The sequence below is a fragment of the Artemia franciscana genome, chromosome 16, assembly GCF_032884065.1.
Source record: "Artemia franciscana chromosome 16, ASM3288406v1, whole genome shotgun sequence".
Lineage (NCBI taxonomy): Eukaryota > Metazoa > Arthropoda > Branchiopoda > Anostraca > Artemiidae > Artemia > Artemia franciscana.
Window position 1 is genome coordinate 12,689,122 of NC_088878.1, and position 124,053 is coordinate 12,813,174.

The following is a 124,053-nucleotide window of genomic DNA, read 5'->3' on the forward strand; positions in this document are numbered from 1 at the left end:
ACCGTTTATGCAGTAATAGTAATAGTTATACATTATTATGTTGCTACATAGCAACTATTACTGAGGAATACATTGGTATTTTAGGAGGGAGAGGATTTCCAGAAGCCTCAAAATAATCTGATGGCCCTCTAGATCAAAATTGAGGTAGAAATGAATCCACAGTTCTCTACATCAGCTAGAATATATTTGGACTAGGCATGCAATATGCGTGTTGAGGGATGGAAACTTCCTTCTTATTACGAAAATGTTCATTTTTTTTAGGGACAGACAGTAAATTTTTGAAAGTTAAAACTTTGTGACAAAAAAAGAAATGAACAGAAGTGTACAACCCTTTATAATCCTTTTTTATTTAGGATGCTCAAAATATTAAAAAATCAAGAGAAATAAATGAAGTGGATGTATAAAGTAAAAATAAAACTTAGAGCACGCAAATCCTACAAATAAGGGATTATACCACCCCCTCAGCCCCTGCTCGTTAAGCTGCAATTTGATCTTTTTATGTACAATGGTTGAAGGTTGGATGCAGTTACACATGAATAATGGAGTAAAAGTTTGACTTCTATTAATTCTCTTTGAAAAAGATAATTTGTGCATCCTCTGCAATAAATTGCACAAATAATTTACACAAAATAATGCACAAATAATTTGCACAAAATAATGCACAATTAATTTGTGCATCCTCTGCAATAGTAAAGTTTTGGGCTATTTTATTTTTTCAGCTTTTAATTTTTTAATTGTTCTTTCGTTTCATTATGAAAAAAATGCGTTTTGTATTAATGTATTTATTTTGGCTAATCTATGAAGGACAAAATCAAAAATTAATCCCCCCTACCTTTTGGAAAGCAAAAAAAAAATGTATAAGAGATAAAATAATCTAGAAGATTTGAAAAGAATAAATGTAAGATATTTTGAAAAAATTAACCTTGTGATCCTAATTAGTTGGATGAGAAATCATCTGTCCGCAGAAGTATTGATTTTAGGTAGGGATTTTATCCTTCTGCTTAATCTTTTTCAGTTTGAGATTTGTCAAGCACTCGCGCAGCAGGGTTGGGTCGAATTTTCAAAAGAAAATCATAATTAAAGCGTAGGCCTACGATTTTTCGCATTCCTGTCATCCTCAGAAATTCTTACATATCTTCCTGCTTTGGCTACCTTATAACAATAATAATAATTTATTTTTGACCCGCTACAAAAAATCAAAGCGCAGTATCAATAATACTCCGCTTTGAGTATTCCGCTTATGCCTCCATCCCGCTCCTGAAATTAACTCTTCTGCATATGGCTGGTCCAACTCCAATTTCAATAAAAGGTAGAAGGCCCCATAGGGTATTCTACTTTCGTATACGGGTACGAAGTACGAAAGTACCAGCTGATCTCAAAGCTCTTGGCCTACCTGTTTTTCCCGAGTAAAATACTTTCTCCAATTCCTTGACCTTGGTCATCAATCTTCTTGTTATAGTTTTTTTTTTTATTGATCATGAAAAACGAGATTTAAACTCAGAATACTGAGGAATTACCTCGTGATTAGAGTTGTCTATCATGCTGTAAGAAATGCTTCTGCTATGAGCTCATGCAAAATGCCTTTGTATTAAATTTTTGCACACAGCTTTAGTTTCCAGTGAGATATTAAATAAAATTGGGCCTAAGCCATTCGGTGACCGAATGTGCCGGATGGTTGGCATGTCGTCGATTCTGCTAAACCAAATTCATATTAATACTTCAGTGGCCATTAAAAGCTATTCCGGTTACAATTCCCATTTCAGATGGAGCAACCCTAACACAACTTCGAATTAACCTTAGTTTAAGCACAAAATGTGTAAAGATTGGAATAAGGAGAGGGAGGTGTAGGCATTACCCCTATAGTCTTTGTCCCACCTCCCTGATTTAGAAAAAAACACTTTTTTGGTATATTCATACAAAAATACTTTTTGTTGTATTTGCTATGTAAAATCTGAAAGAGTGCCCCCCTCCCTCTTGACTTTGAAAATGCAGCCACCCCTTAATTTTCGCGAATGGATGCCACTGATTATAATTTGGTTTGATTTTATTAATTGCAGTGTATTTTAGTTTTGTGTCTATTCTCTGTCCATCAATAAACTAAGGCTAATAAAAACTTCCAACCTTCTCAATTCTTCATTAGCTTTATGCCCAAGCCCATCAATAGACTTCAAGCATGATGTTAATACTGTGTCAAACAGTTCGTGGTAGCAAACTATAAGTAAGGAGTGGCCCGGCTCAATTGTAGCCGAAACACTAAAAAACTGAATTTTGATACCGATGGATATATCAAAAGAATCAATTTATTATGCTGATTCAAAATATACAAGTTCCATTAAGTTTCGTGTACATATCAAAGATTAGGATCCTAGTAAAATTCGACTGATTATCCAAAAAGGAGGGAAATACCCTGTAAAGTCGAAGAATCTTAATTAAAATAACACCATCAGAATCAGCGTATCAGAGAACCCTATTTCAGAGATTTCAACCTCCTATATGCAAAAATACGAAATTTTTAATTTTTCCCGCAAGAAAAATCACGGGTGCGTGTTTATTTATTTGTTTTTCCTCCAGGGATGATCGTATCGAACCCGAGGTCGTAGAATGTTAACAGAGGGGTCATTCGAACAGATATTTAAAGTTCTAGTCCTATTTTTAAGTGAACAAAAAGATTGGAGGGCAACTAGGCCTCCTCTCCCACCCCCTTTTCCCTAAATCGTCCGATTGAAATTTTGAGATAGCCATTTTATTCATTATGATTGACAAACCCAACAACTATACCTTTGGATATAACATGACCTCCCGCAGCCCTAGGGGAAGGTCTTTAAGTTATAAATTTGCCCATTGCTTACGCATGATATTTTTTATTGGGAAGTATGCATACACTTTCGAGTTGGGGGGGGAGCAAATTTTCTACTTGGGTCTTTTCCATGGGGGAATTTTCCATAGGAAGGAAGTTTCCAGGGAATAAATTTATCAGGGAAAATTTTACACTGGAGGAACTCGCCTGAATTCCTATACGGAATTCTTTTTGTATGTCTTGTTTTCTCTTTTCCATCTCAATTTTAGGCATGGAGCTGTCAAGGGTAATTATCTGGGGTAAATTTTCACCTGGAATGAGTTGTCTAGAAAATATTTTTATTGGGAGGGGGATTTCTCCGTGGAGGTGGTGCCAGATTTCCTGGCACTATTTAAAAAACGATCAGAAATTAAATAAGAAAAATAAGTTTTTTCAAATGAAAGTAAGGAGCAACATTAAAGCTCAAAACGGAAGGAAATTATTATGCCTATGAAGGGGGTTTCCTCTTCCCAGCACCTCGCTCTTTGCGCTAAAGTTTGGATTTTGCCCCATTTTTTAAGGACGACTCCTGAAACAGAAGGCTCGTTTAATTAGAACAATAAGAACCTTTTTTAAAAGTACTAAAAAAACTTTAGCGTAAAGAGCGAGGTGTGGAGGAGGGGGAAACCCCTTCATATGCGTAATAATTTATATTCTTTTTAAGCTTTAATGTTGTTCCTAAGATTCAGTTGAATAAAACTTTTACTTTTATTGAATAACCAGTAAAAGCAGTAGTATTAACATGTTCAGGATAAAATTTGATGGTGTCGACATGTATCAAATAAAGCAATGGATCTATAACCAAACACTGCGGCATCCCACGTTGTAATGGATGATACCATATCATTTATTACTATCTGTAAAGTTTCCCATGAAGGTAAATTTCAAATCACTGCAACAGAACACTGCTAATCCTTAAAACCTTAGATCAATTGACCAAAATCCTGAAATCTTTGCTATCAAACGCCTTTATTATGTCTATGAAATGTACATTGGTAAACATATGTTATACACTGCACTAGTTACACAATGGACCAGTTCTTGCAAGGCATGAGCTGTAAAGTGATCCTTATGGGGCTTAAATTGTGTTTCCCTTAATAAGCCATTCGTCTGGAGAAAATCATAAAGGCATTTGTGGACGACTTCCACTAACATTTTCAAAAAAGAAGGCAAAATTGACATTTTTTCCCTTTTCAATGTCACTTCTGCAGCCACCCTTATGGTGGACTTTCGCGACTCTAGGCTCTTCAGGGGTAAAAATCTCACAAGTCGTTTGTAAAAGTTCACCTCTTTTATCACGGATAGCTTTGCACTGCATTTGCTGATGCTCATCATACACACTATCTAGCATTCCATGTCTAATCTTGGGAAGACGTTTATCAAACTTATGAACACTTTCATTCTCATCATCATGGTTACAAACACTTAAATAAACTTCTTCACTTACCGTATTTTCTTTCCCCTCAGTAAATCATTTATTGAATTCCATCTTTCTTCCAATGACCTTTACATTCCTCAAACTTGTGATTATAAAGCTCAGAGACTGCCTTTCATCGCTGCCTATTAACTAGATTTCTCTCTTTCTTAATGCTTGATGCGATGTTAATTAAGACAAGGTACATATTTCTTAATGGTCCCATAATTGAAGGATTGACCCACTTTTTTGCATATTGGAGCAATGTATTGAAAGGAACAAGCAACTGAAAGTGTGCTTATAGTCGTCTCCTCCCGGGACCAATTGAGAACCATAAACACCGCCATCAACAAGCGGATTCGCAACTGATGATAAGGCATCCATGTGCCCCATACCCGAATTGACCGGAAGGGGTATAACATCGTACCTCCAAATCATCCGTAAACAATAGTTCTAAAGTTTTCCAGAGGGTTGTGAAACAGTAACGGAGAGGAAGGAAGTACACTGGAACCCGGCCATCTCTCTAAGATGGGAGCAAGAGATTCTGTGCAAAATGTTGTTGGTAAAACTTCCTGTATAGACACATTTGCATAAGGAGAGTCAAATGGTATCAAAGCGCAGATACCATTTATTAGATACAGAGCAATGACTTAGTCAATCCTGTGGAATAGTTTCAGTTTTAGGTGTTTCACGGCTTTTCTAAGAGAAGCAAATGAAACAATAAAATTCCGCAGCACAAGAAAACCAAGGCAATCATCATATATATGTTTAAATTTAGTTTCTATAATGGGGCAGATGCAGAGAACTCAAATTCAAAATGAGCAAAACCGCTGATTTAAGAGGTTTCTGTTACAGAGAGAAAAGAGGAAACTTTAAGAGAACATCGGTTACCTTTCCAGAAACAATTCTGGTTAAATAAATCATTTGAGGAGGTTTCACTAACAAGAGACTTCCGGTGGAGGTTGAGTTGGTGGGTAAATATTGCTTCGTGAAAATACACATGATAGTATCTACCCTGATCGGGGATGATCACTTTCCTTCTACAGACTGAACCAGCGCTTTAAAGAATAGCAAGCATGGACGAGGGTAAAATTTTCAAACCAAACATAGATAGGGGCATTATGAACTTTCTTTACGGGGATTGTAGTTTTTAAGAACGTAAGAGAGGGCATGCAAAGTTCAGCTTAATAGCGGTCCAAAAAAGACGAACATTGAGTTCGGATGAAGATTCGTGCGAGCAGAGCAGATTAAAGGGGACCTTATTTCCGCAAGAATTTAAAAAGATTGAATAGAAGCGCCCACGAAAAATGTGAGCCAGTTGTGTTTGAGCTTGTGGTGATGCAGAGTAGCCGAAGATCCATCAAAGACAACTACGCTTGCAAGAATAAAACTGAAATTTGATGTTTGATAGTCAAAAACAAATTTGACCGGTATGGCTCGCAACTGAAAAGAAAAAACATGATATAGATTCGAAGTTGTGAATATTGATGAAAATATACGTAATTCTCAGCGTGTACTTTGCGATTTTCCCAGAAAGTACGTCGAAGCACTGTTTTCGTTTACCATGATTATCAAAATTTGGGGATGCCGGCTACAATTTTTATATCGGTAATTAATGGGAATTTTTGCATAAAAACAATACGCTCCTGAACTGGAACAGCACTAAAACAGTCACAACTATTGAAAACATTAAAAATAACTCGCTTCTGAACTCGAACACCAAAAAAACAGTCAAAACTCACGAACAAGCTGGACCAAATGGCTAGTAATGGCATGGTGAGATCATCGGATGGCTTATCACGGCAAGGACACACCTGGTGGGGTTCGGGGTTCGGTCCTCCTCAAAATCACAAATTTTCTGGGCTTTTCGGGTACTTCTTATTGAAAACATCGAATAAAATTTATTTTACTGGTCTGGCAATGCATATGGTAATATCATTTATGTGTAATCAGTGGAAACTATGATCGCTAATATGTTTTCAGTAAAATCGCCAAAATCGGCAGTTAAATTCACGTGATAAGTGAATTCACTTCTGCTTGAACCCAGGACTACGCTCACCATTAGAGGGACAAATTAAGTTGTAACAGGTATGACCTAGAAGGGAGTATCCGCAAAATAATCTAAGTTCAGTTACACTTTGATCTTCCTGATCTTATATTGCCCTATTGATTCTCTCTTGGGTTTCGCCTTAGCAAAACAGTTTTCGGCAAATATCTCAAATGCATAATAATGTCAGATACAACCATTTGGCCTGGTGACGTTTTGTGCGGGAGTATGAACCCTCTCTTTTAGTATGTGCTGTTTTAGACATACATACTCAGATTTGTGGCTAAAAACAGATATAACAATAATATTTTATGGCGAATAGCGAAAATGGGTTTTGTGTTTTTGCATTATTAATCCTAACCTTCAAGAAATTCCTTATCAAACTTTCAATATATCTAAGATGTTCACAATATTTTGTACCCTCCCCCTTCAGGAAAAACACTTCTACAGTATATAATAACTGATCTGGGTTGCCGGTATTATAATTTCTATATTTACACTCATCGCTCAAAATATGTAAATACTATAATTGTCCATCATTAATATCTATCCCAAATTGGAGCAAAAGTGAAAGTTACACATACGAAGGTGAATTTTGAGATTCTGATTATTTTGGTAGTTTTACAAAAAAGAGGTAAATCAGGAGCACCTCCGTGATAGATCCAGGGGGCCAAGGGGACTCCCAACATTTTTCTCGTACTCACAGTCCTTTTTTCTGTGTTTCGCTCTTTGAAGCGTCTTACCTTTTGTTCATTTTTGATCAATTTGTAATATTTTTACAAGATATGGCCCGCCCTGGTTCTCTGCCTGTATGGAAACTTCGACTCGCAGTCAAAGGCACAACCAGTAACAGTCTCAAGTAATTGAAGTCGCAGTCGCTAGTGATCAGAGTCACAATTTGTTGTATTCCAAAGTAATAGCAGTTTCAATTAGTTGCAATAGCACTCGAAGGAAGTTGCACTCGCAAAATGTTGCATTCGTAAATAGCCGCAGTTGCAGCCCTAACTATTCGCAGTAGCAGCAGTAATAGTGAAAGTAATAGTTGTAGTAGTAGTAGTAGTAGTGGCGGTCGTAGTAGCCCTGAAAGATTCAATTTAATGTCCATTTCAGAGATGTTACAGATACGCCCAGGTAGTTAAAATGATTCATTTGTTTATATTAACATTTGTTGTTGATTTTTTTAATTTACTGCTTTTTTAAACGATTTATTTATTTTCAATCGCTCAGATGAGCATATTGGAATTTTAAACTGTAACTAATATTTTATATCGATGGACGATCAAAAAGACAACAGAAACGCACAAATTTTGCAAGGAAATGAGGAATTAGTGCTGCTACAAATGTGACTCGTAATGCAGCGAACAGGTGTGATGGTAATTAAATTTATATACTTCAAGTATGATTATAGGTACACGGCAGTCTAGGCCGTAGAGTCAAGTTTTCGTCAGTACTTACGTGTTATAGTGACCACGCCAAACAAGTGAAGTTACATTAATCCTAATGAAATATACCCAAATAGGATTAAAATATAATACTTTAGAAATAAAATTATGGAAAATACAACAGAAAACTATAAGAAGCAGGTCGCCCAGAACGCATTATATCAAATACCTAACCAACTTTATACATTCCATGTTTAATTAAAATATGCTTGCATAGTGTTTTATCTCGCTTAAGCTAAGCTAACTATCTCCGAGTGAACACAGAAAACTGGGTTCATTACAGATCAAAGTGTGGTCGTTATAGCACCTAAATACCTTTTCTTTATTGTCTTCTTTTTTAAAAGGAGCCCGCCTCCTATGACCAGGAGGTATTTTCTCAATCACAAATGACGGGGTTTTCGATTCCAAATTTTGCCATTGAATTAAAGCAACTAGATACCTTATACAATTGCAAACCGTATTGTAAACTCATAAACTGGACTGAAAATATGCCGTCGCAGTAACAATCTAGATCATGCAAATTTTGTTCCACTGATTATCGGGATAATGACTTCATAATTTCCCTGATGAATTCGAGAATCTATCTCAAATGTATGATTGCGGTTTTGGAGTCCAGGTTTTGGTAAAATGTGGGCGGATCGAATTGGATGTTTTACAGAAGCATTTCCACTTTGACGGATTTTCCTGTCAAAAATGGATTTTTTGGGTCTTCGACGGATGAGAATTTGATCTGTCGGATTTCCAGATTTTCAAAGATTTTACGTAAGAATTGAATATAGTTGTTTTTATTCTCAAACTCAGATCACACTGATTTTTCTAAGTATCAATCTTTACTGTTGTTTCTTTGTTGTTTTCCGTCCTGACTATTTTTCAACCAGGGTTGACTCCCGGACTAATTAGCTCGCCTACTCCAGTCCAGAAACCGGTTTGGGATTAACACGATCAAATTGCATTCACTTTTAAAGCAGCGGTGAGCTATGCAGTGAGTCATCAGGTCAGGTTATCCCCGCGATTTATTTGTACCGGGAGTTAGTACTGTGTTTATATTAAAGCGAGGAAGCTATTAGAAACTGAGGTGGCGTTTTGTTGTAGGCGTTGATACGATACGCGGTTAGTAAATAGGCTACTTCAAGAACTGAATTTGCAATCTCATAGCTTTTCTTTCTTGTTTTACTGACAGTATGTTACACGCGTTTATGCGGTTTCTTTAATACCTGAAAGAAGTATGACAGTCTTAGAATAGCGGAGTGGCTACCAAAATCACATAGTAGGAGTTAGAAATTTGATATTAGCCAGTTATTTGATTTTATCCATGCCACTTGCTTTTAACCATACCGACAGATATCATCTTTTAGCGGGTTATAGTAGGAGAAAAATAAGTTTTGACCAGGAAAAAATTGGTACAGAAATGGTTTCTTCACCATCCGGACCGGGAAAAATGCTTAGCAACATATCAAAAATCTAAATCTCTAGCTCGATGCGAAATTGTTTTTTTTTAATGTTTTTTTATTTATTTTCTCAAAAACCGGGAAAAAGATTAAAAACGTAAACTATAATGTTTTACACATCTTTTTAGATCAGCTTTTGGCTCTGAATTCATTTCTGATACTCATTTCGTTACCTGACCAAAAAAAAATATTTATCAGCAAAAAAAAAAGGGGAAAAAAACTGTGTCTTTGGGGGAAAAAACTCTTACCAGCGTTTTTGTCTATTTGGCTATGTAAACGAAAGGCTTAGAAAAAAAAAGACTAAACAACAATAAACAGGAATGACGAAACACCTCGGCGCCAAACACCATGAGACAAGGTAGGTTCTAACTTAATGTGTTCAGAGAAAAGCTTTTATCTTATTTTTCAAATATATAAAAATTGCACATCATCAAAATATAGAAACTAGATTTTTCATCATCACAGTTAACTGTTATTCTTCTTCACTAAGTTCTTCTTCTTGAAACTTCGAATTGTTGCACGAGCTTCTCTTACAGGTACGGCAGGCTATAGTACACTTAAGTCCGTTTTTCTTACAGGTACACTTTTCACTATCACAGCCGTCAATACGACACGAGCATTTGATAATTTTCAGCAGCTGAGACGGAGCGGCAAGGAGATCTGTTTTTATTGGCGCAAAAACTTCGTTATCCTGCAGTTTCCATCCCAGGCGTAAAGGGTCTACTGGGTTCCCGAGCCAGATTTGAACTTGGCAGTAGACACGTAGCGAGTGGTACTTCGCTGCTGCCTGGGTCGGTGGCAGTTCTTGTGGATGCACGAAAGTGGTGGCAGTGCTTACTTTTCTGTGAAAGATTAGCTTTCTGGCAGTGTCCAGGTTCGAAACATCAGGGCAACCGTACAGTATCAACAATGCTCGTTCTCCTGCTGCCACAATATCGTCAAGCGATGCGAGCTTATCGCCAAATATAGCAGCGCTGTCCCTGAAACTCTTGTTGGAAAGTAGCAGCTGAACGGCTTTGCCCTTTCCTATTCCGTAAAGGTGAGAGGTTGTGTCACAACCCAGCACGGCATGACAGAACGGTATCAGATTGCTGACATCTGTTCCTAGCTTCTGCTTCATCTCACTAATATCCCAAGCTGAACTAGTACCGCCAAACTTAGCTTCAGGTGAGAAATATAAACGCCCAGAACGCGAATCTGATCGACTGATCAGAAGAACCAAGATGTCAGTATCATCAGCAACCACGAATGTGTCTGTAAGACTAGCAGCTTCTACGGCTTTTTCTACAATCAGAACGTCGGCGTCTCCTTCCGAGTGGAAAATTCGGAAACCAACGGCTTCCAAATGGTGGCCGAGCAGCTTCAGGAAACGTCCTTTGTTTGTCTTACATGAAAGAAACTCTTCTTTCTTCATGCAGAGGGTCATCTCTTCGGTGAAAAAGACTTGGCGGCCAACCATCCTTGCTCGACGTAAATGGGTAGCATCTTTGATTGCTGGACCACCTTCATATCCGTCAAACACAACGATCGCACTAGGGTACCTTGCTTGTACGTAATGGACGTATGAAGCAAAGATGACCTTGAAGGTTGACCCTACCTTCCATGGAACTCGATGTAGAAGAGAACCACCATCCAAGACGATGTTACACGCAGAAGCAGGTCTTGAGGGTGACTGAGTCTCAATCCCGCAAGCCAGAAAGATTGCTTTTGCAAGCTCTGGCTTATTTGCTTTTCTCATAAGGCCATCGCTTTCGAAAAGAGAAGGAGGAATCGTACAAAGTTCGTACTTGAAGTATTCTTCTCGGAGGTCAGTTCGTTGGGCTACTATTATAAACCGCTGGAAAAGGAGCGCCGGATCTATTTGCGCTACCACAGAGGACCCCGCCTTTTTGGTATTCATTTGGGTCACTTGGTCTTTTTTCTTGAAGACTTGCTCCTTCAAGGTTTGTCCCGTCATCTTACTTAGAATCAACTTTCCAGCCAAATCGGCCTCGTCAACATTAACATCTTGGGAAGAAGTTATGCCGTTGGCAATGTTTCTAAGCTGATTGTCACCTCTGAACGGAGAAGATTCTCCGAAGTATCCGACGAGCTTCTGGGTATCGTCGAAGTCACGCTCCTTTCTACTGGAACTCATGTCGCGGTGCTGCTCACTTGTCGAGTAACCAATTTTTGATATCACTTTTGATAATCTTTGCTGCTGCTCTAATAAGCTTGATTTTCTCACTCTCTTCGTTATCGGTTTTGTCCAAGTAATAAAAATTCTGGAGTATCGCTGATGCTTTTTCTTTGAATGTCACCACGTCAGCCTTACCGTCAATAGTTGCAAATACTAGCTGGTCACTGAAATATTCCAGAAGCTTGCTCTTCAAGTACTTGTTACAGTGCGGTTCAAGGTCTGTCCCATTCAAAAGCTCTCCCATTTTAACAACAAGTTCACTGACTGTATACAGTTCTTCGTCATTTTCTTCGAAAAAAGTAGCCAGCTTCAAAAACGCCTGATATCTTTCATCGTGACCTGGCCTCCCCCTTTTTGGACATTTTTTATCTGGCTCAGTATCTTCAAGTATTCCAAAAAGTTCTTGCGTCGCAAATCTGGCTGGAAGACTCTTATTTAATCGAAACATAGAAGAACAGGCTGCGTGATAAATGGCGTCAACTGCGTGCAGGTCTGACACTGCACATATTCGGCGGAAAACGTTATTTGACCAATCATCATCACGGCTTTTGCACACTGCCTTTATACTCTCTTCAAAGTCTTTAGTCCGAACCTTGTACCACTCGTGTCCTTTTCTGTGGGTAGTGTGGAGATTTATCCTTGTAATGCAGAAAAAAGCAACACTCTTGGAAGTTGAAACTTGGAGTCCGTGATCGGAGTACCACTTTTTCTGCTTCCGTCTTTTCTTGCAAGGTTCGTCGTCTCTCATTCTCAATTTTCGACAGATATATTTTGTTTGTGAAAGTCTTTCTGCAAGCAACATGGACTTGGTTCCCTGCCTCGACAGAGATGCTGGTACCCCTCGTTTTGTTAGCTTCATTGATCACCGTAGCTCCTTTTTCTGCCAGTACCGACGATTCTGAGGTGTCTATTGAACGTTCACAAAGGGGACATAAAACTGCGGTCTCAGCCATCTAAAAAAGAGAGCTGGGAATAAGTGAGCTGTCGGTGAATGTTACAACGAAAACCCTCATTCTGAACCGAAAAATTCGTGCTCCTCTTCGAAAAATACCCCGTGATCGTGTGTCGCTTGATTTTTTTTTTTTTTTTTTTTTTTTTTACTTAATACAAAAACAAAAACAAAACATAAAAAAGAATTAAATGATTAAACGTGATGTTTCTGTCTAATAAAAGAGCACAAAAACAATCGTTTCTTAAAAGGGAAACCATCAATAAACTACTTTTCTTTTCACGGTTCCTCATTCTCGGGATTCTGGAAATATCTAAACAATAGGCGCAAAAAACGTGAAAAAAAGGGAATTTCGCAACGGGATGGAGATTTAGATTTTTGATATGTTGTAGAGCTCTCTTTTCTGAACACAGTGGTGCAAAAATAATTTCTGTACCAATTTTTTCCTGGTTCGACCATTTTTTTCCGTATCTTTCCCCTACTATTAGTGTATAGATCTCAACAGGGGTCTAAGCTTTGTTTCAAGGTTGTATAAGAGAGAAAGGTTGTACCAATTTTTTTTTCATCTGCTTAGTGCTTATCATAAGTATGGCGTACAAATCATATGAGGCCTAGAGGCTATTTTCTATGTAATGCCAAGCTATTTGTTGCATTTCAAAAAGTGGACAGTATCATTAACTGATGTTTGGATTCATGAAATTTTCCGATTTTCATGGGTAATTTCCTGGTAAAAAGAAGAAAGAAGTATATTCTTTCAAATGCCTTAGTCGCACGACAGAGTTATCAAAGTTCAGTAAAAGTGGAGTTTCGACAGGATTTTTGGACTTCTTGAGCAGGATTTTTCAGGATTTCTTAAGTTTTTTAAAAAGAAACAAGTGGAAGCACGGGATTTCGCTTCAACTTGCTTTGACAAAGTAAACAGAAATTGAATTCTTTTTAAATATTCGAGTTGTTAAACGATTTTAATAAAAAGATTCGGTCACTCTGCGTGTTGAAAAATTCTAGCTAAGATACAAAACAATTAAATCAAGGTGTCTAGGGGGAGAGACCACCCACTTTGGATGCGCCAATGGATCTCAAGAACACTTTTTACCAGTGTAATCAAGGTAGTAAAGCACTGAGTTAGGATCTGGTATCTTATTTTTACTTAATTTTTCAGTTGCAGAAGTTTGGTACATAGATAGATAGATAGATGAATAATTGTTTTATTTGCAGCAATTAAATAGATAAATATGACAAACCAGTGCACATGCCTGGTGGCATACTTTAGCACTAAAAATATCACAATGTTACAAACACTACGAAAATAAAAATTAGCATCCAGAGGCGCCATTTGGGCCAAATCTTGGGGTGGGCATGGGGATTTGACACAACTTGAGACTTTTATTATGTTTTCAAAGTTTACAATGGTTAATATCAAATAGCATAATTACCCCAAGGGTCGTCAGGTAATTACGCTATTTGGCTAATAGGCGTGCAGTTAGTTCAAATCATTTGACCAGAATGGATTATGTTGGACATAATGGATAATTATGGCCTGAAAAGGACCCTTTGTGGTGGAAGCTTGGACCCCTGGAAAATCTAGGGTGGACATTTGCCCACCCCTGACCCCCCCCCAATGGCGCCTCTGCTAGCATCTATTGCTAGTTCTAGTGCTATTGTATGTATGTATGTATTCATTTATAACCCATCATACAAAATAATGAAGTGATGGAGTACATTGAAAAAAAAGGGAAAAAAAGGAGAAAGAAACAACATATCGTAATTACATTCTAAAATAAAAACAAAAATAATTTCACGTCAAAAAACAACATTTTTCCATTCATGGCCGGTTTGCTTATTGTACATGTGTACATTCAGCTCAGCTAACTTAGCACACGGGTCAGACAAGCTATATTTTTTCATCAAATAGGAGTTGCCAGTCCACGGAGGAACTTGCAACAGAAACTTAGCAAATTTGAAGAAAACGCGTTTTATCCTAAGAAGGTCAGATTCACTAAATATAGGGTAAAACGGTACTAAATACAGAATATGTGGCAGGACGACACTATTGTAAATTCTCGCAAGATGGACTCTATTCAAATGAAACTGAGAACTAACAATTCGCTACATTGGAATGAAACTATCCTACATCCAAATGTGCTACGAATCAAACTATCCTATGTCCAAAAATGGAAAAAATCGATTTTCAGTCTATCTAGTGCTAAATTTTGTGCTGAATCCAAATTTGCAGTCAGAATTGGCCCTACGCCACTAGAAAGGCTTTTTCTTTCTTATCTTATGTTGCAAATTTGCTTTTCTCAGACCTTGAAACTATTCTATGTCCTTATTTGTTCTTGGGCTAGTTTCAAGCAGTAAATTTTGATGAGTTGCAGGACATAGGATAGTTTGTTTGGACTTAGGATATTGCCATTCTAAAGTATCGATACGTCTTTTTGGACACGGGATAGTTTGATGGCAACGTTTGCCTTCACCATCATCAATATTTATAGTAAAAATTTGCAATTATAAAGGAAGGGTGAAGTTGCAAAATGAATAGAGGAAGAATGCTAATGGAACTAGCTAGAGAGAAGGCCAGGAAAGGTAAGAGAAAATTGCCTGATTCTTATTCTTGTCCCTTTTTTTGCCTTTTCAATGTTATTATAACATTAGACAGTAGACCATTTAGGTATTGTGCTTTCCTTAGATATTGTGGATTTCTTCAGGTCCCCTCTGGCGACTCTGGCCAGTCACGTCAGCTCATTCCTAGGTAGATCAGTCAACCACAAACCCTGATTTTTGGATACCCTATGCAAAACGTTGGATACCTGTTGGGACTCTAAACCTGACCTATCTCACTATGGGTGAAATCTAATTGGTTCATTTTTGAGCTTCAGTCACATCATCAATACTTTATTGGCAACAGATATCCACTGTTTGGCATAGGGTATCCAGCGTTAGGAATAGGCCAGCGTTTGGCATATGGTATCTATGCCAAATGCTGGGTATATCCAACGTTTTGCAAAGAGTATTCAAAAATCTGGGATTTGTGGCAGACTGGGGTAGAGTACCTAAATGCATGGTTGCTGCCATCCCTGAGCTATACCCACCACTGGCACTGTGCCCACTAGAACTGAGGGATTCGATTTTACAACATCTGATCTACTATTACAGTATTATCTGAACTTTCCACTAATACTGATAAAGTCTTACTGGTTACACACCATCTCTTAGGTCAAACTTAACATCATCCCTTCTGCCTATTTACTAGCTCTACAGTGGGGAATATGATATGGTCGATGTGACTACTAAAAGGTGCCGGACAACCTGTATTACTGGTGGACAGTGGCGTTAATAGGTTCAAATGAGCCATGATTGCTCGGATGTTGTAAAAGAGAGTGAGATTGTTGCTTGTAGCTGTAAAAACTTCAGTCTAAATATTTTTTAGAGTAGGATTTATAGGTTTACAAGTCCATTAGTAGTTTACAAGTTTTCTAGACTTCCTGGATATAAGTCTTCTATACTTCCTGGATACTGCCCGTTTATTTTATAGAGTTTGGTAGCATTAAGTGAACTGAATAGGCTGAATATTTGGAGCATATAAATAGTAAACATAAAGCCATACAGTATTGTCAACATCTGTGATTCAGTGACATCAGATTTTCTCTAAACATCTAACGTGGCAACCTTTAAATCTGGCAACAATTTAAACAACATAAAAAGCTTATTTTATTTAACTCACTGCTGCTGCAGTTATCGGGGCTTCAACATAAGATTTGACTGCCCTAAAAAACAGTACATATGTATGACATTGACGTAACAATTTCTTTTTTTCCAGGTTCGGCAGTGACAACAACTACTGGCAACAAATCTGACTGCAACTCTAACGCAAATTATTTGAGTCCCCCAGAAACCTCAGTAATTTACTCAGGGGAGTTGGGAAGAATGCTATGGGCCATGACCACAGAAGCTGGCAGCTCGTTTGAAACGAATGAAACCCGTGCAGATTCACATTTGACGGTAAAGACTAGTCTTGACCTGGAAATGATGCAGTGCGTTCCTGACGCTCCTCATGTGTCAGACACTCCTATTCTGAATCTTGACGTGTTCTTTCAAATTGATGAGCAAGGCTCTAGAGCAGATCTTTCTGTGCATAACGATTCTGCCTTAGGTGCGAGCGAAACTACCATTCAGGATGAATCCGAGAACTTTTGTGAGCTAGGCATTACTGGTACTGCATCTGCTTTTGAACTTAGTGGAATAAAAGAGAATGGGAATACCTCTGCTAATAAACTTAGTGGAGTAGAGGAAAATTACAGTGCGTCTGCTGGTAACAAAGCTACCATCTGCAGCTACCATAACAAATACAGGCTAGCATATTTATGGTATATGATCTTTCATTGTGATTTTGTTCTATTAGTACTGAATAGATTTTGGTAAAATAATACTTAGGATATTCTTCAGGGAAAGAACAAAGGAGAAGATTCCATGCATTTTATGTTATAACTTTCCAAGCATAATTTACTCTCGTCGATTTTTATTTTTATTTTAATGAACTTCACAATTGTTTGCTAATTTTACTGGCTAGACCTACTTCAAAAAATTGCGAAATGTATATGCTCATTGCGGATTTGTCTCTTGCAATGGAGCTGACCTTTAATGGAAGTTCAACTTCGACCGGAGATACTTCTTATTAGCTAATGCAGCTTTTTTTCCTCCTGTGTCCTTGTAACTGTGAGGGGACACTCCACACTCCATAGTAGCCCGTTTTATCTAGATACGAAGTATAGCTGCCATGTCTACAAACATAGTTGACACTGAGTCCGATATTAACGATGGTGAAGATGCAGCTAGTGCGATGGAAATAGATAGTGAAGAAGATAGAAGAAGAAGAAGAGAATTAACGTCAGCTAAGAAAAAGGATGCCCGATCGACGTCAAAGTTTCAGTCTAGTCTGATGAGAATGCATGAGTTTTCAACTTGGAATGCAAGAGATAAAGCTAGTGACGAAAAGGAATTTTGTACGTACTGTAAAAAGAACTTTATTTGTGGAAACACTGAGCTTGGTAAGCATGCAAAATCTGCAAAGCATTAGGAACTAGTCAGGAGTATAGACTCTGCGAAAAAAGCCATTGTTCTCATCAATTATGTGTTTTCAGTTGATCGTAGAGACGTTGAGACAACGGAAACCAAGCTGGTTGCCTTCCTTGTCGAGAATAACTTGGCCTTCCCCCTGATAGAGAAGCTAGCACCACTTTTGAAAAGCCCGCCAAATAAGTCTGTAACTGGTAAGATTGCTCTTGGAAAACAGAAAGGAACTAACATTGTTCGTCAAGAGGTAGGCCTTATTTTAATGAGATGCTGTGCGAAAAACTCAAGTCAACTCAGTTCACGGTCATTATCGATGGGACAACTGATGTCAGTGTAGTGAAACAACTTGCTGTTGCAGTCATATTTTGCAACTCAGAACTTGAAATAGAAGTTGACCTGCTGGATATGATCAAATTTTCTGACTCGAGAGCAGAGACTGTCTTTGAGCTTGTCAAGAAAGCTATCAAAAATAGAAAGATGCCACTCGAGAACTGGATCGGATACTGTTCGGATTCCTGCTATATCAGGTTTGGCTCCGACAATTCTGTTGTCAACAGGATCAAGGTAAAGTATCCCTGGATCACCTGTGTAAAGTGTAGCAGCCATATGATACATCTAGTAGTATCTTATGCCTGTAAGAAGCTACCAAAGGGGTTAGAAGATTTGTGTTGTACCGTGTATACGCATTTCAACAGGAGTGCTAAGAGAAGGAGCGACTTTGTTACCTTCCAAAGATTTATGGGCACATATATCCATCAAATGCTCTCGCCAGGGCATACACGTTGGCTTTCACTTAAATTGTGGGTTGAAAGGATTCTAGAACAGCGGAGTCCTCTATAAACTGCCTTTGCAGACAGAAATAGTGGGAAATTCGGAGGGATGGAACTCCATAATAGAAATGATTGATAAACAGGAGACCTCCGGGCTGCTGTAGATGATGGTTAGGGTAAAATATGAGAAGAACTATGTAAAAAACAAGAGGGCCAATCGTGAGCTTGTCCGTGAAAAAATTGCTGCAGAGGCGGTGGAAAGGTACCTAGAAAAGCAGAATGCGCTAAACAAAGATTACTTTACCCTTTATTACAAAAATTAGGAGAAGGGTAAAGCCGAGGAAAAAGAAAAGTAACCTGCAATGCCCTATTTTGGGCTCTTTGAAGCGAGCAGAGAAGAGATTTATTCATACTGTAAAAGTTCTAAAAGAAGACTCCCTTTTCTCATCCAGAATAGTCTCTCATATGTCTATATTATATTTATGTACATTCTATGTCTATATCATGGTTGTAGCTGAAGCTTCAAGTAGTATCCCTTACACAAACACAAAAAGGGTCCTATTACGGTGAACTATTAGAGTTGCTAACCCCTAATATCCCTTATACGAATACAAGGGGGGTCATATCACGGTGTACTATTGGGGTCGCTAGCCCCTCATATTCCTTACACAAATACAAACAGGTCGCTCTTCTGGTGTACTATTGGAGTTACTAGCCCCTCATCTCCCTTACAAAAATATGAGGACAGCCCTATCCTGGTTAACTATTGGAGTTGATATCCCCTTATACCAACCTGTACTCTCGTGAAACACATATTTCACTATTTCCGTGACACACATGTTGTGTTATCTCATCTTCCGGCGATAAGAACATATCCTGGGAACAACAAAGGCCAGGTGTCATTTCTACTACCATTCCGACGACACACATAGCCTTAACGCAGCTTCTGGTGATGGATGTATTTACAACAATGTTTTCCAGGTTTATTGTGTAACAATCCAATGGCTCTGAGCAGCCAGCCCTCCCATTACGTAAACTATCTTGCGTAAGGCTTTCAGTAATGGATACATTTGAATGCCAGATATTTAACCAAAGTCATACATGGCATTATCGTTAACTAAAGTTATACATAGCACAATGGTTTATTATCTGCAAGATAAGATTAAAGATGAAGGTTAAATGTCCTATACTGTTTGAAAAGACATTCAGCCACAGTCATAGTCGCCAGCCATCTCGTTTTGCTAGGGTAAATGAGACAGCGCTCAGCAATATCCTGAAATGCTTGACACTGCCTAAATTTTATTTTCCATTTTGGTCTAAACGCAGTAAAACTCAAAATGTCATAACTGAACTGTAAAATACATGGGTCTAGGACATCACACGAATATTGGTTACTTTCAATGCTGCAAGTATCTTGTATTCACGTGCTTTTCAAATTACATTTTTTATTTTTACAGTTGAATTTGTCCTTGCCGAGGCCATAAAGTCAACAGTAGGTTCGTCTTTTTCTTTTTTCTCACTGCTTCATTCTTCTTCAGTCATATTTCTTCTTCTTATCTATTTATTATTTATTTATCTATTATTTATTTATTTCTTACTTATTTCTTCTTGTTACTTCTTAACTATCACTGCAACTGCTGTCCTCATCCATGTGTCTTGCTTTACAGGTCAATGGTAGTTTCTTCCTCGGAGGGGCCTTAAACGATCCATCTGACTCTTCAAATGAGTTAGTAGTATTAACACTATCAATGTTGAGTTCAGTTTCTTGTGCAGAATTTTATTGAGTATCGGATTTGACTACAGCACAACCTGGGTTTCTTGATTGTCCTCTTATGACAAAATGACAGAGATGTAATGTTTGTGCTAGAACTCTTTAAAACAGAAGTGTGCTGCGTCACAAAGGTCTGAAGACTCGATTTTACTGATTTCCATTCACCAGAATAAGCTACCCCTGACACTTCTTCAACAGCCTCACTTGCAGAATTCTCACAAAGCTGTTCATGGAAATTTGTGCTTTTAGTAGGAAAAGTAAATGGGACTGGGAAAGATTACTTTATTAGTTTTTTGAATGGTTTTCTCTTAGCCTGGCATATTCTTCGTTTAACTACAGGGTATTTTTATAATTTCCAGAGCTTCAGTTAACTTTCCATCCACTCTACGCTCAAAAAGTAGTAATGACCTTTAGATGGGATCTGGAAAACACGTTTCCAGGGCATGATTTAGGGTCTGAGTCGATTCCTGAAAGTTTGACTCTCCTAGTGCAACTATTTTTCAAGATAGTGAAAAGCCATTCAGCTGGAATTGTATCAAACAGTTCGAGGTAAAGAACTGTACTAAGGAGCGAGCCGGTTCCATAATAACCGAAAATCTAAAAAAAAGAATTTTGATACCAATAAATACACCAAAAGAATTGTATTTTTATGCTGATTTTAAATATATATGTCTAATCAAGTTTTATCTTACACATCAAAAGTTTTATACCTAACCTGGGAAAATTAGCCTTATTTTCCCTAAAAGGTCATAGAATTTAAAAGAAAAATCACACAATCAGATTCAGCGTATCAAAAAGCCCTACTGTCGAAGTTTCAAGCTCTTATCAACAAAAATGTAGAATTTTGTGGTTTTTTTTTGCTATAAGACAGATCACGGATGCGTGTTCATTTGTTGTTTTTTGTCTGTTTTTTCATGAATGATCGTATCGAACTACTGATCCTAGAATGTCGTGAGTGGGCTCATTCTAATGGAAATTAGAAGTTCTAGTGCTCTGTTTAAGCTATGAAAATATTAGACGTCAACTAGGCCCCCTCCCACGCTCATTTCTCCCAAAGTTTTCGAATCAAAATTTCAAAATTGCCATTTTGTTCAACATAGTAAAAAAAACTAATTACTATGTATTTCAGGACGACTTAATCCCCTCACCTCCTGAGTAAAGGGCTGCAAGTTACGAACTTTACCATTGTTTACATGTAGTATTGGTTACTGGGAAATATACAGACGTTTTAAGGGAGGATTTTGTCTGGTGATGTGGAGGGGATTGAGTAAGAGGATCTTTTCATGGAGGAACATATCATGGGGGACGAGAATTTCCTTGAAGAGGGTGCTGGATTTTCCAAAATTATTACAAAAAACAATGAGAAATAAAATTTAACAAAAAACAAGTTTTTTCAACTGGAAGTAAGGAGCAAAATCACAACTTAAAACGAAGAGAAATTATTCCGTATATGAAAGGACTGTCCCTTCTTTATTGCATTTTCTTTGAATTTCCTTCTTTATTAGTAAATGTAAGACGGTTTATAATCAGCTGCCCTGATCGACTATTTGATATGCAATGAATTCGGTATCCACTTACAATCAAGTCTGTTGAGTAGTATTTTTCATCAGAATTTACTTTATTGTATTTGGAGCGCAAACATAGTTAAATCCCCAAATTTTTTAATAAAAATCACCAAATTTTAGGTAAAACCATCAAATTTGGTGATAAATCACCAACAGTGGCGACCTCAGTTTTGTTTCTTGAATGCATTCTGTATTTCTATGACCTGCAGGCAATTTTACAATAAAACTTATCAAAATTTTTTGAAAGATAGCTTCTATTCACAACTATACAGACACCACTTGCGCTAACATTTCTCAAAACCAACACATAGCTATCGTCATGACATTAATCGACGCTGTGTCAAAACCAGTCACTCACGTAGTTTGAAACTGGCTTTCACAGCCTATATAGACACAATATATATGATAACATGACGCATCCATTTGAACACATTGATATGATTACCTGCCCACGGTGGTCACAGCAGAAATATCTGTTTTTACTCCCGGAGTAGAGCTAAGAACTTTCCGCGTCCGATTGCCTGTGAGATCGCCGGAGGTTACTGCTCAGTCTAAGTATATGCGTTGATAACCTACTGTAGACGAGTTACGACTCCGTGCAACTAATGTCTACATAGACTGTGCTTCCAGTGTTGTCAACGCTTTGGAAGAAAAAGCACCGCAAAACGCCCTAAAATTGTACTAAAGATAAAAAAAATTATACCATATCTTTTTTTGCATATTATGCTACGAGCAAGACGAAAACTTTTTTGCTACGCACAAAACGTGGAACGATCGGAAAATTACATTACAATAAAGAGAACAAAGTATCAGATATGAGGGAGACCTCCTTTCTCAGGGGAAAGGAGGGAGACCTCCTTTCCCCTGCAGAACAGTTTTGCCAACAGCGGTACAATTGTACCATTTTGGTACATTTCACCTCTAAAAGTATATTCTGGTACAATCATAAATTTCCTGGTACATTTTACAAAATGTGGTACAATGTGGCACAATAAGATTTGACTGGAAGTCAGAACGTAGCGCGCGGAGGAAATTGTATTTTTTTTTACTTCTAGATTTTCAAGTTTTATTTTACATATTTATTTAAGTGCCTGTTGTAGGCCTCTTGTGGTCATAATATAGTGTGAAGTAGCACAGCCATCTGTACGGTAAATACAGAATAGGTGGAAGGCGTAAAAAAATCCGAAATTTAACTCAAAAGAAACATGACATCGATGGTTTACAGCGATGTGTTTATCTAATCAATGGAAACCACTGAGCCTAGATAATTGAGCAAGGCATGCATACAACAAAACAAAATACATGGACTTCATGCCAAAAGGCACTGGAACAAATTATCTCCGTGAAGGAGCAATAGGCTAAGTCATACACAAATCCTCAAGGCTCAAATTGTGGGAGCCACGGGTTGCCTAGAAAAATTTGTTTTAATGAGAATCTCAACTATAAATATTTTTTTTTCGATTATATTAAAACCATTCCCTTGAAACATGACATGGTGCCCCAACATTATAAATATGAGTGTAATATTATGGTTTCTTAATATTTTTGGGTTGCAATATCTAAAAACGAGAGTTTTTGTGTGACTGGAAAGGTTACAAAAAATCGATTGGAAAGCACAAAGCCCTGACATAGGCACTTTTTTTTAACCCGAGTAGTTCCTATGACTCTAGATTTTGTTTCTTGACAATTAAGAAATTTTCTTCTAACACTTATGAAGCCCCACTTTGTTATGTATATTCGAGGTTGGGTCCTATCCTGTAAGTTCAGTCAGTCATCATATAGCTTTTTGGTGGAGAGTTTGTGGAAGCGGCCATGCCATATACTTAAGATAGCAGTAGAAATAGTATCCAAGCTAGGCAAATCAGGAATTTTGCGGAGAAACTCAGGGTCAAAACCAGGTGTCAGTTCTAGTTCATCTGAGGTATTCATTTGCCCTCTCAAAGTCTCAAATACGATTTGTAGTCCACTCTGGCTGAAGCAAGGTTTGGCTAATTTATTTTTTCCTCCTTTGAACTTGTTAGGTGCACTATGAAAACCTTGACTCCCTTATGTTCACTAAGCTGAAGAGTTATATTATTTTTGCATTGGGTGTGATTATAAAAGATATGTTAACCGCTCTTTGATATTGGAGAGTCCATTGTTATAAAACAACAATATCAAAGAGTTAATTAAAAATATGGAACCCTTCGACTCTGTAGCCCTACTACAGTCTATAAAATACATTGAAGGAATTTTGCTTACATGGTAATAAAAGAACTTTGTTGCTCTTGATTTTTCATTTTTTAGATAGCACCAACCGAATTCTTTTTTGGGAGTATTCCAGTCAACCACAAACCGCTGATTTTTGGAAACCCTATGCCAAACTCTGGGTATATTTAGTGTTTGACATAGCCTATGCATAAAGCTGGATATCCTACGCCGAACACTGGATAGCTTTTTGTACCCTAACCCTGGCCAACCTCACTACAGATGAATTATGATTGGTTGATTTCTGGTCCCAGTATCCATTGGGATACTATCTTATTGGGTCCCTGTATCCAGCATTTAGCATAGACGGCAGATATACCCAGCATTGTTCTCAGTTACTACAAACATTCTTTTAAAGTAATTTGAAAAGTAGAGGGATATGACACAGAAAGTCTTGCCTGAATAAACACAAAACGTAAAGGGACCATTTCACTCATTCATTTTCAGACTCCTCAATTTATTTGCAGTAGGAGGGGACCGAGTTTCACAGAGTGAAAGGAATCAGTCAGGAATTAAGCCAAACAGGCTGACTTCTGTTAAGTCTTAGTAAGAAAAAATAAAGATACCACCTTGAGCCTACACTGGTTGTTATGACTGCTAAATATGGAAATTCGGGTCCAATTTTGCAATGCAACTAATTGCTTACAAAAAAACTGAAACATAGCCTATACATAAATCTGGATACCCTATGCCAAACGCTGAATAGCTGTGGGTACCCAAACCCTGACCTACCTCACTACAGATGAATTATGATTGGTTGTTTTCCGAGCTTAACTCAAATCATCAATAAGATATGGCTATTCAAGTCCAATTTTACAATTTAAATAATTGCTTACACACAATGTGAAACAATGGAGTTAATGTAACCTAAATAACATTGGTCAAGTTTCAAGGTGACATTTCAATTAAAATAATAAGAGAATTTGTCTTGGGATGAATTTTCGTGGTGGGGGGGAGGGATCACTAACTCCCGATTTGGGGAAAGCCTATGTCAAATGCTGGGTATATCTACCGTCTATATCAAATGCTGGATACCAGGACCTAGTAGAATATTGATGCTTTGATTCAAGGTTACACTGTTTTCCGTTCTTGGGTGAATTCATGATGAAAATTCTGATCATGCCTTATTCGTCTGCTTGTGCTGAGAGGACTTTTTCTCTGTCAATCTCACCAAGACCAAGTTGAGAAACAAACTTGGCTTTACTATTCTGAATGCACTTCTGGGGACTAAGAGAGTTGTTACCAAGGAATGGAAGCCGCCTATGAGCATGGTGACACACCCTAACAGGAGAAGTACTGGATGAGGATATAAGAAATCTGTTGTTGCAAGTGTCGTTACGGTTTCTGACTCAGATGATGTCCTTTAGTGCCATATAGACTTTCGATTACAGTTTATGTCCGCCCGTCGGCCTCTCCGCGTTATACTTGCAGTTCTTGTTCCTCGTTTTTTAGTTGCTTTTATTTATCTGGAATAAGTCTAAGTTCCTCAAATGTACTTAATTGGTTGTGCTTTGTATGTTATACTTAAACTTGAGCCTATATTTGGACATGTCAGTTCAGTTTTGAAGATAAAAAACTAAGGTTGTTGATTGTTTGTTATTGAATAGAAATTCTGCTATTTGCAGGAGTGACGCTGATATGGTCTCCGCAGGGGAAAGGAGATCTCCCAAATATCTTTGAAAGAAGATATCTGATACTTTGTTATCTTTATTGTAATGTATTTTTCCGATCGTCCGCGTGTTGCGCGTAGCACAAAAAAATTTGCGTGTTTTTTATCAGTGGTACAATTTTAGGGTGTTTTGCGGTACTTTTTCTTTCAAAGCCTTGGCAAGACTGTAGCAGAAACCATTTTGGTGTCACTCCTCCAAATAGCTGCTTACCTATTTTGTACTTACCGTACAGATGGCTTTGCTGCTTCACGCTATATTATGACCGCAAGACGCCAACAACAGGTACTTAAATAGATGTGTAAAGGAAAACTTAAAACTCTCGAAGAGAAAACAAATAAAAACTAAAATTCCCTCCGTTCACTGCGTCCTGACGCCCAGTTATATTTTATTATATCATATTGTAAGATATACCAGGAAATTTGTGATTGTACCGGAATGTCTTTATAGAGGTAAAATGTACCAAAACGGTACAATTATACCGCTGTTGGCAATCCTGTGTACTTCTACAATTTTTAAATGATTTTTTTCTGTTGAATTTCATAGACTACTTCCGTGCTCTCAATAAGGGATTCCCGCGTTTGCCAGACCCATTCCAAGAGCTCTTCAAAAAATTGTAAGTTGTTGTTGTTGACATCTCTTCTGTCGTTGCTGTGAACCTTCCCATTAATTTTTATTTTTTGTATAAAAATATTTTTTCAAAAACCAATCTTTACAAACCAAATATATTTGTTTTCATAAAGGATTAAAATTACGTTATTAACTATTTTAATTATTTATAAAATCTTTATTTAAAACTTAAAAAGCATTTTGAAAGTTTTACTAGAGTATTGTATGGCGAGCAAACTAATTTGTTAAAATTTGAATTTCGAATTAAAATTTTTATTCTTATCATGTTTGAGGCTTAGTGAATATCCCCTGGTATATCAAATAAAAAGTAACTTGCCACTGCAGCTATTAAATTTTATCCTTATTGTAAAAAAAATTAGGAGAGTGAGGGGTCGCTTAAAATATATAATTCAAAATTTAGGGGAAAAACTCAATTTTGTTTTATTTTCCCACCGAAAATACAAAGAAAAGGAGACTTATTAAAATATATACAAATACATATTCCTTAATCTAGGCGAGCTGCCATACCAGTGTTGCCAGATGTAGCATAATTATGCGGAACGTAGCATAATTAGGAACCGAAAGCCTCCAAGCATAATCCTCCTTAAGATAGCTTAATCGTAGCATAATTTAAGACGATGTAGAACAACTCATAAAGTTACATCAACAAAACGAACAACAAAGATGGTTTATCAATTTAAGATGGTTATGGTTATCAATCAAGATGGTTATAATTTTTCGACCAAACTAAAGTAAAATTTTCTGCACAGCGTTTAGGTGTTTAGGTTTCTACATTACCGCAGCGACACAAACGATCAAGCGATTCCCACACGGCGATCCTTTTTTGAAGTCCCTTCAGTTTGTTAATCCCAAGATAGCCCTGGGAACTGAAAGAACCAGCATTCCGTCACTAGGTGTCGTAGTGAACCGATTTCCAAGTATCATGCAAAAACTCACAGATATTGACTCCCAGTGGCGCAAGCTGCCACATGCTTTTAGTGACTCTGAAAAGATAGATGTGAGAAAAATTACTACAGACTTGATGTGGAGAAAAATGCTCGAAATGAGAAACTTTACCAACGAAAGAGTTTTCCAGATCTGGCAGAACTTGCCGAGAGGGTGCTCTCCCTACCGCATTCGAACGCAGGCTCAGAAAGAATTTTTTCTTGGGTCAGTGATGTCAAGACAAAAAAAAGCAGAATAGGTTGAAGAAAGAATGATTGAAAGAAATAAGAAAGAAAGAAAGAATATTGAAGCCGTGTTGGTCACAAAATCACGACTAAGAACAAAAGATACAGTTTGCTACAAATATGTCCCTACAGACAATCAGGTCAAGCTCCATAATACCGAGAACCTCTACGTAGCCATCCCATCCCCTGGTCAAGGAGTCAAATCCGAAAGCGAAGATGAAGAAGATCATTGAATATGAACCGCGTTTTTTCCTTCTATTTTTAATGTATCTGAAGTAAAATTTTTATGATGATGTAAGACACTATGGTTTTCAAATGTCGTCAACCGCTTCGAGAAGAAAGACGACATACGAAAAAAGACGAAAAACGTGAACCAAATTGGGCCAAGAAACGGAGATCATCACCGCCGGTTTGGACTGTAAAGTCTAATGCCGTATTATTTACTTTACTTTACAGAACCTTTATTAAGATAAGACAGAATTCGACTTGTCTTAGTTGATCAACTTTTTCGTGAAACCTGGGAAAATATAGAAGCGTAGCATAAATCTGTCCAAAAAAGCATAATTTTGGGCTCAAGAAAGCATAATCCTCTCCGTCTAATCTGGCAACACTGCGCCATACCCCTCCAACTCTTTTAAAGCCGCTGAGAGCAGCGGTTAATTTATTCATTCTATCTAATGATAATACAAAATAAGACACTTTCATAATGGAAAAAGGGCGAAGCATGTTTCTCTGATGGAATTTATTTAAAAAAAAACTTCCATTCCATGAAATTGATTCATTTAAAAGAGCGCTAGATCTATAAGTATTCACTGTAATGAACCTCTAAAATCTATCATTATTGTAAATGAAACCTAGGAGGGGGGAGGGTTGGCTAAAATATATAATTCAAAATCTAAGAGACAAACTTTTCTGCTTTGCCAACATTTTTTAATTTTGTTTTGTTTTTCCAACGGTAATACGGAAAAATTGAGCATTTTTAATAGATATATCAAGACATATTTTTGGAATCTAGGGGAGCTGTTGGTTTTTGGTGTTCACTCCTCCCCCTTCCTGGAAAACAACCTCTCCGACAGAAAAAATACCCCTGGAAAATAGCCATCGCAAAAATACCCTCTTGGAAGGTATCCCGAGCAGAAAATATCCCCTAGCAGAAAATCCCCCTTAATTCCCGTTCAGGAATTATATAAAAAAACAAGTCTTTTTAACTGCAAGTAAGGAGTGACATTAAAACTTAAAACGAAAAGAAATTATTTTGTATATGAAAGGAGTTGTCCCCTCTTCAACGCTCGCTCCTTACGCTAAGGTTTGACTGTTTCTCACAACTCTACTTTTTAGAACAATAAAAAAATTCATTAAGATAAGGATTAAGATTATGATATGATTAAGATTAAGTAGGCAATCAAAAACAGCCTTTCTGATTGTAAAATTGTAAAACCTAGATGCAATCAGGAACAAGGGAATTCTGGAATAGCTCCCTTAGGGAGTATTCCACAATGCGAATTTAATTAATGATTTTAATTTTTTCTTACTGATATCACTTCTACGTCACTGTATTTTTTGGGAAATTAGCATCCACCAATTAAAACATTCTGGCTCCAAGTTTGTAAAGTTATCAGTAATTCCTGATTCTATTCGGAGTCAAATTCAAATGAGGTAGGGCTTGAAAAGTATCAGCCCCATAGAAAGCTGACAAAATTCTTTTTATAGAATTTGCAGTTACTGCACTTCCTAAATTCCGTTTACGAGATAATGCGAAAGTGTATCTGTAAAAAACAAGAAGAAGAAGAAGAGAATTTAGAGCCTCCTATAATGGTGGATTAGGATTGATATCAGTACGGGAGTCAGAGTTTGAACTCAACTACACCAACACCCTGCAAGGCTTGGACTCTGATTCCGGTGATGAGATGATTTGAAAGCGATTCCATACAAGAAGAAGAAAAATAGAATCCTTATTTTCTAAAATTACAATCCTGAATAGGACGTTTCTCGTCCAGACACCGAGTAATGATGGTTAAACACAGAAAAACATCATGAAGCCGCGCTTCCTATCATCATGTGGAAAAAAAAAAACACATTCCCGCTTCCCATGCGAAAAAGAAATTTTCCTTGCAGCTCAAGAGGTAATTTCAGAAGCAAAATTACCATTTTGATTCGACACATTTTTGTGGTTTTTCTGGCTATCTTAAGAAATTCTCCTAAATTTGTTTTAGCAATTAAATTTTACCATTAAGACTAGCTGACCTAATAGTTACCATCCCTGAATCAGCTTCAAAGGATAACTATTCGTCACTTGGTATCTTTTTACTTACTTGGCTGTAGTATACAAGGTTAGCATAGTTCGTTCTCTACTAGGTTGCAACGGACGCTGCAATCATGGTCACTCAACGTGGAAGGCACTCTGCCTAGAAATTTCGTAAAAAAAAAATTTAAGCAAAAAGAATCGTGGATAAGAGATTGACCGATTATGACTAAAGGCTAATCAAAATTATATAATAATACCAAGAAAATGAAAATAATATAAACAGTGTTTGTTTTCAGCTTAACCCCACCACCAGGAACTGTTTCTTAGACAAATGAAAAAGAACAATCTTGGCTCTCAGCATTCCCCGAATCCCATGAACGTTTAAATAAGCTCGTAGATCGCGCTGCCTAGGTGTACTACTACTACTACTAATAGTAATTCACTGCAGCACCAAGCCACCTGAGGCCACCACAGCTACGCACGCTCCTCCTCCAACCTAATGTATTCAAGGCCTCCCTCTTTACACCTTCCCATGAAGTTACTATTTCCTTTAAATCTTTATTTACGACATCCTCCCACCACAGACGAGGACGACCTGCTTTCCGTGTTGCCCCAGTTGGTCGGCAAAAAAGGACAATCTTCGCAATCTGTCATCCTTCATCCTTTCTGTCATCCTTTCGATTATTTCTTGTTCGATTATTTTGTTGCTGGGTCCTCCTAACCCAGCAACTTAAGGATGAAGCTACAAGCTATTTAGAAAAGCCATGTTTTGGTCCAGTTCTGCCATTATTTCCGGTGCTCATGTACCACACCATGGCTTTCCTAGCCCCAGGAGCTTCGTTCCAATCTGTCTGGAAAATAAATAAAAAAAAAAGCAGAAACAATTTTGTTTTCAACCGAAAGTAAGAAGCGCCCTTTAAAACTTAAAACGAACAGAAATTATTCCGTATATGAAGGGGGTTGCCCCCTCCTCAACGCCTCGCTCTTTACGCTAAAGTTTGGCTCTTTTTCACAACTCCACTTTTTGAAACAATAAAAGTGTTAGCGTAAAGAGTGAAGCGTTGAAGAGGGGATAGTCCATTTCATATACGAAATGATTTCTGTTCTTTTCAAGCTATAATGTAATTCCTTACTTTCAGTTAAAAGTATTGTATTTAATTTAATTTTTGAATGCCTTTCAACTAATAGAAAGTTTAAAAAAAATTTGCACATCAATTTTGGCTGATTTATTCCGAATATGGAGGAGTGCCCCGTCCTCAATACCTTGCTCTTTCCACTAAGACTGTTAGCACTTTTAACAAAACGTCCTATTCCAATTAGAAGGCCCCCATGTTTCAATAGAAGCTCTTAAAAAATTGGGCAAACCGTCAAACTTTAGCGAAAAAACAAGGTTTTGAGGATGGGTAACCCTTCAAATATAGAATAGTTTTTGTTCGTTTATCAAATAATGCCGGTAAATCTGGCCCACTCTCTATGAAACATAACCCTCCCTCTCACGGAAAACTCCGTACAATTTTACCCAACGAAAAAGTGTACTCCCCCCCCCCGTCAAATTCCCTCCAGATAGTTATATCCTCGCTGAGAATCCCCCCTCCCTGTAAAATTGCTAATGGACGATTCATCCTGAAAATTTCTCCAGCATTCTGTCATTTGAATACGACTTTAATCCCTAATCGGTTTCTCGTCCACTTCAGTAAAATGTCCTCTGTGTTGTACACCACAAGCGTGGCTCAGGGAGGATGTTTGCAGTGACAGTGCACTATTTTTCCAATATTTATTTATAGGACAACCTGACAGCCTCTCTCCCTAGCTGGTGGAGAACAGGTTTGGTCAACTGTTGTCTTTATACAGCACTCGCTGTCTTCATAGAGAACAATGATCAACAAAACTGTCTTATCGGGGTATTCGTAGCGTAGTAGGATTTCCTTAGAATCTGATTGTCTACTGAGTCAATAACCTTCTCAAAATCCAGTAGTGTCATATAGATCTTTAATAACCACTCTCTGTTTTCTTCCGTTAGTAATCTATGTTGCTCGTCTAATCTATGGTATCTGTCGATCTATGGTAATCTCGATCTATGGTATCTGTCGAGCTATGAGCCGATTCTCTGCATTAAAATGTGTAGCAGAAACCTGTTGGGTATAGAAAACAGGCATATTCCGTGCCAGTTGACTGGGAGGGCTGTGTTGCCTTACCTGAAGATCTTCACAAGGGTACTACGTTTCCGGTCAGAAGGTACTTCCCATTATTCATCATTTTGGCTGCTTCTGTTGCTGCAATTTTGGCTGATGAAGGTAGAGCCGTGTTAACGTTAAGTAGAACAAAGTTGTTGCTGGAATCTCTGGGGGATTTTCTGGTGGAGATTCAACAGCTTATCAAGACGGTGGCTCTTATGATAGCCAATGGGGGCTTCCGTGGAATCGTGAAAGACGAGACATAAGATTTCCTAGTTTTTGTTGTTGTAAGCATCATCTGGAAAAAAAGAAACAGGGCTTCAAATTTATTTTGCATTTTCATCTTAAAGGCTTACCAAAATTTCTCACTGGGAATTTCTCCGAGTTGACCCAACACGATGAAAGAAGGAGAAGATGCTGTGGTATCGGGGGAAGGGTTTAAAGTTACGAGAGGGGGGGGGGGGTGGCTGCTCTCTAATAATTACTAAGGTGTTTTTTTTAACTTTCTATAAGACTCTTTCCTTGTGATGTGGCTCGGAAAATAAAAGCAATGCACAAAGACACATTGTTCTTTATTAAATTAACGCTAGTAATTCGATTCTGACACAAGAAATAAAGAGCAAGATTAAAAAAAAGTTCAATACTATTTTTCTTTCAAGGGGGTTTCTTCTTTTCGGGGGGGGGGGGGGATCGATCGAAAAAACAAAACAAAAAAGCCGTTTTTTTATATTAACCGTGAATGAAAATAAAAAAATTCATGGGGAAAATATGATATGTAAAACATATGACTAGAATTGTGATAGTTGAAAAAAAGAAAAATAGCGTGATATCGTTTGGCCTAACTGATTACCCTACCTTACTTGGTTATCAAAACAGGTGATTGCCATATATTTTCTTTCCTCACTTACAGAAATAACTGGAAACTAATGTTCGTGATATCGATCTTTTTTTTTATCATGTCTACGGTGCCTAAATAAGTATTCTTTTTTTAAATAGCTGTTATCAGTAAATATAAGTCGCTTTAAACTGATCCTAGAATTTACCGAGACTGCAGAGATTTCGCATTATTCTAACTAATTCTGGACAATTTTAAGCATCATAAAAATGCACAGGGAAGGTTAATATTCATCAAACTGCATATTATGACGGGGCATGGCTTTTCATTTTCCAATAGAACTTTCCTGTTTATCTCGTTTTGGCTGGTTTTCAAGAAGAAACATGAATATTTGTGAAATTTAGCCAGGAACTTGCAAATTCAAACTGATATTAGATTTCAGCTAAACTGAAGGAAAATTTAGCAGACAGTAAAAATAACGGTCAAATTATTGAATTACACATAGCTTAATATTATTTTCAAATTTGTTAATGTAAGGCTAAATAAAAGATGACGCTGTTACCGCAGAAATTAGGTAGCACTATAGAAAAGTTAGTTGGCAAAAAAGTTTAAACTGATTGAATGAATTTGGAGGAAATAATTTTTGGACCCTCAAAGTAGTTTTAAAGACTCCAATATTGAAAATGTCCAGTGATAGTGAAGATTTATTTTTTGATGCAGAGTCTGACATTTCATTAAAAAGGTTAGTTAGGCTGGGCTTGACTTATGTTAGGTTAGTTGGTGCAGGCTTGTTCCTATTAGGCTATAGCCTACCTTAGCTTTTGTAAATTCCCATCTTCTTGCCAAGCATCTGATAGGTGTCACTTATTTTAATAATTCAGAGTTACTGCTCCTCTAAAACAAACTTCTTAATTAGCTAAAAGTTGGCCTTGTAGCCTACCATTAGGTTCCTTATTTTATGCCTCTTTTCAACAGAGTAGTTGCTACCCTGATAATGTATCTGTCCTTCCTGATGGTATAAAATATGGTAAAATTCTAGTTAATTGACTTCTTGCTATCTCAGAAAGGGTTTAGGTTAGGAAAATGAAACTTTCAGGGATGAATCTATAAACTAAAGAATGTCCTGGGAAGGTATTTTGAAGCAACTATCTCCACTCCTTCTTGCTCTAGAGGGCCCTGACCTTTAAAAATATGTGTGTTATAAAAGTGAAACCTTGCAAAATAGGTCTTCTGCTTAATTGAAGTACAACAAAATTGTTCTCAGCTTCCTAACTTTGCTTAATTCCATTTTATAAGGTTTTAAAGATATGCAAATACATTTCCTAAATTTTGAAAAAAAGACATTGATATGGCTCAAAATTCTACTCAAATAACAGGAATTGTATTTTCAGAACTAAAGGCAGAGAAAAAGCAACTAGTAACTGAAAATTAAGGTAAATCTTGTTTTTTCAAAATTTCAATAGGTATAGACCTGTCATGTAGGCATATTTCAGGGCCCTCTAGAGGGAGAAGGAGTAGAGTTGGGTACTTTAGAATACCTTCTTGGGATATACTTTAGCCTGTAGACCCATCCCTGAAAGTTTCATTTTCCTAACCTTAACCCTTTCCAAGACAGCAAGAAGTCAATTAACTAGAGTTTTACCTAAAATATTATTCTAGGAATGTATAAAAAACTAAAGGAAAACAGGTAAAGGTACAAAGTTCTGCACTCCAGAAGGAATTATCTTGACAAAGTAAAGGTGGACCCATATACAGGCATAGCTTTAATAATAGTATGTCTTTGTTGTTGTTTCCATTGTTCATTGTGTATAATGACAGGTATCTGCTGTATAGACTCAAAGATATCTGTTTAACCTCATTGAATATTGAATGAAATATTATTTTGGTAAAATTCTAGTTGATTGACTTTTGGCTATGTCAGAAAGGGGTTAGGTTAGGAAAATGAAACTTTTTGATGAGTCTAAAGGCTAAAGTATGTCCCAGGAAGGTATTTTGAAGTACCCACATCCACTCCTTCTCCCTCTAGAGGGCCCTGACCTTTGATGACCTTTAAAAATATGTGTGTTTTAAAACTGAAACCTTGCAAAATAGATCTTCTGCATGAATGAAGTACAACATAATTGTTTTCAGCTTCATAACTTTGCTCAATCCCAATTTATAAGGTTTTAAAGATATGCAATTACATTTCCTAAATTTTGAAAAAAATATTGATATGGCTCTGAATTCTACTCAAATAACAGGAATTGCATTTTCAGAACTAAAGGTAGAGAAAAGGCAACTGGTGACTAAAAATTAAGGTAAAATGCTGTCTTATTGAAATTTCAATAGGTGTAGACCAGTCATGTATGTAAATTTCAAGGCCCTCTAGAGAGAGAAGGAGTAGAGATGAGTGCTTCAAAATACCTTCCCAGGACATTCTTTAGCCTCTAGACCCATCCCTGAAAGTTTCGTTTTCATAACCTAACCTCTTTCCAAGATGGCCAAAAGTCAATCAACTAGAATTTTACTATTATTTTAAATGTATGAAAAATGTGAATAATAATGCAAGGAAACATGATAATCTGGTTAATATTAATAATCCATAGCATATATTATAAAAGAAGAATTTCAATAGTTTAGTGTTCTGTTTAATTTGATCTGTCTAAGCCAATATATAGGATCATTACAGAGAGTTATGAATTGTCACACACACAACTTTAGCCTTAAAAGGACTCCTCTTAATCAATCAATAAGACAAAGATAGAGCCAAAACTACAGGAAACCCATTGTAACAAAGAACCTATTGCATATGTCTATATTCAATGGATTGACAATTATATTATTGGAGCCAGCCCATAAACATAATGGCACTGTCAAGAGAGGCTAGATTTCCAGGACGGCAACTATTGTCTTAGAAAGGAGCACAAAAACAGGAATCTTTCCTTTTATTTTATTAACATGCATCCTTCAGAAAGGCTGTACTTCAAATCATTGCAGAATGTTTCTATTAATTAGATCTTTATGTTTCCTTCCATTTTCTTCTAGGTTTTTAGATTGTTTTAAATAACATATATATATATATATATATATATATATATATATATATATATATATATATATATATATATATATATATATATATCATGAAAAGAGAAATCACCAATGCAACAGCACAAACACAAAAAAAAAAGAAAAAAAAGAGAGACAGAAGGAGAAAAGGAAGACTGTTTTCCTAAATTAGTGATTAATATAGACCAGCACTTGAATGAGGTCTTAACCCTACTCATCCATACAATCACATAGGTCAAACAGCATAGCCACACACAATCAACCATAAAGAATAATCCTTGGACAGGCAGTCATGTCGTCAATAAGTAAGTTGTCATTTACCAAACAATAGAAAAAATAATATAGACAAATAATTCAGAGGCAACACCCAACATAAGGGCTCATCAGGAGAATACACTGGCCTATATAGGGTTTCGCCACTCTAAATTCTCTACCCAGCACAGTGTTGTGGCTACCACAGAATATCCATGGCATCCCTGCATCAGGTATCACCCCCAAAATACATGCCTATGAAAAAAAAAAAAAAACAGCAAATGTAAAAATACCAAGTAAAACCAAAACAAGCTTATCCTGTTAATATATCCCTCCCTTTAGCAACAATAGGTAAACTAAATATTATAAATTTTACCAAATCACAAATATTAACACATTGCAAAAAACCTGAATGAACTAAACAATTATAGAATTCATCTTTACCATGTGGCTAATTTTTAAGAAAATCCGCTCAATTAGAAACACAATTCAAAATAAATGGCGCTGCGACAACATTTCTCGAACCTCCGAAATTAGTTGGAAATTTCTTTAAGTATTTCTAGATAATTCTTTTGATATTTATTTAAAAGTTCGTTATAATGAAAACTAGATTTTTTAAATTGCCAAGTTAATTTATTTGCAGAAAAACCTCTTGATATCAATTTTTGGCTTAAGATTTTACATCTATTTTTAAAATCAATATAATTACTACAAATCCTTGCATAACGAAGTAACTGTGAAAAAACGCTGAATATGTGATATTTGAGTGTATATTACTTTCAGGGAATGGGAAACTAATCACTTCAAAATCAAAATCATCCGTTTTATTATACATTTTAAACTTAATTTATTATTATCACAAATATTAATATTTAAATCTAAGAAATGATCTTCATGACCAGCGCCATGACTAGGCTCAAGAATAAGCTCTGATGGATATATATTTTTAGAAATATCAATGAAATCCTTACAATTTAAGACCAAAATGTCATCTAAATATCTTTTATTATTTGACAAAGTATGTTTTAAATTAATTGGAATATATATATATATATATATATATATATATATATATATATATATATATATATATATATAATATATCATTCTTTATTAAGTCTCCTTTGAAATTTTGGTTGATGCCAAATAAATGGTACCCTCACTCAAACTGTTCTATTTGTTGATCACTCTTTGGCTAAAAAATTTTGACATACTAAAGGATCTGTCTGCCCATCCAATCTATGTCAGATTGTGTACACAATCTATTGGATACACCAAATAGTTTCAAGTCAGTGTTGATCCAAGAAGAGCTCCCCAATTGAATACAAATGAGGATTTTGCAAGGTTGTGAGTAAGCAGACGTGCTGCTTGTTGAGAAGAGTTGTACAATTTATGTTCTACCAGCCTGGAAGTCTATTAGCCAATTTAGTAACTTTAGGTTTATTCTTACTGCTGTCAATTTTGAGCAAGGCCAATTATATGGGATGTTATCAGATGCTTTTGTTATGTCCAAAAGAATCAAATAAATGGTGAGACCTTTGTCCAGAAGCTGAGTATTATGCACATAAGTATCTGAAAGATTACTTTCTACCAATTTTCCTGGTAGGAAAACATGCTGGTTTTCAGAGATGATACTATTATGCATAAGTTGTTGAAGGAGGGCATTATTACCTATCCTCTCAAGGACTTTTGTAACAGCAGATGTAAGGCTAATGGGTCTGTAATTTTCTACATAAGATCTATCTCCTTTTTGAAAATAGGCATGATTTATGGAAATTTCTAATGGGATGGAGCTGTATTATGGGTGGCTGTGACTTTATTTCCATTGACTGTAATTAGAGGTTAATTGACCTTATAGTTGATTAACACATACTTCCAAAGTTTCTTGGGACTCAACTCACTTTTGTCTATGATGTCTTGTCTTGAAATTATGGTGCAGTTATTTAGTGAGGTATATTTATTTAGTTTTAGCTTTGATATATTTTAAGTTTATTTGCTTTCTTGTATTAACCATCATATGTGATAAGGACTTTGGTAGTGATGTAAATTTCTCTGTTGTGTTCCATTTCTTAGTCTCTATGACTAAAACCCATTTCTCCTCCCATTTCTTGTTGACTCCAAATTGATTCGAGTTAGTTTAACCTTCTTGGTGTCATAGTCTATAAATATCATTTTTGAAAAATTTCTTTCTTTCTTTGTGTCTCTTCTGATGACAAGTTGGTCACTTTTACTAATTGGAAGAGATAATTTTTTCTTTGGATCATTGTGCTGTTGTTTTTTTCTCTGAAAAACTAGATTAAGTATTGTTTGTTGCTGGTTTTGGCAAAAACGTGTGGTCTGGTTAACAACTTGGGAGACAGAAATATCAATAAAGGTTCTAGTGGTGATAGAACTACAAATAATATGATTATATGAGAACCACTTTCAATACAAGAAATAAGGGAAATTATAGTCCCCTATAATAATAAAATTATGTTTGAATTTTCTTGTAACTTTGCAAACAATAATTTAGAGTCTATACTCTATATCTCTGCATGAGGGAGCCGAGACCCTGCAACAAACACATCCAAATGTAGCTGGGTCAAACCAGGTGGTCTCTGCAAATGGTAACCTAGACTTTATGATAATCCCATAGACACCATATGCAGCTATGTAGCACAGTATGTGATGCTCCACTCTTTTTAAGACAGGTTAGAGATAGTTTGGTAACTGGTGATTTAAATGTCTCTATCTTCCAATCTACAGCTGTTACTCTTTGGGCACACCCTACTTCAGTTAATAGAACCACTTTGTAGTCTTAACCGTGAATTAGACTTGTTAGTTCATTCATTTTATTAGTAACTTCATCAGTGCTGGTTAGTAGAACACAAAAGTCTAAACTTACATGTAAGTAGTCATTAGCACCTTATACTAATTCCCCATCTTCAGTTGAGGCAGAGTCTTCTCTTTGGTTGGTTGGATCGTTTGTCTTAGTTGCCACATTATACAAACAAGGAAGAGGCAGTGCTACAAGATTATTTAGACGATTCTTCAGTCACGGAGGGCCAGAACTTCTTTGACAAGTATCTCATGTCTAACCCTGTCTTCTCTTCATGTGCTCAAGTAAAAACATATATCTAGTTTCAACTAAAAAGAGTTCATTTTCTTTGCACACTGAAATGGGACAGTAGCAACACTGAGCAGCATCAGTGGATATTTGGGATTCAGTTGTTTCACATTTGATATAGGGGCAGGTGGCAGGTCATACCACATCTCAACTTAGTTCCAAATAAAAGAGTTGTTATGGGTAGTTGTAGGAACGCTTTATTTCAGTAGGATCACACTTTGACTGTATTATAAGTTCAATACTTTCAACTTTAGTTTTAATCACCTCAAGTTGCCATTATATACCATCTCTTTAAACAAGCAATAATTGTGTATGTATCTGTTCATGTATGTATTTGTTTTTTTTTTTCTTAAAAATTGCTCCATAGTTATTTTTTTTTATTATGGTTTCCTGAGATTGTGTTGCTAAAATGTCAGCAGCTTATGGAAGTCTGACAAATTCTGTTACTGGCAGGCAGCAGCTTTGGATTTTGGCCTAAAAAAAATTATATACTGGTGACAAGTTTAAGAATAGAGCCTAAATTTGGAAAAAGAGATTCATGTTATGAATGCCTACCATATGCTGAGTGCTGGTGCCTAGCTTTGAAATCGACTGCATATTTTTTTTTTTAACTGGCATACTGACATTTCTGACCACTAAAACAATCTAAAAAGGTCATAACTTTAAGGAAGTATTTGTATTGTTCCCAGGTTGGCTGTATTGAACCTATGCTGATGCTAGTAAGATAAGAAATAATGAGAATCAGTATATACAAGCCTGCTGTGTAGCCATGCCAGGCTCAGCCTTGAAATTGACTACATATTTGTGGTTTTATTTTCTGAAAATTGGTACATTGACATTTCTGGCCACTAGAAAATGATCTGAATAGGTCACAAATTCAAGGAAGAATTCGTATTTTTCCCAGGGTGGTTGTATCAAATCCTGTGGTGACCTCGTGCCATCAAGAAAAGGCTCACCCGCCATGCAAAAAGTATGGTAGCAAAGTAACAATGCTACTTGGCGGTTTTCAAATTTGTTGGCAGATTTTTCTCTAAAAATACCATTTTTACATATAAAACAAATTTTGCTCCAAGAAAAGTTGTCAAAACACTAGTTGTGCTGCTAAAATGTCAGCAGCTTTTGGAAGTCTGTCAAATTCTGTTACTGGCAGGCAGAAGCTTTAGAAATTTTTCCATACCAGACCCCCCCCTCCTCCCTAAAACTTAAATATATTTTTCAATGAGCTTATCTGGTTCTTAATTTTGTCACAGTTGTTCAGTTTACAGGTACACGGTTTTAAACAAGAGTGATGCTAACTGCTTGAAATAAATATGGTAAATTTCAAAAGATTTGTAAATTGTTTTTTTTTTCAATTGGGTCATGATGAATCAATGCCTCTCGATTGTATAACCTCAACAAAATGGAATTATAACCAAATAGTGAGTTTTTGATTGTACTTGTTAATTAAACCAAATATGCTCAAGAATTACGCTTAGGTTTGATGTAAAAAAAATCGGTTTTATAGCATATAAAGACAAGTGACTGGTGATAGAATGCATTGGATTTATAAACTTTGGGCTACATATTTGCACATTAGAGGGGGGAGTGTGTGAAAAGTGGGGTAGAATAGTAACAATGCTACTTGGCAGTTTTCATGGCCTAGTAAAATTACCTAAGCTGATCTAAAGTAAATACCTGAAGTGATCTAAAGTATTGGCTCCCATCGAAAACCTTGTTTTGTTTCTCTCACAGACCATCAAATTGCAGTCTAACACACTTACAAGTTGACTAACCGCTTGTTTTTCACTTTTAGTAAGACATGCATCCAGCTTCAAAGTGCCTTGTTCACTATGGGTACTGCAAGGTGTCTGGCCGGTACTACATCAGTTAAAGACCATATTGCCAAAAAATACCTTAATTAGCCCTTCAAATTAAAAGGGGAACAATCAATTCCTAGTGCTTTTACTAAATTTTCAGTCACTTATTATGGTAACATACCTAGTTCAACTCTACCACCCAGTTCAGCAGTCGAGTGCTCATAGCCTGTGCTTGACTTACTTCCTCATTCAGAAAATGAATCAATTGAAAAGCCAGATAATCATGTTAACCAAACAGTCGGTAGGTCTTTAAGTGCCCCAGAGCCTACAAACGTGAACCTTATAGTTGTCTCTAACCCTCCTACATCTTCCACACCAATCAATCCCCAGAAACGACACAGAACCTTTGGCACCAATTCTGCAGTGACTTTAGAGTTTAACCAGCTAGTATCAGTATGACAAAAATATATGTATGGTAGAAACTCTTCCACAAAAGCTTCAGAACAAAGACACATCATCATCAAGCTCTGTATAAGAAAATATCAAACCTAGTAATATTAATGAGTTCAAAGCTTTGGTAATATTGACACATAGTGCCAAAACGACAACACTTCAGACTCTTTTAGACGTCCAGTTTAAGATCCAAATTTTTTACGAATAGACCGAGCTTTGAACCCAGTGTTTAACCTGCACATACATTAATCCAATCACTTACAATTTTTCACTTTGAACTACCAACTCAAATCAACCTAGAGAGTTCCAAAATCTCAAGACGAAAATAGTCCGGCATCTAGAATCTTCAGCTCATAAGCAAAGTTTGCTAGATGATGCTACCAAAGACTTTAAAGGAGATCAGCTTATGTGTAGAAACCATAGAACAGGGTTGTTCCATGGTCTGAATGCTTGTCCACAACTTAAAGTGGGTCATGGCTCCCAGCTCCAATATAAAGGAAATATAATACTTGACAGCTTGAAAGGTGAAATTCCCAATGATGAAAGGAACTAAAGTCGCATTTTGTCGCAAATCTTACTCCCATTTTTGCAAAACTTATTGACTCCCAACTGCAAAGATGCCTTAGTACAAATCTACCCATTACTAAATGGCCACCACCATTTGCTACTATTGCCGAAAAGATGATGCCTAATAGGCAAATATTCCAGATTGTTGGTAGTAATTCTTTTCTTTCTGGAAGTCTTGTTTCGTTTGTTGTGGAGTTGCGGACATACAGGATGAGACATTGCACACTCTCTGCTTGAAGCTTTGAAGCATCACTCTCTGATATCAAGCAGCAGATTATAGGTTGTGCAGTGGATGGACACTGTTTTATGCTTCATGTGCCTTCTCATCTTTTGACGCTTACAGGTCTCCGTGATTCTCCCATTTTATAAATTTAACTGGGATCCAGTGCATCACGTTGAATTGGCTGAAGGAGATGCCTAAAACTCGTCACAGTGGGTCTCAGGTACTTGTGACCTCATATCCACCAGAAAAAAAAAGATGGGCTATGGAAAAAGTTTTGAAGCAATGATAACCCTTGCCGAGACACAAGGTGTCAGTCTCAAGAAGCCATCATTCTTTTCCTCCACTAGGTTTGCTACATACTCAGCACAAGTTTTCAAAACTATCAGGGACAACTACCCCGTGATATTTGAATTACTCAGTCATAATCAAGATAATTATTTGAATAAGACTTCAAATGCTGGTTTCGTACTTAGTTTAGAAGGAATTATTGATATTTACAAAACTATATTTAGCTTTTCCCTTTCACTCCAAAAGGTGGAGCTCTTACCATGGAAAATTACGAGTATATTGAATAAAGACATTGATGACCTTGCCAAAATGAAGTTACGACTGTCAGCAGATGATCCAGTTGATTCTCAGATACTTTCTTGCTTCTTGAAAGTGGCGCTTCCTTATCGACAGATTTTTTATACCACGGAGTTGGTATAAAAATTGGCTAAGAGTGGCCCTCTTATTGAGGTGACTTCTTACAATTATGATTTGCCATCTGATTGTTTGGATCTCTTCTGATAAACACTGGAATGATTACCCTGAATGGGAATGTCCTCCTCTTCTTTCTTTAATTACCATAGGTTAGGTTATTTCTTAGCTGGATTAACATGTTCAGTAGAAGCAGCATTTTTGAACGAAATCAGTCAACAACAATAGTTAGTGGCAATTATAGTTTAGGGTCTGCTGCTTCTGAAACGTTAAATTGCATTTATGAGTTTATTTTTATTACTGTTTTTTAGTTTAAAAGCTGGAGATACTAGTGAGGAATCAGATGATACCCATGAGAAGAACTCCAATGTTGATATGGATCTCAAGAAAACTAGAGAACAGTTAAAAGGTTTGTAAAGTCATATTTATTGAACCATTTTAGCGTGGGAGAGGATTAATTTATTTTATTAATTAAAAGCCTTGTTAATGAACGCTTTCAGATAGTGAGAATCAGAGAATTTTTGTCAATTTGGAGCACTCTTGGCAATAATACCAGAAGTGACCCTCACTGAAATGCTAGAAACCTTTGACGAAGAAATCCAGTAATTGAAATATGAAAGTAAATCTGTCAGACCAAGTATTCTTAGCACCAATTCTAATTTTGTTCCATCTGTCTAAATCCGACTCTACGTAAAATGACCATGACTAGTTAAAAATTTGTTGGTGTAACTATGTCTATGCACCTTTGATGGGATCTTGATTATCCTAGTATTTTAAACAAGTTGATTCCCCCTCCACCCTCTACCTCTGATCAAATTCAAAAATCCTTATCCTGCTCTGTCTATGTTTATTTCTCTTTTATTAGACCACTTTTGGAGTACCTAAGTATGTCCTTTTTCACATCTTAGCCTTTCTAATGGGTTTGCAGAAATAATTAAATTGATCCGAAAGGATGCCCTAGAAATCACCCATGAAGAGGGTACTTTTGCCTGTTCAAAAAAGGTCAGCTACTGACTTTTTTAAGACAGAAGACCTACTCTTTTTTAAACTTTGGAAGGTTTAAGCACAAGTTTAAACCTTTGACTCTTTTTATGAACTTCTTACTTCTTTTTTAATCCAGACTAGTATTTAATTGTTAACTTGTATCCTTCAAATTTCCTACCTACTGCTTGCAAAGAAAGGTGCTGAAAAGGTTCGGTGCCCCTTGTTACTAACCTTTTCAATAGCTCGTCCCTTCTCTCTTGAACTTCTCGATTGTTGACTGCTCCTCCTCATGTGTTTAAGTTCCCGAAAATGTTGGGAAGGGGGAAATATATACTGTATAATGTAGGGAGGGACAATTTTTGTCGTAAAAAATTCAAATAAGTATCCCTAAAAAAGGGGCATTTATATTCCCCTTGTTGTCCTTTTTTATTACAATTACTTGTTCCTAATTTTTTAAGCTTTTATTTGTAGACTTAAATCTGACTATTGATGTATATTAATGTTTATCCTGCTCCTTTCTTCCCTTATTATGGTTATATTTCTTTTAAACTGTTTTACTCATTATCTTTCCTTAATTGTGACAATTAAAACAGTTTTTTTTTTTCATTTGGGTGGAAGTATATTTCTGTCGAAATGTGCTTTGAAATCCATTTTGGAATCCTTTGAAGTTTCTGTTACTAGTTAATACTGCTAGTTCATGTCCTACAGCAGAGAGATGTTTCAGTTGGTTCTGTTTTAAAAGTATTGATACAAATTTTTCGTAAAATTCTTAGACATATAAATGAATAATTATAGAGAAAATTGGGTTTCTAGCTATCTTAGTGGTTGTTTTTTTTTTCTTCTTTTCTAATTTTGACTGGAACAATGGTCCTTGGACTGATTTGGGGGAATGAGAAGAATTTCTCTTTAAGGGGATAGGTATTTTTGTAAGTACTGATTCCTTCTTATGGAGAAAAAGCATGTTGCTATCAAATTCGAGGTTGAGCTTTTTTCTCGCACTGCCAGCCTAGAATCAGTGGAGAAAATAGCCTGATCATAATGCCTAACTTTTAATTCGAAGCTTTTCAAGTAGATAATTTGTCTACAGTCCATAATTATAACTTCTATGTAGATTTTTATCATCATAGGATATTTATATATTTATTTCATAATTTATGTGCACTTATTTTATTTTCTCCTCTAACATATAAACTCGTAATGGTATGAAAAAGGTAAATGATGCAGCATCAGATTCGACAGTCAGTGTCAGTGACGCTAATCTCCGTGGCCCTTCAGCCTGGTTGTGCAGGCTGAGGTTGGGGGCTGGAGGCCAACCATCTTGTTCTTTCACACACTCTTCTTATTAACCTTCACTAGCTTTCTCCATGCGCCGATTTGGAATTCATGATGCCTGAAAAGTTGTTTTTGATGCATTGAATCGGTATCCTCATACCTTATGCTGCTTGCATTGAGAAGGGAATCTGGTTTTTTGACCCCCCTCCCTCCCTCTGAAATGCAGTAAATTCGTAAGCGTGCATGATTTTCGGCTATTTAATGGAAAATCCTAGAGAATTTTTAACAGAACCTTATCTGGAAGGAGAGGCAACATTTTAAACTAATTGACGTTTCTCTATTGTTTATTTTCTCCTCAATGTATTTTATTTTTTGTTTTTCCTAATAACAATCTATTATCACAAGGTCTTCGCTGTCGCCTCTTAAATAAAGAAGAAGATGAAGAAGAGCTCAACAGCCCAGAAAGTCCGGTTTCATCAGTAGATGGTGTTTATGCTACAAGTAAAACTACAAAATTTAGAGTAGTCGAGACAGACACTGTGAGTATACACAGTATGATGTCGCTGGGAAGAGTTGGTGCCATCCTCGGAAATCCAGATGCGTCAAGTGTAAAAGACACGAGGGTGCCTCTTTATATGAAAAATACTCCCTTGGTCTGTCGAAGTACTGCTGCTAGTCGGGAGAACTTATCGCGGGAAGTGATAACTCGGTCCAAATCGGTTTCAGACCTTGAGAGTAATGTGGAGAAACCAAACCCGGTTGATGAAGAGAAGTCAGTGAGTCAGAATATTGAGTTGAAGGAACCAGACATTGTTGCTAGTACTAAATCCCCAACTCCTGCTGATGCTGAAATGAAAGAGCCTGTACCACCACCTAGAAAAAGGAAGAAAGGGAAAACTTCTCGAGCCGTATCTGAGGTATTATACTTTTTTCTTAGTTATTGTTCCTATTAAAATTCACAATGTCATTAAGAGATACCAATTCAAGAAAGTATAAATTTTATGGTGGTGGGGGACAGAATCATTCATTTGTCTTACTTTAGAGTAAGCTTGTACTGTTTCGCATTTTGATGAGCAAAAAAAACATTTTATCTTATAGAGACTGTTCGAAAATGAACATGAAAATAACGACAGAGGGGGTAAACTACCATACCATTATTTATTAAAAATGACTAATGGAAACTTTAGAAGATAGAAAACGGGAATTTGGATTTAGGCATTTGAGAACACCCATAATGAATATTTTCTTTTCCAAATAGTCGCAATAGACGTAACTTGATGTTTTTTTTTTTTTTAGGTGTAAACTTGAACTTCCTAGCAATTGCTTCTGATAAATTTTAGTACATAAATATAATTTTGTTTCTTGACAAATAAATTTCTTGAAAACCAAATAAAATTTCTTGAAAACCAAGCTCTAGTTTCGCTTAAATCTTGGAAAAACTCTGTAACTTCTCTTGTTTTGTGCTGGAGATAGATATATTTAATTTTAGAGAAATTTATACCATTAGGAAGTATGATTTGTTTTTTTTTATCAAACGGAGCAGCTTTTGTTTTTAAAATTCAGTAAAGGGTTGTTCCTAAAACCGTTCTAATATACCTGCTAGGAAAATGCCTAAAATCATTCCAAAAGAAATTCAATTTGATCAATTTGAGAGCTCTTTGAATCTTGTGTGGTGCAACCCGCTTTGATTGAAAACTTTGCCAACACTATTCAATTGTCTTTTCAATCAAATTTAATTATCCAATAAAAGATCTTCAATAGGTTTCGTGGTAAGTGCTCCCGTGGGAGAATTTATCAGTGGACCCTTTGACTTTGAGACAGTCAGCCGACGTTGAGGCTCAGAAAATAATCAGGCTCAGAAGGTATTGAATCCTCTTAGATAAAAAAAACATTAACTGTCCACTGAGTTGAGCTTTAAGCTAGTTAGCATGTACGTTGATATGACTGTCCAATTGGTTTGATTGTTGTTTTCTTACAGGAAAGAAGATATAATATTTGTTTTACTTTAGCTCAGTAATCTCCTTTAAAAGAGAAGAAAAGTTCTCTACTATTAATTTATGATACTTTTATTGTATCTACTTAAAAACATTTCTTAACATGTGACTCAAAAATTTCGTTTTATACCTTGCTGCATTGAGTAGAATTCAGTGACCTAGTTCGCAGTCTGCTCCGCCTTAGAGAGGTGTAACAGCAACTCCCACACAATTGTAACCGACATTTGTATATTTAGTCCACAATGAACTTTGATATTAATTTTGGGACTCTCTTGAAATAAATACAAAAATCCATTGAGTATACCTAGCCTAACGCACCTTTTCCTTCAAATAAAGTTCAAAACAGGTCCCTCAAAAAACGCACATTCATTTGGATGACCCTGCATTTTAAATACTAATTGTATATTTAAATTTGTTTGTTACGACGAAGGAATTATAAAATTAAGCTATTTAGATAATTATAAATCATGGAATTCAAATGCTAATTTGATTATTCAAACTCTCCTTTTCATTGGCAGTGGGTTATCACATAAATATTAAATTAAATTTAATTTTCCTTTCTAGGAAAGTCTTCAACTACTAACACATAAAGTTTTGTTGCCAACCAAAGAATCTGAACCAACTGTCATAGCCGAAAAGGCAGATATGAAAGATACTGAAGTCCCTCACCCTGCTGCTGACAAGCCTGACCCCATATCAAATGCCGTAAGACTTCAGCCGTCGCCTAACATTACTGCCACCAATGTCATAGCTGACGGAAATCGACATTTAGACATCGGATCTGCTAAGCGTGGCCTTTACGTGGTGAAACCTCAAGACGAACCTTCAGCAAAGACAGCTGGATCGTCTGGTCCTAGTGGTCCAATGAAGCAAGAAACGGAAAACAATTGTGATGATAAACAACAGTTAGTCTTTGGTAGTGAAGTTCGGCTTAGATCAGACTCTGGAAAACCGTTATCTGATAAGGTTTGATTTTCTTATGTTTTGCTGGTAAAAGACCATGACAGGGGCTTTTCATCCGTCTTTGATTGTAAATTGGGAGTCTTCTTTTGGCTTTTAATATTTTTATGTAGTTTCGTGATTAAAAAGCAAATAAAAAGTTTTTTCCTAAGAAAAAATATTAGTAGAAAACAATTCCCAGAATTCTTTTGTTAATTAACGTAGACCAGGTTAAGTTATCTCTAAAAGCCATTATTTTATTGTGTTTATGAGGGTCAAAGTTCAAAACCATCGATAAATTAAGAGTAGAGAGGCCACGAACAGGTCATGTACCTGGCTTTTACTAGAAAAGGAGCCTGAGAACCTGGTTCCTTTGCTAGCATATGTGTGTGTATACTGGGCGAATAGCCAAAATAATCAAGAATGAAAAAGGAATTTTGTAGAGCAGTTTCGGAACGATGGGAAACGTAGTTGAGAGCAGAATCTTGAGATATCCCTGTACAATTTCAAAGGTGTTTCCCTGAAAAAGAAAATCCTAGAGATCGACTTGGAATGTCATGTTTTTAACTATCTCACTGGCTGTGCTTCTTTATCACCTTGGTCAAATTTGGTGTACTTGTTAAAATTATTGAACGGCAATAACAGTCGCAATCAAAGCAAGGTCAATTTCGAAGGCCTAAGCTACTAAGAGGAGCGAAGCATCCCGCCTCACTGAACAGACCTTGGTGCGCTGGGTTGAAAATACTTTGTCCGAGGAGCATGGGTTCGATCCCTGGCGTGACCGGCTATTTGTTTTGGGAAGGGGGCCAGTGGTGTGATTTTGAAAGCTCAGCCAGGGTCGAACCACCTCTAAATGGATGTCTGGAGAAATTTGGATAAGTTAAGCAGGAAAGGTGTGCGAAAGTACAGGATGGTTAGCCGCTAACCGCCCTTTGCACTTCCTGGCAGTCACGAAACGGAGATCAGGACCGCCAGTTTGGACCTTAAGGGTCTAGAACCGTCATACTTACTTGTTACTATGTGACAGAACTAGTTTTTTTTTCGCAGTTGAAAAAGGTTTCTAAGAGTAGGGACTAAGGTTAGGAGACTAGAAACCCGACAGTAATTAACTATGCTTCTGAAACGGGGTACTTCGATAAATAAAATAAACAGCGCTAGATATTTCCGAGGGACATTGTGTAAAGATAATGTCAAGTACTCGTTTAAGCAAATGTATATCAAATAAATATCTTTACGCAACAAATTTGCCTCTATCCTATTGTCATTGTCTAAAGTGAAAGAAAGGTAAGATGCTCATGTTTTGTGGGCAAAATGCCAACGTTATGATTTTACTGCAAAATTAAATTTATTATTAAAAAAAAATTTGAAGTCATGTTTTTTTTTTTACCAGCTGGCCACGTAAATAGAAGGCGTCCTTTACGAAGGTGTAAATGTTCATGAGGAAATTTAAAGCACGTTGTAGTTTCATATATAAAGATAGAAGTTCTGGGCAAATTAGAGGGATGAACTTTTTATATAGCTTGGATAAAAAAAAAAACAAAAAAATTCATGAGCTTCAGGTATATATTCAGGGACGGGGAGGATCCCCACCCCTTAAATTTCTTTCTTTTTTTTTCCTTTCACTTTTTTTCCCAGTTGTATTTATTTCTGTACAAATCATTGGCTCTTACAGGATTATTAGCCCCTACAGAGCCTATAATGCTGTTGGGCTTTTTGCGTTTAATATCTGACTCTGAAAATAGTTCAATCAATCAATTATTCAATCAATTTATTAATACTAAAAAAAAGACTATTAAAAACGTAAAGTGGTTACCAGGCCCAAGAAGCTTTGCTTGAATATACATCTAAAAAACTTAAAAGTTTGTGCCATTCTGTATTTGCATAACGTATTATTTATTTGCTGAGGAAAATTTGAAAAAGTACTCTTTGATTTGACTAAAAAAAAAAAACAACTGTCAAACTATAGTTACTTTATTTTTCATCTCTGCTACAATGGCATCAAAATCACAAAAATTCAGGGAGAGGGAAATGTTTATCTCAATATCTAGGAGGGGTCAAGAAAGTATGATTCGGTTATTGGTCACTATATTTGTTTTGCCTAGTAATTACAGTTTGATTGTAACGATTTTCATTCCAAATACGAACGTTTCAGCTAAAGTGGTAAAAACACTAAAAAATGTAGTAAACACATCAGAAGCTGTCCTTCAAAATGACAAAGAGCAAAATGGTTTATGCTTCATATTGTCCCTTACTGGTCACAGATAATAAGAACTGATTTTTGTCCGATATCTTTTTGCTGATCCAGCCACCTAATAGGTCGATCAGCTTTTGTATCCTAATAATCTGAATTCTACAATACCCCTGGGAACCTTTCAATGATGGAATATGTACATACTTTTAGTGTTTATTGAGGTCGCAGGAACACCTTTTCCAAGTGAGACAATCAAACATTTCAACTGGTCGATTCGATCGAGTCTTGTCGAATCAACTAGTTGATGTTTTCATCTAGCCAAATTGGCATATATATATATATATATGTATATATATATATATATATATATATATATATATATATATATATATATATATATATAACCTCATAAATCTCACAGGGACCTTGAACCGCAACTATCAGAAGACTCCCCCCCCCCTACCCATACTTAATCATCAAAGAAATTCTTTATCTTATTTTTTAAACAAAATGCACTCTCGGCCTTCCTAATACTTTCAGAAAGACTTTGAACTAAAGTTTTATTCTATGGATGAACTTGAGGACTTGGTCTAATGCAGTTTTTTATCCTATTTTGGCCATCAGTGTCTGCGGTACGAGTCTAAAATTGAGGATTCATGTTTTGCTAAGGTTTATATAATGCTGCACTTGGCATATAGCACTTGACTGGAATAATTTTTATTTTGTAAATATTGTTTGAATTGATAGCCAAGATGTTTTTCAAACACTTCAGTTCTATGAATGTTGGGTTTTCGTGAACCGAATGTTTGTTTACTTCATTTGAAACTGATAGTCATTTTGCAGGTCTAAGCATTTCTAACTCCGTTTTTAGTTAAGCCTGATATACTGTACTAAATGAGGTTTTTCTTAACCTCCTTAAATGAAATATTTGGAGTGAAAATGTTTATGTAACAGCTCTAGGGATTTTATAAGTGTCTCTTGCGTGTCCTAATGAAAAAGAATCCCTCCCTCACAATGTACGTTATTGCTGATGCACAATATCCGTAACTCTTCGCGTAGACGTGTAATTGTATTTATTGTGTTATATTATGAATTTACTGTATTTACCTGTAACTGTATATTATTATTGTAACTAGTATATACATTGAAACAAACCCTCAAGTTTAAATAAAGCCCAAGAGTTTTTATTTAATATAATCTTTTTTATACATGAGAAAATTAAGGAGGAACTGATGGGAGTTTTTCATGTGGTAGATTTGAAGCTCAACTCACCCCCTCCCCTCATGGTCCCATAATGAAAAATCGTGGATTAGGAGCTCAATATTTTCTTCTTTTGATCCCCCCTTCCCTTTAAAAGGAAATCAAGTCCTTGTAAACCCATGAATGCAAGTTTTTTTTTCAGCTCCGAAGGCCAACATTCACAATATTGGAAGTAGCTATTGGTTATATTTAATGAATAGTCTTTAATGCTTAGTAACATTTTTTAGGAAATATTGGATCAGTTGACTGTTTTAAACCTAGACACAGGTGAGCGCGTGCCTCTTAGTGAAGCTGAAGATAAAATACCGAAATGTGTCAACCCGCTTTCCCTTCATATTATGAGGTTGACTTCGGAATACGTTGGGTAAGTAAATCAGGTGTCCTAAATGTCCTATTACTCAAATTAGTTTTTGAGAAGAAGGCATATAGTGGGAAAATGTCAGTCAGGGTCTTGGGGCATTTCCAGAGATTGACTTCATAGAAGGTAAGGGGGATACCGTTAATGACCGAGATGAAAAACAGAGGTATTTTCGGAATATCATTTGCGTAAAGTAGATTATCTTATTATACTCTGAGTAAATTGGATTCTAAAATGAAGAAACAATAGAGAGAATAATATGATTTCAAAATAGTAAGGTAGGAAATGGGGTTAGCAGCTGGTTTTGTATCAAATATGGAGTTAAGCAGGGTTTTGTTCTATCCCCCTTTATATGGATCATTTTGAAGGACTCCGTCTTGAAAAGCACAGAGTGGATCATCATTTTTAACATACTATTACTACTACTGCTAACAACTCACCGTAGCACTAAGCCGCCTGAGGCCAACACAACTAAGCATACTTCTCTTCAATCCCAATCTATTCAAAGCCTCCCTCTTTAGACCCTCCCGGGAAGTTCTTATTTCCTTTAAATCTTTCTTTATGACATCCTTTCACCCTAGATGAGGACGATCTGCTTTCCGCTTAGCACTAGACGGTTGGCCGAAAAGGACAGTCTTCGGCAATCTGTCATTCTTCATCCCCAGAATTCGCCCTGGCCATCTCAACCTTTCTTTCGTTATAGCCTTAGAAAGAGGGATTGAACCATATTTTTCGTACAGCCTACAGTTCGAAATACAGTCAGTCAGCTAGGTACCCAGAACAATCTGTGGGAAATTTCTCTGGAAAACATTTAGTAAATCTTTATCCGGCTCTTGAAGCGCCCATGCTTCAGAGCCGTATTTGGCCTCTATCATCACTGTGTCTTCCAATATTCTAATCTTGGTTTGCAAACTTATCTTCCTATTCTTCCGAACTTTTTTTAACTGTAAAAAAAAACACCTTCAGCCTTGACTATTCTATTTTTAACATCTTCACTTCTTCCGCTGTCTTTACTAATAATGCTACCAAGGTAAGTGAAGCTGCCCATCTGATGAATCTTATCGTTACCCATCGTCACCTTTTCACCTTTTCTTATTCCTAGCCTTAGTGACTTAGTCTTCTTAACATTAATTTTCTAGCACCCTGAACTCGCAAAACCTCTATAAGTTCATTCATTTTGCTCGCACTTTCATCTAGGATGCTTAAATCATCAGCATAATCTAAGTACAGGTGAGTTTTTCCCCGCCATTTGATTCCGTGGTCTCCTATTGCCTTTCCTATGCTCCTTAAGACGAAAGTCCATCAAAATGATACATATAAAGGGGGATAGAGCACGACCCTGCTTAACTCCTGATTTTAATACAAAACGAGCTGCTAACCTCAATTCCTACCTTACTATTTTGAAATCACGGTGTATTTTTCACATTAAAAAAAGTTTGGAAGAATACAAAGATAAGTTTGCAACCAAGATTATAATATTGGAAGGTACAGTGATGACAATGGTCAAACGTGGCTCTGAAGAATAGGCGCTCCGAAAAGCGGATGAAGATTTACTAGTTGTTTTACAGAGAAATTGCCTACGAATTGTTCTGAGTACCCGGCTGACTGAGTGTATTTCAAACTGTAGGCTGTACGAATAATTTGCACTCAATCTCGCTTTATAGGGATATTATGAAAGAAAGGTTGAGATGGCTAGGGGACGTTCTGTGGATGAAGGATGACAGGCTGCCGAAGATTTTCCTTTTCGACCAACAGTCTATGGCTAAACGGAAAGCAGGTCGTCCTCGTCCGGGGTGGGAGGATGTCATGAATAAAGATTTAAAGGAATGGGAACTTCCTGGGAGGGTGTGAAGAGGGAGGCTTTGAATAGGTTGGGATGGAGAAGGAATGTGCTTAGTTGTGTTAGTCTCGGGTGGCTTGATGCTGCAATGAGTTATTAGTAGTAGTAGTAGTATGTTAAAAATAGTGGTCTACTATGTATTTCAAATTGAATAACATTTCCTGAAAAAAAACTTTCCAGATATATTTTTTTAGCGTAAATTGGGTCTGATTGGTGCCTCTGAAGGCAATAATATTTACGTTTCTAGAGTCAGCTAAAAAAATCTTTTCCTCTTAGATAAATAACTTATCATGAAATACCAAGAAACGTGAAATTTGCAATTTGGAAACCATTGCAAAAAGCTTGTGTACAAGACTTGCATATTTCAAAATACGCAGATTTTCCTTCTATTTGAATCTATAGAATTAAGGAAAAAAGGGAACCAGTATTTTTTTTTCTTTTTAAGAAAGCTTTCTGAGAAACCCATACTCAAAGCATAGTTGGTTTTACTTTTATCTGAAGAAAACAGCCTGCATCGCATTCATCAGGTTTGGGTGTCTTAGGAGCTTGAAAAGAAGATTCAAATAAGCCGCTTTGACGGCTATCCACAGAGTTCACATATTCCAAAAAGCTTTTTCGTTGTGAAAAAACTGTTAATCCTTATATATATATTTTTTTTAAGTCCCAACTAAAGGTAATATAAACGGAAGTTTAAATACAAATTCTGAAAATTTTTTCCAGTTGGTGATTGACCCATTCTATTTCAAACCTCTAGTGTATACCGTATATCCTCTTTCTCCGTTGTTTCATATTATTTATTAATTTGCTAACTGAATACATTATACATTCTTTTTTTTAAACGAAAAAGTTGCAAAATATAGTTAATATTTGATTCCACTTTGCCTGTGTTGGGGTATGTTTAGAAACACTTGATTATTGTTTTTGTTTCTTTATAGTAATTCTCCGGATGATAGAAGTCGTGACTCTGATGAAGAAAGTGTGGATATTCGAAGACTAGGCGCTGAGCAGGGAGTGGATGATGGAGATACGATTTCGTTAAAGAAGAAAACGTAAGTATTGACGTTAATATCCAGCAAATATCCAATTATGGTTCTTTCACCTCCTCCTGTTTTTTGCCCTATAGTTTTAAAGTTTTATATGTTAAAGTCGGGTGTTTGATTGTTTTTAGTGTATTTTTTTCTCCATTCTTCCTAATTAATTTATTAAATTAACTGTTTTTACTTAATTAAACTGTTTTATTAATTAGTCATTTGTCAAATACTTAACTGCTTAATTAATTAATTGTTTTTTTTAGATCATTGTTTTCAATCAGTTCTTTTTTAATAATTTCAGAGGCCCTATAATGTGTTTTTGCAAAATTTTCTCTTTTTTTTTGCTAAACCATTATTTAATGTTAAATGTGAATTAGATGTTGTTAAAATTTTATTTGCAAAATATCAGAATGTTATCATTTTTTTTTCTCTAGCGCCCGTGGTTTTGTTTAACGATATGTTTAAGTTTTAAGTTGAAACAGGAGAAAAATCTCATTCTATTTTTCAATTCATTCGTTCAAACTATTTAAAAATTTTTATAATTAAAGGAAATACATATTTAACACATTTATTAGATACACAAGCAAGACTAGTTATGATGGGCTCTACTGTATAGCTTTACCATCTTTTTGTTCTGTCGAATCTCATAGCAATTTTTTTACGCAAAACAGGAAATGCATAGTAGTTGCAGGAAAAAAAAGCTGTTTTTTATGTTGTTTCTTTCCCATCTGATTCCGTTTTTTTAGGAGTGAATTGATTCATGAATAAACAAAGCTCATTTATAGACAGCAGAAGGAAAACTAATTCCATGTCCAACTTAAAGCCAACTGGTTTCATTGCAGTAAATAAATTTAAAACTCGATCAGTAAAAGGACTCCCAGCAATCAGTGCTTCCGATATGCTAATCACAGGATGAACTATTTAAAATTATTTTTTTTTGTTAGTATTAAATAAAAAACAAGCTTTTGCTGAAATTAAGGAGCAACATTAAAACGAACTGAAACTATTATGTGTATGAGGGGGGTAGCCCCATCATCAATACGCCGGTCTTCACGCTAAAGCTTTCTAGTAATTTTAATGAAGTTTGTTTTTCTTAAACAGTGCAATAGTGCTGCTTAAGTAAAGAGCGATGTGGGCACATTTATTACGCAAGAGTGATATGGGTATTATTTATTTATTATTATTTTTTGGTTTTAGACCAGGGGAATTCGTGTCGAAGGAGTTGTCGCAAAACTTTCAAAAGGGCTCATTCGATTGGAGATTGAAAGGGCTAGTGCCCAGTCGAAAGTGATTAGAGGGTAACTAACCGCTCCTCCCACGCGCTCATTTCCTCAAACACATCAAATCAAAATTTTGCGATAGCCATTTTGTTCAACGTAGTTGAAAGGTCCGAAAAATATGTATTTGAGAATGACACCCCCCCCCCAAGACCTCAGGGTAAGAATTGTTAGTTATGCCCTGGGGCAAATAAAGCTTATATAGAAAGGATGATCGTGCATATTTTGGAAGGGGACTCATTGGATTGTTAATCAGAAGTTATAGGGTCCTTTTTGAGATTCAGAGCAATAGGAGAGTGGATACCTTCTCCCCAACTCGTATTTTCCCGAAATGCATCTGAAAGAAATTTTGAGGTGGCCATTTGTTGTCATAGAAACTTCGAAAAAAACTCATTCAATTGGAAATTAAAAAGGGTGCCCTTTTTAATTGATGAAAGTGATTGGAGGGCAAGTAACCCCCTCCCACGCCGACCATTTTCCAAAACACATCCAAATAAAATTTTGAGACAGCCATTTTGTTTTACTTAAATGAAAGGTCCATAGATTGTGTCTTTGAGGATGCCCCCCCCCAGATCTTTCAAGGCAAGGGTTTTAAATTAAGCCTTGGGGGCATATAAGGTATATATAGAAAGACTATCGTATAAACTTCGAAGTGGGCTCATTGGATTAGTAATCGGAAGTTTTAGTATCCTTTTTAGAATTCAGAGTAATCAGAGGGTGGATACCCCCCCACACCTCGTATTTTTGCCAAAATGCATTTGATAGAAATTATGAGGTGGCCCTTTGATTTTCTTTGAGATTTCGAAAAGAGCTCATTTGATTAGAATTTGAAAAAGCTAGTACCTTTTTTGATAGTTCAAAGTGATTGGGAGCACCTAACCTCTCCGCCTACACCCACCGTATCGCCCAACACATCCAATAAAAACTTTGAAATAGCTATTTTGCTCAATGTAACTGAAAGGTCTGGAAATTTTGTCTTTGAGAATGACATCCCCCCCCCCACAGCCCTCGGGTCAAGGGTTGTAAGTTACGCCCTAGGGGCATATAAGGTATATATAGAAAGGGTTATCGTATGAACTTCGGAGGGGGCTCATTGGAATGATAATCAGAAGTTCTAGTTTTCTTTTTAAGATTAATAGTAATCGGAGGGTGGATACCCCCCCACACATCATATTTTCCCGAAATGCATGTGATAGAAATTTCGAGATGGCCATTTGTTGTCGTAGAACTTCAAAAAAAGCTCATCTGACTGGAAATTGAAAGGGCTACTGCCCTTTTTAATAGTCAAGAGCGATTGGAGGGCAACTAACCTCCCTCCCACGCCCACCATTTTCTCAAACTCATCCAATCAAAATTTTGAGATAACCATTTTGTTCAACGTAATTGAAAGGTAAAGAAATTATGTCTTCACAGATGACGACCCCCCCCCCATCCCCGACAGCCCTCAGGGCAAGGTTTGTAAGTTATATCCTGGGGGCATATAAGGCTTATATAGAAAGGGTGATCGTGTAAACTTTGAAGGGGGCTCATTGGATTGATAATCAGAAATTCTAGTGTCCTTTTTTTTTAGATTGAGAGTGATCGAAGGGTGGATACCTGCCCACCCCTCGTATTTTTCCGAAATGCATCTGATTGAAATTTAGAGATGGCCATTTATTTTCGTAGAAACTTCGAAAAATGCTCATTCGATTGGAAATTGAAGAGCTAGTGCCCTTTTTATTTATCAACAAGCTTCCCCCCCCGCTCGCATCAATTCCCAAAATACATCTAATCAAAATTTTTAGATAGCCATTTTGTTGAGTGTAGTTGAAAGATCTGGAAATTATGTATTTGTCAACCCCCATACCTTACTAAGACCAGAAAATAATTTGCACTCTACTTGAAAAAATGGCTGCGGATTGTCAGTTTAGCGCAAATACACTGATATATATTCCTTAAAGTTTTTACAGTTTTTTGTCTATTTAAGTTAAAAAGCTAAAACATTTTTAACGTATTTTGTCGTTTAAGGTTGTAAGATGAAAGGATTTAAATGGATTTTGAGTCTTCAACGGAAAAGTAAATGCAAAACAGATATTTTGTTTAAAAATACACAAGAAAGTTTGTTCTAAAATAAGATTAATAACTGATAATTGTATATTCTAGCTATTATAGCTATTATATTAAGAAATTTGTATTTTGTGATGTGTTTTATTATTGAAATTTTGCTGTAACTATTTACTAGAAGCAGTCCAAAGATCAGATGGCAAGGTTTTTGGGGTTGACACAACCTTCCGGACTCTGGGGGCTAGGGTTTTAAATTATGCCCTGGAGACAATTAAGCTTTTTATGGAACGCGTGGCTGTTAGATCTTTAGAGGAAACTCATTTGATTTGAAATGTATAATTCTAGTTCGTTTTGAGGAGTCAAAATTGATATAAGGCAACTATCCCCCCTCCTCCCCGACAACCTGTTTTCTCAAAACAGTTTGACAACCTGTTTGACAACCTGTCATCCAATCAAAATTGTGAGTCATTTTGTTCACAATAGTCAATAGAGATATAATAGTCCAAACAATGGCTTCAAGGTGGACAAAGCCCTCCAGAGCCCGGGTGCAAGGGTTGTAAGTTAGGCCTCGGGCATCTGCGGTTCTTATGGAACGTATGGTCTTATAAGCTTTTTGAACACAATTTGCGCATTCCTGAAAACAAAATACATTTAAAATGTTTTCACTTTTCTTACTTTCATAAATAAAAAATTATCAAAACTTTAAGGAATAAATATCAGTATATGTCAATTAAACTGAATCCATGGTTATTTGTTTTGTTTTTTTTTCAATAAAGCACAAATTGTGTTTTTGTCTTGAGAAGACATGGGGTTTTCAGCCCTACTCGTGTTAATTTTTGCTCAATTCGAGTTTTACTCCGCTGTGTAATTTCTGTTGTTTTTTTTTAGTTCCGTTTATTTATTGATAGTGATTTGTGGTAGTTTTACGTTTGGAAGATTATTTGACTTTGTTTTGGCTTATTCTTGGCATAATGGAGCTCTTTACTTTTCTTTGAAAAAATTGTTTTATGGAAAAAGTTTTTTAATTAATATAATTAAAAGGCGCTTGTGTTTCAGGAATTGTTCTTAAAGGATTGGGATAAAAGGTCTAACTTTAGCGCAGAGAAGACGAGGCATACCCCTTCCCCTTGTATACGGAATAGTTTCTGTTCGAGTTTTAATGTGATTTTAATTCAAGTTTTAATGTCGTTCCTTACTTTCAGTAGAAAAAAGAAATGGTTTTTTAAATTTAATTTCTGAGTATTTTTCAAGTAATTCCAGGAAATCCACCTCCCTCTCCGAAAAATTCCTCCCTGCGAAAAATTCCTACTTAGAAAGTTCCTCCCATGTAAAATTCTTCCCCCTTCCTCCTTCCATGGAAAATGTCCCCAGGGCACATTTCCTACCCGAATTACTTTGCACATTTCCTCCAGTACTATTTCTACCCGAATAGTACTCCTTAGCATACTTTCATCTGAAAGAAGATTTGTTTCCTTTAATTTCTGATCGTCTTGAAGGTCATTGCGGAATCCACCTTGTGTTGAAATTTTTTTGGAACTCCTCCCCTTCCCAATAAAAAGTTTCTCCCGCACAAAATATCCCCATGGAAAACCCTTCACGTAAAAATACCCCTGGCAGTTCCAACTTGGCTGAAAATTGTCTTCGAATAATTAATGCAGAAAATTTCTACATGTTTTTGTTCCTAAAAACAAATACTATATAAACAATGGGCATATTTCATAACTTGCAGCCCTTTCTCCAGGGACTATGGCCAATCATGTCATCCCCAAAAGCATATTTATTGGCTCTTTCAACTATGTTTACCAAATTAGCTATTGGGGAAAAAAGAGTGTAGGAGGGTGGCTAGTTGCCCTCCATTTTTTTGGTCACTTAAAAGGGCAGTAGAGCCTTTAACTTTTTGTTCAAATGAGCCCTCTTTTGATCTTTTAGGACCATTGGTTCGATACGATCACTACCGAGAAGAAGAAAGAAAAAAATCAAGCAAATAAACAGGCATCTGTAATCTTTCTTACGGCAAAATTTAAAAATTTCCCATTTTATCAATGGGAGTTTGAAACCACTACAGTAGGGTTCTCTGGTATGCTAAATCTGATGGTACGGTTTTCATTCAGTTCCCGTGAATTTTTGGGGATGTTCCTCTCCTTTTTGAAAATCCGAAAAATTTTCTCAGGCTTGTTGTTTATGATGGATAATATTAAACTTAATGTGTTTGATATATTTAGAATTTGCACCAAAAGCTAAATCTTTTTCTGCATCTATTGTTACCAAAATTCAGCTTTTTAGATTTTTGGTTACTATTAGGCCGAGTCACTCCTTACTTACAGTTCGTTATTACAAACTGTTTGATTGGATACAATGTAAACATATCCCTAGTAATTTCTCTTTTGGATCAATAATTAAGAAATCTTTAAAGGTTGTTAATTTCAAATCGCAAGTAACTTTCAAGAGACATTGTCAGAATGTTTATTTGTATCCAATGTATTTTATGAAAAAAGAAGAGATCCTGAAACATATTTTAACTTAGATCCTTCATTGCCTTAACTTTTCTTTTACTTTCAATAAATGAATTGAAAGTCGTCCGGCTTTCAAGTCAGTCTCCCTGCCGGGGATGTTATGAGAATAGTTTTAAATATGTATAGCTAAAGAATTAAAAAAGAATAAAGGACTTGAATAATAGTAAAGAATATTTTACATCGAAAATTACTCTGATAATGTTTTTGGAAAACTATAGCTTAGCATAAGGCTTAAGTTCAAGATGCGACCCCAATTATTTGATGTCTTTGGCAATGCTTTTTATCCCGATTAGTAAGAATTTCGCTGTTTTCTGTCAGTTGAAACCCTCGCAAATAAATAAATTTAGGAGAGAGTGAAAAATTTACCCTGTATGCAAAATGTTTAATAGCATTATAATTATTAATACCTTATTATATTGGTTTGCTAATTGTACTAATTTGGCTTTTTAAGTCAAAAGAGTTTACACACAGCAGATCTAGCAAAACATTGGATAGTTAGTTGTGGAATGATTTCATACAAATCGGAAAGCGCATTAAAAAATGCAGGCTAAGTAAGGGCAGCAAAAGATAAAAAAAAAAAGTAAATAGAGTGAATGACATGAAACAAGTTTTTTTCTGATTATTTTAAGAATAATGAGTTAGTGAGTAAAACCATGTACTGATTTTAGCTTAAATATAAACAGATGTAATGCTAAACAGATATAAGAGTCACGATAAGCCTACCTATTGTGCCCTTTTAGCATAAAAGTTTTTTTTCTTCGGACAAATGTAAAGAAATGCGAAAAAAAAGTTTAACTAAAATGTTCCATTATATATTGTTTATTCTGCCGCCCTAACGAAAGTTATTAGCTAAAAATTTTAACTACAATCGTGCTTCTGTGATCTAGCGCAAAAATGTTACCTTATATTGTAAGCAAATTTCACTGAAAAATCATATTGTTGTAGCAGAATAATTCCTGGAGAAACTTGGGTGCAATATTCAGCTAATCTTCTATAGTTTACTGGCTTCTATGGTTTAAACAGTGATAGAGAATCAATGACCTCTAGTATTTATTCCATTAAAATGTTCATATGTTAGTTCTTAGAAAGATACTCCGAAATAGGCATACATAATTATTACCGATACCAATTGTGAGATATATATGGGAGTTTTAAGCAACAGTCGACTGTTTAGCTCATAATCACCTTTGGCAATAAAGGGTTCGCACTTTTGCTAGTTGGTGTACCTATTATTTGCTTCCGGTGTATTTGATGGTAAGGCCAATTTGGTTCCAGTAGTAAGACCTGTAGGGGAATTGTAAGTAATAATCGGCTGTTAGGCTGCAATCTTCTTCATCGATGAGGAGTTTGCAACTGTTACTAGTTCCAATGAGGGATTTGGAACCTTTGCGATTTGTTTGATCCTTGCGAGTATGGTCTCGCAACACTTTACTTGGCAAGGCTGAACTAAGGTTGCCGCAACACCTCACGTTGCCCATGCAATGTAGATCTGGTTTCTTTCTTAGTTTCATGCTGAATATGCTATTGGATTAATGGGATTGTACAGAAAATGTGAAGCTTTTATTTTACATTTATATGTGTATTCATAAAAGTTACTGCGCACTTGAATTGCGTAAGTTTATAGCCTCTTTCTCTTCGTTCCAGGTTGAGGATAGGTCGTGTTATTGGATCAACGGTTCGAAAAACAATTGTAAAGGCAAAAAAAGTCGCACAAGGGAAGCAGAAAGAAGAGTCAGCAATGGATCTGCCTGATGAAGCCAATGTCAGTGACCAGTTTTGTAAAGTTAGTCCGTTTTTTCATTACTATCAGTGAGTAACTTTACTGCATTTTTTTTTGTGGTTTGATTGACTTCACTGTCGAAGATTATGGCAAAACTTTTAGAGTAGTTTTTGTGAGCTGGCCCAAATCCAGAATAGTATGACAATAGGTCTTACTATTCTGGATTTGGGCTTAACTATTAGATTCTCGCAAAACTTTTACAGTAGTTTTTCGTGAGCTAATTCTGGCAAACTTTTTGGCAAACTAGTCTGGATTCTGGTTTAAATGGATAGGTTGATAATTTTTATCTGCAACGATTACATAGATAGATTTGACAAACCAGTGCACATGCCTGGTGGCATACTTTAGCATTGACAATGTTACAATATTACACTAAAAAAATAAAAACTAGCGCTGATAATGTTACATACTTTAGCACCGACAATTTTATAATGTTACTCTACGAAAACAAAGTCTAAGAGGAGGTCATAAAAAAAAAGAAAAAAAAAGGCTGGAGCATTGACAAAATAAAAACAAAATAAACAAGCCAAAGCAAATACAAGCCTACAGTATCGACATATATATACAAAAAAAATAATAATAATAACCCGCAACGCATTAAACACAAATCACCTAATTATTTATTGTTTATTTAAATGTTTGAAAACCTGTCATAGCTTACCTGTAAACCCGCCATTGCTTTAATACTCGCACCCAATAATTTTGACGAATTTCAATTTTGCGATTATGTTTTGCAATTTTTTAGTAAATAGCAAGTTCTTTATTTTTGAAAAAATATTTTCATCACTGCGACGTTAATTTTTTCAAATAACTTTAAAAACTGTCGCTTATTGCTACATTCTCGCACTGATACTAGAATTCAATTCGAAATTTTTGACCCAGTATGACGGATGCTGAAACCCACTCTTGATGTTGGATGAAATTCACTCGAAAAATCTGAACGATGAGTGGTTGGATAATTGAAACTTGAAGAATTTTTCTTTTAAGTTTAAATATCTAGAAAAAACTTGGAAACATAGTTAACCATTTTATCGTATCTACCTATTAAAAATGAGTACATACAATATAATTTTACAAGTCCGTAAACAGGAAGCCCTTGTTTATTTAAAACTCAATTTTGCTGGTACGAAAAACGTATTTTTAAACTTTAATCCGAAGCAAAAGCTGTCAAGATTTTTCTTGACACTTAAACCTGATCCCTTTATATCAGGTTATGTCCCTAATTATAACACCTAATTATTTATTATTTATTTAAATGTTTGAAAACCCGTCATAGTTTACATGTAAACCCGCCATAGCTTTAATACTCGCACCCAATAATTTTGACAAATTTCAACTTTGCAATTATGTTTTGCTATTTTTTAATAAATAGTAAGTTCTTTATTTTTGAAAAAAATATTTTCATCACTGCGTCGTTATTTTTTTTTCAACAATTTCAAAAAATGTCGCTTATTGCTATCAAGATTTTTCTTGACACTTAAACCTGATCCCTTTATATCAGGATTATGTGAAATTTAACTGCCCAAGGCAGGATCAGCCTTTAGTCTGCGACCTCTATGATTTTATTCTTTGACCTTATTTTATTGTAGATGAAGGCTTCAAGTTCACATAAAGGCCCATATGAGTTTGACACCGTTCAGTGTATTCAAGATTTATCTGGGCAGCATATTGGTCCAGTCTGGTGTATGAAATTCTCCCTGTGTGGTAGACTCTTGGCCACAGCAGGACAAGATAAAGTGTTACGTGTTTGGGTTCTCAAGTCGGCGTTTAATTATTTCTTGGATATGAGGACGAAATACAATGCTGACAATAAGGTAACGCCATCTGAATTTTAATAATTAACCCTGATCCCCATTTAGCTTTGGTGAGGGTAGAAAAAATGGAAGATGCTTTAAATTCTAATAAACTATTATTTAACCACCAGCGACTGTGAAAATGAAATCTTTTGGTTTGAATTGGCTAAGTGAACATTTACACCACATATGTTTCAAAAATTAGAAAAAATCAGTTCATTTTTTAATCCTTGTCCAGTTGTGTAGTTTGTTGGCAATAGCTGCCAAAATAAAATAAAAGAGAAACACATTTGACAGTAACGTCAATTTACAAAAATTTAGGGGGATAGGGGGGAGGTTCAAATTACATTCTTCAAAATATAGGAGAGGGAAAGGAAATTTTTCGATTTTTCAGGTTTTTTCGCGAAAATACGAAGAAATTATGGAATTTGCAATCAAAACGCCCCAAAATGTATTTGTCATAATCTAGGATGGGGCGGGAAATCTAGGAATTCATATGTCCTCCCTCCTAATTGACGCACCTGGTGGGTGAAAAATCTTTCAAACTGATCTAAAAACTTGTGGTACCAAATAGTTTTACAAACTTTGCTTTCCTTTGAAGCTGTCGTTGTTTTTGAGAATGAACACATTGTTACTGTTTGAATTTACGGACGACGAGCGTTGTCAAATTTACAAATTAATTATGCTCATTGTGGTTGTTGTAACTAATATTTATTTATTTATTTATTTATTTATTATATTTATATCTTTAATATTTAATATTTATTTATTATAATATTTAATATTTATTTTTTTATCTATTATATAATTTAATAATATTATTAAATTATTATTATCATTAAATTATTAATATAATTATTAGTATTATTATTATTTATTTATAACATTTAATATTTGTTCATAATATTTATATCTATTTATTTATAAATAAATTAGTCAGTCAGCCATTTAATTTCGTAGCTCAACAGTTCACGGTTTAATCTTAGAAAATTGGTGTTTTCAAGTATGAATGTGGCTAACTCGGGTCCAGGGGCATAAAAAGCTTTATTTTGATGCCCTTCGTACCTAAATAATTAAGAGTAATAACTAATAAAACACTAATTAGTTTGTATTTTATTTGTCTGTTCTTATATCAGTTTCATAACATGTTACAAATTCGAATTTTTCTCAAATTTAACGTAATAAATTCGTTTTGAGTGCTGAAATTAAGACACAACTGTATTGATCGTGCATGCATCGAAGAATATTAGTTTCTGACCCGCTTTTCAATTCATAGCCGAAAAAGAATGTTTTTTTTAGTCTATTCTTTCTACTAAATCAAATTTCGTGTAAAAATTTGTGATTTTTTTTGCAAAAAAACTAGAATAAATGAAAAATAAAGTATTAATTATAGTTAATTGTTGAGTTCATTGCACACCTACATACTTTGGAATTAATTTATAAAACTATGCTTTTCTTTATCAGTTCTTTGTATAAGGAACCAAGTTTTAAAAAGACGACAAAAAATCTTATTGAAAAACTTAATAAAATATTTTCGAAAAGGATGTGAAATCTTAACAATGATTTTAAAATTAACTGTATAACATTAATTTAAGAAAATTGTGAGATATCTTTGAGGTGTTCGACGCTCTGACAAAGTTGCTACTTAACGGATACGAGGTAATACTGAGGTCCCTCGATTAGTTTCAAGTAGATCTTCTTTTTCACTTATTTACAGAGCTTCAAAACTTTGGAATAAACTGAGTATAGATATCAAGGAAATAGGTAGCTTTGGCCAGTTGAGGTCTGATTTACGTATGGAGTTGCTCGGTAGGTATACTTTTGAAACACATTAACTAAAATGAATTTTCCATAGGTTATTCATATGCAATATTTATGTATTTTTTTTTTTTTTTTTTTTTTTTTCATGGGGTCACGGAAGGTAATGTATTGTTTATATATATTTATTATTATTTCGGTATACGGTCTCATTCTCCATATTCTCTCTTTATTTTCCTTGAATTTATCACAGCCTCGCAAGCTTGGCTTATGTTGTGCTATTGATTAAGAAATGTTTATTTCTAATAAAATTGTTCTACTACTACTACTACTACCACCACCAAATTTGTAAAAAAAATTTAAGTTTGCTGATAACACTACTCCAAACAAGCCACTCTAAATGAGCTCAGAATTTGTTAGTGGATTAATTTGGATACTTCTCTTCTTTTGTTATGATAGTCAACAATAGCTAATTAAAATGGAATAGTTGCGGACAAGTCATGGCTAATTGTAGAAAAAGCCAAGACAGATAGTCCAATTGAGTGAGAGGCAAATCTGGCATTAACCCCCCTTATTAGGATTGTATAAAAAGGAGGCTACTTCATTTGTTAATGGATGTGTCTAATCTATTATCCGTCCATGTATCATTGCTAGGACAGTAGAACCAATAGTCATAGAGCTAAAGTTTTACACTTTGGGTAATAACAAGATCAATCGTTTCTGATACAGTAAATAGCGATTTTTCATTTTACGGACATTCAACTTACCCGGGACTTACCCCATTAGACTTACCCGGACATTAGACTTGGACATTAGTCATACGAAACAATTTTGAAACTGTATAACAGGTGGTGATAGTAAAAAAAGAGATACTAATAAAGATTAATGTTCATAATGGCCCTGAGCCAGTATGTATTTAACCATAAAATTGTAATTTAAAAGTGTGCATAAAATGTGCATGTCCATAGATGCGCACACGTCAGCCTCTCTGAGGCGTCCAAAGAATTTTCTTTGGAGAATAGGGTCAAAAAATATAAAAATTTTAATCTTTGCGATGAATTTTAAATTTTATTGGGGATATTTTTCGGATCAATCCCGGGGGAAGAATCCCATTCTTCCCCGTATTTAGTGGCATGCACACCTCGTGTTTTGCAATTTCAGTGGAGAACAAAACCAAGATTCTTTAGCTTTAGTGCATAAAATAGACGTAATGTTTACCCATGTGATTGTTTAAAGGCCAACAGTGAGTCGAGTTAATCTGTTCTTCTGTAATCGGAAAAGATTAAATCAGATGATTTGAAATATCTCCCTAAGTCACAGAGAATATCGAAAAAAGGTGAATAAGCTCTTGTACGCCGCTACTGCTACTATTAACAACTCGCTGCAACTCTAAGCCACCTAAGGCCAACATAGCTACACAATCTCCTCCTCCATCCCATTCTATGCAATGCCTCCCTCTGTACACCCTACCAAGGAATTCCAATTTCCTTGAAATATTTCCTTACGACATCCTCCACCCTGTTCGAGGACGACCTGCTTTTCGTTTGGCCCTAGATGGTTTGCAGACAAGTGTGATCTTTAGCAATCTGTGATGCCTCATCTGCTGAACATGTCCTAGCCATCCCAATCTTTCTCTCATTATAGCCTTAGAAAGCGAGACTGAACCCTTTTTTTCGCACAGCCTACTATTTTGAAGTACGGTCAGTCCCCAACAGTATCCGAAGATAGTTATAAATTAGGCTATGACTACCCCACGCCCTTATTTTTAGTCGTAAAAGGCTTTAGTTTTTACGGAAGGTAGAATAAGTCAATTTTTTTGTTTTAGTGCATTTAGAGGTCAATTCTTTAAGAATATTTTCTTACATAATCTGATTAGTCTACTTCTCGAAGCTGTTTGTGATACATATGGAGCTGTGAGCTAGATCATACTGGAATGCAGCTCAGTTCATGCCTATTTCCCTCTGTTTACTGTAATACATACCTCTGTTTATTGGAGTACATACCTATTTACTGGAATAGGCTCAGTTCATGCCTATTTGCTTGTTTGTTTAGTCATTTTGACGTACTGAAGTATTTTTCTCCCAGACTATTTGTTACTTCAGTGGCTTTAAAGTGCCGCGAAATACGACAATAGGTTGGACCAAAAACTATGAAATAATAGCGGTGAATATTGCATATTAGCAAGTGCTGCTTCAACATCAACACAATCAGGTCGATACCCTGACCCTCCCCATTTCTTGATAAGTAATTATGCTTCTATGAATATGGTCGATCGACGAACTCCTACTAAAAGGCGAAAATGTTCATGTGTAGAACATTTTATTATGTCTTAATCTAACCTGAAGTTTGAATCTTTTTATCCTTCTTTTTCTCATTTCTATTTTCTCATGTTCTATCTGGAATTTCGCAGCTGAATTCTACGTTTTTACTATTTTTTACTTTTGTATTTACTTTTAACACACATATATAGTCACACAGTGGCGGAGAGACAAAAAAAGTAAAAAGATGCTTAATCATGGAAATATTGAATAAAATAATGATGGTTGTGCCGTAGACTCTCCTATGACGTATCTCTAGCTTTAAAATTATATAGGAAACGCCTAAACTAATTAGAAAAAATGGTTTTTGTTTTTTCCGAAGTAGAACATAAAGAAGAACTTACTTCTTTTTTTAGAAGAAATTCTGTAAAATAAAGGAAAAATGTATATATACGAAAAAATCTATCATGTGTATGCAAGTGATTGCGCCTTAAATGGAATTTGCCTTTATTTTCAGGTATCACCTACTCCGTCTAGTGAATCACTTAAGTCTCAGCAGTCTCTTGAAGAATTTCGGACCCATTCAAGAACTTTAAGTCTGTCCCTAGACCCTGAAGCTGTGAATATAGACCCAACTGCTCCATTTATGCCTAGACCCTTTTGTATCTACGCGGGTCATACTGCTGATGTTCTGGATTTATCCTGGTCAAAAGTAAGCTTTTTTCTTTGAGTAGTAATGCTAAATAACTATTTGCTCTTTGTCTTTAATGCATGGATCTAATGGTAACTTCAGCATGCCTAAGGTTAGTGTTTATTTTATTTTGCGTTTTCAGTTTCTACTATCTTTCTCTCCATAATAACTAATATTTCATAGAAGCTAAATATAGAGCAAGGTGGAAAAAGAAGCCAAAAGGGAGTTCCTCTGTTTAGTTCTTAAAACACATTTTTTTTTCTCTGTCTCTTTTCTCCAAATTTTCGTTTCTCTTTACTATGTTCTGGTCGTTTCTGTTTTTTAAAAATACTCATCTTTAGCTCAAATGAAATTTATTAGCGATTTTCGCATACCATTTGTCGTTGTCTTATGGCTTACAAGTAGCTACTTACGAACTCCCGATTTGGATAAACATCTCAGGGGTCAAGGAAACAACGGAGAAAAAAAATATGTTGCTGGTAAAACAGTATGGGAGTGAAAATTGGCTCCAGTCTTGGCAAAAAATCACGAAAGCCATCTAGCTTTTGGTGTTCCTTGTTTTTTCAAGCTTATTAATTGTGTTTTTTTCATAAACAAAGATTAGACACTTATTACTACTCTAGTTTCGTCAGTTAAACTAATTTTGCATTATCATTAGGCTAAAATAATTTCTTAGACCACGCTGCTTTTCCATTTATGAAAAATTAAGCAAGAGAAAACGGATTTTAATTTCGACAAAGCAGTGAACAAAAAATAAAAACAAAACTACACTTTAACTAAAAAAATTAAAATATTCTGAATATTTCGGCCCCATGTCCGGGAGCTTCTCTCAACGAAAAAAAAAATACAAACGATAAAAAAGAAGAAAAAAGTTTTTTAAGACATAACACACACAAAAAAAGGAAACACGACAACTAAACACACGAAAAAAAAACAAAAGAAAAAACAATCAAACAGTTCGTGGTAACGAACTGTAGTAAGGAGCGACCCGGCTCAATAGTAAATGAAACTCTAAAAGACGGAGTTTTGATGCTAAAAAATACATCAAAAGAATCTAATTTTCATGCTGATTCTAAATATATAGCCTAAGTTTCATCAAATTTGATCTTTGTCATCAAAAGTTACGAGCCTGAGAAAATTTGCCTTATTTTGGAAAATAGGGGGAAACACCCCCTAAAAGTCAAAGAATCTTAACGAAAATCACACCATCGAATTTAGTGCATCAGAGAACCCTATAGCAAAAATTTCAAGCTCCTATCTTCAAAAATGGTGAATTTCGTATTTTTTGCCAAAAGACAGATCACGGGTGCGTGTTTATTTGTTGTTTTTTTTCCCCAGGGGTCATCGTATCGACCAACTGGTCTTAGAATCTTGCAAGAGGGCTCATTCTAACGGAAATGAAAGGTTCTAGTGCCCTTTTAAAGTGACCAAAAAAATTGGAGGGCACCTAGGCCCCCTCCCCCGCTCATTTTTTTCCCAAAGTCAATGAATCCAAATTTTGAGATAGCCATTTTGTTCCGCATAGTCGAAAACCATATTAACTATGTCTTTGGAATGACTCACTCCCCCACAGTCCCTGGGGGAGGGGCTGCAAGTTACAAACTTTGACCAGTGTTTATACACAGTAATGGTTATTGGGAAGTGTACAGACGTTTTCAGGGGGATTTTTTTAGGGTTAGGGGATTTTGGGTTAGGGTTGAGGGGAGGGGGTTATGTGGGAGTATCTTCTCTTGGAGAAATATGTCATGGGGGAAGAGAAAGTCAATTAAAAGGGCGCAGGATTTTCTAGCATTACTATAAAAAAAACAATGAACAAATAAACACGAAAAAGTTTTTTCAACTGAAAGTAAGGAGTAGCATTAAAACTTAAAAACGAACAGAGATTTTTACGCATATGAGGGGTTCTACAAATACTTTAGCATAAAGAGCGAGGTATTTAAGAGGAGATAAATACCTTGCTCTTTATGCTAAAGTATTTTAGTAATTTAACTATTTATTCTATTGCCTGTCTGATTCAGGGGTCATTCTTAAAGAATTGGGACAAAACTTAAGATTTAGCCAAAATCAAAAATGCATTAATTCAAAAACGTTCAGAAATTAAATAAAAAAACTAGTTTTTTAAACTGAAAGTAAGGAGCGATATTAAAACTTAAAACGAACAGAAATTACTCCGTATATGAAATGGGTTGTCCTCTCCACAATCCCTCGCTCTTTACGCTAAAATAGTTGACTCTTTGCCACAATTCTACTTTTTAAAACAATTAAAAACTTTCGGGTAAAGAGCGAGGGATTGCGGATGGGACAACCCATTTCATATACGGAATAATTTCTGTTCGTTTTAAGTTTTAATATCGCTCCTTACTTTCAGTTTAAAAAACTAGTTTTTTTTATTTAATAAATAAATAAGAACAACTGACATTATACGCAAAGCTCCCAGCACTGATGGTAATAACTTAAGAAAAACCCAAAGCGTTTGTTTGTACTGTAACCATGGGTCTCTCTCCTCTGCACAATCAGCGTGTAAATGGGAATATTATAAACAAAGCTCCTCTCTCCTCTGCACTATCAGTGTATGCACTGATTGTGCAGAGGAAAGAGACCCATGGTTGCACTATAAACATTCGCTTTGTTTTTTGTTTTTTTTAAGTTATTACCATCAGTTTTAGGAGCTTTGTTTATAATGTGAGTTGTTCTTATTTATTTATTGTTTATTTCTTTATTTATTTGCTCTTTAAGTTGTCGTGTTTCTTTCATATTTTTTTTTTCTGTGTGTGTGTTTTATGTTTTAAAAAACACTTTTTTCTTCTTTTTTGTCCTTTGTATTTTTTTGTTGTTGGAGTGGTTCCTGGACGTGGGGCTGAGATATTTAGAATATTTTTATTTTTTTAGTTAAAGTGTAGTTTTGTTTTTATTTTTTGTTAACGGCTTTGTCGAGTTTTCTCTTGCTTAATTTTTCGTATCGTTACACTGGAAAAAATTCGAAGAACCGCCTAACGCTAGATGACACTGTTGATTTAGTTTTGCTGCCTACACTAGTGCCAGCTTCTACTCTAATAAGTTGCTTATACTATTTGCTGCTGGTTTTAATTTCAAAGCACTATTTATGAGTGGCAAAAAAGTCCTAGATTTTATTTAACACGTACTAAATGGGCATTTTTTTTGTATCAAAATTATTTTTCGTGAATGGAGCTTGTTACTCATAGCAACCGGTCCCTGCAGTATGTAGACACTTGGAAAAATTAAGTTGTGAGATAATTGGCTCCACATACATTTCTGCACTAGAAAGGCACCAAATTCACAGTATTTTCTTGTGTAATTGGTTGTCTCATTTGTCTCAAGTTAGTTGTTCAGAACAAGTGATTCTTATAGTTTATTTAGTACACACTGCTAAAAAAAATGTCTAAGCTCACATTGCTGCCCACTATCTTCTTTATGACAGCCATTAACTTGACAGTAGATTTGGCGTCACATACTGACTAGAAACTAATGTTAAACATGCCTGTTACAAGCTCCTCTTAAAGTTGTAACCTTGAGGAAAACCTAGTCAAGAGACTAAGACAGCTTTGCGTTCCTTTGTTGGCCTCAGGCTGCTTTGTGCTGCTATAAATTGTTATTTTTTCAAAAATTGATTTGGATCTTTGCATATCATGTTTTAGTAAATATTATACCAATATTGTATTTAAGATACCTATTAACCGTCTTTCGTTTTGATCGATACACTGTTCTGTCTTTTTTTCGCTTTTTATTTAGTTCTTTTATGTATTTATTGCTATTTGATTTCCTTCGAACTAACCACTTATTTGGAGTTTTGCTCATTGTTGTAGTGACTGGGTTTCCGTACTGGTAGCGATGACTAGTAATTACTATTGTTGATTGCTTAAAGTACCTAGGACAGTGAAAATTAAATCTGATTCTTTGAATTTATTAAGTTGAAATTTGTACAAGCATATACGTCTTGAAAAATTTGAAAAATCAGGTAACGAAAAAGACCACTATATGCAGCTGTTCAATTTTTGGCAATAGTGTGTGCCAAATTAAAAAAAAAGGGAGAAAAGAAACGTAGGTTAGGAATCAACAAAAATTAAGCTAAAAATATATTGCTCTAAACAATTTAAAGGAGTAGCTTTCCTTAGAAGTTGTAGTTGTCTTTGAGAATCTACAGATTAGTAATGTTCGAACTTTGAAAGACAGAAACGCATTGTCAAATTTACCAAGTTAGTTTTGCTTACTTATTTTCACGGCTCAACTTGGCAACACCGGTGACAATATGGTACATCTCTAAAAAGTTCATAATTTTGAAACAACCAAAGAAATATGTCGAGATTTTCGGCTACGAATAGACTTAGATGGGTTCAGGGGGGCCAAAAATGTTTTTATTTTAGTGTCTTTGGCATTTTAATGATTCGCTGCTCGTTGGATTTTTTGTTCTTTGGCTAGACATAAATGGCTATTCCCATTATATTCTTTTCCTACCTTCAAGACTTCAGAAGAGATAAATCTTGTTATGCTGAGGTGAATATCAAATCCTTTTCCAGCTACCAAACTATTACAATCTTTGCAAATTCTCTTTTCCGTTGAGTCTTTTATTCTAAAAACTGAACCATGCTTCGACGATGGAATGTTGGTGCGAGCTAAGGCGTTTTAGAGTGCTACTCTATCGCAAGATAGTCCACTACGAGGGCACACTAGAAAATGAAACAAGGTGTCACGTTAATGACTGACCGTTTCTAAAGGAAATACGTTAAATAAATAAAAGCAGCTCTAATAGATCCTTATTTTATGCTCTTTCCAAATGTTATAACCTTTTTTCTCGTAATGCACCCTCCCCCCTGTTGGTCTGAAATATATCCCTAATATTATATATCTTGTTTATTATAATCTCGTGATGTGTCATCTTTTTTGGTGAAACGGGTCTTCTGCATTCTCAGCTTGATGAAATCCAGTTTTGTTTGAGTGATTATTGCAGTATTTGACAAATATATTGTACTAATGTTTTCAAAATGGGGATGACAATGTAAAGAAATTAAGATGTTTAATGTCTTTATATATCTTAGGGGTATATTCGACACTGTCAGTGGAGTAGGGGGTGGGTAGCATTGTCAGAAGTCACCAGGATATTTGAAATAGCATAAAACAAGGAATGTAATGGTTTTATTTTTGTTTAATTTACACATTTTATATTTAGAAGCGGACACCTAGTAAAGTAATGCCAAAATTTAAATTCAACTGCTACTTGGTGTGTCTAGTGTAGTTTAGTGTGCATTTGTTTTTGGAAATGGGATGTGATGTTCCTATCTTTCCCATTTATCTTGTTAACTGGCGTTGATCAGGTTTCGATGCTTTTGAACCCGGCTAAAAATCTCTCTACTAAAAATTTTCCCTTGTTTAATCTAACCCATATTCCATCCTTTCAGAATTATTTCGTTCTTTCTTCGTCGATGGATAAGACAGTTCGACTTTGGCACATTTCCCGAAAAGAGTGCCTCTGTTGCTTTCAACACATTGACTTTGTAACTGCTATTGCTTTTCATCCCAAGGTAATCCACATTTTAATTTTAAACACTTTGTATAAAGACTTTATTCTGTTTCCGATCTTTAAAATCGTGTTGTGATAAACTTGTACCCTATTAACTCATGAATTGTATTTATTTACCCGTAACTTGAAATTCTTCTTATAATAGTTCATGCTTTTTTTTTCAGCTCAACACGGCAATTTTTTCCAACAACAGAAATTTTTGTATCAAATATGTTTTGTGCCGTCTTTATTTGGAGGGTAGGGATGGCATTTGGGCAAGGGTTACAACGGTGGGCCCTAAAATTATTGCTGAAGATTTTTTTCAAAAAGATCTGAAATGTTAAAAGGCAAATTATCCTAAAACTAATTATATTCTCTCTTCTGTCTCCAACACTAATTAATTGTTAAAAAAAAAATCATCTAACCACGGTCAAGTTGAAGACCAAACATGAACATTAGAAATCTGGCGAAATGTACATTTATAGCTTCGTTTTTTTTGTTTTTGTTTTTTGTCAGAACAGCTGTTACTGTTTTGTGTCGTCTTCATTTGGAGGGTAGGGACGTCATTTTGGCGTCTTCTTGTGCTTAGTAGAGCCCTTTTGAAATAATCTTGGGTTGTGAGTTCCCTCTAAGGCGATACTCAATTAATCCTTTTTTTAACTAGGCTAAAAAGTATTGTCAAAAAAAATTTCGGGATAAAACTTAACTTAAATAAAACTTAGAAAGGAGAAAATTAAAACTTACAAAGCAGACAAAACCTTTGTCTCCTTTGTAAGTTTTTGATATCTTGTTCCTATCTGCGGTCGTACAGCTAGAATATTTTTAACGCAAGATAACCATTTTGCTACCATATATAATAAATGAGTTTCAGTTTTATTCATCAATTCCAAAAACAAAACAATTCCATCATAATTTTGAGTAAAACAATTTACTAGGAGAGGGGTAAGCAGAGAAGGCAGGGAACTATGTAGGAATTGTTCTCTGTTTTTTTTGTTTTTTTGGGGGGGAGGGGGAGGAGATATCTTGAAAGTAATTTAAAGGCAAATTATCCTAAAACTAATTATATTCTCTCCTCTGTCTCCAGCTCTAATTAATTGTTAACAAAATCAACTAACCACGGTTAAGTTGAAGACCTATTACTAGACCTAAGCTATTACTTTCAATCCGAGAAATTTTATGTAAAGGATATTTGATTGTATCTTCATTCCAGTTGGCAATTGTTTTTTTATATTTATGCAAAAATTCAAAATGACTGAGGAAGCTGTTATTTGTGCTGCTTTCTCCCTAGTTAACCCTTATCTTCAGTATAGAATACTTTATACCCTGGTTGTTTTCATATTGTGTTCATTTTGGTAGTAAGGTGATATTTGACTCCATAAATTTTATTTTTGGTAGAACGCCTTCTAAAAACACACCACCTAGTTTTGTCAAAGTGTATATTTTGGATCACAGCTTTCCATGCATCATGAATTAATATTTGTGACGGATTCGCTGAAACATAACCCGAATTAACTAGGCTAAAAATTATTGTTAAAAAATTGGTGGGAAGATACAAACCTACTACGTCCACCGGAGTCTCCTCTTGTGCTTAGTACAGCCCTTTTGAAATAGTCTCAGGAGTCGTGAGTTCCCTCTGAAGGGCTACTCAATTAATCCTTTTTTTTAACTAGGCTAAAAAGTATGATAAAAAATTTCGGGATAAAACTTAACTTACATAAAACTTACAAAGGAGACAAAACCTTTGTCTCCTTTGTAAGTTTTTGATATCTTGTTCTTATCTGCGGTCGTACAGCTAGAATATTTCTAACGCAAGATGCCAATTCTGCTACCATATATAATAATATATCAAACAGTTCGTGGTAACGAACTGTAGTAAGGAGCGACCCGGCTCAATAGTAACCAAAACTCTAAAAAATGGAATTTTGATACCAATAGCTATATCAAAAGAATCGCATTTTAATGCTGGTTTTAAATATATAAGTTCCATCAAGTTTAGTCTTACCCATCAAAAGTTACGAGCCTGAGAAAATTTGCGTTATTTTAGAAAATAGGGGGAAACACCCCCTAAAAGTCATAGAATCTTAACGAAAATCACACCATCAGATTCAGCGTATCAGAGAACCCTATTGTAGAAGTTTCGAGCTCCTATCTACAAAAATGTGGAATTTTGCATTTTTTGCCAGAAGGCAGATCACGGATGCGTGTTTATTTGTTTTTTTTTTTTTTTTTTTCCCCAGGGGTGATCGTATCGACCCAGTTGTCCTAGAATGTTGCAAGAGGGCTCATTCTAACGGAAATGAAAAGTTCTAGTGCCCTTTTTAAGTGACCAAAAAAATTGGAGGGCACCTAGGCCCCCTCCCACGCTAATTATTTCCCCAAAGTCAACGGATCAAAATTCTGAGATAGCCATTTTATTCAGCCTAGTCGAAAAACCTTATAACTATGTCTTTGGGGACGACTTACTCCCCCACAGTCCCCGTGGGAGGGGCAACAAGTTACAAACTTTGACCTATGCTTACATATAGTAATGGTTATTGGGAAGTATACAGGCGTTTTCAGGAGGATTTTTTTGGTTGGGGGAGGGGTTGAGAAGAGGGGGATATGCTGGGGGAACTTTCCATCGAGAATTTGTCATGGGAAAAGAAAACTTCCATGAAGGGAGAGCAGGATTTACTAGCATTATTTAAAAAAAAATTGAAAAATAAATGTGAAAAAGCTTTTTCAGCTGGAAGTAAGGAACAGCAATAAAACTTAAAACAAACAGAAATTATTACCCATATAAGGGGCTCACCTCCTTATGATACCTAGCTCTTTACGCTAAAGTATTTTTAGTAATTTCAACTATTTATTCTACGGCTTTTGTGATTCAGGGGTCATTCTTAATGAATTGGGATAAAATTTAAGCTTTAGTGTAAAGAGCGAGGTACTGACGATGGGGCGAATCCCCTCATATATGTAATAAAAACATGAGCATACAAAAGTTCTTTACGTAAGCTAATTTATAAGCTACGTAAATCTTTTACCAATAAAAAGATTCGTAAAAAATTAAAAGTTCTAGTTGCCTTTTTAATTAACCAAAAAATCGGAGGGCAACTAGGCTTCGCCCCCGCTCTTTTTTTCTCAAAATCATTCGATCAAAATTATGAGAAAGCCATTTAGCCCCCCCCCCAAAAAAAAAATATGCAAATTTCGTTTTGATTATTCCTCTGCGGAGAGCCAAAATCAAAACATGCATTGATTCAAAAACGTTCAGAAATTAAATAAAAAAAAACAAGTTTTTTCAACTGAAAGTAAGGAGTGACATCAAAACTTAAAACGCACAGAAATTACTTCGTATATGAAAGAGGCTGCTTCCTCATCAACGCCCCGCTCTTTACGCTAAAGTTTTTTACTGTTTTAGAAAGAAGAATTGAGAGAAAGAGTCAAACTTTAGCGTAAAGAGCGGGGCGTTGATGAGGAAGCAGCCTCTTTCATATACGAAGTAATTTCTGTGCGTTTTAAGTTTTGATGTCACTCCTTACTTTCAGTTGAAAAAACTTGTTTTTTTTTATTTAATAATATATAATAAATGAGTTTCAGTTTTATTCATCTGTTGAATTAAGTCTTCAAAATTTGCCGATTTTTTTTAGGCTGTAAAGTTGATTAAAGCATGTGTTCAAATATAAATATGGGAATTGCTTTTTATTTCTTAAGCAAATTTAGATATGTCTAAGATGTAAATAGTGTCATAGTCCTGGCTTGGTGAATAGATAGGTCTGAAAATAATAAATTCAGTGTTATTAGTATTTGATCTTTATGTTGCGAATTCCGTACTGCATGAGCTTGTCACAAAATTGAAATTTTCACAGGGAATATAAACCTTTGCCATAATTATTAGTACTAAATAAAGATTCTGACGTCTGGATTTTAAAGATTTTAACTCCCAAAATAAGATTACTTTGGGGATCAAGGATTATTTTTGTAAAGGACTTCATTAAGCCAAAGATGAGCAAAAATATAGTCAAATAATCTTCTAAGCGTAAAACTACCACAAACCACTATCAATAAATAAATGGAACTCAAAATGAAGAGATATTACGATAAATAGCCAAGTCAAACTCATAACGAGGAAAAATAGCATGAGTAGGGCTGATAACTCCTTTACTTTGATGTTTGATTTTTATTTGATGTATTTCGGAAAACGGTGGACGTGGGATGAGGGTTAATTGCCCTCCTATAACTTTCGACTATTAAAAAGGGCACTGCCTCTTTCAATTTCCAATCCAGTGAGCTGTTTTCGAAGCTTCTTCTACAACAAATGGCCATCTCAAAATTTCTATCAGACGCATTTCGGGAAAATACGAGATGTCAGTTGGGTTATCCACCCTCTGATCACTTTGAATCTTGAAAAGATTCAAAATCAAAATGGCTATCTAACAATTTGGATTTGATGGGTTTCGGGAAATGATGCGCGTGGAAGGGGGGTTAGTTCCCTTCAAATCACTTTCGAATATTAAAAAGAGCACTAGCCCTTTCAACAGCCCTTTCAACATTCCAATTGAATGAGGCCTTTTCGATGTTTCTACGACAACAAATGGCCATCTCAAAGTTTCCATCAGATTCGTTTCGGGAAAACACGAGATGTGGGGAAAGTCTGATCACTGATCACTCTGAATCTTAAAAAGGGCACTAGAACATCTGATTTCCAATTCAATGAGCCCATTCAAAAAGTTTTTACGATCACCATTTTTATATATACCTTATATGCCCCCGGGACAAAACTTATAACCCTTGCCCTGAAGGCTGTGGGCGGTTTGTCATCCTTAAAGACGTAATTTCTGGACCTTTCAATTACGTTGGACAAAATGTCTATCTCACAATTTCGATTGGGTGTGTTTGGGGAAATGGTGTACACGGGAGGGGGTGGGGTGTGTTTGCCCTCCAATCACTTTTGAAAATTAAAAAGCACACTAGCCCTTTCAATTTCCAATTGAATGAGTCTTTATCGATTATTCTACAATAACAAATGGCCATCTCAAAATTTCTATTAGATGCGATTCGCGAAGATACGAGGTGTGGGGGGGTATCCACCCTCCGATCACTCTGAATCCAGAAAAGGGCACTAAAACTTCTGATTAGTAATTCAATAAGCCCCCTCCAAAGTTAATACGATCACCATTTCTATATAAACCTTAAATACCCCCAGAGCATAACATACGACCCTTCACCTGAAAGCTGCGGGGGGAGGGGGAGGTAGGTTGTCCTCTTCAAATACATAGTTTCTGGACCTTTGAACTAAGTTGAACAAAATGGCTTTCTAAAAAACTTACTGAATGTGTCTGGAGAAATGGTGGGAGTAGGAAGGGGGTTAGTTGCCCTCCAATCACTTTCAACTATTAAAAACGGCACTAGCCGTTTCAATTTCCAATCGAAAGAGTTCTTTTCGATGTTTCTACAACAAGTCATTCGATACGAAGTGCCCTGGCCTAAGACCAAAGAAAAATACATTATGCCCACATCGCTCTTTACTAAGAGAGCGCTATTCCGTTGCCTATGAAACCTTATATGCTCCCAGGGCATAACTTACAGCCCTTATCCTGCGGGCTGTGGGGGGGGGGATTGTCATCCTCAAAGACATAATTTATGGACCTTTTAATTACGTTGAACAAAATGGCAAAATCTCAAAATTTTGATCTGATGTGTTTGGGAAAATGATGGGCGTGAGAGGGAGATTAGTTGCCCTCCAAACAATTTCGACTATTAAAAAGGGCACTAGCCCTTTCAATTTCCAATCTAATGGGTCCTTTTCGAAGTTTTTACGACAGCACGTCACCATCTCAGAATATTTACCTGATGCATCTCAGGAAAGTACGAAGTGTATGTGTGTGTGTGTGGGGGGGGTATCCACCCTCCGGTCACTCTCAATCTTAAAAAGGGCACTAGAACTTCTGATCACCAATCCAATGAGCCCCGTCCGAATTCCAAACAATCACCCTTTCGTTATACACCTAATATGCCTTCAAGGAAGAACTTGTAACCATAATTCTTCCTTTACGACATAATTTCCGGACCTTTCAATTACTTTGAACAAAAAGGATGTCTCAAAATTTTGATTGGATGTGTTTGAGGAAGTGGTGGGCGTCAGAGGAGGGGTTAGTTACCAGCCAATCACTTTAGACTATTAAAACGGCACTAGCCCGTTTTGGATCTGTTTGGGGAAATGGTGCCCCCAGGAAAAACTCTATTGCTTTGAGGGCTCTGGGGAGGGGTTCATCCTCAAAGTTATAATTTCCGGACCTTTCAACTACGTTGAACAAAAAAGCTATCAAAAAATGTTGATTGGATGTGTTTGGAAGTTTATACAATCATTATTTCTATATATACCTTACATGCCCTGAGGGGTCTGGGTGGGGAGGGGGTCTTCCTCAAAGACATAATTTCCGGACCTTTCAACTACGTTGAACAAAATGGCTATCTCAGAATTTTGATTGGAAGTGTTTGGGAAAATGGTGGAAGTGGAAGGGGTGTTAGTTGCCCTTCAATCACTTTTGACTATTGAAAAGGGCACTAGCCCTTCCAAATTTCCAATAAAATGAGCCCTTTTCGAAGTTTCTACGACAATTCCTTCGATACAAACTTACAAAGTGCTCTGGTCTGAAAAAAAAATACAATTGTGCCCGTACTGCTCTTTACCATCATTTATTTCCAATGTTTTTCCTTTTTTTCACTTACAACCCCTTCTACTACAGGTACCTTGCTATTTTTTCTCCGTCGCTTCTTTACGAAGAACGGTAAGGACTAAAAATGATTTGAAACAAAACAAAAACTAAACTGAAATTCTGGTTTAAAAAAATCCTCTTAATCCAAAGTTTTGATAAACTTGTCTTGTGGAAAAAGTATGTTAACTTAATCTCGAAAACAATGAACCCTTAAACCTGGGTTTGTCTGTTTGAATTAATTTCTTGGGAGAGGCGTAGTCAATAAAAATAGAAAGGCAAATTGTGTTTGAAATCTAAAAAAATCTGTAGAAAATCATAAAAGCAATGGAATTTTTCTTGGGATATAGGCCATGTCCCGTAGGCTATGCCCCCTACTTGCGCAATCTTCACTCGCTATTCATTAAAAGACCACCATATACACAAAATTAAAAATGTAAGTTTATTTATGTCAAAGTCATTTCAAAGGGACCTCTTAGATTCATCCTTTCCTGCTACATATAATGTATTTTATGCAAAGTAAAATTCTCTTTTTGCTGGGAAAGAATTTTGGTTTGAAGGGCTAAAAAACTGGCTGATGTAACTGAACCAACACTTTTTTTTTGCTTTCAGGATGACAGGTATTTTTTAAGCGGCTCTTTGGATGGGAAGCTCAGACTTTGGAATATCCCCGACAAAAAGGTAGAATACTGGAACGAATTAGACGGACCTGTGAAGCTTATCACAGCAGCTAACTTTTGTCAGGTAATCACCATTATGCCTTTTTTATTTTTAATTAGTTGAAATAATCCTATACTGACGTTTTCATAGGTGCGCACAGGTAGAGTTCTTCAGAGGGGGAGGACGTCAGTAGCTTTCTTTTCGGGAGGAGTCAAATATTAAAAGTATTCTTCATGTCACAATTTTTCTGGGTAGGGCTACTTAGACTGATTCTAGGAAAGGGTGTGAATTCACCTCTTTTTATAGATAGATAGGGTTAACAATTGTTATCCGTGAAACAAATTTGATTGGTCAATTCTAAGGACTGTGAAACAGGTCAGCCTTGTACCGAGTTGAATAAAAAAAAAACAAGTTTTCTGAAATAATTGTAAATGGTGATATTAATGCTCAAAAATAAACAGAAACTATCGTACGTATGAGGGTAGCTGCAGCCTTCTCAAGCCCCACAATTTACACCCCACAATTTACGCGAAAGTTAACTCGTAATAATTCAACAAAAAGAAGAAGTTTTTTTTGTCTACTGAAAGTAATAAGTTACATTAAAACTAGAAACAAACAGGAATTGTTTTGTATATGAGAGGAGCTGCCTCTTCCTCAACCCTCACTGCGCTAAAGTCTTAAGTTCTTTAAAAACACTTCTTATGCAAATTCAATAGGCCCTGCAGTCCTACCTAAAGAATTATGTCAAAAAGTCAAAATGTAAGGGTTGAAGATGAGGCAGCCTCACTACATATGGAATAATTTCTGTTCTATTTAATTATTGATCTTGCTCCTAACTTTCAGTTGAATTTTTTTTTATTTATGCTTCTAACCGTCTTTAAAATCATGCCAGGAAATCTTCCCCCGTGAAAATTAGTCCAGTGTTTGCAAAATTCAAGGATGTTAGTTTTTTAATTTTCGGCTCACTGAACCCTCTTTCGATAATCTGCGTCTACTGGATTGAATTGACCATCCTGGGTAAAAAAGAAAACACACATATACACAATCGTGATTATTCTTCTCTGGAAAAATAGGGAATTTGATATTTTCGTAAATAGTAGCTTTAGGGATCTTGTACGTTTTGAACTTCATTTCATCAAGATGTAATCCTAAGTCTTTTAGGTCAGTAATTACAAATATTAAGCTAAAAGTGCCATATCAGCATCATAAAACAACACATAATGTGTTGCCTGCTTTTATCAAAATTGGCTTTTGAATTTCGTCATGTTTCGTATCAAAGGATTTTTGAGCTTTTTGATTATGGATCTCAAGGTAGTACTTAAATATAGATATCCAAAACCAAAACAAACCAACTCCTATTTCATAGAATATAATTTGTTTTTCGTCACAGTTTATATTTAAGGTTTTTCTATAAATACATTTTTCTATAAATTCTATAAATAATTAGAAATACAAGGCTAAAAGTGTCATACCAGCGTTCGAAAACAAAAACATAATGCGTCGCCTGCATGGTTCAGAATGGGTTTCCAAACTTCGTCACAGTATTTAGTAAGAACTATTTGATTACAAAACTCAAGCTGATACTTAAAAGGTGAAAACCAGAATAGACTAGACCTATGTCTCTTAAATGCTGTTTAATTGTTACGAAAGTGATTATTTAAGAGCTTTTAATGTCGTTGGTTACAAAAATGATGGGGAAATTGCACCTTAATTAGTCATCTTAAAGAAAAATAATATATGATTCTTGATAAATATCTTCTAGTTTCTGCCATATTTTGTACTGAAGGACCTCTAGTGGCAACTAGAGTTAGCAACCATGTCACAAATGTTTGGTTTCTTCAAATTAAGTGTTTTAGGGTTTTGAAGTCTTATATCGTAATCTACTACCATACATTTTGAAAAGAGCCACCCATGATTATATTTAGTGAAGACCTTCTTCAATGCATCGTTTTCTTTCCCAGTTTCCTCATGTAGAGTGGATACTCATAAGAAGACTCAAACGATTGCAGTCCCTGAAATCGCATCCCTTTTTGAGTGACAAAAACAGATCTTAGGCCACCCAGCCACTCTTTCTCTGCCGCTTTTTCCTTCTGGTGCCACCAAAGCTATACATTGCATCGGATTAAAATTCCAAGGTAGCCGGTTTAGTGAAAGTGGTTTAAAAAAAATTCAAATGGTGACATGCTGTTTGCAGTCCCAAGCACAAAGGTGCCCCCTATTTCATTATGTGTGTGCCTTATTTCAAGAGAATTTTCATGCATATTTTCTTGAATAGGAGTGGCTGTCATGCACCATGTTGAAATGAAAATCTCATGCACCTATTGAAATATCAGCCCCGCTCCACTTTCAACTTGGTATATGTAGACATATAGGATTTGTGTCAATTCTTGATCATTTAGGTGTTCAAGATCAAGCTACGGAGTTATACTAATAAAATTAAAGGGTTACTTTACAAAAAAAAACACAACCAGTCCAATTCCTGGACTTTTATGCTCTGACCATATAATTATATTGATTATACCGATGTTTATACATGTAACAAGGGTTCATAAAACAAAATTAAATACATGTCCCCTAAACTGGTGGAGATGTAACCAAAAAAATAATAGAAAACAAACAAAAGACATTACAAGTTGCAGTATCCTGCTGCAAAAAGTTGGCCTTACCACCCTCCCAGGAATTACAATCCATTATAGCTGCTAAAGTTGAAGCTTGCATGTCGAATTGTGCTACGTAATCGAAGTATGTCGAAACAATTCGAAACATGTCGGGTTGTGCTTACGTAGCAAGTCCAATTCCTGGACTTCTATGCTCTGACCATATAATTACATTAATTAACCCTTGACTGGGCTACTTGACGGTATGTATAAACATACCGATGTTTATACATGTAACAAGGGTTCATAAAACAAATTCCCCTAAACTGGTAAAGATGTAACCAAAAAAAAATAATAATAGAAAACAAATAAAAGACATTACAAGTTGCAGTATCCTGCTGCAAAAAGTTGGCCTTACCACCCTCCCAGGGATTACAATCCATTATAGCTGCTAAAGTTGAAGCTTGCATGTCGAATTGTGCTAAGTAATCGAAGTATGTCGAAACAATTCGAAACATGTCGGGTTGTGCTTACGTAGCAAGTCCAATTCCTGGACTTCTATGCTCTGACCATATAATTACATTAATTAACCCTTGACTGGGTTACTTGACGGTATGTATAAACATACCGATGTTTATACATGTAAGAAGGGTTCATAAAACAAATTCCCCTAAACTGGTAAAGATGTAACAAAAAAAAAAATAATAGAAAACAAACAAAAGACATTACAAGTTGCAGTATCCTGCTGCAAAAAGTTGGCCTTACCACCCTCCCAGGAATTACAATCCATTATAGCTGCTAAAGTTGAAGCTTGCATGTCGAATTGTGCTAAGTAATCGAAGTATGTCGAAACAATTCGAAACATGTCGGGTTGTGCTTACGTAGCAAGTCCAATTCCTGGACTTCTATGCTCTGACCATATAATTACATTAATTAACCCTTGACTGGGTTACTTGACGGTATGTATAAACATACCGATGTTTATACATGTAAGAAGGGTTCATAAAACAAATTCCCCTAAACTGGTAAAGATGTAACAAAAAAAAAAATAATAGAAAACAAATAAAAGACATTACAAGTTGCAGTATCCTGCTGCAAAAAGTTGGCCTTACCACCCTCCCAGGAATTACAATCCATTATAGCTGCTAAAGTTGAAGCTTGCATGTCGAATTGTGCTACGTAATCGAAACATGTCGAAACAATTCGAAACATGTCGAGTTGTGCTTACGTAGCAAGTCCAATTCCTGGACTTCTATGCTCTGACCATATAATTACATTAATTATACCGATGTTTATACATGTAACAAGGGTTCATAAAACAAAATAAAATACATGTCCCCTAAACTGGTAAAGATGTAACCAAAAAAAAATAATAGAAAACAAATAAAAGACATTACAAGTTGCAGTATCCTGCTGCAAAAAGTTGGCCTTACCACCCTCCCAGGAATTACAATCCATTATAGCTGCTAAAGTTGAAGCTTGCATGTCGAATTGTGCTACGTAATCGAAACATGTCGAAACAATTTGAAACATGTCGAATTGTGCTTACGTAGCAAACGAATTGTGTTTGCTACGTAATTTCTTCTGTGGCTGCTTTGTTAAGCTTGCTATAACATTTTTACCCTTTGTCTAAACCAGTTTTATTTTAGAATGGAAATTTTGCTGTTGTTGGATCATACGATGGAAGATGTATTTTTTATACAACAGAGAATCTCAAATATCATACTCAGATACATGTCAGGTCAACAAGAGGAAAGAACTCTATAGGAAGGAAAATTACTGGTATAGAGCCACTTCCTGGAGAAGACAAGGTGAGAATAGAATAACCAAATTTGAAGTATTTTAGGATGTACGTTCCCACTGCGGTTTCTAGGGGGTTACCAATCCCCCTCGGATCTGGGAAGTCCAGCTCAATGTAATTTGCTTTTTGAATAAACGATGCCTTTAGAAATATATTTTGCTGATCCCCATCCCCCTTAGGCTAAAATATCGCTAGGATATCACTAAGATAGAGCCGTTTTTCGGATAAGATAACATGAGAGTTAATTAACCTAAATCTGCACCACTCAAGAGGGTACCGGTAGGGCCAACAGGGTTCGGTGGCTGACTTGAGGCTCCACTCAGCTCAGATTCGATAAGAAAAAGAATTGTAAATATATGTAAAAAAAAATAAAATAAATAAAATGTTTGTTTCATATAAAAAAAAATGTTTTGTTTCTGAATAGATCCAATATCTCTTTAAGGACTCTTCCCTTTGTTCCTTCCTTTGAGCAACGTTCCTTTATTAATGGATTTAACCTACTTCATCCCAAAAATAAGCCCCCCCCTTAAATATTGTCTGTGTATACTCATGATCATCAAGATAACAGTCCAAGTCAGTGCCTGCAGATATATTGATGCTGAACCAAGGCAATTTATTTTTCGAAATATTTAATGAAATTTTCTTGTCAAAATAATTATTTTTTAATGGAAAGTTTGCAATTAGTGGTACTTGAGTTTATTATTCTTACTCTGATGCACGCTCGTTTGGATCTACAAATTCCCTACGTAAAGTAAAGGTATTCTTTGGGATGTTAACCATAGTCTCGGAATTCTAATAGTTAATATTAATGGCACTAGTTTCAATAATGCTGACTTTTATAGAATGTTTAGTTAAAAATACTGTCATACTCTAGGCTCGTCAGTCAAATATTCCGGGAATATAATTTAACTTCAAAATTTATGGCCTTAAATACTAAGAGGAACTGCAAAGTTTTTTTTATTGCTTGTTTGCGTTGTACCTCTCAACAAACAATGTTATAAAAGATTTCTTGTACCTATCATAGGTAGTCGAAACTGGTTAATGAATTGGTCTTTTCTTCGTGCATTTGCGAAGATTTTGAGGATAGATGAGAATTTAAGTTGAGGTATAAATAGCAGTAACCCTTGGAGCAGAAAAAGGCTTTAACCCAAACCTTCTGCACCAAGCATTTTCATTGCAGCCAGAGCTTCTCGTCTCCTTCTGCGAAATTCGTACTTTCTTTTAATTCTTCTCTCGTGAATTATTCTTGCCTCATTGGAGGATGTCCTGCTTTTCGTTTAATCCTATTCGAATTTCCAAGAAAGGCATGATTTTTGGCTGTCTATTATTCTTTATCTGTAAAGTACGACCTAATCACCTGAGAATCTCTTTGATTTTAGTCCTAGAAAGGGTTGAACCATAATTTTTTACAGCTTTATCGTTATCTTTGTCGTTTTATGTTTTTCAATAATGCTTTTCATGTCAATACCAAAGAGCGTATCTCCATACTGTTCGGTAGAATCATATAGTGTTATATCTTGCTCCCTTAAGTCATATATGGGGTCATTAGAAAATTTTCTAGAACCATTTTTACATTAGCAGAATTAAAGGTGACCAGGTCGGATGGAGGCAACAGATTTCCAAGTACCTTTAGCGCAAAGACCTGATATAACTTAATGTGTAAGGGAACCACATTTCGTGTATATAGATTTATTTGCCCCTTTTTTCTTTAAATTACCTAAGGAGAAAATTACTCTTTGGACAAACTTAACAATCTTGTTTCCCCGCTCTGGTCAGATTTTGACGATATGAAATGTGCTCTTTGGTATTGGAGGCAAATAAATATGTAACGCTGTCCGGATAAATCCATTCTATTTCCTCCATTTATTGTTTGTATTGAAATCCATTAACTTATTTCGACGATGTTTTAAAATAGAAAAATATGTATATAACTGCAATTGTGGATTGATGATTCATGATGTGTTATACTTTCTATGGTGACAACCATGCGTGTAAAGAACTAAATCGAGAAAAAAAGTTCTGTTTTTGGAATATTTCAGAGATCTATGAAACTACTGTAGAAAATTTTATTTACTGCCATCTGTAAAAAACACTGTTGCGAGAAAGGCTTTAGGAACAAAAGATTTAATTTCAATAAAAAGAAAATTCATATAGTTGCCACGTAATTTGAGAATATCTTTAAAAGAATGTAGCTTTCTGCAATAACTGATCACTATATTCATAGGAACGCTCACTTCTGATCCTTAATTTATCTGATGCAACCACATCTCCGAAGCCGGGGCTAAAAATGATTTTCTTATGCTCCAGACGTTCTATTTTCTGGGAAAGTATCCTTCACACCAACTTCGGAGCAAGAAGAGAATTTCACATCCCTTTTTTCACACCCCCCCCCCCGGCAGGATTAGTATTCTTTCGTAAAGTTCAGCATGGATTATTGATAAATTTGCTGTCAATAAATGAGTAGGTAACTAACATTACTGGATTCTAGGTACTAGTCACGTCCAATGACAGCCGGCTTCGACTTTATGATCTGCGAGACTGTAGTCCTTCTTGTAAATATAGAGGATCAGTAAATAATAGCAGTCAAATCCGGGCCACTTTTAGGTGAGTTTTTTTTTCTTTTTTAGTTTCGTTATAGTGAAACTTTTTATTTTTTTTATTTATGTCTCGTCTTACCTAAAGGTCAAACAGAGAGTGCAAGCAGGCATGCATATGGCAGAGAATGCATATGGAAAACTTTTAGCAGAGTTAGATTTGAAGAATTTATTATCATTGAATCTATTATGTTTCATTCACGTTTATTAAGCATAAATAAAAAAATGCTTATAGTTTACACATGTTATTATTTATTAAGTTAAATTGTCTGTTTGTTTCATGAATATTTTAGCTTGGAAAACAAGTATGAAAAACAAAACTTGGCTTTTGTATGTTTGTTTTACTGGTCTATTATTGTAACGCCACTGCTTTTGGATGTTCTAAACATTTTTCGTGTTCAACAGTTCCGCTTTTCAACTGGACGTTCCATTGTATGTTTGTTTTTCTGGTCTATTATTGTAACGCCACTTCTTTTGGACGTTTTAAACATTTTTTGTGTTCAACAGTTTCACTTTTCAACTGGATGTTCCATTGTATGTTTGTTTTTCTGGTCTATTATAGTAACGCCACTGCTTTTGGATGTTTTAAACATTTTTTGTGTTCAACAGTTTCACTTTTCAACTGGACGTTCCATTGTATGTTTGTTTTTCTGGTCTATTATAGTAACGCCACTGCTTTTGGATGTTTTAAACATTTTTTGTGTTCAACAGTTTCACTTTTCAACTGGACGTTCCATTGTATGTTTGTTTTTCTGGTCTATTATAGTAACGCCATTGCTTTTGGATGTTTTAACATTTTTTTGTGTTCAACAGTTTCACTTTTAACTGGACGTTCCATTGTATGTTTGTTTTTCTAGTCTATTATTGTAACGCCACCGCTTTTGGCTGTTCTAAACATTTTTCATGTTCGACAGTTTCACTTTTCAACTGGACGTTCCATTGACATGGTAAACCATAGATTAATTCGGGGGATTCAGTGGCGATCAAGGTTATCCATTCCTCCATATTTGGCAGTTGTTCAACAGTTTTGAAGTTGTACTTTTTTAATAAATAAAACTGGCTTTCTAAATCTAAGTATTTCTGGAAATGTTTTGACTCGCGCATTTTTCCTAATTTAAGTAGCATTAGATTTATGTCAAAACCGGGGTTGCCATCAAGGCGTCCAATTTTTGATTTAGGAAATAAATATCTATGTTCTACAAACGAATCGTAGTATTTGGCATTTTGTAATTTTGCCATACCAATTACATTATTATCTGAGAAATTATGAAATATATTATAAAGTTCAATGAGATTGGAACGCACTTGCAAATTATGACTCACGAAAATCATTTTGTCCACAGAGGAGTAATGATACATAAATAGCAAAGGTAGCATTTGAGTAACTAAATGTTCTCGAAAAATATCCAAAGTTATTCTCGGTTGATGAACTTTAACATGATCGATTAGATCATCATATATAGTGTCCAGTGTTTCAATGTCATAATCATAGTCTACAAGAGCTTTGTCGTCTGCTAGTTTGAAAATTCGATGTATTGTGTCAATGCTGTTTACGTCAGCAAATATGTGAAACTGTATTTTTGCCGAACTTTGAACCAGAATCCACGATATTGTTTCAACTGCCCTGAAAAATAAATGCAAAAGAATTATTAATGTCATTTTCAAACTCACTCAAAAAGTTTTATCGTTCTTTAAATATTATTTTCATTTGAACAGAGAAAAGTCGTTTTTTGTGTACAAGAAGAACTTAAAACTTAAATTTGTTTATTCTCTGAAATCTATTCAGTTTTTTTGTTGATAAATTTGTTGTAATAAAACTCAACTAGGCCCAAGATTTAAAATTACTGACTTGTTGCAATTAGCTAAGACTAAAATTGATAACATGTATCCTTTTCCAGTGTTTAATAAGCACTCTAGATTTTATTTATTTTTCGTTATTTATATGATACTTACTATTCATTTTTTTTTAACGACCTGTTGTGTTTTCTTTTTTCGTCAATCATTGCAACATTTAACTTATCTTTACTGCTCCTTGATTTAGAGGAAATAAATTAATTTATTGCTTTGAAAAAGGTCTGCGTTGTCCGGTAGTGCAAAAAATAAGTGAATATATTAAACATTTTTGAAATTCACGATAAAACGAATATAGTAATGAACACCAAATCAAGAAGACTTTGGAAGCACTTAGAGAAACATAAAATTAGTATTTTGTGTAACGGCTCGAGCTTTTTTCTTCCGAGCCAAATCCAAAACAAACAAAGTAACTAAAGGTGTTTTTTTATATATAATATAATAACAAGATTTATTGTCATTTTAAAGTAGAACTTAGGAAATGGAGTAAAAAAAAACGGGGTTAAGGATTAGTCCTCCCAATGACTCTCCTATCGTGGCTACTTCTCAAAATCTTTTATACTCGGCTATTCTGGGGCACATGGTAAAATCTCTCTTCATCACTAAGCAGTAATTTTAAAATATGGTAGAATCCCCACGGTTATTTCAGCTTCACCTTAGAAATTGGCTAAATAGTCGAATGCCAGGTTATATCTGATTCATTCTACAAGACTTAGAACAACTAGCTGAGTTGCACACCATTGCATGTCCTAGCAACTCCTTTAAATGGGATCTCTTCCTAATAGGTAGGCAAAGGCCGGGTTGAGTTATCATTTTGCCATTGACCATGTAGTTGCTATGGTTTATGGTTGTCTAAAGTTATCCTTCTGAAATAAATCACGAATGGACTGTTCAAAATGTAACCTTGTTCCGATTTAGAGGATTATGTTGTTCTTTATTAGGAATCTCCTGGATATCTTATATTAAAGAACATAAGCAGCGATACTTAACAAAAATTTATTATCTACAGCTGTGAAAAAATGCGTTCCCTCCAAGCACATCAAGGCTGGTTAAGAAAAAAAAAACTATTTAATATTTGGAGCAAAAAATCCTCTAAGGCACATGCAAAAGGGACAGTTACTACCTGATAGGACGTGCCTGCATTTATGAAAGTCTCAGTCTTGGAATATCTTCACGTTGCGGTTTTGTCTACAAGCGTGTGCTTTACTGTGTTTTTTGATGATTTCAAAATGGTCTCTACCAGGTTTTTAGTTCATCGTAATTAAAACTTACAGGAGCAACTCGTCGTAATCCCGTTCACGCTGATCACCTTCACTAAGAAAGTTGCAGGCAGAACTATATATTATAAGGCTATATGTGGCGATCAGTTGCCAAGTTGAACAACATATTAGCCGAAATAATCGCTAGAAAGTGATGCTTAAACTATTCAAACAGGAAATTTAACTTGTTATACGATACTTTGGATTAAGTATGATTAAAACCAAACTGGTTGTGTATCACCTTTGGCTTGCGCTGCAAATCTTGTAATTGTATGACAGAAAAATATTGTGCCTTTTTTTCAAAATTCTCCTCTGGCAACAGTGTTGGCAGTAGACTATAATCTTGCTTTGTCCCTGGTTTTGCTTTTCAATCTATTTTTTTTATTTGTGTATCCTCTGTGCAAAAGAGAACAGTCTACTTACCTTGCTGCGGATTTAGGGTCCAAGCTCACAAAAAGTAGGCCCATTGCCACATGTATTTTTTCATTCATAGGAAGGCTTGGGATATTCAAAGTTGAATGTTTAGCAATCATTTTATAGGACCTGTACAAAAAAGAGTATCGGATCAGTAAAAAAAAAATCTAAACTCAAACTGAGTCGTTTATATTTTGTAATAAAATTTATTTCTGATTTCCGAGAAATAACAGCTCAGGTAGGAATAATTCTTTTCATTAAACAGTGAAAAAGAGCATTTTATCTGCTGAGACTGTCGCTATGTATATGATCGAAATATCCAGAATTTTTGTCGTTGTTTTTCACTGTCCAATAAAAGGATTCATACCTATTTGAACTGTTATTTGTACGTCATGGAGAGGTAGTGTTGCCTTCGAAAATACCAACTTATTTCTCGTCTAATCTAAGAAATGAGAAATTAAATAAGAACATAATCAAAGTTCTCACCAAGGTTATTTCCTGTTGGTGGAACATACTAACCTAATTTCGTATTTGAGTGATTTATATTCGAAGTCTTAACTAAAAGGTTTGCACTATTTAAGGAAAAACCAAGTTTTTGAGTGAAGATGAACAAAAATTATTTCCTTCGCAGCATATACAACATATATGTACGAAACTGGCTCAAATACACCAACTCATGAAATTTCCCTGTAAGTGTAGAATTTTGAAAAATTAGCGCTTTACTGAAAGCTCGAAATCCACACCGAAAAACAGGATGTTGTTTTAAAAGCAGGTAAGTCCTTAAGAAGCCTACATCACCTAAAAAAATACAACGTGTTCACGAGAATCTTTCACCGGCCATGACATCGATAACATGAGCATACAATATAAATTTTCTGAAAACTCCAGAAAAGAAGAAGACTTAATTTCGCAACTGAAAGTCGTTAAGACCACACAAAAATGACAGTAATTTGTTAGGCAACTCAATACTCTAATCAACTGTATTATTAATAACAGGCCATAAAAACAGTTACCTGACAAAATACAATTTACAATTGTTGGAAATCAAGAATAACAAACTATAATGTGAACTCCAACAATCATGTTTTTTCTGTCTTAGTAGGGAGAATAATTCAAATTATGGTGTGAATTTATGAGCTTAGTCTAAGCACAGTGTTGACACTACATATACACCTTCACTACAGATTTATCCCCATCATGGTAATTTACAAGTCGTACCGAAATATGTGAATTCAAGTCATATAAAAGCATCCTAAAGTACTTTATGTTTCTACTGTAGAAGACATCATAAAGCGCTGTATGTTTCTATTCTAAAGAATCATATATAGTTTTCTGTTTTCAGTAAAGCACTTATTTTTCTTAATTCTACTAGTATAATATAGGGAAATATTTTAAGTCGATTTATTTGAGGTAGTTTTATAAGTATATGAGGCATATATTACGAAGGAATATTTTTTTTCCGGTTAAAGTTTCACTTTTGCTCTTTATTCTTATCACAAAATCTTTTTTACAAAGACTAATTTGTAACGTAGGCCTATGCAGGGTGTCATTCGCATTAACAAAACTACAAACGTTCTTCTTCTTATTGTTTACTTATTTGTAGACGCTAATACATAATCTTAATGAAATTACACGCCTTTTGGCAGCTGATATTGAATCCTGGGTCCCGTGTTACAAGGTAGAGATCAGTTTCATTGTGCTACCACAGGGTCCAAAAACCAAATAAATCTTGATAACCAAACTATCTGTTAGAAACTTGTCTTTGAAATATTTTCCAAAAGGTCTAAGACTATGATGTTGTAGTTATGTTGATTTGATTAGGCTATTAGGTCAGGAAATCGGTTCTCGTAACTCGTAAGCCGGTTTTGCCACCGTTTTTTACTCTGTTATCTCTACCTCCTTAAACTTAGCTCAATGAATCATTTTGTCCAAGCAGTTACCCCGTATTTTATCTGGCACTGAAGATGCTTATTAGTATCTGCACTTTCTAAAATATTTTATATTCCATTTCTTGATAGGAATAATTGACAAATGAGCCTTTTGATTGCATTCTGTATTTACCCTATAGATAGATAAGTGTATTCAAAGCCTAAGACGTATATAACAAACTCAAAGTCCAAAAAACGTAAACGCACTAAAAAATATAGTTTAAAAAGACTAAATGAACCTTTATCTCTGGATTAAAACTTTTTACAAATGTTCCTATTTGTTTAAATGTATGGGGATTGGTAGATTTCAATATGTCTGCAAGTAACACTTTAATATCCTCTGAAAAAACACACTTGGAGATTGTAGCTCCTGGCATGTGCGTATAAAATGGCCTAGACAGTTCTGAGTTTGAACGAGGGAAGTTTCATTTCTTTCTGAAGAAGAAATAAATCATTTATGAGATGAAAAAAATATAATGAACATAGTAATAATATAACAAATAAGAGTTCCAATAGAGGTAGGTCCTGTTATTAGATAGTGAAAACAGATACAAAAGTTCCTTGTCGATCACAACCATCAGTGATCATCAACAGCAAAACTATAGTTTTACAATTAAATTAAACTATGTTTATGCACAACAAGATAATTATTTCTGGGTCACAGATCATCATATAAAGGCGGTATGGCCAGTTAATGAACTCTCCAAGCCAATGGAACGAAAACTGTTTGTGATCCAGAAGTGATTTTTTTTTTTTTTGTATATATTCTATGGTTTAATTGTAATACTTTGGTTCCACTGCTAACGATGGTCACTATGCATGTGATCGAAATATCCAGGAACTTTTGTATCTGCTTTCACTGTCTAATAAAAGGACCTACCCTATTGGAATCTTATTTGTTTCCTCATAGAAGGGCAGTTTGGTCTTTTTTTTCTTTTTTTTGTGGTTCTTTTGTTATTTTTTTTAAGACATTCACAGTTTTCCTTTGCTTTATTTTATTTTTTATCATGGATACCAATCTCTAATTCTGGTTATGACTCTGCTGGACCCTGTAATAAAGGTGTTATGGGTGTTCTTTTATAAAAGTTGAATCTATATCTAGGATATACATGGGGGATAGGGATCCAAAAAAACTTAAAGTGCCTTTGAAAATGTAATAGAAAAGCTATTATAGTGGTAACGACCTCCCGAAATTATTCCAAAAGAATTAAATTATTCCAAAATCAACTAATTTGAAGTGATGTAAAAAGTAAAATACAAAAATTATAAATCATCATAGTAAAAAAAGAAGCATGTTCATAAATTCTTGGTTGTTATTAATTTCACATTTTGGCAACTCATACATAAGAAAGGCCCTGGGAAATAGATTTTTACACTTTCTTGGGCCTGTTTTAGAGGGAGCCAATATTGAACAGAACAAGTTCTGGGCCCTCTACCCTCCGTTCTTCCACAAAAACGTTTGATCCTTTTAACCTGGAGAGCGATTCTTCAATTTTTCAAGTGTGTCGCACACCCAGAATCAAACAAGCCCGCATTATCCTTTATGAAGCCTTTTTGTATGCAATTGACAGTTTGAGTTATTTAAGGCCCTCGTTCTAGGCCTTGTAGGGTAGTATCATTTGAGGAGGCATATTATTAAACTTTTCGGCCATTTTTAACTAAATACTTATCCCAAAATTTTGATCGAATGTCTTTACGAATTAGGTGGGACTGGGTAGCAAAAGAGGGCAGGGCAATTGCTGGCTTTCCTGTCACTTTTGAAAATTTTCTGAAACTTTGTAATTTCCAATTAAACACGCCCCCTTAAATGTTTCTAAGACCACACTTCTATGCAAGGTGGCCGAAAAAAAAATAATACATTGAGGACATTTTGCTTAGGTAGAGCTAATGTGCTACCTCTGAAATAAATTAAATTAAAAAAACTATTTTTTTTTGACTGAAAGTAAGGAGCTATATTAAAACTTAAAACGAACAGAAATTACTTCGTATATGAAAGGGGCTCCTCCCTCATCAACGCCCCGCTCTTTACGCTAATGTTTCACTCTCTCTCTCTCTAAACTCTAGCGTCAAGAGTGGGGCGGTGATAAGGGAGCAGCCCCTTTCATATAAGAATTAATTTTTGTTCGTTTTAAGTTTTAATGTCCCTCCTTACTTCCAGTTAAAAAAAATTGTTTTTTTTTTACTTAATTTTTGGACGTTTTTGAATTAATGCAAGTTTTGATTTTGGCTCTCCGCACATGAATAATTATAACAGAATTTGCATATTTGTTGTTTTTTGGCTAAATGGCTTTCTGATAGTTTTGATTGAATGATATTGAGAAAAAAGGAGCGGGGGAGGAGGCCTAGTTGCCCTCCAAGTTTTGATTACTTAAAAAGGCTACAAGAATTTTTAACTTTTTGCGAACGTTTTTATTTGTAAAAGATTTACGTAACTTACAAATTAGCTTACGTAACGAACTTCTGCATTTGCATGTTTTTATTACATATATGACGGGGCTCACCCTCTCGTCAGTACCTCGGTCTTAACACTAAAGCTAAAATTTTGTCCCAATTCCTTAAGACTGACCCCTGAATCACAAAGGCCGTAGAATAAATAGTTGAAATTTATAAAAATACTTTAGCGCAAAGAGCGAGGTATTAGGAGGAGGTGAACCCCTTAATGCGTAACAATTTCTGTCGTTTTAAGTTTTAATGCTGCTCCTTACTTTCAGTTGAAAAAACTCTTTCATATTTATTTTTTCATTGTTTTTTTTAATAATACTAGAAAATCCTGCGCTCCCTTCATGGATATTTTCTTCCCCTATGAAAAATTCCTCCATTGAAAGATCCCCCTATATATCCCTCTCTTCTCAACCCCTATCCCTAACCAAAAGGTCCCCCTGAAAACGTCTGTACACTTCCAAATAACCATTACTATATGTAAGCACTGGTCAAAGTTTGTAACTTGTAGCCCTCCTACGGGGACTGTAGGGGAACAAGTTGTCCTCAAAGACATTGTTATAAAGTTTTTCGACTATGCTGAATAAAATGGCTATCACGGAAATTTGATCCAGTGACTTTGGGAAATTAATTAGCATGGGAGGGGCCTAGGTGCCTTCCAATTTTTTGGTCATTTAAAACAGGCACTAGAACTTTTTATTTCCGTTAGAATGAGCCCTCTTGCAACATTCTAGGACCACTGGGTCAATACGGTCACCCCTGGGGAAAATAACAAAACAACACGCATCCGTGATCTGCCTTCTGGCAAAAGATACAAAATTCTACTTTTTGTACATAGGAGCTTGAAACTTCTACACTAGGGTTCTCTGATACGCTGAATCTGATGGTGTGATTTTGGTTAAGATTCTATAACTTTTAGAGGGGTTTCCCCCTATTTTCTAAAATAAGGCAAATTTTCTCAGGCTCGTAACTTTTAATGGGCATGACAAAACCTGTAAAATCAGCATTAAAATTCGACTCTTTTGATGTAACTATTGGTATCAAAATTCTGTTTTTTAGAGTTTTGGTTACTATTGAGCCGGGTCGCTCTTTACTACAGTTCGTTACCACGAACTGTTTGATAAATCTATACTCAAATATTTGTTAGTTAATTCAGAGATCGTATTGGCAATATCGCTGAATTTACCGGCTTAGAACTAGTTTTTATTGGATATCATACCAGCATTTTAATCTTTTTTTATTCATCTTATTATCCTCTTAATTCCATGCTTCTCACTTAAGGAATTTAAATAGTGTTACGGTAGAACCACGGCTCTTCGCGTCATGGTTTTACTGAATCCAAAAAATATGGGATGGGGGGGGGCTCCCCCAGCCCCTGTGCAGGATGCCTCTGAATGCGTTTACTAAGACGGATATTACGTTGAAATCAGCCATTGATAAAATTAATAAAATGACTGTAGATCCTATAAAATTGGAAATTGATGTATTTTTGTAGGCTAAAACTTTAAAATTATTAAAGTTTTACATTTATAGGGGTATCTTTATATGGATATTTTATATATGATTTAAGGCTGAAGTAATTAACCATTTTCTGAAAATTTACATCGGGTTTCTACTTCTACAGCTACATGTTTTATTTATTTATTTATTATTACGAATAGCGGTAAGCATCAATGCTTGTTGCAAAAACACAAAATCATAATACCAATCTAAAGTAAATTGGCAACGACAAACTAAACAGCAGAAACTTCTGAATAACACGAAACTACACAACAAAAGCGTCTAAATAAAAAAGAGTATTTACTAATGCACTCATAAAAATTCGAACACTCTCTGCCTCGACAACCTCCAAAGGCAAACCATTCCATGGTCCGGCAACTCTACTACCGAAAGATAATTGACCATTTTTTTCAGTGATTTTGGGGGATATAATTTATAATCATGCTGACGAGTAGAGTGATAATGGCTAAATTAAAAAATTAATTTGAATCAAAATCATCCACTCCTTTAATTATACGAAACACATTTACAAGGTCATTGCGACATCTACGAAACTTCAACGACGGGAGTTGAAGCCTAGAAAGTCTCTGCGGTGACTATGATGTGAAACATCTCTGGCACTTTGGGTATAATAAACGGGCTGAGCTGTTCTTGTTTTATTGGTTCATTCCGTTTGTTAAAATGCAGACATGAGACAGTAAAACTTGAAATATGGGACTGTATAAAAGACTGATTGGTTTTTAACGCATTTGTTTGACGACGCTGAAGTTCTAATCTTTTAATTCGGCCATTGAACTGGCCGAGTTTCATGGATCACGACCCATGAATTAGAGGCAAAAAATGGATAACATGTGATGGAAAATGCACAAACGTCGTTCTTGGGCGAACACAACTATTGGAATTTAGGATTATTGCTTTAAATAAGAAACCTACCTGAAGTCCTGCATTTCACTTCTTCGATTCTGATCTGCTCCTTTGTAGAAATAATAAATGATTATCAAGACTGTAGCAATGACACATTTTTCTGAGGTGCTGCGTCTTCGTTTAAGGTAACACCTTCGAAAAAATCGTTGTAATAATTTTATATAGCGAAACAGAGGGTTTTTCGGCGATTTAAGTACTGAACAATGTAATCTACTAAATTACTTTATAAAGCCTCAATGTTATCATTCTGATGTTTATGGCTTTAAATATTGGTCATGTCACTAATATTGGGACATATCAATTACCATAAACATCGGATCATATGGAGGAATGCACAAGGAATGTTCTATGACAGCTGATAAATATAAAAAACGTGTTTTATTAGGAAATATTTCCAACTTTATTACAGTCATTTCAGAGGTAGCGCAACACATTGTTATTCATTATATTCTTTTTTTTCTTTTCTCGGCCACTTTGTTAAGGGGGACTGGTTGTAGAAACTTTGGAGGGGGCTCATTCGACTAGAAATTGAAAGTTCTATTGCCTATAAGATTCGAAAATAATTGGTGGGTAACTGACCCCTTTTAATTCGCTCTTATTTGTTACCCAGACCACCCACAACCTCTCAGAGATATTCATCAAAAATTTTCAGATGGCCATTTTGTTCAAAATGGTCGAATGTCCAATATTTTTACCCCCAGGGATGACATGACCACTAAAACCCTTGGGGCAAGGACTGTAAATATTACAAATTTCCACTTGCTTAAACATAGGTTTTATGGTATTTTTGTATTATACCAAACACACTCAAGAAGTGAAGTTAGGTTAATCATAATGAACACACCGAAACATAATGAAAATATAATACTTTTGTTTACATAATTATATTATTTGGGCTATATATGCTATGTATGTATATGTACTATGTATTCTATGCTCTGTATTTTTGGCCATGAATCCGATTTTCTCAGATATTTTATTCGTTAAACTTCTCGAACATGTTTTTTATAATACTAAGTTACTTGTTTTATAGTTGAAAAATGGGTTTTGTTTGAAGTTGTGCGTTCAGTTGGATCGAAATCATTTTCTGGTTTTGTCCCTGGTGAGTTTGAAACTTTTGGCAGTAGATCCTTGCGGCAAAGGGCAATTAATGTACAAATTAATTTCGGGGCGAAGCACTCCTTCCAGAAATGGGGCTTGAAAAAGGGCAAAAAATTGCTTCGTATTTCTTATTGAATCGGAAAATATATATCCTGAAGCTCTTGAACTAAGGGCATCCTAAGGCAAAGGGAAAAATACAAAAAGATATTAGTTACCCCCAAAACAGGCCTGACAAAGGGCCAGGAAAGGGCAAAAACAATTTCATTGGCTACTTCTCATGGAAGGACTGTTAGAGAAACTTGGGATGGGGGTTGTTTGATTTAAAATTGAATGTTTTAATATCTTTTAAGAATTGTAAGTGATTTGAGGGTTACCAGACTAGTTTCTGTGTCCTTTTAGGCTACCCAGTCCCACAATATTGGATCCTATTTTCAGGAATCTATTTCGCTCAGAAACGTAGAAAGTTTTAATAAGTATACCTCTAAGATCAACATAACCCCCACAGCCCCAGGAACGATGGCCCTATGCATAAATTACCCGTTGTTCACAGATGGGGTCTACTCCTTTTCTGCAATTGCTGTTCCTTTAAGTTTGACTTGATTATTCATTTGAATTTTTGTTCGTTTTGGACTTCATTTATTCATTGATAGTAATTTCTGTTCGTTTTCAAGTCCAAATTACTATTCCACCCGTTTTAGGTTTGCATGTGGCTCTTTACTTTTCCTAGAAAACTTTTTTTTGTAAGATATTTTCTGTATAATTGTTGTGTTGCGAGAGCAACAATTTGGTTTTGTCGTGTTTTTTTTTTTTCTAGCATCCCGATTTCAGCTTATTTCTAGAAAGTGGTAAGGGTCTAACCTCTGCGGTTTTTACGGAAAGTGTGGACCTTAGCCTGGATTGATGAATATGACTTTGCATTTTGGAAAGCTTCACAGAACTCTTGCCTGGGGCCAAAAAGGATGGTTTTTGATTGTCCCTGAGCCTATAATGTCTAAAGTGAATTAGAGTTTTATAGCCTATGTTAGAGGGAACCATCTGAAGTTATGCAGTCAAGCATTCGCTTCATTAAACCGTGTTTCTGCTTTCGAGTGGAAAGCTCTGTTATAGCAGGCAGGCACCAGTTTCAAATTGAAGATGGACTAAAATCTATGTGTTAAATATACCCTATAATATGCGTCAGTTATCCGGCTCCACAGCCAATATATCTTCTTTGAGTGATAAATAAAAAAAAATTATGCAAAAACAAAAAAGTGGCATTTTCTCAAGGGTTCGAACTCGCTGCCAACTATTGTTTTACCCATTTCTGTTCATGAATTCAACTGAGTTTATCGTTCGGTTTTTGGCACTTGGGATTGCGGTAGAGAAATGGTTACAGATATGCCTCTTAAACCTTTAAAGTTCTCTCATTGCCAAAGAAATTGGAGCCTTTGGCTCCTTTCTAAGTGATGACGTTAGAAAAAAGTCAACTTTTGAACTAAGACAGATAGATTTTTTTTGCCAATGAGAGAACTTCAAAGGTTTAAGAGGCACATCTGTTACCATTTCTCTACGTCATATTCATCAATCCGGCTTAAGGTCTACACTTTCCGTAAAAACCGTAGAGGTTAGACCCTTACCACTTTCTAGAAATAAGCTGAATTCGGGGTGCTAGGAAAAAACACGACAAAACCAAATTGTTGCTCTCGCAACACAACAAATATACAGAAAATGTCTTACAAAAAAAAGTTTTCTAAGAAAAGTAAAGAGCCATATGAAAACCTAAAACAGGTGGAATAGTAATTTGGACTTGAAAACGAACAGAAATTACTATCAATGAATAAATGAAGCCCAAAACGAACAAAAATTCAAATGAATAATCAAGTCAAACTTAAAGGAACAGCAATTGGCGAAAAGGAGTAGACCAATATCATCCTTAAACCGTCTAAGGGTGGAAGGTCATTAGCGCTTTGCAATTTTTGTTCGCCACAATATTCTCTTGATTATTGACTTTAGGACTCATTTATTCATCTATAGTAATATACAGTTTTTTGATTGACTCGGGCGCCCGAGTCATTTCCAGATTACAATCTTCCGAAATTCCGGGAATCTTGGCATAGTAAATAATTCGAAAGAGCTTTGCTAATAGACCCCATCTGTGAACAACGGGTAATTTAAGCAGAGGGCCATCGTTCCTGGGGCTGTGGGGGTTATGTTGATCTTAGAGGTATACTTATTAAAACTTTCTACGTTTCTGAGCGAAATAGATTCCTGAAAATAGGATCCAATATTGTGGGACTGGGTAGCCTAAAAGGACACAGAAACTAGTCTGGTAACCCTCAAATCACTTACAATTCTTAAAAGATATTTAAACATTCAATTTTAAATCAAACAATTTTTGTTCGCCACAATATTCTCTTGATTATTGACTTTAGGACTCATTTATTCATCTATTCATTTATTCATCAGACAAAACCAAATTGTTGCTCTCGCAACACAACAAATATATAGAAAATGTCTTACAAAAAAAAAGTTTTCTAAGAAAAGTTAAGAGCCATATGAAAACCTAAAACAGGTGGAATAGTAATTTGGACTTGAAAACGAACAGAAATTACTATCAAATGAATAAATGAAGCCCAAAACGAACAAAAATTCAAATGAATAATCAAGTCAAACTTAAAGGAACAGCAATTGCCGAAAAGGAGTAGACAAATATCATCCTTAAACCGTCTAAGGGTGGAAGGTCATTAGCGCTTTGCAATTTTTGTTCGCCACAATACTCTCTTGATTATTGATTTTAGGACTCATTTAATCATCTATAGTAGTATCCAGATTTTTGATTGACTTGGGCGTCCGAGTCATTTCAAGATTACATTATTCCGAAATTCTTGGAATCATGGCCTAATAAATAATCCCGAAGAGCATTGCTACTAGACCCCATCTGTGAACAACGGGTGATTTGTGTTCTAGAAATAGCTGTTCAAATAAGTTATCTAAAGATAGTGGATTATAACAGGAGTGTTGTCTGTTTATTTTTTGGAGGGACGGGGGGGGGGGAGGAAAGTAATCGAATTCATGGCTAGATCATTCAGTATGACCCTAGTTTATCCTTCTCTATTGTTCTTGCTTTATCTTTATTCCTAATTTTGTATCCCATCGCTATTTTTTTTGTGTCCAGCTTTTTTTTCTCTATCAAGCTGTTAAATGGCTATTGAAGGGGAAGGGGTGAAATAGTTAATTAAAAGAGTCGGTAAATAAACTGCGTCACAAATACTTACAATTTTGCAATGGAATCAATTCCACTTCTTATTACACTTAGCGCATTTAATAGAAGCCTGATCATTTTTTTTTCACTGAATTTGTGTCTGTTCATCTCAAATGAAACTCAAAGTATAATCCTGCATTTTTTTTTTTTGTTTAGCTGCGTCACTGAATTTTATTCTCTAACATAATGAAAAAGTAAAAGTATAATCGTTTATGTACGTTGCGTGCTATGTATTATTTAGGTCAAATGGTCTGATTGGTTTTTATGGTTTATTTAACACGGGTTGAAATAAAGCTATTTTGAAGAGCATTAGCAACATCTCTGTAATTTTGCTTAACTTTACAATCATAACCTGTGAAAACCAACCTTCAACTTGTCTGCTTAAAGCTTCTCAATCCTTTTGGTCTTCTGTACTAATTATCAAAAAAGCGTAGCCACAATTATTTTCTTGCAATTCGGTTTAATCTGGAATTAAGTAAAAAAGAACAAGTTTTTTAACTTCAAGTAAGGAGCGACATTAAAATTTAAAACGAACAGAAATTACTCCGTATACGAAAGAGGCTGTCCCCTTCTCAACGTCCCGCTCTTTATGCTAAAGTTTGACTCTTTCTCTACAACTCAACTTTTTAAAACAATAAAAAACTTTAGCGTAAAGAGCAAGGTGTTGAGGAGGTGACCCCTCTCATATCTGGAATAATTTCTGTTTGTTTTAAGTTTTAATGTCGCTCCTTACTTGCAGTTAAAAAACTTGTTTTTTTATTTAATTTCTGAACGTTTTGAATTAATGCATGTTTTGATTTTGGCTCATCGTACATGAATAATTAAAACGAAATTTGCATATTATTTTTTTTTGGCTAAATGGCTGTCTCAAATTTTTGTTAAGGTTCTATGACTTTTAGGGGATGTTTCCCCCTTTTTCTAAAATAAGGCGTTTTTTTTCAGGCTCGTAACTTTTGCTGTGTAAGACTTAACTTGATGGAACTTAAATATTCAAAGGCAGCATAAAAATGACGAACTGTAGTAAGGAGCGACCTGGCTCAATAGTAAATGAAACTCTAAAAAACGGAATTTTGATGCTAAAATATACATCAAAAGAATCAGATTTTCATGCTGATTTTAAATATATAAGTTTCATCAAATTTAGTCTTTCTCATCAAAAGTTACGAGCCTAAAAAAATGCCTTATTTTAGAAAATAGGGGAAAACACCCCCTAAAAGTCACAGAATCTTAACGAAAATCACACCATTGCATTCGGCGTATCAGAGAACCCTACAGCAAAATTTTCAAGCTCCTATCTACGAAAATGTGGAATTTCGTATTTTTTGCCAGAAGAGAAATCACGGGTGCGTGTTTATTTGTTTTTTTTTTTTTCTTTTCTCCAGGGGTCATCGTATCGACCAAGTTGTCCTAGAATGTCGCAAGAGGGCTCATTCTAACAGAAATGAAAAGTTCTAGTGCCCTTTTTAAGTGACCAAAAAAACTGGAGGGCACCTAGGCCCCCTCTCACGCTCATTTTTGGTCAAAAGTCAACAGATCAAAATTTTGAGATAGCCATTTTGTTCCGCATAGTCAAAAACCATAAGAACTATGTCTTTGGCAATGACTTACTCATCCACAGTCCCTGGGGGAGGGGCTGCAAGTTACAAACTTCGACCAGTGTTTACATATAATAATGGTTATTGGGAAGTGTGCAGTCGTTTCCAGGGATTTTTTTTTGTTTTGGGGGCGGGGTTGAGGGGAGGGGGCTATGTGGGAGGATCTTTCCTTGGAGAAATATGTCATGGGGGAACAGAAATTCAATGAAAAGGGCGCAGGATTTTCTAAAATTACTATAAAAAACAATTAAAAAATAAACATGGAAAAGTTTTTCAATTGCAAGTAAAGAGTAGTATTGAAACTTAAAACCAACAGAGATTATTACGCATATGAGGGGCTCTAAAAATACTTTAGCATAAAGAGCGAGGTATTTAGGAGGATATAAATACCTTGCTCTTTAAGCTAAAGTATTTTTAGTAATTTCAATTATTTATTCAACGGCCTTTCTGATTCAGGCGTCATTCTGGAAGAATTGGGACAAAACTTAACATTTAGAGTAAAGAACGATGTATTAACGAGGGTACAAACCCCCTCATGTACATAATAAAAATTAAAGAATATAAAAGTTTGTTACGCAAGTTAATTCTTAAGTTACGTATATTTTTTACTAATAAAAAAATTCGTTGAAAATTAAAATTTATTTGCCTTTTTATGTAACCGAAAAATTGCATGGCAACTAGGCCTCCTTCCCCATCCCTTATTTCTCAAAATCGTCTGATCAAAATTAAGAGAAAGCCATTTAGCCAAAAGAGGAATTAATATGCAAATTTCATTTTAATAATCTATGTGTGGAGACCCAAAATCAAAAATGCATTAATTCAAAAACGTTCAGAAATTACATAAAAAAACTAGTTTTTTAACTGAAAGTAAGGAGCGACATTAAAACTTAAAACGAACAGAAATTACTCCGTATATGAAATGGGTTGTCGCCTCCTCAATCTCTCGCCCTTTACGCTAAAGTTTGACTCTTTGCCACAATTCTGCTTTTTAAAACAATTAAAAGCTTTAGCGTAAAGAGCGAGGGATTCCGGAGGGGACAACCCATTTCATACACGGAGTAATTTCTGTTCGTTTTAAGTTTTAATGTCACTCCTTACTTTCAGTTAAAAAAACTAGTTTTTTTTATGTAATTTACTATTGAGCCGGGTCGTTCCTTACTACAGCTCGTTACCACGAACTGTTTGATTTACCCTTTTCTTCACAAGAATTAAATAACAAAAAAACTAAAACTATTAAAAAAATATAATACTATTTAAATAATAAGAAAAACGGAAACTATTCCGTATATGAGGTAATTTTAAAAAAAAGTTCTGATTCTAATTATAGTGAGCGTTTTGGTTAAAGATTGGGGTAGTGAGGAGGGATCAACCCAACTTATTTACGGAATAATTTCTGTTCGTCTTAAGTTTTACTGCTCCTTACTTCTGGGAGAGAAATATTTGGTTTTTTTGTTTTTGTTTTTTTTTAGTCAAATTTCAGATCGTTTTTCAAGTAAACCCAGGAAATCCACATCCCCTCCTACCTACTCGTAGAAAATCCCTCCCACGGAAAATTTCTCCATATGAAGTTCCTCCCACGTAAAATTCTTCCGCCGGGAAATTATCCCCGAACGATTCCTTCCTCGCAGTGAATTCCCTTCAAAAAATATCTTGTTTGCGATTGCGTGTGAAAAATGATCCTGAGCATACTTTCATTTGAAAAAAAGATTTGTTTTTACTTAATTTATGATCCTTTTTAAGGTCATGGGGGAATCCTCCCCACGTGGAAAATATTCTCCGGAAACCCCCTCCCCTAATGGAAAGTCTATCCCGTGGAAAATTTTCCTATGGATAATTTCTCCTGGTGATAATTCCCCAATTCAGATATTCTCCCGTGGGAAATCCCCTCTGCCACTAAAAATCCCCCAGAGAATTCTAGCTCCAATGAAGATTTTCCCGGATAATTTCCCTAAAGTCTCTCGGCATATAAAATGAGGTTGCCAACCGAGAAGGTAAGACAGATAAAACGAATTTCGTATACGAATTCTGTCAAATTTCCCCTGGAAAATTCACTCCCAGGAACTTTCATCTCCTTAGAAAATCTATCCCCAGAAAATATCCCCTCCTTTCGTGAAAAATGTTGGTATACACAATGGGTAAATTTCATAATTTACATCCCTTCCTCCAGTGACACTTGGGGTTTGTCATGTCCAAAAATATAGTTATTGTACCTTTCAACTATACTGAACAAAAAGGCTATCTGAAAATTTTCATCAGACAACTTTAGGGAAAAAAGAGCGTGGGAGGGGAACTAGTTGCCTTTCAACTTTTTGGTCAATTTAAAGGGACAATAGAAACTTTAATTTCCGTTTGAAGGATCCCTGTGACGATATTCTAGTACCATTGGTTCGGTATGATAGAAATATATCCCCCCCCCCAAAAAAAAAAACGCATCATTGCTATCTCATTTTTGTAGTGGGTTACGATCAACTATATTATTAAAATTATTGATTATTCTTTGTTTGAGGATGGTAGTATAGTTTAATTTATAGAAAGAGTTTTCATAATGTTTTATCATTCAAACAGCTGGTGTTTTATTCTTTTTTTTTTCTTTTTTTTTTACTGAGAGGGTGGGACCTCTGAACAGCATTGAAAGTTTTGGTGATAAAAACGATAATATCATTTCTGCTTTTATGAACTTCATTTCTTCTCATGCATCCGAAATAAGTTATTCGTTTCAAAAAATTAGAAATTCTGTGTTTAAACAATTAGTTATGAACTTAGAGTTTGGCAACCAAAGTGGGTCGAAAGAAGTTTGGCGAGAAAACGGCTATAGTCGTCCCTGCTCTCATCTTATATCTGGGAAAGAATAGGCAGTAACTTATTTTCTTTTGCTTATTATAGTTGTATTTTAGGGTTTTTGCATTCAAGCCTTAAAATAAAAACATCGGTGTCAAAATTAAAACAAAAAGGATTAGTCGGTTTTTTTTTAATAGAAAAGATAACCTTAGCAGCTTGTCGATTTAAAAAAAAATCCTCCATCTTATCTTATATCTTATATCCAAAATCCCTCTCATCTTATATCTGTGAAAGAATAGGCAATAACTTATTTTCTTTTGCTTATTATAGTTGTGTTTTAGGGTTTTTGCATTTAAGCCTGAAAACAAAAACATCGGTGTCAAAGTTAAAAAAAAAGGGATTAGCCGTTTTTTTTTTTAATAGAAAAAAGAGGCCTTAACAGCTTGTCGATTTAAAAACAAAAAAAAACAAAAAAACGGGGCTCTAGCTTACATGATGTCTCTAAAGTTTACTTAGTAAGAAAATAAAAACAATATTCCTACACAAATACCTAATTAGTGCTCTGTTGCTATATGTTTCTATATATGTTGCTATATCTATATGTGTGCTATATGGTCCTACACATATACCTAATTAGTGCTCTGTTGCTATATGTTTCTATATATGTTGCTACATCTATATGTTGCAATATGTGTGCTATATGGTCCTACACATATACCTAATTAGTGCTCTGTTGCTATATGTTTCGGTCGTTCTAATAGGTACTACAATGAAGATTTACTTTACTTTTGAGTATTGTCCTGCACATCTGCATAGCCTGTAGTCATTTCAGTTTGATGAGTTTGGGACATACCTTGAATCTAAGAATATTTCAAACCCAACAAATATGGTCTCCTGGTTGTTGCTTGGATTTTTCTTATTCGTCAAACAGCTAACAATCACCAAAACAATGACCAAAGATTTATTCATAATGGTAATATTCTGATGTTTTTCATTGTTCTGAGACGCAACTCATTATATCCTTAGTGAGGTCATCAACTTGGTCAACTTGCGTCAGATATTGCCAATAGCTCTGTTTTCCCAAAATATTACTCCCAGCTCACGGATAAAAAGAGAATCAAGGATAAACTCTAAATGGTAACAAAGTAAAATTACAAATCACAGTTTTCGGGTGAATATTTTATATATGATTTTCTTTCTTTTTTAGTCATGATGGAAAGTATATTATTTGTGGATCTGAAAACCAATGTTTATACATGTGGAAAACTCATCACGATTACGCTAAGTTTTCTTCTGTGAGGCGAGACAGAAATAATTTTTGGGAGGCTATCCGAGGTAAGTCTTAAAGCTTGGTTGCTTTTAAATATATTTTTTTTAATGCAGATCTTCGTTCCTTTTATTATTTATTTTTCCAATTATGTGCATTGTTAGGGCGAAGCAAATTCAAGTATTCAAAATTTCCAGCCAAATGTATTTCAGAAAATGTTTATGTGTAAAAAAGCACATTCGCTCGACTAAGCAATCTTCAATGCTGAAGAAACAAAGAGAAATAAAAACAGAGCAAAAACACTTGAAAAAACAAAGATAGCCTGAAAAACTTTTTCTATATCAAACAAGACGAATACAACTTAAATTTAAGGAACCACCGTGGGTAAAAATCTGGATTTATTAACTGTTTTATTTGGTTCTTTCTTTGAATTATTAGCTCTAATAATTCGGGAAACATTTCTGATTCTTCTTCTCGAAGGCTTTAAATTCATCATTGCATCGGACTGCAGGATAATGACCGGACTTTTAAGATTTCACTCTTCTGTTAATGACGGGAATCGTTGTACCAATTTTCAAAAATTGATGTAGAGTTGGGAAAACATTCTTATCACGTTCTTTAAGCGTGTTGTGAAATATTTTGGTGCCACATTTCCCGACTGTATCCACAGTCTCCACAAAGCTAACCGAGCCTCCAGGTTTCCCCTATAGCTGTCTGTATCAAGATACCAAAAATTAGCCAGGGTATCCTATATATCCTTTGTTTTTTCTTCGTCGAGGGAAATACAGTGCTGAGGAAATAGGTATTGCAGTGACTCCAGCGACTTTCAGTGACTAAGGAATCTAAGGCTGAGTTTAAGGAGTGACTTGCACAGTGAACATAGACTGCATGGGGAAAACATTCACATTTAAACATTAAAATTAAACATTCAAACATTCAGAAATTATTTTCTCCAACGAATCTACTAATTCGTCATGGGCCTTCTGACAACACAGTCAGGCGGATCAGTTTTGACTACAGTATCATTCCTTGACGACGACCTACATTTTTTTATGTTTATAATTGCGACAATAAGTTCATTAAAATAAACCAAGTACACAACTGTTCTCCTGAAGCTCAATTTTGTGGGACACAAAAATAAAGATCAGACGGTGGGTGGAAAAAAAGACCCACTGAAATCTACCTTTCAGACGAATAAGAGTTGCAAAAATCGAAATCTTGTCAGGAATCCAGAATTATAGTTGTAGGAATGAGGTCGAAAGCCGAACGTAGACAGCATGAGGAGTCGACAAGACGTGCCTGGATCTCGTCTTAGCAGTACTTAGCTCAGAAACCAAACTGAAAACCATTAGAAAATCTCTTGCTTCTAAAAAGGCAAAAAGGTGGGAAAGTATAGCCTTTTTAAAATATTCCTAATACTGACTGCAAAAATGTTGACTAACAAATAGTCGGTCACTTCAAGGTGCACCTTTATACAAGACAGACATTCGAGCCTACTTAATTGAATGGGACAATTTTATATTCAAATGATAGATTTAAAGGCTCATCAGTTTAACTACAAACGGTAATTAAATGGAGCGATCACCTACTATCCACCATCTAGTGCATATCTTGTCCCACCCCATACCAGACATCATTCGTAATACACCTCATTCGAGACGATAAATTTAACTACATTAGTAGGAATACAATTCGGGCCAGAGGATGATAAACCCTTTAGCTGATTAATAATTCAAGTTATTTCTACTTTAAAAACTGATTCAAGGGCCAATTATAGTTGTCTTTTGTCAAAACGGTCGATAGGTACAAAAACATTTTTCTGGGATCCGTGGTGTTTTACTTGTATTTCTACTTGTAGCAGGACCAGGCGTTCCCCGTCTCACTTGAAGTTTGAAACTAAGTTGTTTTTGGAAATATACATAATTGCAAGCTCTCCAGACTTGGCTGAGCTTGCGAAATCACACCACTGACCCCTGTCCCAAGCCAAAGGATTGGCAAGACCAGAATTTGACTCCCTCCCAAAGGGCGTACGATTGCATGTTCAGTGTACCATCCACTCGACTAGAAGCTATGGGAACCATAATACGTGCAGTTTGCCCGCCCTTGGCCCCAAGCTCTGCAAAAATACCATATAAAACTGAGGCTTTGTAGTTGCATTTTAATCAAAAGGTGGTCACGATGTGATATGTAATGTCCAGCTGAAATCAGAGCCGTACATATATTTGTAATCTACACGATAGAAGGGGCCAGTGGAAAGCTCCTGAGCCTGTGTCCCTTCAACCCTCACTTGTTTTATTACTTATATTCTAAGAGTCTCTTTGGATCGTGTTAGAGGAATCTCCTTAGTACGTCCCATGGATCTGTGTCCATAGATCACCCTCCAACTCTCCTATCCCGAAATTAACATTTAAAAGCATGTTGTAAGCTGCTTCTTTTGACTCACGGTCATTTGGGGACTTTAGAAGTGCGCCTAAATTATTAAATGTTAATCATCCACCAATTATTAAAATCGAAATTCGATTGTCCGAAATTAGTAAGTATTAACCAAATATTCCACTAGTAATGTTTGATCTTCAACGAAAAAGTATTTTGTGTTTCTGAGCTTGTTTATTTTAATCTGTGGTTGATGTTTCAATGTTAATACTGAAAATCAAACCCACCTAAGTACATATCTTACGATTGGTGGAAACTTTACACCTTTTTAAAACTAAACGCTTGTAAAGATTTTAAGTTTGTATAATTGGAGGGCCCTTATTAAGGTACCCTTTGACCGCCTCCAACTTCTTGCGTATTGACGTTGCGTATTTCCTTCGACTCGTCATCACTCAACAATTAATAAAAAGTGGTCCTTTATGATTAAATGCTAATGATTCAAAAGAGCACCGTATGTCAGTCCTCGATTAAAATACACTAACTAAGCATTCCACAAATAATAGTTTGATAGCAGTGTAATAGTTTGATAAGGAGTGCTATTTCCACCTATTTGCAAGGCTATAATGGAAAAATAAAAATAGGGGTACACTAGGGATACACAAATGAATAAACTTTTAAAAAAGTTAAACGTAATCAAGATCTTGGGAAATCATACATTTCTAGGGGAGGGGGAAGGCCTTTGATTGTCAGGATTTAGGTAATTCTTTCATAATAAAATACCAAGGAATTACCCCATTGTAGTCTTCCCTTCGAGCCTAGCTCGTGGTTCGTTTTCTTTAGATATTCCCATATGTTCGTTCAAGTTCAGGTTCATTTATGTATTATTCACATATACATGTATATATATGACATAGGCTCAAGGGGAGACAAGCTCGAAAAACTAGGCCTAGAATGTGTATATCTTATTAATATCTTATTATTATCTTATTTTCTTGTTCTGTATATCTTAAATAATTAAGATCTTAATCCTGCCACGATGGCCCAGAAATGGGAGTATTTCATCAAAAAAGGGGGAGAGGGGAACGTAGCTGTTTTTCTAAATTTTTTTATGTTCAGGGCACGAATTAGGTTGAAATTTTTTCAATAGTAGTATTAAGTACTAAAGTTACTTTATTTGAAGAATGCATCAACAAAACCAAGGTGTCTTAGAATTTGGCTGCAGAACGGGCAGTATTATAAATTTGAATAGATCTCACCCCCAAAAAGTTGTCCTAGAATCAAAGGATTACCCGATTAAGAGGATAGTCCGAGATTTGGCACGTGTATGGGATTTTTTTACGGAGCGGGGAGGGGGTCCATTGTGAAATTTTGGTCTTTTAATAGTCTTTAGATCATCCTGTAAAACTTTTGAAGTCGACGACCTTTTTTTCTTCGTTCTAGGACAAATATTCGAGGTGGTTTTCATTTACAGTGATGCCTAGAGCCAAGACTGGACCCTGGGAAAAACACGTCTCCCTCCCCCCTCCCCCTCTACATGCGGCATCTATACACGTTTGCATTCAGCAGGCTACGCTATTTAATATATTTTTTGAAATTATAGTAAATTGTCTACTAGATTTCTCAGGTGGGGGATCCGGGCTCTCTGTATGCGGAACTACCAGTTTGCATATAAAGGAGCTACACCTAGTCCGAAAATGCTATACTGTACTCGATTATGCATAATTATATATGTCCAAACAATTTGAATATTGATGGAATGGAAGCGATCATAATATGAGGGCTCTTTAGGCTTAGATTAGGAACTACAAGAAGATTAAAGTCTATTTTACTCCTTTTTAGATAGAATCTACTTCATAAAGAGCTCTTGTTACATCAAATTTCGTCAAAAGTGGCGCTATTTAATACAAATTTTAATTCTTAGATGTACCAGAAATGTATGCCGAAAAATTTTCGAAAATAGCATGGGGTAGGGAGATAAAGCAAACAGAAAAAGAAACAACAAATACGAGCTGATTGTAAGGAAAACTAGACCTACGTTGCCTGGGCAACGTGAAGTGTTGCGGCAACCTTTGTCCGGCTTCGCCGATAAAAGTGTTGCGAGAGCAACACTTTGGTTTTGTTTCTTCGCTATCGGTTAAATTCTGAAGTTGTCAAAACTATCAAAGCATTCAAAACGGCATATTCAAAGCAGAACACAACCAGTAATCACATGATCAAGTTCTTCAGCGTTGAAAAAACAACAGCAAAAGAATATCGGAAGAACGGACTAAATTGAGTTTGCAGCCAGTTGAACTTTATCCTTTTCAATCGTAGACATCGTGACCGATGGAAACTTGGAACATTATCTTATATAATCTAGTTGGTATTATAAAGCTATTCGTGACTTTTCAGGATCAAATACCATAGATGTGCAACAATTTGCACAAATTTTTAGCCTCTGATGAACCTCCTCTAGCAATCGATTCTTACTTACAAGTCCCTCTCCCGTGATATACATCCAAGTTCACCGGAAACAAATAATGGGTACACCAACTAGCAAAAGTTGCAACCCCCTTGTCGCTGAAGTCATTGTAGCCTAACAGCCGATTATTACTTACAACTCCCCTACATGTCTTACAATCGGGAACCAAGTTGTTCTTACCATCAATTACACCAGAAACAGATAATAGGTACACCAATCAGCAAAAGTTGCAAACCCCTCATTGCCAAAGATGATTATAAGCTAATAATCGACTGTTGCTTGGAAGTCCCCTACATATCTCACAATTGGTATCGGCCTATTTTTGGTTCAAGTGTGTACCTTACCACTGAAGTTGTCAACCCCTTGAAACTTTCAAACTGGTGTATGTCATGAAGGAATTTTTATAAAAAAAAAATGGATGACATATACTTTGATCAGCTCATCAAGGTCTATCGATTGTCATTGAAAAAAAATTCTATCTGTCTTAGTTCAAAAGTTGACTTTTTTGCCGGAGGCCAACTTTCTAACACCACCACTTAGAAAGGAGCAAAGGATAAGCTCTAATTTCTTTAGCAATGAGAGAACTTTTAAAGTTTAAGAAGTATATCTGATACCATTTCTCTATTGCAATCCCAAGTAGGAAAAAAAAGAATGGTAAAGTCAGCTGAAATCACGAACAGAAATGGCTAGAAACAATAGATGGCAGCACTTTCGGACCCGTGGGAAAATCGCACTTTTTTGTTTCTGTAAATTTTTCTATTTATCACTCAAAGAAGATATATTGGCTGTGGGGCCGGGGAACTACCGCATATATTTAACACTTATAGATTTTAGTCCATCTTCAATTTGAAACTGGTGCCTGCCTGCTTGCCTGCTAGAACGGAGCTTTCCACTCGAAAGCAGAAACATGGTTTGATGAAACGAAAGCTTGGCTCCACAACTTCAGATACTCCTCTCTGACATAGGCTATATAACTCCACTTCACTTCGCACACCATAGGCTCTGGCTCGAGGACAAGCAAAAACCATCCTTTTTGGCCCCAGGCAAGAGTTCTACGGAGCTTTCCAAAATGTAATGTCATATTCATCAATCCGGCCTGAGGTCCACACTTTCCGTAAAAACCGCACAGGTTAGACCCTTACCAGTTTCCAGGAATAAGCTGAGATCGGCGGCATAGGAAAAAAAAAAAAAAAAAAAAACCGGGACAAAACCAAAGTGTTGCTCTCGCAACACAATGAATGGAATCATAGGAATTGTAGTATTCTGTGTACATGCTTAGGAGTGTCGAGTGCTTTGTTAGGATGAAACATTTTAGGTGGATGAAACTTTGATATCCTTTTTGACTAGCAAAATTCTAAGGTTATGGCCTTTTTGTTAATATTTGTGTATCTTAGTAACCAAAATAAAATAATTTGGTACCAGCCACTGGGTTTCTAGATTCATGTATTTTTCTTCCTCGGGGGCTTACCATCTCCTGGTGATCACACACGAGATCAGATTGATCATTGTCTCTTTAGAAAAAGATGGAGAACAAAGCTGCTTGATTTAAGAAGATAGTATGGAACTGATGGGACTTGGGACACAATTTGATGGCAGCAAAGTCTCCCTTAAATTAAAAAGAAGCGAAAGCTCCAAAAAGAATCTCTCATACTTAGTCTTCGATTTAGAAAAATTGTGGGTAAAGGAATTCAACCAAGCCATTAAGTTGTAGATGCTATATAGATTTGAAGCCCTGTCTTTACCAGATAGTTCCGATTGTAGGTAAACCTGGGAAAGAATAAAGTTGTGCTTTCATGGCACGTGATAGCCACCATTGGACACGCAAAAAGCCCAAATGAGTTTTGCAATCTTTTCACGAAAGGCTCAAAGTTAAAACTAATTCACGCATTGACACCCTACAATTTGGTAGTTCAAGCAAAACTTCCACCACCCATTACCTTGTGCACTTGGTAGATACCATCTTGAATGGTTTAGAAAAACCAAATACCAGCATTAATCTGGTCTTGGTTGACCACCAAAAAGCTTTTAACTTGTTCGACCACAACATCCTGATTCTCTTATTACTGGACAGCTTTGAACTGGACCCTTTCTTGGTAAATATTGTGGTATTGTTCCTGTCAAATAAACCATAAGTGGTAAAATACAAAAATGTATTCTCTGACCCTCTCCGTATTTACTGTGGAATTTATCAAGAACCCTAATTCGGACCACTTTTATTTCTAGTAATGAAATCGTAAGGATTTTGCTCACCGATGGAAATATATGGATGACTTTTTGATTTTGAAGTATGGCATAGGAATATTAAAAGTGGCCTCCTTGAAATCCTAATATATGTTTCTGGCCAAGCTAAAAGTTTATGAAAGTAGGTACCACGAAAGCAAATATAATGACGGTAAACTTCTTGAAATCTACTTTTGTTTTTCTAGACCCTATCCCACCCAAAATACTAGGGAAACATGTTAAACTCCCTGTTGTTACGATGTCTAATATATCTTAAATGGGACATACATGTTTCAAGTCTTGTTAAATAAACAAACGTTTCACTATCCTTGTCTAAACTTCTGAATAAATTTTACAGCTCTAAGATGCACTCCCCTCCTGTTTACTTATCCATTGTCAGGCATGCGCCTGACATTAACATTATTGGAATGCGCATATGCGGTCTGGCATACGTAATTTTCAAGTGAACTTAACAAAAAAATGAGGCGGTCCAAAAGAGTTGGCTCCAAATCATTTACTGCTAACAACAACTCGCCGCAGCACCAAGTTACCTGAGGCCAACATAGCTCATGCACGCTCCTCCTGCTCTTCCTTTATTTTACTCTATTCAAAACCTCCTTCTTTACACCTTCCCAGGAAGTTCCCATTTCCTTTAAATCGTTCTTTACGTTATCCTCCCACCCCAACCGAGGATATTTTCTTCGTTTCATATCGTTTGCTTCACTTCTGTTTTTCTTTGGCACTTCTTTCCCTTCAAGAGATTAAGGACAGTCTCAACTTCCCCAGTATCAGTCCCAAGGCTCTCACAAAACGGTTCAGGGATATCCCGTAAACGGTTCTTTCATGGAGTATGAAAGACTGAGACGCGACTGAAACTGCGACTTTTCAATAGTCGTGTTGTTCCAGATCAACCTTACGCAGCCAAAACCTGGTATCTAAATCAGGAACAGTAGAGAAGACTACTCCTTTTCGAAAACTCATGTCTCAAAAGAATTTTTGAGATTCATTGACGCAGAGGATAACCAACTATTCCATTCGCGGCAAAACTCTATATTTTAAAACATGCTGCCATAAGTGACGGTAAATCAATCTCAGTCAGGATTAAATTTGTGTGTTTATGGCATAAAAGTACTAGAAATAAGTGTAGGGAAATGGCAGTGATTGCATTGATTTTGTATAGTAGTTATTCATTAGAGAAAAGCCAGTATATTTTATGAAACTCATTATTACTATTTTTAAGAAGCGTACATGTAATTTGATAAATTTCTTTGCAGCGCACAATGCAGTCGTTACCTCTGCAATTTTTGCTCCTGAGCCTCAGATAATAATTGACTATGTAGAATATGAGCGAAAACCAAAAGACACTACCTTTGAAACACCTATGCAAAGAAGTGGCTCCCAGAGTACTGTTCGATTCAGTGGTCCGAATGGAACTATTCCACGTGCTGGATGGGCAGGATATGTGATAGTTAGTGCTGACTATAACGGTTCAATCAAAGTGTTTATGAATAAGACAAAACCAAAGCATAGTTCACTGCCTGCTTCTGCCCTTTTTTAAGAGATACAAGGTCAGTGATGTGCATAGCCATATTTGGGCCTTTTTTCTTCTCTCTTAAAAAAAAGAGAAATTGTGATTCTTTTAGCTAAAACTACTCCTTTTGTCTCTTAAGTCTAAGACAGTTTTTCTCTCTTTGTCCATAGGAATTTTAAAACATTTTAAACTAGGATATCTTTACCATAATTTTAACTAAAATTTTCTACATAGCACTAAAAAATGTAATGTACTTTGATATTGTACTTCATCGTCTCTGTTTCCCTTTGCTACTAGAAATATCGTACTATGCAAGTGGCTTATCGAACGACTCAATTTATATTTTATTGTTGTTTTTATTGTACTGATGTAATTTTCTCCCTAATTTAATCAGATTTTTGTTTAGTATGTGTTATCTTGTTAGTGTATGTTCCTAGCTACAACATTTGATACGTTAATAGATTTGTATTTTGACGGTTGAATGCTTAAATAGGAGTCCTGTTGAAAATAAGTTTTGGAAAAAAAGCTGCTTCGTTTTCTGTGTAGCTCCTGACTATACATATTTGTTACTAATCTGTTATAGCCACCACACTCAAAAGTCAAGTTAGCTTAATCCCAGTGAAATATACCTAAGTATGATGAAAAAAATTACTTTAGTAACTAAACTATGGAAACTGCAACAGAGAATTATGGATATCAGCCCACAGAGAACGCATTATATTTAATGGCTTCTAACCTAACTTAACCAAAATACCAACTAAAATTTTTAATTAAGAAATACCTACATAATAGTGTATAAACGCTCTGTCGCACTAAGCTGAAAGAAACTACAGAAAGAAACCGGTTTTGTCAAACCAAGAACTCGAGTGTGGTGGCTATAACAGATAAGTGCCCATTTTTAAAATAAGATTTGAAACTTTTAAATTGCCACCCGAATGGAGGTGTTTTTGTTATCTCTTCACTGAAGAATTTTTCAGGGTAAAAGATTGCTTTCTCGAAAAACTTTCTTTTTAAGTAATAGAAGCAGTCAAAAAGGAATTAGCCTATAGTAATGGATCCAGGGATGGGTTGGGGATTTTTCTGGCTCCCTCATTTCTGTTTTTTTTTCTTATTCTCTTTTTTAGAATAAATATGTCATTTTGGTCAATTATTGGCACCTTCGTCAAATTGGCCCCCCGCCCCCAAGATTTTGTTCATTGGTGCCCTGGTCACATTGGGCCTCCCCCAAGACTTTGCTCTGGATCCTTCCCTGTCAGTCCAGAGGTCAATTCCAGAAGATCCTTTGAAGTTTTATTTATCCAGCTCAACTACTTTCTTTGAACTATTAAAGGAAGTTTATGCAGAAAAGGATTATGGACTTTGCTTTATGTATTTTATATACTCTATTCACAGCCAAAGAGAAAACTCTCCTTTATTTATGTGGTAAGAAGTTAGTTTTAATTTGATTGGTTATTTCTTTTACTCATTTGCACCAATTTATTGAAATAATATTATTCCCTATTACTATTGAGAAAAATAGTCCCGCCATGGTGTTTCTGAGACCAAGTTAACTAATGCAGAGTGGCAAACCTAGACTGACGAGCAAGTATAATTTCTGGAGGGTAAAAATCTGACTTTTTAAAATTTGAGTCAGGCTTGTATACAGGCATTTTTCGAAGGGAGGTGGGATAATAACAAAATGAAATGAGTGGGGTGGGGTGAATAATAAAATAAAACTAATTTTCTTTAGTAATTTGAATAAGGAGTAGCCTGAATTTAGGATCTTGGGATTTCCCCATCCTTCGGTGTACATCCCTGACATGATTGGCTCTTTCGTGAGAATTAAATAAAAAAAACGAGTTTTTTTAACTGAAAGTAAGGAGCGACATTAAAACTTAAAACGCACAGAAATTACTTCGTATATGAAAGAGGCTGCTTCCTCATCAACGCCCCGCTCTTTACGCTAAAGTTTGACTCTTTCTCTCAATTCTTCTTTTTAAAACAGTAAAAAACTTTAGCGTAAAGAGCGGGGCGTTGATGAGGAAGCAGCCTCTTTCATATACGAAGTAATTTCTGTGCGTTTTAAGTTTTAATGTCGCTCCTTACTTTCAGTTAAAAAAACTCGTTTTTTTTATTTAATTTCTGAACGTTTTTGAATCACTGCATGTTTTGATTTTGGCTCTCCGTAGAGGAATAATCAAAACGAAATTTGCATATTTTTTTTTTTTGGGGGGGGGGGGCTAAATGGCTTTCTCATAATTTTGATCGAATGATTTTGAGAAAAAAAGAGCGGGGGCGAAGCCTAGTTGCCCTCCGATTTTTTGGTTAATTAAAAAGGCAACTAGAACTTTTAATTTTTTACGAATCTTTTTATTGGTAAAAGATTTACGTAACTTATAAATTAGCTTACGTAAAGAACTTTTGTATTCTCATGTTTTTATTACATATATGAGGGGATTCGCCCCATCGTCAGTACCTCGCTCTTTACACTAAAGCTTAAATTTTATCCCAATTCATTAAGAATGACCCCTGAATCACAAAAGCCGTAGAATAAATAGTTGAAATTACTAAAAATACTTTAGCGTAAAGAGCTAGGTATCATAAGGAGGTGAGCCCCTTATATGGGTAATAATTTCTGTTTGTTTTAAGTTTTATTGCTCTTCCTTACTTCCAGCTGAAAAAGCTTTTTCACATTTATTTTTTAATTTTTTTTTTTAAATAATGCTAGTAAATCCTGCTCTCCCTTCATGGAAGTTTTCTTTTCCCATGACAAATTCTCGATGGAAAGTTCCCCCAGCATATTCCCCTCTTCTCAACCCCTGCCTCCAACCAAAAAATCCTCCTGAAAACGCCTGTATACTTCCCAATAACCATTACTATATGTAAGCACAGGTCAAAGTTTGTAACTTGTTGCCCCTCCCACGGGGACTGTGGGGGAGTAAGTCGTCCCCAAAGACATAGTTATAAGGTTTTTCGACTACGCTGAATAAAATGGCTATCTCAGAATTTTGATCCGTTGACTTTGGGAAAATAATTAGCGTGGGAGGGGGCCTAGGTGCCCTCCAATTTTTTTGGTCACTTAAAAAGGGCACTAGAACTTTTCATTTCCGTTAGAATGAGCCCTCTTGCAACATTCTAGGACAACTGGGTCGATACGATCACCCCTGGGAAAAAAAAAAAAAAAAAAAAAAAAAAACAAAAAAACAAATAAACACGCATCCGTGATCTGCCTTCTGGCAAAAAATGCAAAATTCCACATTTTTGTAGATAGGAGCTCGAAACTTCTACAATAGGGTTCTCTGATACGCTGAATCTGATGGTGTGATTTTCGTTAAGATTCTATGACTTTTAGGGGGTGTTTCCCCCTATTTTCTAAAATAACGCAAATTTTCTCAGGCTCGTAACTTTTGATGGGTAAGACTAAACTTGATGAAACTTATATATTTAAAACCAGCATTAAAATTTGATTCTTTTGATAGAGCTATTGGTATCAAAATTCCATTTTTTAGAGTTTTGGTTACTATTGAGCCGGGTCGCTCCTTACTACAGTTCGTTACCACGAACTGTTTGAACACTAGGCCAGTAAAAAGAATTAAAAAATGTTTTTAATCAAAGAATTTGTTTACTTGTAAACAAGGCCGAATCCAGGGAGAGGGTATGGGGCTAGAACCCTCTCCCCCTACGAAATGTTTGTCCGAATCGTGAATACGTAACAAAAATGTGTATAAATAGTTGTTGATATGGTTTTTTTTAGTATTTTGTAACCTTCCCCCTCCCCCTCTTTCGGAAGAAAAATCCTGGATACGCCCTTTTTTATAAGCTGTATTTCTAAGTGCTATACATTTTCGATGAATATGGTTTAGATTAAAAGAACACTTAAGCTACGTTTTAACCTCCAAAGCTAATTTTCGCTATATTTTCACGCTAATTAACTTTAAGCTTTTAATGCTTAGACCTTTTGATAGGAATTTGTTGAAAAAAACATTTTTATTCCCCTGAATATTTTAAATGTGTAACATTTAAAGAGATTGCTATATAAGACATTTGCATATTTCTTTAAATTTATACCAAAGCGAGTTAGTATAATCATCAAGGTAGTTTGGGCTGTTCTCTTATTATCGAATATGTGATGAATTTTAATATAATCTGTTTGAGCTTGAAGTATACACTTCCCCTAGGAAATTCATTACCCACCCATGCCCTCCTCTTCTTCACCTCAAGAAAAATTAAGCGAGATGAGATCCTATAACTAGAACGTTTTTTAGAAACACTAACTGAGAAATGATAATATAAGGATTCTCTGATGGATTCGAAGGAGTATTTTCCATCCTACCAGTTAAATAATCATATAATATCAGGAAATCATGAGAAATTAGTGCCTGGAGGAACTGGCATCATGGTTCTTCTAGATCAAAGTGTTTTAATCAGCTATTGTTCTGTCATCAAGTTTTTTCGTTGATAACACTAGTTAATTAGCGCACGATCATATAGGGATCGTACAGTTGTCAAAATTCAACTTAAATTTGTGTTGTTGTTATTATTGTAATTGTCCTGTAACCAGTAATATTATTCTTGCTAATGCACGCTAAATTTAGCTTTGAAAAAACAAGGACTTATGTGTTATACGCAAACTAAGCATTTTATTTATGCTTAAACCGCCCGGGTTTTCCACTTTTTTGTGTTCTAAATGTATATTTGTTTTATGAGTATTTTCGTTAACAATGTCTAAACATTGTTCCTACTCCTTCTGTTTTCATGTCTATGAAACTCGGAGTAAAACTTGTAGAATTAATACGCTCTTTTCAATTTTGGAATTTAAAGGTTGAGATTTGGAATGATCTGCAGTGATGGAATTTATTTGAAATCCATGTAGGGAAATATGTTTTGGGTTTTCTGCTTGTTATCGACGAGCATTTCTTTGTGCGGGAAAGCTTTTTATGTAGCCTTTTGAGATAAAACAAGCAATTTTTTTTTTTAAACATGTCTTATCTTTGAAAACAAAGTGTGTCTTATTTTACCGCCTCTAGAATTACTTGGAGTCAGGTGAATGTTCGTTGTCTGTCATTTTTATGTTATAAAAATGCTTATTATTTGTTAGATCAGTCATGGGCACAATTTTTTTTATTTGGGAGGGGGGCATTCAACCTTACCCTAGACTTTCCCTCTCCCAGATTTTGAAGAATACTGTTTTGGGGGTATTTTTTTATTGAAAATGCGTTTTCTGGTATTTTTCTTGAAAAATTGAAAAAATAACGAATTCCAATATCTAGATTTGGAACAAAACGTTTTGCAATCCCTCCCCCCTCCCCCTGCAGATTCATCAATTGACACCATTGACTTCAGTACGAGTGTATTCTTTTCAACTAGTTTTTTTTTACCAAGTAGTTATGTTTATAGTTATTATTAGAGGTGAAACTGTAGGATAACCAACTTTGTCAACTTTCCATTTAATAGATCCCGCATAGCTTTTATGGTTCTATATTTTTTGTCTTTTCGTTTTAAATAAATGTATTTTTGTTAATTTGCTGCTAATATGCACATTAGTTCAATTGGTACAAGTCAGGATTATTGTCAGCAGAAACTTATTGCAAAGTTAAATAATTTATAATCTCACAATAGCTGCACAAGTAATTACTGCTGGAAATATTTCCTAGGCTGCTTTGATGGACCTCCTATGATCAAACACATTTTTATGAAAAAATAGTTAAAGGTTTTCTTGAGAGGGTTTTGGGAATCTACGCTTGAATTTTCTTAAGCAAAGTTCTTAGGAGTAATAGGTAAAAACCTTAGAATTTTTCCTAAGCCAAATGTTTTCATCAAGAAGAAATATTTGAAGTCACCTGAGTAATAGAAGTAACTTGAAATACAAAATGGGTATTATGACCACCATTAAGCACTCAGATGGTCTGTTGTCAGCAGTCAGAAGTCAGACAAGATTGACAGATAGTCTGAAATAGCCTTCACATATTCACAGAAATCTCACAATCGATTTAGCTTTCCTTAACACCAGAAGCAAGGACATTTTGGGGAATCGATTTTTGGCCTTCTTTTCTTCCACTGATCTCTTACATTATTTGATGGATTAAATTTTTGCCTGCTTTTTAAAGAAAAGAAGTTTATTTTATTTGACAATTATGGAATTGCTGATTTTGCTGAAAACCCTAGGAAAAGAGAAATTTTTGTTGCTTGTCATTACACATATTCTTCGATCCGCCCTTTTTAGTTTTAATATCTAGTTTTTGTATAAGCCTGTGTATTTATAACGTGCGTTTGCCTGCCTATTTGAGTGAAAATTGCACTGTTGTCTGTTCGCAGCTCCAAATTACGGCAGAATTCAGCATATTTCTTGATCTAAATTGAGCCGTTTCGGACATTTGTCCGAATTAAAATTTGTCCGAATTAAATTAATTCAGCATATTTCTTGATCTAAATTGAGCCGTTTCGGACATTTAACATTCGGGTTAAAATGACTTTTAACCCGAAAAGGGTGAGAACTTTGAGCCTGAGTCCATGTTTTAATTTTTCAAACTTCCAATCATTGAACATACTTTTAACATTGACCCTTGGTGTATTGTATATATAATGGATTAAAGTAATAATTCGGCATGAAAAAAAAAAATTAGAAAAGACTGTTTTCCTACATTTGTAATTTAGAAAAATGTGCAGTTGAATTATATTTTGATCTTGCGCACAAATCCAAAAACCTTGGACAAAGAGTGCACCCGAACAATAAGCTAAATAGAAGG

The 124,053-nt window shown here is 35.5% G+C and overlaps 3 protein-coding genes across 3 annotated transcripts; 2 read left to right on the plus strand and 1 right to left on the minus strand.

Annotated features, from left to right (window-relative positions):
• The first annotated feature begins 14,837 nt into the window (after nt 1-14,837).
• Nucleotides 14,838-16,734, plus strand: LOC136036914 (uncharacterized). The gene is made up of 2 exons (XM_065719292.1): nt 14,838-14,898; nt 16,133-16,734. Exons 1-2 carry the CDS (start codon nt 14,847-14,849, stop codon nt 16,732-16,734), a joined length of 654 nt encoding a protein of 217 aa, XP_065575364.1. The 5' UTR covers nt 14,838-14,846.
• A 16,324-nt stretch (nt 16,735-33,058) lies between these two features.
• Nucleotides 33,059-118,185, plus strand: LOC136037090 (WD repeat-containing protein 44-like). The gene is made up of 15 exons (XM_065719540.1): nt 33,059-33,200; nt 42,914-43,011; nt 45,264-45,775; nt 47,417-47,818; nt 51,470-51,606; nt 54,376-54,489; nt 61,949-62,087; nt 63,674-63,898; nt 68,411-68,605; nt 73,999-74,121; nt 81,407-81,538; nt 85,701-85,862; nt 88,341-88,456; nt 108,684-108,811; nt 117,072-118,185. The coding sequence occupies exons 1-15, from the start codon at nt 33,142-33,144 to the stop codon at nt 117,353-117,355; spliced, it is 2,826 nt and encodes a 941-aa protein (XP_065575612.1). The 5' UTR covers nt 33,059-33,141; the 3' UTR covers nt 117,356-118,185.
• LOC136037091 (xylosyl- and glucuronyltransferase LARGE2-like) lies at nt 89,174-103,277 on the minus strand. Its single transcript, XM_065719541.1, has 4 exons — nt 103,117-103,277; nt 98,771-98,893; nt 91,980-92,099; nt 89,174-90,070 (listed from the first exon to the last, which is right to left on the minus strand). Exons 1-4 carry the CDS (start codon nt 103,209-103,211, stop codon nt 89,308-89,310), a joined length of 1,101 nt encoding a protein of 366 aa, XP_065575613.1. The 5' UTR covers nt 103,212-103,277; the 3' UTR covers nt 89,174-89,307.
• Nucleotides 118,186-124,053: the final 5,868 nt, after the last annotated feature.

What these genes read in the sequence shown, in the direction of transcription:
- LOC136037090 (XM_065719540.1), top strand. Translation starts at nt 33,142, where the DNA reads ATGTCCAGTGATAGTGAAGATTTATTTTTTGATGCAGAGTCTGACATT. An exon ending in AATACAATGCTGACAATAAG is followed by an intron (nt 63,899 to 68,410) that starts GTAACGCCATCT and finishes CTTTATTTTCAG; the next exon opens with GTATCACCTACTCCGTCTAG. An exon ending in CTATTGCTTTTCATCCCAAG is followed by an intron (nt 74,122 to 81,406) that starts GTAATCCACATT and finishes TTTTGCTTTCAG; the next exon opens with GATGACAGGTATTTTTTAAG.
- LOC136036914 (XM_065719292.1), top strand. Translation starts at nt 14,847, where the DNA reads ATGAATAGAGGAAGAATGCTAATGGAACTAGCTAGAGAGAAGGCCAGG. An exon ending in TAGAGAGAAGGCCAGGAAAG is followed by an intron (nt 14,899 to 16,132) that starts GTAAGAGAAAAT and finishes CTTTTTTTCCAG; the next exon opens with GTTCGGCAGTGACAACAACT.
- LOC136037091 (XM_065719541.1), bottom strand. Translation starts at nt 103,211, where the DNA reads ATGAACAGACACAAATTCAGTGAAAAAAAAATGATCAGGCTTCTATTA. An exon ending in AGTGAAATGCAGGACTTCAG is followed by an intron (nt 92,100 to 98,770) that starts GTAGGTTTCTTA and finishes TTTTTTGTACAG; the next exon opens with GTCCTATAAAATGATTGCTA. An exon ending in GACCCTAAATCCGCAGCAAG is followed by an intron (nt 90,071 to 91,979) that starts GTAAGTAGACTG and finishes TTTATTTTTCAG; the next exon opens with GGCAGTTGAAACAATATCGT.